This window comes from Sabethes cyaneus, chromosome 3 (genome assembly GCF_943734655.1).
Source record: "Sabethes cyaneus chromosome 3, idSabCyanKW18_F2, whole genome shotgun sequence".
NCBI classification, from domain to species: domain Eukaryota; kingdom Metazoa; phylum Arthropoda; class Insecta; order Diptera; family Culicidae; genus Sabethes; species Sabethes cyaneus.
This window is the reverse complement of record NC_071355.1, coordinates 188,854,957-188,999,135: the sequence shown is the minus strand read 5'-3', so window position 1 is coordinate 188,999,135 and position 144,179 is coordinate 188,854,957. Positions and strand designations below refer to the sequence as shown.

The window sequence follows — 144,179 nt, the reverse complement described above, 5'->3', positions numbered from 1 at the left end:
TATACCTTCAAGATAGCAAGTTGATGCGATTTCTTGTTTGGGTTGGTTTATGCGGGACATTTTTTCAAGCGTTATTTCCGCGTATTTTTGATCGCGAACTTTGAAACCCTGTTTAGGCTAAGTTGTTTGCTAATATTATCTGTGTTACTTTCTAAGTTATGAATAAATATGTTGTGTTTAATATCATTTTGAATTTAGGGCACCAGTTTCTATAGATATAATAAATTTTCACAAATAAACATTTTTGGTTTTTGGCACAATCTCACCCCCGTGACACAATCTCTCCCCGCATGGCGGTACCAATAGTTGCGCTAATGTTTCCTTAATTAAGTTTGGTGTTCCTTTAATTGTGTTATTCCGTATACATTGTTAGGTTGCTAGGTGAAAAACACATTGTAGTGCAACTATAGAAATGAGCGTCTATAGTTGTGCGCTTCAACTGCGCCTATAGTTGTGTTAGATTTTAGAAGATCGGCATTTTAGCAAATAATGCTTTAATTTTAAATAGTGTAGTCTAACTACCAGTACTCCTAAGAACTTGTTTTATATAATGAACGTAATTGTTGTATTTAAAATGCTACGGTGACGAAAATATGCATTAATTATGAATAGTAGCGCAACTATTGGTACTACCACAACTATTGGATCAACTACCCTATAAGCTATAGATAAAAGTAGGGGATTGTCGTCGTGGTTGGGCCACGTTGGGTTCGCCCATAACTTTCGTTTCAAAAGGAGTTTTGAAAATCTAAATACATCGTTGCAAAGATCTAAGAGTAAGGTATATGTCCGGAAAGTTTTGAACGGATTGCTTGAAAAATAAAAAAGTTATAGGCATTTACGTGAAGACAAAAAATGTTGTCATAGTCAGGCCATGTTGTACAGGTTGGGCCACCGCAGAAAATCTAAGACATACGTATTGAAATTCTATATAGAGACATGAAAAGAATGAAATCCGTGAACAACGGCTCACTTAGGTACAAATACCCTACTTTTAATTGCATTTTTACGAAATTTTGGCGATCTTGTAAAATCAATTTTGCTACAATCGCTTTTTCTGAAGTGTACAACTACAATGAAAAAACCTGATTTAATCCACCTATTGGTGAAAGGAACCTTTGTTATACGGTCTTACTTGCTATTTGAGATAGAAATCGACACGTCTTCGGAACATAATTCATCTATTAGTTAACGTTGCATTGTGCGTTGGTTTACATAAAAATTTTGGAAATTGAATAAGCTTACAAAATTTGAACAAAATAGTAGCACTTACAAATTTTGATAGTTCTTTTTCTCATGAAATTGCTGAGTAAGTTGTTACTAATGTGGGTAAGTGCAAGTAAAAGTAAGTTGTAAGAAGAAATATTATTCTTTAACATATACATTGCGTAGTAAAGGTCTAGTTTATAGGTTTTTGAACTATGCATAACTATGCTTCAATAAGGTTTTCTTGAAAAAATTTCATCAATTTTTATTAACCTTCGGTTACTCACGCTGTTGTATACTGAATAACATGTGTAGGTTTATGAATGCCATATTTACCAATCGGTGTTTAACTAACGTATATTCTTCAAAAAAATGTTCAGCAAAATGTCTGAATTATTCAATGCATTAATACTTTAAATTGTTAGGAAAATAGATCAGCATAAACCGAGAGCACAGAAACGAAGCAAGCAGCATGTGAGGTGTACCCAAGGTTGCCACCAGGTTTTCCCGAAAATCTGGCGAACACGAATAAAAGTGTCTGGCAAAAATCTGGTGGTAAATTAGTCCGATGGGGAGGCGTTTTCCTGAAAAAATCTTGCTCGTTTTGCTCACCGTAGATGCAAAATTTTGTCCAAAATTAGAAGTGATGACCTTTTTGCAAGACGGATGATCGAAAATCTGGCACATTGCCAAATATCTAGAAGGTTTTAAGCTTTGTCTGTTGGTCTGGCGCGCAATCAAAAATCTGGCAAAATTCAGATTTATTGGCCCCAAACTGGAATTTTTTTCACGTTACTTCATATGGAAAAATGATGTCTGTATGTAGCAAAACTATCAGCAAATGTAAAATGTTTAAAATGTATCCGTCAGTTGGTAGTCGAGTAATTCGGGGTTAAAATCAGGGTATTTTTATAATCAAAGTTCTACAGTTCCTAAACAAGCCAACATAGAGGTATACTATTCTCAGCAAAGTTGTGTATTTTTACTATTTGTATAACTTTGTAACACATGAAAAAGTCATACAACAATTACAAAAAGAGCTAAAATAGAAAAACTGATTTTACAAATACAGAAACAATAAATAAGATTTCTCTGTCTTCGCTTCTATCTCAGGTTACAGTCTTCAGCAAAATTTCTTGTAATAATAGGCTCTAAAACTTTGCAGAACATATCAATGTGTTATATTGAAACTGAAAAAAAATTTTTTTTTCACTTTTAGGGGGATTAATCCAAATTTAAATTGCACCAGATGATAGAGCATTCAATTTCAAGAAACTCTTCCGAAGGTTCGATAAATTTAAAAACAAGTTTTCCTAGTCAAAACTCTAGTACGCACGTTTTCTTTGGTTTTGGGCTATTGTGCGCGCGAGTAACTGTGTTGCAAAAGTTGGCGCGAGCGTTCGAGGGTTGATATCTTTTGACCGGTAAAACCAATTCTTATGAAATTTTGTATATATATTCGTAGTGTCAAAACCTCTCGTTTGATATTAAAATAATTGAAATTAGGTAAATTATCTTGGTTAAAATCATTATAAATTATTGTTAATTTTGGTGTGGTGTATACGATTGCTCATAACTTTCAAATTAAACGTCCAATCCAAAAACCATTCAATAGTGATCTATCCGGCTATATTACCTGCCAAATAAAACTAATAGCGCAGTAATCGGTTTGGCCATCTCTGAGAAACAGGCGATCATTTGAACCTTATCAAAAATGGTTTTTTAAGGCTAACTTTTAAACTGCTTGTCCGTTTTCAATAAAACTTGGTAAAAAGTTTAGTAACAGCAAGATCTTTCGTTTGGTACTAAGATTGTTAAAATTGGTTGCGTAGTTCAAGAGAAACGCGTGTCACGTAGTTTTCACATTTTTGCTTATAACTTTTAAACGAAACGTCGGACCGCAAAGCAATTCAATAGTGATATACTAGACAATAATACCTTTCAAACAAAAGTAAAAGCGATCAAATCGGTTCAGCCATCTTCGAGAAACAGGCGATAGAAAATGAGCTGCACATACACACATACACACATACACACATACACACATACACACATACACACACACACACACAGACATTGCTCAGTTCGTCGAGCTCTATCGATTGGTATATGTCATTCGGCCCTGCGGGCCTCGGATCAATTTCGTGTTTTTCGACCAATTTCTAAACCTTTGTTATATAGTATAACAAAGGTAAAAAACAACAAAAATCTAGGTTTTTATCGATTTAAATTTGGTTTATTTCATCACATTTTCCGTGACTGATATTCTCTAGCGATTATTGCGCTTCTGCGCTTAAAATTATGGTGGCCCAACCGTGACTACTCAAGTGGCCCGACCTTTACAAATAGCGCTTTTCTATAGTACATATTTCACCTTAGCCTTCCCAAACACCTTACTGGGGGGGGGGGGGGGGGATTTTTCTATAGTCTCCGTGTGCAGCACAACATACTTCACATATTTTCAAAATTTATCTCGAAAATTGCATTTCATGAATCATTTCTTGAAGAAAAGTTTATTGCGCCTGGAAAACTTTTTTTGTAAGATTTAGTCACAGAATTCAGAACGGGCGTTTTGAATACGCGATTGAAACTCACAATGTTGTGAAAAGTTAGCTATCACAGTAAGAAGTTTTGCAATGGTTGTATCATAGATATCATGAGTTACTAAAACTGTAAAATCGAGATGGCCCGACCATAACAGTGGCCCGACGATAACGGCAATACCCTATAATTCGTTGATATGCATGACTATTCATGGTATTCGTTTTAATGATATAAAACCTGAATCACACTGAAGAGCCTTTTCATTAAAGATGGCCTACTATTTTTTGTTCGTTCTAACATAAGCAGCCGTATGAAAGCCGTCTTTGTTTGTTTTTACTGGCGAGATTCAAAAGGGATTTACATGATTCTTTACAGCAATTCCCTAATGAATTCGATTTTATGAACAGTTTTAATAAAGTTTTATTGTCAGTTATAAGTAGTTTGCATTACACTTTTTGTGTTGGTGCTGCGTACGACCATCGTAAAGGTAACTAATGGTTATTGCCGCAGTAAAATTTAAATAAAACTCAATGGCTTTAGATTTGTAACCTGGTAAGGCACTAACCTAACAGAGTGCGTGAATATGCGTTGTCCCGAGGAATGATTGCTGGGCTCGCAAGAAAGTCATTGTATGCTGGACTGGTAGCACGTTCTGCACGTTAAAAGTCGATTGGTCGTAAAGCCTGTCTAAACCGAAGCCTAAACATCGAATAGGAATACCGTCGCTGAGGTTTTGCTATTCACTAATGCCCCGGTTGCAATTTGCAACGGGCTATTAATTATTTCTTTTACTCAACGTAGATCACGAATTCATCATCCGTGAACAGTGATTGCAGTATTTATTGGTTTTATTCAAGCACCAAGCATTCAAGTTAGTAACTTGCGTATAAAAAAAAACTTGTTTGGAAATGTGGTTCAATCAATTACATATCTGATCGCACCGTTAATACCCATAGAGCAGTGAAATGTAAATATTTCATCTAACGATTCGCAAACAGTGCCATCAAAATCAAGCATTTTAACCGCCAGATAATTGAATTATCTGCGGCCACGCCATTCTTCGCATTCACGTGCATCGCACAATCCAATATGACGTAAAGTTCACATCACGTAACTTAACCATTCAACTATGATGGCAAACTCATTGCTGCTGCTAAGCTCAGGGGGAGCTTTAAATCGGCCCCGTAAGTCTTGCCGAGCAGAAGAAGTTGGATAGTCCGCCAGGTCCCAGGCAGTCAGCCCGCTAACCGAAGCCGTCCATCCCGGCCAATCCCACCCATCATCCGCTGCTTACCTTGTGCCTTCTTTTTTTTTTACCTCCTTTGGCGCGTCGAACGTAATCGCGTTGTTAAAATCAAACAGCTAGTCAGCTTAGTCTATACTAGAGGCTCCACCGCCAGTCGCGAACGTAAATAGATGAGTGAGTACTCGTCTCACGGGTTCGCCGCATAACGCGAGCCTCGGGCAACGGGGCGTCAAGTTTAATGAGCAAGAAACGCAACATTACGCCCTTCTTTCTTTCATCGTGTTTACATTTTCGCCGGGCCATTCACGGGTACAATGTGATGCTTCGGCGCAAGTCCTCACAACCTACCCAGAGGATACTAAAAATTGCGCTCCCTCTTACCGGCCTCTGGTGGTCGACTGACGACGACGGGGCCTTAGGCTGACCACCCTGAATCCAAATTACAGCAGGGTTTACGAGAATGTCTTGAGAAATGCATTACAAATCAGGTAGATGAGCAATAATGCTGTAAAATATATGATTGCATTGTTTGACAATACATGCTATTGAATTGAACCCAGCGTGACAGTGAGTATGTATCAATCGAATTGCGTGTAAAATCAGCGGTCAGCGATCACATCGCCAGGTCGGAAACGGTACGTACGGTGGCTTGTATTTTTCAACTCTGACATTTCCCCTTTTGCCACCTTTTAGTGGCTGATTGCTGTTGACCCCAAACGGGGTGCGGTACGTACGCGTTCACGAAGTACCAAATCGAAGCACGGACTCGGCAGAAGTATGTCGTCGGATGCAAATTACCACAGCGCCCAAATTTTCCGTTAGGTCACCGCTGCCGGGTCGGTTTGGCAGAAGAAACGTATCCAGCAGGAGTTACTACGGGTGAAAGGAAAAGTCGGCCTAGAAAGAAGATTGGCTGATGTGCTGGAAGGCAGAAGATTGGAAGGGCAGACTTGGATACCCAGTCAGCTGGTACGGACCGTGGTTGATTTTTATGTAATAAGGTGTTGAAACAAACTTCTTGCTATTGACATATTAATTTTATAACGGAATTGTTCCAGTGAATTGAAAGGTTGACGATTGTCAATTACATCTATGTATAGAATAAAACACTATATGTATGAATATCTTAATACATACTAATGTCATACGTTTTCATTGCATTTTTGATTCGCCAAGTTGTTTTAAAATTTCACTTCATGATAAATGATACAAACAGCTAAGAGTAACATCCATTTAAAATGCAGACCTCCCTTCGGACAACGTCTTCAACACTTGTCAAACCATTAACGGTTTAAAACGCAATTAAGCCCGACCATCATGGAACCGTAGATAAAGACTGTAGGACCCAGTGCGCTCGAAGTAGCCCAAAACATCACAATTGCGGACGTCTAACGACGACAACGACGGCGATAATACAAAGTGGTGCTCCAAGTGGTTGGTGACCGGTCAAAAATTCATCCACTGCTGTTGCTGCTGGGCGGGGTTTTTGTGTCTCCGGGAAAAGTTCCACCGCGTCGTAGTGTGGAACGTAATCTACTTTGCAGCAGCAGTTATGCTCTCCGCGTGCCGCGCGGTCCGTTTCGGCACACTAACTAGCCGCTTTTCGGGTCCGAGGTGGTTTCATCTGGCGGAAGATAAACGTGGAAAGACCGAGATAGAGAAGATAGAAATTGCAATTTGCTATCGTAGGATATTTTGCCAAAAGGAAAAACCAGACAAATTAACGAACTGTCGAACTTCGAAATTTTACGTGTGAAAAAGGTGTGCTATTAATGGTGGATTCCGGACAAAGTAATTATTATGAACATTGGAAGGCCGGTCAGTTAATAAAGGCGATTGTTAGAGACACGTTCGGGGGATGAAAATTTTGATGATCACGACAGCCCGTAGAGACACCTTGAATTTGGATATTGAATAGAAATAAAAATATATTCAACCATTCTCATAAAATTTATCATCGCCTAGCCGGTCCTGCCTTTGAGTGTAGCAAATAGAGCTTCCGGAACTTAACTGATTGCTAGTATGAAACTTGTCCTTACGTATACTCCGCTGATGCGTGTCGCACTTCGTGTGTAGCCTCTTATCCTAACGCTTTCTTCTTATGCTGCCATACACCGAGAACCTCAATTTGAGAGTTGTACTATGGAGCTGTTGCAACTAGCAACGTGGAAGATTACTACCTCATGCGCTTTTACCACCGAAACGTGCGAGGATTGCGGGCAAAGGCGGATCTATTCATTCTGACTACAAGTTAGTGCGATTATGAATAACATCGTTTGGCCGAGACCTGGCTGGATGAATATTTATATAGTGCACGACTATGTAAGTCAAATGTCGACTCCCTAACGGCTTTATTTACCGACTTGTCCAACGAAGCCGCAACGCCTATCTGTAGGGCTGTCCTGCACTGAGTGCACCTATTTTGCTTTTTTAACTGTAACACCTCTGCCAAGCAAAATTCGAAAATGTCATGTATGAGGCATTTATAGAGTCAATTATTATCCATAGGTTTGCTGAACTAAGTATTGCTCTATCTTAAGTGATTACGGCGCACTCCCAGTTCACACTGGGTGGTGCACCAAGAGCGCTCTCTGCGCACCACTCAGTGTGAAGTGAGAGTCCGCCGTAAATACTTAGGACAGAGCAATACTTAGTTCAGCAATCTTATGGATAATTTATTTATTATTTATTTATTTATTTTTCGGGTCATCTGACAATAAAGTCTACATGAAATAAAAAACTACTAAAACTAACAAATTAAAATGAACTACGATTACGTAAACGACACTTGAACATTTCACTGCCAATATTAAAATCAAACAAGTAAAACACAGAGTTAAAAACTGCACACATAGTGGTAACAGGCTCATTTTGACCATATAATGCCCGATGAAATGGACTTCTGAGGAAGTCAGTAGAACGAAGAACTCTCGAGGGCGCGTTCATATTGACCCTTGCCAGAATCCAAGGGGCATCAATTCTTCCACATAAAATCTTTCCCGCGAATACAGCACGCATATCATCCCTTCTCTTTTCCAATGTGTCCATGCCCAGCAGCTTACACCTGTGTTCGTATGGAACAAGTTCGACTGGATCCGTCCAGGGCAGATCCGAAAGAGCGTATCTGTTAAACCTTTTTTGTACAGATTCGATCCGTGCAGTCCAAAGGCAAGTGTTTAATAGATGCAAATGTTTGTAGAACATTATTTTTCCCTAAATCACATAGTTTTGAAGCTACAGTGAAAACTCCGATTTTTGGGGGTCCGTCATGAAAGACGCCTAATATCTCAAAAACTGTGATACTTAGAGGAATAATGCTTTCAGCAAAAAGCTTCATAATAAGATTATCTAAAGCTTTCTAGGACATACTATAGCTCTATATCATCAAATTAGAAAGTTAAATTTTGCAGCGCCATCTGTGTTTGAGTTCCGAACTAATACTAACCACCAGTCGTTGCGTCTATTGATATACAGAAATTCTTCCGAAGACGCTATATTGAAGAAATACTAGGAACCGAGTTATTAAAAAAGTTCACGATTCCAGAGCAATCAAACCACTGTGCAGAGTAAGGGCTCCAAACAACAGCTGCCGTCTCCAATGATGAGCATAAAAGTGCGTAATACAAGGCTCTCAGGTAGTATGAATCACGAAACTCCTTTGCAATTTTCATTATGAACCCCAGGTTCTTGTTTGCTTTGGAAATGGTGCTACTGTAGTGGTCCTGAAATGAAAGCTCGGTATCCAACAGAACACCAAGATCCCTGACGACTGTTACGCGTTCAATATTCTGGCCGTTTATGGAATAACTGTATTGGATTGGAGTTTTCTTTCGGCTGTAACGGATTACAGAGCGCTTGGAGATGCTGATACTGAGCTGGTTGAATACACACCAACCATAAAACAAATCGATTAACTTTTGTAATTCGATGCAATCAGCGACTGAGCACCCAAGCAGCACCATTTGTTGAATGAAGGGTTACGCAACTATAATTGAAACATTCAAGTATGGTAAAAGTTCGCATCAGTTACCTTTATCGAACTGTTATGTGATTGAAAAAGCGCAAGAGGTGGAGCCTATATGCAACCAATTGTTACACAGATGTTTTATGAAACATCAATGCGCATTATCTATCCATTCGCGACTACGATACTAAAAGAGATTTTAAGCCTGTTCGCACTCCCACGAAATCCTATGTCGCGTTATCAAAGCTTGCGACTACGATACTAAAAGAGATTTTAAGTCTGTTCACACTCACACGAAATCCTATATGTCGCGTTGTCAAAACTTGCGTGAAAAGAAAAACAAAAATACTTTCTTCTCTTTTTTCCTCGGACAAAAACCAAACAATTATGAGCAACTTTGTAATCGCAAATTATGTTTAGCGGGAAGCAAATTTCCTCTCTGGTCTCCAAGACGAAAATTATTTACATTAATATCCTTAATGCGAAACAAAACTTTAGTTTTTTGGGCCTATTATGAGCTAATCTTCATGCCATTCAAAATTTATCGTGCAAAATATTATTTTGCTTTGTATTATTTGATGCGCCTCGTGAAAGTTATTAATTTGTTAATTTTCAAGTTTAAAGAATTAAACCAGCCAGATTAAGAATTCGTTTACGATGAAAAAAATCGGTGTAAAATCGAACTAGATACTGTAATCAAATAATATTTTAGTAAATGCCATGGATTCCTGATAAATGTTCGTGTAATTAGGCTTATACAAATTTGGAAAAAAGTTTATGTCCTGGTCTCGAAATATTGCTCAAGGGGGGGGGGGGAGAGGCGCAAGAAAAAAATAATAACATCAAACCTTCAAAACCGAAGCAAAGGAGTTGTACAGTACTTAAATTTTAGTTCAAACCGAACCAATCATTGAAATGTTTGGAGAGATAAACCGTTACGACTGCCTAGCAATGAAAATGTTATTCCAATTTAATTCCAGTTTCGCACATCACCATAATCCATACTAAGACTCCATTTTAAAGCAGAAGAAGATGCACAGTACGAAAGCAATATAACTTAACATGACTTGATTTGATGTTAATGTCGGGCCCACCATTGATCTCAATGATAATCACAACATGACAATAGTCCGAAAAGTTTCGAACAATTCAGTAACATCCTTTCTGCGTGCATTCAATGCATGATAAAATATTGTATTTGTAAGGTAAGATTGTAAGCTTTATGTCCCCAACATCCAAAATTAGGGTAAGTTCTTGGACACTACGGAATAAAACGACCAATTGGAGCCCCGAAAGTACTGAAAGCTGATATTCCGGAGTGCCTAATTTGTTGTATTTTTATTTTAATCTATCTACTACCGATTACAGCATAAAATAACTCTCCTGTAATTCGGAATATATCCGTCAAAAGCGGTACCAAATTTCCTAATTCCGGTACCTAATTCGATTCTTTTAAAACAAGTTAAAATAAAATGGAATAAGATTTAAAGTAAATGGGGCCAAAAGTCTGATTTCAAGCATATCCAATTTTCGGCTTTGGGACCGCCTGCGACCTGTAACAGGAATAAAAAAACTTAGTTGGTGAAGGAAAGTTGATCGAGATTAAGCGGATAATTACTCTAACTTTGCACATATTGGGTAATTTAGAGATGTAAACTCGGTGAACTGTAAAAAAACTGCTTATCACTAAAGAATGCAACATAATATGCATTACACTTTATTTTTTTGCCCCTTCAATTTTCGAAAATTTTGGAAGGGGGGGGGGCGACATAAACTTTTTTTCAAATTTGTATAAGCCTTATTGTTAAAATAAAAACATTTCTTCGTTGAAAAATATTTTTTCATAAAAATATGGCGGAATATGATGTTACATTGATTGTATTTGTTTGGTTACATTTTATTTAAAAATATGCCGTAATCAACATGATGCAACATCATGTGACATTATTGTTTAGCAATGACATTATAATAACACGATGTTGCGATGAAGTTTCATGTTACTAGATTTAGACTAATATATTTGTGACAGCCAGTATAAGTATTGGATAACCTGAATCTAACGTAATAACATGAAGTTGCTTATTTGTTGCGTGTTTCAATACTGTAACCGGTGAAGTTTTTTGCAATTTAAACAAGGCTAAATAGCAACATGGAAGATGTTGCAAGTGCTGCTTGGGCAGGTAGGTCATCAGCATACACGATTGTGCATCCTGGAGGTAGTATCATGCAGACATCGTTGTAATACAGCGAAAATAGCAAGGGTCCGACGTTGCTTCCCTGAGGCACACCTGAGGTACTCCGGAAACCGCAAGATTCAGTGCTCCCCAGTTTCACAGAAAGATAGCGGTTTTCAAGCAAAGATTTCAACCACCTGACAAAAGCAGCAGCGGCACACGAGATGCTTTATTTTAGCAAGCAGTATGATGTGGTCAACTCGATCGAATGCAGCTTTCATGTCAGTATACACTGTGTCGACTTGTGCTCCACCTTCCATATGTTGTAGACAAAATGAGCTGAACTCCACCAGATTTGTGCTGATCGAGCGACCAGGAAAAAAGCCATGCTGATCAGTTGAGATGTATTGTGCAAAACTTCTGTGCAGCGAGCCACCAATAAGGATCTCAAATAATTTCGAGCCAGCGCAGAGCGACGTAATTCCGCGGTAATTGGCAATATCGTTTTGGTTTCCTTTTTTGAACACAGGAAAGATATAGGATTTTGTCCAGGAAATGTTTCCTGAAGAAGCGATTGGTTAATAATAAACTGGAGAGGTTTCGAAAGAGTAGATGCACAATTTTTCAGTATAATCGACGGTATTCCATCCGGCCCGGGAGACACCGATGATTTCAACTGCTTCAAGGCAGCTTCAACTTCATTTTGAGTGAAACTAGTTATGTTTATATCGCACATGTTTGCAAAAACGAACTTCAGAGCTTCCAGGACGTAAAGAGCTGAAGCACTGCTACTGGCGAATACCGTCCTGATTTGGACGTTCTGTTGAGTCTACCAAAGCTGGTTATTTTTGAGAATCTTTTCGAGAATGATGGTACACTGGATTTTCGACGACCTGTTTATAACGGGATCAGTTCCGTTATCTCTCGCGTTGACTACTCGACGTACTCGACGCCCAACCCAGCTAGGGCTCCACGAAGTTACTGTCGGAATCGTTCTCACCTTACACAAGAGTTCAACCCTCAACTATATACAAGAAACTCAAATTGTGCACCAACGATATAGCCTCCTGCACCAACGATAGTACAGGAAACCAACTGTGGAAGGCCTCATTTATGTTCCCGGTTCACAAAAAAGTTGACAAGAGCGACGCTTGGAATTCAAAGGCATGATCTCCTTTGTATACTTGATCGTCTGGTTCAGATTCTATTTAGCAAACTGATTGCTTTGCGTTAAGATCAGAGCTTCTCGTTCTGAAGTGTTCACGAAGGTTTTCGGTATCCCCCAGGGAAGTAATGTTGGCCCAAAGTCATCGTGGAAGGGTTATTCTCGCAGCATGATCCAGTGATTTGGCCTCCGACCCCGTACGGTCAAGCAAATAACACCCTACTACGGTTACGAATGAGGAATTCATTGTAAGTGCCTGGGGTCTAAAAACGAAGAAAGTGCCCGATTCTGACGAGATTCCGAACGAGGCACCGAAAGCGGCGATCCAAGCATATCCTGATATGTTTAAAGAGACGCTTCCGAACTGCTTAGAAGTATGCGAATTTTCAGACAAATGGATAATCCGAAGACTGGTACTGCTACCGAAGCCGGGATCCCTACTTGACACGTTAGGCAAATTACTAGAGCAGGTAACCCTAAACAGGTTAACGCCAATTGTGCAAACTGATACCGGGCTGGCAAGGACGCAGTTTGAATTCCGCAAGTGGAAGTCCATTGTCGATACCATCAAGTCCATCATAGAGAATGCTGAGAAGCATATAAGGTTCGAAGGCTTTCTCGAAGAGGTGTAAATGCTGGCATCAGACACCATAAGCATAATAGATGGATAGATTGCTGCTGTTAATCTATGATACATCTATGGCACACCACAAGACGAAAGCGGCACTGATCAGCAACAAGTGAACAATTTGGGTATAATGGCAGACAATAAGCTGAACTTCACTAGCCCTGTAGATTATTCTTGTGGTAAGGCGTCAGCAGCGGTTACTGAGCTGTCCAAGTTTTTGCTGAATGGCTATGGACCTAGCAGCAGTAAGAGACGTCTAATGGCCAGCGTTGTCACGTCGGTGCTGAGGTATGGTGCATCGGCTTGGGCCTCGGCGTTGGGTAGTAAGCGCAATCAGGCATGTCTAAACAAAGGGTACCGTCAATATAGCTGGTTGCGATCGTGGTATAATCGCAGGTATAATTCTCATGTGCAAACTTCTAGATGAGGATATCAAATGCTTTGGGCAGAGGAATGTCAGGGGCATTCGGGACAGAGTTAGGCCGGACTCTATTAGAAGATGGCAGGTGGCATGGAATTATGCTGAACATGGCAGACGGATCCATAGACTGATCCAGAATAGCTCGTCCTGGATCGGTAGAAGGTACCGTATTACCACGGTGAGGTAATTTTTACTTTACTCAATTTTTGTCAGCACATGGGTGCTCCCTTTTGCCCCGTTAATACCATAGTCGAGGATACTCCGAACCACGTGATGGTTTACTGTCCGCGGTTCAAGGTCACTCGGCGTGAAATGGTCGCTGTAGTTGGAGTAGACACCAAGACCGACAACATCGTAGAGAATGCGCGTCGATAAGGTGATGACGGACGTGATGACGGAGTTTCAACGGCTAGAATGGGTGCACCGACAGGGCCCGATATAGCTTTGCTAGAGTCAGACGAAGGGCTGAGTAGGCAGTTCAGGTCCTAGGTGACGGGTGAGGCAGTATGGCACCCCCCTGTCATGTTGTTTGTACCCACACCAACAACGACAACCGTGATGTGTTTATTTAGGCACGTCCTACCTCCTGAAATAAAACCTAACAGTACTTCCGGGAACAGTTCAGGGGAAGTAGAACAAGAGAGTTTTTAGTAGGTACGTAGGAGGTTTGCACCTTGCGAATCCTACACAACACCCTGGGGGTGTTGTCTTTAGAAGGTTTTCTCAAACTTGCATAAAAATATAAAAAAAAGGTACTTGCAAACAAGTCTAAGTGGTCTTCCCAAGCAGCACATATTTGGCACTTTTAGTCGCAGCAACTCATTTATGACCAAAATTAGTCACAAATCGGTTGCCACAACCGGTTTGTAACAACTGTGCTACTAGGGTTGGATGTGGACGATGGGATTCAAGCCAGTGTTGCGTTGGTTTGTCTGCGATTTTAATTCATCTTCTAAAGCCATGTAAATAGACCATTAATAAACTTCCAAAAAGTGAGATAAGACGCCTTACTGAAAACCCCTTGAGCACACAATTTGTTGTTTCTGTTGGTTATTTTTTGAACTGTGTTACTATAGAGCTTTTCAAACTTAGATCACATAGACTTAGTTGCAACTAACTAGTCGCAATCGTTGGTACCGTCAAACGGGGTAACTTGCAACACTTCTCAACTATGAGTGCAAGTGAAAACTTATCTGTAGTACATTTGAGGACATTTAATTAATACGAAGTTATTAGGTCTAGCATAGAACAATTTCACATATTGAGAAAAAATATGCGATCAATATTGGCTGTTGTAGAATTTTTTAACTAATTTGTTACTGGTAACCCCTTAAACGGGGGTAACATGCAACAAGCAATCTTTTTTGCAAATTGAACGAATTTAAAGATTTGTATGAGTTTCTTTTGACTTGAATATGCAAATGATAATCCGACTTGCGATTTTTAATGCTTTTGCTATGAATATACGTATAAATGTCCTATGTCACGTTGGTGACAAAAATTTATGAGCCCCGTAACAGAAATTACAGATATAACTTTTTATATTATTCATGCAGTTGATATTCCTTGTCTGGATCCTTTAGAGCTGCCTTTTTTAAGGACCTTTCACATATTACGTAACGCATTTAAGGAAGCGGGAGTTGTGTGATAACACATTACACGTCGTATATCCACTATGCAAAATTGCGTCATGAAGTGGAGAGGAGCGGGAGAGTGGAAAATCATTGATATCATGGTTATGTAATATATGAATGTTCATTACGTTACGAGTGATCGTAATTAGACACAGTCATATTGCTGGTCGATTCTCTCAGTGAGGTTATTTTCTTTTTGGCCTCTTCTATGGCCATTTTTAGTATATCTGGCATGTTTCCGACTTACTGAAAGTATCTTACACTCTTCAGGTGTGCTTTAGTATTGTTTGATGCAAAATTAAATGATAACTTGCCTCTTGAAGCTAACGGAACATAGCTTTTTATATCTACCAGCTGTTGCAAGTTACCCCGTTTATGTACTTGTTTTACGAATAATGTGATAACAAGTAAGATAAACAAAACCAGTCATCATAAATCGATTATTTTGTTTCCTTAATGTTCATTTTGTTATAAAAAATATATGTTAGGCTTCTTGTATTTGAAGTGCCTGTGGGCGACACAAACGTTTTACTGACGAAAAATTGACGATGAATTTGCCTCCATCTTGTGGAATTTTTTTAAAAATCACCAAAACAGCAGAAAATCAACATAACAGTATCTATGGCTTCTGTGAACTGTTAACAACAAGATTCAGTGACTGATATAGATTAAACATTGAAGTAACAGATTAAAAAGTACAGTAAATTGAATCGATATGGTGTTGTTGCATGTTACCCCGCTGTTGCAAGTTACCCCGTTTGACGGTACTCTTGATGTTGTAATATTTTTTGACGTCGTCGGCGTAAACATCCAATGAACGTTCACTGAGCTACTAATGAGCTAGCAGCATTGCAGCAGTGTAAATATAAAAGTTACAGCAGAAGTTTGTTAAGCAAAGTTGTAGATAACAACTAGTTCTACAAATGTCCTCTGTATAACTTTGTTGAATTTTCCTCGGCCGAGACGGTACTGTCAAATGAATCAAAATTGAGTCAAAGTGATTGAACCATCCTTGACTGAAAGGACACTACATTTCAACATCCAGTGATTAGCGGTAGATGGTATGGTAGCAAAATTAACTAGAAAGCATAATCAACGAATCGCAGAACAGCATTTCTTCTTGCTGTTCTGGAGGAAGATACAAGTGCGCCGTGGAGGAACTTCCAAGGAACAACAACTGCCATAAAGGTGGTACACGTCAAAATAGAAAATGGTATAGAGAAGCCAGAGTTACGGAAAAAAGAACCCACCGTCTAAAAACCTTGAGTGCGAGGAGCACGTGCTTTCCGGCACAGATGGCAGATTCGCCAGCAACGACACAGAGTTTCTACAAACCGGTGAGGTGCAGCAATTTTGCCTGTGATGTACAATGATAGTGTTGACAATCTGCTTACTGACAAAACAGCGATAGCAGCCAGGTGGAAAGAGCACTTTCAGACGTTGAATGGAAAGATAAACAAGGAGATCAGCAGGAACAGGCTAAGAATTGTGAGCGATGGCCAAGCTGTGGAGTCGCCAACACAGGAGGAAATTAAGAAAGCAATCAGTGAGCTTAAAAACGACAAGGCTGCTGGAAAGGACGGTATGGATGGCCTCATTTGCCCTATTTTCAAAAGAGAACATCAACTCGAGTGTAAAGACTATCGAGGACCTCTATTGCTCAGTTCTGCCAATAAGATGCTTTCCCGTATCCTGTTTTGTAGACTAAGACCGTTAGCGGAGTTCTACGTCGGTGAGTATCAAGCTGATTTTCGTGATGGTCACTCCACGAAAGATCAGATTTTTACCCTGCGTCAATTACTAGGCAAGTTCCGGGAGTACAACTTGCAGACTTATCATCTGTTTGTGGACTTTAAGGCGGTGTACGATTCAGTTAAATGAAATGAGCTGCGGCAGATGCGCCTAGAACATGGTTTTCCAACGAAACTAATTACGCTGATTCGTGTGATGGGTCAAAACCGTTCGTCAGAATAGCGAGGGAGACTTCAGCTACTATCGTGACATTGCATTGGATGGACTGAAGCAAATGGATGCACTCTCTAACCTGCTATTCAACATAACCTTGGAAAATGCAGTACGAAAAGCAAACGTAGAAAGAAATGTGAAATCTCCAAGTAGCTGGCAGGCAGCCATGTTTTCGATGCCAACATGTTAGCGTTAGCGTAAACGAGAAATCATATATTCGCCACTATTCACACAAGTTAGCTCTTCAGCTGTCAGTGGGGCCCACGACTCCTGAGCCCGCCTGATGTTAGCTCTCGTCAACGCAAAGCGAATGAGATAAAGGTGCCAGTTAGCTGGAAATCTCACATGTCTCTTGCTTTTGTGGATGACGTTAATATCATCGGAACAGCGGAATAGGCCTATAGGCCTTTTAAACGGAAAGCAACGAGATTGGAACTAACAATTAACACCGCCAAACGAATTACATGGTTTCTGGTAGGGAATGTGAGAGTTCAAATGATGTCGAGGTTGAGTTGGTGGGGAACGATTTAAAGTAGTGGAGGAATTCATATGCCGTTGTATGCTCGTGACATGTGACAACGATGTAAACCGCAAAGTAAAACGACGAATTTCATCCGCGAATCGGGCTTTCTACGGGTTACGTAGCCAGTTGAAGTGCCGTAGTTTGCAAATTCGTACAAAACTGGCGTTCTACAGAGCACTAATTCTCCCAGGGCCTTTCACGAACATGAAGCATGCTTGAGGTTTTTGAGCGTAAAATTTTGCGATCAATACTTGGTGGCAAAATAGAAAATAGAGTAGTTCGCAGTCGCATGGCCAACGGGAAAGTATACAAATATGGTATGCTGCGGTGGGCTGGGCACGTGACCGAAATGCCCGACGAAAGTGTAGCCAAAACAATTTCCAGTAGTGAACCCTGAAGAGGTCGTAAACTTCGGGGTAGATAGACTCCGCATCCGATGGATGTGCGTTGTCGAGGACTGATGCTCGAGGGGACTGGAGAACGGCAGCACAGGATAATTCGTTGGGCGCAGAATCGCTAACGGACCGTCACCAGTAAAGTAAGGTATGTAAGGCATTCGCTTTTTAATCAGCGGTCAATTTGACAAAAAGACTACAGTTTTTGGAGCGTCTTAGTAGAATACGAAATCTGAAATTAAATAAAAAGGAAACTATTCCAATTAAATTCTACTACCTATATTTATTCGCGACAGATACGTATTTCGCCTACGACTTGTAGGCTTCATCAGTGTCTGTTTTCGAACTACGAAATCAACCGTAGATACCATGCTGCATCAAAATCCGGACGGTACCAATATCTGGACACCTTCACTAATTTATCCTTATTAAGTAATAATATGTACAAATTATGAGGTGTAGCTAAGTGGATTACTTTGCAAATATATCGTAAGATCGTTTAAACATAATCAGTGGTTAAGTAGTCTGCGCGAAATAACTTAAATAAATCCAAACGTAACGTTGGTGTCGAACAGTGTCTTTTTTCTGCGAGTTTTTTTAGATTACTAAACGACAGTGTTTTCGCGATTTAAGGTTTTGGGAGATTATTATTACAAAGAAACCAACTTTTAAGGCTTAGTATCAACAAAGAAGGTTAGTTTCTATTAATTGAGACGGTGTCATTCATTAATGTGTCGAAATAAAGTGTATTTTTATGAATAATTACGCTGTCCGGAATTAAAACCATGTTTTTAAATCCGGACATGTTTGATTATTGATGGTAACTACCTAATGTTTTTCTTAGAAAATGCGAAAGGACACACTGAACCAGGCAGATGGTTCTTACCACACCTTCTCCATCCATGTAACCGTCAAAATATTTGGAAATGCAAAATACTTCAAGGCAATTAATGTAGAAGTATTTAATCACTTTCGTTCTCTGGTTAGGTACGTGGGTCAGTGTAGTACTTGACTAAAATCGTACCGTTAATGGCATTAAAAGTAAAAAAATGTATAGAGAGATGATTATTTAATACTACAAGTGACAGGTTGTTTACTTATAGGCATACATTTCTTAGACAAAATATGAAAAAGTTTTGCCTGTCCGGAAAACGATTCAAAAGTGTCCGGATATTGATTCACTGAGATGTCAGGTGTCCGGATTTATGAACAAGACAAGCCTGTTTATTTCTCTTATTTTAATGTTTTTTATTGGGTTTTCATTGTAAAATTGGCGTGTTATTGCGAAATTAAGCTTTATATTTGATTATAGCACAAAGCAATTACTAGAATGTTGCGAAAATATTGTTTACGGAGCATATTAAAAATATGACCTGCTTAAGTGTCCGGATATTGATGTAGCATGGTATCTGTTATTTAATTTCAGCTTGAAAAAGAACTCGAAACGTTTGAAACAGAAGTGTAAAAAGGATGCACTAGAAAATTTGCAAAAAACAGCTTATAACAGCTTATTCGAGTAACACGGATTACCCCTACATGAGTTTTGAACAAAATACACAGCAGTTTTCGTCTGTTTGCGTCATTCTGAATCGAAATTTTGGGTAGACGCTTGAATTGGTTAACTAAATCATTCCGATCTTTCCTGGCGTTACCATCCTTCCGCGTGGTAGTCTGATGCTTTTTGAACAAAAAGTCTGGAATACGGTTAAATGTGGAATTCCGAGATGTTTGCTGATCTATCGAAAAAGTATTTAAATTCTCGAAGCGTACACCCAAAAAAATTTGGTCCGCTTTTTCTTGCTTACTTTCCTAGGCATTACTGTAACCACTCAATTGAATTTGATGAAACTCTGCCGATGTAAACAATACACTCTTAGCTACTTTCAGTTATTATTACCTACAGCGTAAAAAGTTACAAACAAAACAAGTGATTGTGTCCAATTTTTTCTAAAACAGTCTTTGAACCTGGGAAATAATATACACTGCACATCTAGTTTCCATTAATCCCTTGTGTATACCTCCGAACAGAGCTACAATAGTCCAAACTTATAATACCTAAGCAGTAAATGATATTCTTGTAAAGTTGAAGCTGTATATCGCAATTACAATACATACGATGATGGTAAAAGCGTAGAGGTGGAGTAATGCAAAATGTTGCATTTACTAGTTTTTCATGCTAAGACAGCAAGCTATGTTAACTTTATTTGAAATATATCAACCTATTGTGACTATCAGGGTATGGAGACAACTTTCGAAAGTTCAAATAATAAATTTGTTTTGTGTGATTTTACAACGTTTATTTTTCAGTAATGATATTTGAGCGCGCTAGTCTTCGTTTCTGGACCAACATTTGAAAAGGCCCAGTTTTCCCGTGCTTGTCCAGCGACCAATAAATCTCACTTGGTTTGTTAATATTTGGTTTATTGGCCCCTTTCAAATGTTGGTCGAGAATATGAATAGTTTCCATAGAATGGATCAATTGCTGGGTTTGTAATGATAGTATGAATACAATGCATCGGCATTGAATCTAGTATAGCGGAACTTTCTTTCCCTATTGTTTGGCTTGAATGTTTCCGCGATATAATGATCCCGAATAAAGGGTTTGAATAAACAGTTTTGTTTTGTTCAGACACCTCCAAAAGTGCCTATAAAAATAAATGTCATAAATTTACGCATTCAATTTCTGGATTCTGGTATAGTAATGAGACTACAATGAGAAACACTATAATTAAAGGAAAGTAATATTTCGCAATAGAATAGGGAAAAATTGACTAGAAATTAAAAGGAAATAAAACAAAATTCAATCAAAATTTAATAAAAATATAAATAAAATCAGAATGAAAGTAATAACATCAAAATTCAAAGCAGACATGTCTCCATTAGATTTCAATGCAAACATAATATCTTCAAATAGCATGTGGATGATTAAAATAAGGTTTAGTGTACGATCGAAAATTTCCTATTTTAGTGCAATCTAAGCATTTCATCATCGCAGTTTGGAGAGGACACTCCACACGAAAGTCCGCAATCGACGGTAATGAGCAAAACCGGCTGCAGTGAAAAAAGAAGAGGCACGCACTTGCCTGCGATCGTACAAGAGTAGGTGTGAGAGGATTACCGTTTTTTTTATTTCACTGCCTGACGGTTTCCTTTTTCGGCACTTTTGCTCAATTTTAGTCTTTCGTATCTGCTTAATTCGATTAAAGATAAATTTTCATTTGATTGAAGATGAACACTTGTTGCGCAAGCAAGCGACTGTGTGATGATGGCTGGCGCCCGCTACGCCGCGTTGACCGCGTCGATTGTGTGAAGGAGCTGCGCGGCTGCTGATACGAAGAAGATCGTCATGCGGGCATTCAGGCAGAAGTGTCCAAGTCGGTGGCAGTCTTGCCGAAAGATATGACTAAAGTTTCGCGATCGTAGGTGATGTAATGACCGGGGCTACTTGGTATGGAAACTTTGCGGCGGCGAAAGAGCCCACACATCTCCGATTGCCACTGGTGCTGCTGGTTGATGTTTGTTGTTGCGATTGGAAACCAAAATCCTTTCACTTCTCGTGTAAGCAACCAGTGCTGGTCGCTTCAGATATGCGTCGGCCGGGCGGCAGAAGAGCGACAAATGGCTCATTTTTTCCCGATCCTTCTTCAACAGCGGATTACGATTCGAATGAGGGACGAGGCACTGTACTGTGTGCAGGCACCATCGATGACGATGATGCTGGGCAATCGATTGGCTTCGCACACTGAAGCACAATTTGTTACTGGGCTGGTGATTTAATAATTTTCTGAACCTATAATAGGCAGTTGCATCTTACTTGAATGACATATAATTATGAAACTGAAAAAATATACTTATTGGAAAATAATTGTAGAAGCCCTCCATGGCTTGGCAAATCAATTTTGTCAACCGCTATCCTGGCGTCCAGCGATGGCAGGTGTTGAATTTAATGTACTTACTGTATTATTACAGATTATAGAGAAATCATGATGTATCTTACCTGCGCTGTGGTAATAAAACCGCCCAAATATCCACTTTTTTCATAAAAAATACTTCAATTAGTATCCGATGTTTCTGAAGCAATTGGACCGTATATGTATTAATTACAAACAAGCTTAGTGACCTATTTTATTCAAGATAACTTCCATCTTTGTCTACCAGCAACTTGTATATCTGTTTTTTTAGGGATCGTAGTAATTAAAAGGAAACGAAGTTTTCTTCACTTATGTAAATAAAACAAGTTCCCCTTTTTTGTCAACCCCCTAATGCTGATTTCTCACCTGTACGCAACATGTTTGCAAAATTCGATGAAGAACCGACCAGACGTTACGGAGTTATGGCGGTGCATGCAAACATACATTCATGCATAGATATTTATGTATGCCTATAGATTTGTACGGCCCTTCTTGTCAGTGGCTTGGCGTGCCCATACAAAACCAGAAAGTGGGACACCGACCTTTCCAAACATATTCCGGCCTGGAAAAATCATATAATCAAGAATAATCGACGTTTAAGCAAACCTTTGAGTTGCATCACGAGAATTTAATATTAAATATCATATAGAAGATGGGGTATGAGGCTCAAACTGGGTCCATCAGTGGCCTTAAAATTAAACTCGCAATCTATACCTATAAAAATGGATTACTGTGTCTGCTCGTACGTTCCTTATAGAATCGAAAACTACTGAACCGATCGGCGTGAAAATTGGCATATATTTGGGGCCAGGGAAGGTTCTTATGATGGTTAGAGACCCCTCCCCCCACTAAGAGGGGGGGCTCCCATTCAAATGAAACACAAATTTCTACATAACTCGAGAACTAATCAAGCAAATGGAACCAAATTTGGCATGTGGGTGTTTTTGTAGGCAATTTTTTTTCTATGGTGAATTGAGAACCCTCCGCTCTTTAGGAGGGGAATTATATCCCTCCCCCTTCAAGAGTGGGGGCTCCTATTCAAATGAAATACAAATATCCTCATAACTAGAGAACTAATCAAGCAAATGGAACCAAATTTGGCAGACAGACATTTTTGCGTAACTCAAAAAATAATCGAACTCGAGAAATTTTAGACTCTTTCATAAAACATTGGTCAGTAACAAGACCACCAAAAACTATCAATAGTAACATTAGATAATTCAGCGCGACACGGCCACAGGCCGCGAGTGTTGCCGGTGACTTGCCATCGGACTTGCCTCCCGTAGAGCTCACCTCTATCTAGGTTTATTCATTTTCCTAGATCTACTGACCTCTATTACTTTCCTTCAGTTGGGTCACCCCTGCGAAATGATACTTTCTACGAAAAGATTTTCCGTGAAATGGTACATCCCGCGCATGGTTTTTCGTGAAATGGTATTCTGCGAAACTCTATATTCCGCGTTATGGTCAATCGAGAATTGGTGTTCGGCAAAATGGTATTCGGCGAAATGGTTTGTAATCCGCTTTATTTTATCAGACACTAAGCAATGGAGAGGGGGGTTATTTTTTAATTTACTGTGAGGAAAATTTGTATATTAAAACACCCATGAACTCCCCAGAAATTTGCAAAACTCGAGATTGTGACAAAGGTCATCCGAGATTCACGATTTATGTACAGCACAGTTTAATTTGTGGCAATTAGAAGATTGTCGGGTCAGCTAGTTGTACTTAAAATTTGATATGCCATTTTATTTAAATGTACGTTTGATTTTGAATTCGATGCAGACAAATTGAAATTGCATTTGAAATTTAACTAGAAATTGGATTTCGAATTAGACTTGAAATTAGATATGAAATAAGACCTAAAATTAGATTTAAATCAGAATAAAAATTGAATTTGAAATCGGAGAAAAGCCTGACTTCGAAAATTCAAAATTAACATTTTAGTCAAAACCTAAAGGATTGGAATAAAAAGTTTGAATTCAAATGTTTGAAAATCAAATATTTGAAGTTGAAAGTCAATATGTACAATAGTTGCTCCGAGGATGAAGGCATAGACCTTCGAAACGTCAGCCGAAAATGTAAAATAAAGTTTTCGTAAGAAACCCGAGACCGAAAAGCCACATCTTTTAATACAAATTCTACGGTCTATTATAATTATCATACAACGTCAATATGCACTTCCAGAAGCCGCAAGTCAAAATTAAGCACCAACGTCAGAAACCAGAAACCAAAATAAGGCAAATAAATGATAAATGATAAATGATAAATGATAAATGATAAATGATAAATGATAAATGATAAATGATAAATGATAAATGATAAATGATAAATGATAAATGATAAATGATAAATGATAAATGATAAATGATAAATGATAAATGATAAATGATAAATGATAAATGATAAATGATAAATGATAAATGATAAATGATAAATGATAAATGATAAATGATAAATGATAAATGATAAATGATAAATGATAAATGATAAATGATAAATGATAAATGATAAATGATAAATGATAAATGATAAATGATAAATGATAAGGCCATTACAAATATATTTTTAAGTATGATTTATGATTTATGATTTATGATTTATGATTTATAATTTATGATTTATGATTTATGATTTATGATTTATGATTTATGATTTATGGTTTATGATTTATGATTTATGATTTATGATTTATGATTTATGATTTATGATTTATGATTTATGATTTATGATTTATGATTTATGATTTATGATTTATGATTTATGATTTATGATTTATGATTTATGATTTATGATTTATGATTTATGATTTATGATTTATGATTTATGATTTATGATTTATGATTTATGATTTATGATTTATGATTTATGATTTATGATTTATGATTTATGATTTATGATTTATGATTTATGATTTATGATTTATGATTTATGATTTATGATTTATGATTTATGATTTATGATTTATGATTTATGATTTATGATTTATAATTTATGATTTATGATTTATGATTTATGATTTATGATTTATGATTTATGATTTATGATTTATGATTTATGATTTATGATTTATGATTTATGATTTATGATTTATGATTTATGATTTATGATTTATGATTTATGATTTATGATTTATGATTTATGATTTATGATTTATGATTTATGATTTATGATTTATGATTTATGATTTATGATTTATGATTTATGATTTATGATTTATGATTTATGATTTATGATTTATGATTTATGATTTATAATTTATAATTTATAATTTATGATTTGTGATTTATGATTTATGATTTATGATTTATGATTTATGATTTATGATTTATGATTTATGATTTATGATTTATGATTTATGATTTATGATTTATGATTTATGATTTATGATTTATGATTTATGATTTATGATTTATGATTTATGATTTATGATTTATGATTTATAATTTATGATTTATGATTTATGATTTATGATTTATGATTTATGATTTATGATTTATGATTTATGATTTATGATTTATGATTTATGATTTATGATTTATGATTTATGATTTATGATTTATGATTTATGATTTATGATTTATGATTTATGATTTATGATTTATGATTTATGATTTATGATTTATGATTTATGATTTATGATTTATGATTTATGATTTATGATTTATGATTTATGATTTATGATTTATGATTTATGATTTATGATTTATGATTTATGATTTATGATTTATGATTTATGATTTATGATTTATGATTTATGATTTATGATTTATGATTTATGATTTATGATTTATGATTTATGATTTATGATTTATGATTTATGATTTATGATTTAGGCCATTACAAATATTTTATAAAGTTTTTGTCCTTCCGGTGTTCGGTCACTGAAAGGGGGGGGGGGGCGAAAAAAAACAAAGTGAATTTTTTAATCGAGCAAAAAAACATGGATTTTAAGAATTTTTATTTAAGGTTTAAACTGAAAACCGAAATCTATTCTTGCTTATAATATATACGTTATTATTTTCTATGCAAAAAAATACGAAAAATGACAAAAACGAAGGAAAATTCCATTGTTCGAATTTCCATTTCTGTTTCGTGCTAGAAGCGTTAATTCAACTCGGAGACTCATTTTTCGAGTTTTTCAGACTGTAGAGCCCACAGACAATTGATTTTATAAAAAGAAATTTGACTCATATCCTACAAATTATTTTTTTAAATATGATTTGCAATGGCCTTATCATTTATCATTTAGGCCATTGCAAATTATTTGTAAATAGGAAACGATCAAGAACTTTTTAAACAACATTTTAATCAAATTACATAAATGTTACAAATAGGAATAGCCAGAGAGATATGAAATGATTGCGAATGGTTGATAGCTTTAATCAACATAGAGTAGAAAACTTTGACTATGTCTTTCTCGAAATTAGATTTTTGCCAATTGGTTTTGTCTGACTTAATACTGACCAATTAAGAAGCATGCTGATAATACCCTCCAGTACCCTATATATGGCACCAGGGCTGATTTCTCTTTTTGCTTCTTTTTTGCTCTTTTGACTACAGCGCCTCAGCCAAACAGAATTAGAAAAGGTTATTTATAAGACAAGTGTAGACTTACTTATTAGCTACAATATTATTGAAGAAAGTATAGTTTAATCTTTTGTATTTCTAGCGTTACAGAACTGCAATGCCATTGGTAGCAAAAAGAGTGCTCTTTTGGCTACCAGCGGGGTATCAGCCCCATAGCGCCATAAATATAAACATTAAAACTATACTTTCTTCAACAATATTGTAGATAATAATCAACTCTACAATTGGCCTATGCATCACTGTTTCAAATTTTGTTTGACTGGGACGCTATAGTCAAAAGAGCAAAAATAAAGTAAAAAGAGCAAATCAAGCCTGGCACTATCATCTATCTAAGCAGAACAATCGTCTATAGTAATGAGCTCATCTTGACGAAGGGAATTTTACAATCTTAATGATTGGCCTCGCTTACCACGACTTGGTCGGCAAGCAATTTCACATACCAAGGATGTTTGAGAATCAGCTTCCAGGAATTAGAACGCGTGAATCAATCTTTAAGTAAGCACCCACAATTCAGAATGGTCCCAATAGGTGAGGAGAAGAACCCGCTCATTATCAATCATGTGTTGTTAACCGGGCCAAGATTAACCTTAGAAAGCTGTCCATTTCACTCTCCCTAAGCACACTGCTGCAAACAAGTGCCCTGTTCGTTCCTCCCATCACCCCTCGTAGTAGTCTTTATGTAATTTAGTGATGGTAAAATTTTATTGATATTAGTTATCCACCTCTATGTTGTAGTTATTTGTAACCCTTGGGTATGTTGGATAAATTATTACATTGCAATGTCTTGATCTACTTAAAATAAGTGTATACTCTTTGCAGAGTGTACTACAATTTTCATGTCATAAAATATTATTTGTTTTTTATGCGATGACTATTGAATCATAATTGTGTCATTAACTCTATGTTTCGTACTTTTGATTTGTTTACATTTGGAGTTGTGTCATTAGGCGTTTTTAATATTTTCTTAATTTTTAAAATTAAGTTAAAAAAAAAATTGATATGCTTCAAAATCATTTCATAATCAGTTATTTAATCTATTGCCCATAATAGAACCATGCTATTTGTGATGGCAGAATCCATTCGTGGCTCAATCCAAATGTAGGAAACGAAAGTCTACAATTCATCTATTCAACTACAATATGACACAATGAAACCGAGCACTTCAAGGTAAAGCACCTATCTATTTCAACACAAGAGCCCATTTAAATTATCCCTAACCATTCAGAAAAATGGTCAACCTTTTATTTAAAATATTGTAACATACCCACATAAGGAATTTCCGACAAGCAATTGAGCTTAAGCACTTTTAAAGCAATATTCACTTACAATGTATGCTACTCCAAAGAATACTAATTCCAATTATTCTGTCATCTTGGGAAAGTTAAAAAAGTTCTTTCCAAAACAATATTGTGCCACAAAGAAAAGCTTTCGCAGCGGTAACAACAATTTCTCAATACCTACCACAACTAATTTGGCTGTTTTCTTCGTGTTAAACTACCTTCAGCCAATCTATCCCATTCGCACTCACTAAAGAGGGGAAATTAAGCCAAGCATGGAGTATCATGCTAGATGATTCACGAACCTGAAAAATGATGGTAAAGCAATATCGCGGATGTTTTTAGCAATGTTCATCTGGTACAGGTGTGAAAGCACCGACACAAAATTTGAGCCATAAAATTTGGACACGCACAATTGGCGTAACAACTTTAATTAGAGCTCAACCGGTTTACAGCCGTAGGATGTCCTATCATAAAATGGATATTTGGTCAATTCCAAGTTTTGCCACACACTTTATTTCAAGATTTTCTAGGTGTTTTCGGTGTTAGTAATGTTTTTTTAGTCTTGAAATATTTAATATTCTTCAAAGCGTGTATGTAGAAAACCACTTAAAATATGTCTTGAAAGCATTCATTCCGCCGTATAAATGTTTTCACCCTATTGTACGGTCGGCACATTTCATATAGACCATTAAGATGATTTAATGATAAGACGAACTAAAATAAGATACTTTTAAATCGATATGAAACCAAAGCCGAGGCTTTTACCGATATGAAAGAGGATAAATGTCAAAAAGCAAGTATACTGATGATGATAGAAATCCCTTCGGGAATACATTATCATAGTGAATAATAAAATGCATTTTAAAATAGTCAATTGCTTTCCAGCCCGACCGAAGATCCCTAGTAAACAATCACTTTATTCAGTAGACTTTCCGTCCAAATTTTATGACTCTGTAGCAAATGCACTTTACTGCCTCTAGATACTAGGCACTAGGTACCCGGTACTATGGCACGGTGCGTGAAAATTGCCCTAAAGCAGAAGGCAATCCTGCAATCTTTTGGAGGAATCTCACTCTTTTTACTTCATTATGTCGGTCGATGTGAAGGTTAACCGAGGCGAGCTTTTTGCTGGTGGCTATGCAGTTCGAATTATGCCTTGATTTGGATGCAAATCGTTGCTTGCATTAACATAGGGTTTTATTATGGAAGTTGCTAATTAAAAGCCATGCATGATGATACTTCCTATTTTACGATCCGAGCTTGCGGCTTTAATTGATGAAACACAGGGAAACTCTAACCACCATTTGGAACGCTCACGGCTTTTTAGTTCCAAATAGAGGACTTTAAACTCGGTGTTGGTGGATAGATAATAAAGGGTTTCTGCAAGGTTTGAGCTTCTAAATTGAACATTTGATTTGATTTATGTAGTTGTTTTACCCTGAACAATTCAAATCGAAAGCCCAGCAATTCCAATAGTACCTACTGAAGAGCGCTGCGGACTCCACAGAGTATCGGTTATAGCGACTATACACCAAATTTTTCAACTTCGAATGTAAACCGTAGGAATTATTAATTGTGTAATATATATTATAAAAGTCAATGCATTCAAGTTTATTTAGATTTTAATAACATGTGTCGTTGATTCTTCTCGGTAAAAAAAAGACTCTTTTCCTTTTCTGCGTAACGTTTCAGTTATTTAGATTTTTTTTTAAATTTTTAGTTATGGGTAGGTTTTTGCTACATTACTTTATTGGATCTCCTCTCCATAACCGAATGTCTGTCCCTTGCCCTTGACACCACTCATTTGGTTTTGGGTAACGGTAAGACCGACTTCTTTAAATACTTCAAAGTCACCTTTTTCTCCAAAACCCCCCAAGCTAAGAGCTTTTTGGCGCATTTGTTCAACTTTTTCTTCCTTACTTTCTCAGGAATGACCAACCGTTATATGTCAACGTCAGACGCAGACTCCTGCCCCAAAAAATTACTCTATTTTCGCCTTTATGTAAGTTTCATCGTCCATCACGACGCATCTCAGTTCCGTCGGTCACTCACGGTATAGCTTCCTGCTGCGATCTTTGGCCGCTTTGGTGTTTTGTTTGTCATTCCGGTTCGGTATCTTCCGAAACGTGAAGATACGGAGGTCGGCAAATTTCATCATTTTGGACAAACCAGTTATATCACGAATCGAACGTTTCGACCGACGCTTGAACAGGCTTAACATCATCTTGGCCTTCACCAGGTCTACTAAATCTCTTTTTGAATGACTTTACTTTTTTGAATAACTTTACCAGTTGGAAAACCATCGAACGATGGATAGATATGTGGGAAATAACCGAATTTTCCACGACGGCGAACATGATTTTTTTGCGGATCTACTCTTGTTTCAAGGGCATCACTACAACTACCTAACAGATTGTAATAAAGTTCTGCTAACATAAATAATGCACTCTAAGATAGTTTCAGTCGAATTTTTGCAACTAAGGTCCCGTTATTTGTCAACAGATTGCGATAGTAGTATGTGCTAGTCGATTTAGACATATCCAAAACGTCACGAACCAAGCTTACCCCAAGTTTACCAACAGGTGGTAAACGAATCGCTTTGACACAATAGTGATTTTGTTTTGGAGTCATCTACTTTTAATTGTATGAATGTAGGGTTTATTTCTAGTTCCCGTCGTAGTAAGTAAATCCATTCTAATTTTCATCATTTGTTGGATGGATTTAATGAATACTCCAAAAGTTCTTGTGCAGATTTGACTAAAACTCACTTACCTTCCGATCCGTGAACTTTGAAATAACTGAAAAGCGATTATTAAAGCATATTATTGAAATTACGCAACTTCGTCGTAATTCGTCGTACCGTTTCAAAATCCGTTCATCAAAATTTTTCATCGTCCGAACTAAAAATCACAATGATGTTTACGAAGCTAACGCGCATGTATTTGTGTAGGACGGCATGACAAATGTTATTCTGCAAAAATTCTGCAGGTCAGGCAAGTTTTCCTGGCTGTAGAATAACGACAATGTCTTGCGTGAGTTATTTTCATTTATGAATGACGGAAATTAAAACGATTAGTCGACATTTTCTTCTTCGTCGCACGAAAAAACGTAGGAAATTTGGCTGGTAGAACTTCTTTAATGATAAATAGATCTTAGCTCACCTCACTAGTTTTGCACAGGCTTCATTCTCGTTTTTTTGCTCAATAGATGCTCAATGGACTACGGTGCCTCAACTAAACAGAATTCGAAAAAGTAGTGTAAAGGGCGATTGTAAAGTTAATTATTATCTACATTATTGTTGAAGAAAGTATAGTTCTATCTTTTGTATTTAAGCCGGTATGGGGCTGCTACCCCGTTGCACAGTGGGGAATCGCTGGCCAGCAGCCAAAAAAATGAAAGTTTATTTCGACTCTCCGTTGTATTTTTCCTGTGATTCTATACTATTGAAGTGTTCAAATCCAAAATTTTAGATCAATATGACAAAATTTGAATTTTCTATGAATCTTGAAAGTATGCTATCTCAGCATGTTTTAGCGTTTTTTTGAAAAATAACCCAATATTTCTAAACATGCTAGAGGTCTAAGGGTAGCTCGGATTTCAACAGTGTCTAAGGAAAAGTTCTTCAAAAAATAGTGCTGAATAAAGCCCATTAATTGAGTTTGCAGTAATTTTATCATAGTATGTCACAATTTTAATTTTTATTAAAAAAGAGCCATATTTTCGCGTAAAACACGCTTAAAAGTTTTGAAGCCAAGGTTCGCCATTATTGACACTACCGGTAAAAGTTAGCGTAAAATATGAGCTTTCAAATGGATATAGTCTCATCCTGGTAGTCACCAATATAGTCACCAATCCTGGTATTAGTTCTGAAATCACGGGTATAGATATGAAATTAATTAAAAGGTTGAGAAATTGTCTTATAGCAAGTTCTTGAACACATTATTTCAGAAAAATTCGAAACTTATTGTTTGTATACCAAAAACCTTTATGTCAGGGTATAGTCCTCGTAGAATACGTCCACTGCAATGCAAAGAATTTGAATTCGCGGTCATAAATGAATCTATGAATGATGAATGAATCTCATACTTACTTTGTATTGTTTTATATAATGTTTTATCCTATAAAAATCCATCTGCAATAGTTTTCCAAATGACCCTCATTTCTTATACGTTATTATACTCAAAAATACGTGAAAAATAGTTGAAAATTCTCCCTAACACAAAAAATATACGTTCTAATGCAAAATAAACTTGAAATTCGGGCTCAGCACCCCCAAATTACTTAAGAACCACATATTATCCTTGATTTAAAGAGGTTTTTTTGCTTGGCCAGCATTTGTCGCCCACTGTGCGTTGGTAGCAAAAAGAGCGCTCATTTGGCTATCAACGGGGGTAGCAATCTCATAGCGTCGTAAATACAAAAGATAAAAGCACATTTTCTTTAACAATAGTGTAGTAGATAATAATAAGCTCTACAATCGCCTTTTACACTACTTTTTCGAATTCTATTTAGTTGAGGCGTTGCACAGTGGGACGGCGTCAAAAATAGGCGGACATCAGCTTTTGCGGAGAAACTATTAAGTTTTTCGCAGTAGTGTCTTCGCAAAAGTTTCTTGGTTTTTAATTTTTTTTTTGTTAGATAAAAAAAATTTACATTAAGGGGGTGAATCAATAAATAGAAAAATTAACTTTTTTATTTTAGGTCCAAAATAAACAGTGCCTAAGGAAAAATGGTAGAGGACATTATTTCAAGAGTATTTGGTGAAGGAAGAAAGTTTCTATCCCTTAAGGGAAAAAAGATATTGAGCTACACAATAACAAACCCCCTTAAAATCAGTTTTCCTAATTTTACTTGCCTATTTCCGTTTCTACATCGTTTTGATGTTCAGTAAAACTTAAGATATAATAAAAATACATCTTTTAGCTGAAGAGAGCGAGGCTCTAACCTTATGGGATTTTAAGCTGTTACAGTTTTTAAACAATTTTCTAGTCAATTTTAAGGTGATTTATTTCAAAAAGGCGCAAGTATGCGCAGCCAATCTCAGCGACTTTATGTGTTGCAATGTAGTGGCCAGTGCTGTTAATATTCATCAGCATAACGTACAAACTTCTGGATTATCAGTCTACCTTACATTGAAAATCTGCTTGCTTTGATCAAACGTACATAATAACTATATACAGCAAGCATGAACTTCATGCACGAGAATATATAATATCAGCGCCCTGTGATATTCTAACAAACTGATATTCACGTTTGAGCAGTGAAAATCAATAAAAAAAATTTATGTTGTTATTTAGCATCTATTGCGTTCAGCTGTTGGACATAAGATTTTTCTTTTCATTTACTGCATTTACAAATTTTTTTTTTCATGAAGTGAATATCACCTTGTGGATTTGAAAATCACTTTCTCTTGTTCTATTTTCACGCTATATTGAACTTGTATACTACGATGAAAATCGCTGTGGAGTTGTACATACGAAACTCAGAGGCATAAAAAACAATGTATGCTGAGAAAAAAGATTTTCTGTTTTGTTTGAAATTCGGTGATAATTAAAGGCCCTTTCTTCATCGTTAGCTTCGGAGGAGTCAAGAGTACCGTTTCCCGTAAAATCTGGTTCATTATACGGATGGTACAAAATGCCAGCTAGTATGCACCGAATTCTTATCCATGGTGCAGATATTATCTAAGCATCAGTGCTCCCTATCGGTGCCTTGTCAGAAGAACCGCAAGAATGCCGGTATAAGGACGTCAAAATGTTCCGGGAATATCGAGCGCGAAAATGTTCAAGGTGCATATTAGTCATCATATATGTTGTGTTTTGTTCCTAATTGCATACGCTTATGTTCACAGAGTATCTACAAATCAAGATATATTTAACCGTTTAATGCTATCATCTGATCCGATAATTTCATCAGTGGGTATGAACACCCCAAGAAAATGCCATTCAGTGAAGCAGCACTGAAATTATTACGTGAACCAGATTTTGCGGGAAACGGTACTCTTGACTCCTCCGAAGCTAACGATGAAGAAATGAACAGTTATTTAGAAATATAACATCATTGAATTTTTAAATCATTTATTATTAAATTTCTTTTTATTTTAAATGGGTTTATACCATTTGTATTGGTCGATTATGTTATTTTATGTAATTTTTCAGGCGTTAAACGTGATATTTTTAGTCGCAGTTTGCTCGAATGTTCCACCGTGATCCACCGTGACATATACATAAAATGAAAGCCACTACATTGCAACACATAAAGTCGCTGAGATTGGCTGCGCATACTTGCGCCTTTTTGAAATAAATCACCTTAAAATTGACTAGAAAATTGTCTAAAAACTGTAACAGCTTAAAATCCCATAAGGTTAGAGCCTCAATCTCTTCAGCAAAAAGATGTATTTTTACTATGTCTTCAATTTTACTGAACATCAAAACGATGTAGAAACGGAAATAAGCAAGTAAAATTAGGAAAATTGATATTAAGGGGGTTTGTTATTGTGTAGCTCAATATCTTTTTTCCCTTAAGGGATAGAAACTTTCTTCCTTCACCAAATACTCTTGAAATAATGTCCTCTACCATTTTTCCTTAGGCACTGTTTATTTTGGACCTAAACTAAAAAAGTTAATTTTTCTATTTATTGATTCACCCCCTTAATGTAAATTTTTTTTATCTAACAAAAAAATAAATTAAAAACCAAGAAACTTTTGCGAAGACACTAATGCGAAAAACTTAATAGTTTCTCCGCAAAAGCTGATGTCCGCCTATTTTTGAAGCCGTCCCACTGTGCGTTGTAGTCAATTGAGCATCTACTGAGCAAAAAACCGAGAATGAAGCCTGGTTTTGCATTGTGTGTCATAAAAATGCTGATATTTTTAATAATTTGTGTTAAATAGGACGAGAATAGGCAATTACGACGCAGCACCAACATATGCTATCTAATTAAGCGCCAATCAGCTGTTTGGACCGTTAGTAGTGTAGAGATTTGAAATCGCGTTGATAATGTTATGGTACTGTCAACTGGTAACCAGGCTTGGCATACACTTTTCGCTTCGATTTTGCTCTTTTGATTACTGCATCTCAGCCAAGCAAAATTTGAAAAAGTGATGTATGGGGCGTTTGTAGAATTTGTTATTATCTACAATATTGCTGAAGTAAGCGTTACTGTGCGTTTTGTATTTATGACGCTATAAGGCTGCTACCCTCTTGGTAGCAAAAAGAGCGCTTTTTTTGCTACCAACGGCATTGCTGTGCTACAGCGCCGTAAATACTAAAGATAGAACTTCACTTTCTTCAGCAATATTATAGATAATTACTAGCTCTACATATGTCCCATACACCACTTTTTCAAATTCTGCTTGGCTGAGGAGCAGTAATTAAAAGGGCAAAATCAAAGCGAAAAGTGTATGCCAAGCCTGCTGGTAACGGATTATTCCATGAATATAGGCCGATGGAAAATTATTCTCGGTGTTAGGGAATTTTCGCGACAATTAATTACGCGGTGAACTGGGGTTTGGGGTTTTATTCGATAGCGAAAGCGAAAGGGTTTGTATAAACGATACGTATCTTCTGACGATATATTTCAGACTGATAAGAAGGAGCGAATAACTATAACTATTTATATGATCACTACAGAGCTACGCTGCGAGAAACAGGAAACGAATCAAAACCCAGCGAGCATTTTTATATGTATAAAAAAGATAAAAATCAGCATTGCGTACAGATATACATGCTAATAAATCGTATTTGATGAGCAAAATTGGCATGTCCGTACTATTTTGGAGGCGATATACGTGATTACGAATAACTTTGAGCATTACGACTATATAAGTATTTATATAGGACAATATCCGATTAAGCGCGAGTCGCTCCGTATACGATTTTGTGCTGAAAATCGTATATATGTCAGTTATTATCATTATGTACGATAGAAAATCAGCTTGATCGCACTTTATCCAGCTTTAGTTACGATTTCGAACTTGTTAGGAGATATTTACGTACATATTATCGTACATTAATATACGAGTTAGTGCTAGCTGGGAAGGCCTTTCTGTTCGATCGGATTAATTTGATCGAGATAAGAGAGACAAAGCTAATGAGAATTGATATGAGTCCCTGAGGATCGTATCGATCTACGAATGCAATAGGGTTGATAATCATCTAATATAAATCGCGTACACTCGGATTGGTAGGAAACACTTGCAAACATTATTAAAAAGAAAGATCGTCGTCTCTGTCTTGTGTTCCAAAGAGTGCAAGTCCAATGTTGGCAAACCAATGCGGTTTTCAAGAGGGGTGCTTCAAAACGAACCTATAAATACTTTCCTTCCGACAGACCTCCGAAAATTTACGTTAAATCAACTTGCAGTCATTTTATCTGTTTAAATACTTCAAGGCAGCGTTTGATTCAGTCAATCAAAATGCACTAGGACAGACTATGCTTGAATATGGTTTCCTAGCAAAATTCATTGAACCTTGTCCCCAAATCAAAACAACGAATGATATATCTGATCAGAGGTGATATTAGATGATTTCAAAACAAGGTGACTGTCTGACAAATTTTCTGCAGGACACCGCATTGACAGGTGCAGTACGAATGGTGAGTGTCCTAAGGAACCACCATTATAAAATTTTACATGTTAAAGGCTTTGGAGAAAACATCATCATCAGCGTAGTGAAAGAGGTCTTCAGACCTTTCCAGAGAGAAGCTGCGATAATTGGGCTGAACCATCACAGCAAAATGCGTAGTGACTGATAGAGAACAATTATGAAATCGTTGCAAGATATGGTCAGGTTTTGTTAATTGCATACAATTTTATTAGTTCATGGGTAATTTATCAAATTTTTGTATAAATCTGTCAAATTGCTTATGTTTTTAAAAACTAGTGGTTGATTTTTCTTCAAGCATCTTGCTTGAGAATACAATATCGTGAGAAACAAAAACATTCCACTGATTGAAATTCCATTTTCAACAAAGCCAGATGCCATCAGCTGGCAAAATTTCTCCGCGGCCTTTTGGCTACGAAACTAGCGGACAGTAATCAGGGCTCATGTCGTGCCTTTTCAGCAAAGTTTATCGACATTCCATCACTGCGGATCACTGCACACATTCCGACCCATTCCCCCATCTTCCATACCGTACCTACCGTCGCGTCCATTGAAACGTCACGCACAAGTGGCATCTTGAACGAAAGTGAATCTTACTTCGACAGGCGGCATTCGGACACGGGGTCCTTCAAATGGCACACAAGTGGTAGATACTTTTGGGTTCGTTTCCCACTTCCTAGTTGCGTTCGACCCATGAATGAACAACTGCGATGTGTAATGAATTGAATCTTTTTATTTGCGCTTTTTTTGCGGTTTGACAAGAATGTACATAAAATAATGAATTCCCATATATATATGTAAGCATATATTCATATATGTATTTCACTTTGTTTAAGAGTGTAATTTAGCTTCAATCATAGTTAGTGTCTGAGAAAAGAGCTTCGTTTTTTTTTCTTGCATGCTTGAGAAATTTAGCGGTGATTATAATTTACTCATCGTTTGTCGAAAATGCCTTCGATTAAGGTTAGCAACTTTAACATAGGCGCTCATTGATTTTTTTTTCTTTATTTTTGAGAAGATTTTAAACGTATATTATTTTAGAGGTAATTTGCCGAAACGTTACAAAAGAAAAACATATTACTTCTTCCTTCACTACACGCTAATAATAGATTAATTTACTCTGACGTTTGACTGATTATATTAATTTCTTACTTTTTTGTCGGCTTTTTTCTATCCGATTGTATTAGTATTTGTTCTACATTTGCTGCCATCTTGTGTTTTGTTTTCTTGTTGGCTGTCTCTAAACAATAAATTACAGGTAGCTTCTTTACAGTTTTATCTATATTGTTGGAAGTCAGTCGAACTATGTGTAACGCAACATTTGCAGCATTTGTCGTGACGTGAATCTGTTTGTTTGTCCTCTTCAGCTTGTCAGTATTTATAATTCCTTGTTGATATTGTTCAAATATAGTCAGCTCGTGTCACTGCACTGATCCCGAACTTTAATGGTTGAAAAGAAGAGAATCCAAGTGTTTGAGTTTCTATGATAAATCATCTGTTTGGTTCCATTTATTCCGGCTTTACTGAATGTTTTCTACAATTCATGTGTAATAAAATCCAAACTTTCCAGGTTTGACTGCAGGCTAATTCTACCGTACTTATATATAACTATTTGGCTTACATTTCAACACACTTTTTAAATCGTAGATGGATACTAAAACTGTGCAATACACACTCCTTCCTTTCTAGACAGAACATTCGGGTACCAAATGTCACTACATTCAAATCCGGAGGAGGTTAATTAGATTTATATTTAATTTCGAAGAATAGTTAATTGGGTTTCACAGAATGATTCAAATACTTTAGGCCCTATGATTGCACGATACTGAAAGGATTGCTACTAAATAGGTTATCTCCAATGATTATTATGATTGTATGTACGCATAATTACAAAACAAAGAGTTTTGTAGGCCTTTAGATTGAACGCCTTCTGCTATGTAAAAGTACAATGGAATTAGCGAACTAACCGCACAAAACACTCTAATACTGTAGAAAATATAGTCTCTTAGCAGGAACACATACTTTGTATTTTAGTTTAGAAGGAGCAAGAGAAAACATTTCAACGGAATATCTCGAACCACAGCCCGCGGAATGTAGAGATTCCTAACGCAAAAGAAGCTTTGAAAGGTCCTCAATGTCAATGTAACTCACCTAACCTAAAAAGACTATGTATTACGAAATAATCACCATCAACTATCAAATGGCGAGGAATCTCCGACTAACTCTAGTTTTTTTCTTTAATTTTTTGGAGGAAGGCAGTGGGAGGATGATTACTTTCTGAGGATTATGGATACTGATTAGCATTTAACATATTCCTACTACATCGATCTGTCTATCTCGCCTGAGCGGGGGAGGGCACGCCTACTTCCTATATCATACAGCCTACTGCACTAAACAATACAGACAACCACGATGATTACAACACTATTGATTCCGTTCGTCGTGTCACCGATTCGGGCGGGGGGCAAGAACTCAGATCATGCCAATCAGTTTGCTGCTGCGTTTGGGCTTGCCATGGGTGTCGCGTCATGCGCGGCCAAAAATGGCTGACACATCGCCGGTACTCTGCGAGTGTGGCATGCCACCGTGATGGTGGTAGTGGTGACCACCGCTACCTCCACCGCCGCCACCGGTTCTGTTGCGGTTTGACGAATACTTGCTGTTGCCGTTGTTGTTGTTGTTTATTGTCTCTCTGCTGCTGCTGTGATTGATATTGAAACTACTGTTGCTGCCGTGCATACCGCCGTTGTTATTGTTGTGACTGCTGAGATTGGTATTACTGCTGTGGACATTGTTCTGGTTGCTGTTGTTGTTGTTGTTATTGTTACTGTTACTGTTGGACGAAGTCAGCGTTGGCTTCCTGCCATGGTACAGTCGATGTAGTGAGTATTGCTGTTGTGCTGATTCGATATCTAGAGCTGAAAAGGAAAAGAAAAATTATGCATTTTATATGACAGGTGACGATTACAAAACATAGCATAAATTGATAGTGACGGTAGAAAGACGCTCCGAAAAGAATGATTGCGACTATTATACATAATGTGTGCGGCGGTGAACATAAGCTTGCTGAATAATTTTATGAAGTCTGAGGTTTATGCTGTGATAAATCCCATTTCGAATTTATCTTCAATTCTTTTGTTGTCATGTATTTTAGTTTGATTAACTCAAGTACACCTTCAAGTTAGGAGCGGCTCACAGCAGCGTTTGGCCTGGACCAGGCAGCTGAATTAATACGTATTGCTTCTAAAGCTAAAGTCAAGATCGAGCTAAAGTCAAGACGAGCGTGGCCCTAGTAAGGCATACCGAAATACAACGGCGGATGCATATCCAAGAAAATTGAACGCGAAACTTTTGGCATAAACCCAGAAAACCTAAGTTTGGCATCGCGACACTGCTTTACTGTTTACTCTGGAATATTAGGAATCAATGTTTAGATCGTTGGCGATGGTAGGACGCGGCAAAAGCACACCGACATGAACGATAACGGTCAGCGGTACATAACTTCACACAAGATATCCACACAAGATATCCAAAACGCCACTTGGAGCTCATCTGACCCTCGGTTGGGGCAGTCAGAGAGGCCGCAGCTGCGACGTTAGATAAAGAAACCATGAGTTAACGAAACGATTAGTTTGACGGAGAAGGTCAGCAAATAATGGTAGAAAAATAGAGCTTGGAAAAACTATTTATGCACTGTCATGAGGGAGAATTTGGCCAAGTATTGACGAGCGCGGAGTCAACTGATCTTGATCCTGAGGAATAGAAAATGCCAGGAGGACAACTAATCTCAAGCGCCAATTTTATGAGCAGGTGAATCTCGTACGGGCTACATACTTGACCTGTATAGGGCAAAACTTGACCTGCATAGGGACGAGGAAAGAAATCTGCTCTTGATTGAAGTGGTTGATAGGTGAAAGCAGTTCTTCGATGAGCTATTATTGTAATACATGTATCAGAAGGAGTTGGAAGGGAAATTCAGCTGAGAGTGCCCACAAACGATACCAGTAGTGCTTTGGCTCCCGGCCTCAAGAAGATCCGGTGAGAAATCAAACGCCACCGCTAAAGGCCAATAGAGCCACCAAAACGAACCGAATTTCCAGTAAAATACTTCAAACATTGGAAAGAAACTGGGTCAGTCCTGGTGTATTGGTTAGCATTCACGCCTCTCACGCCGAGGACCCGGGTTTAAATCCGAACCCCGGAGAAGTCACGAATGACCTAAAAGTGTTAAAATGACTATAATCTAAACAAAAAAAATTGTGAAGAACCACTAGTAACGGTACTACATTGAATAAATTGGCCGCCTGCAGGATGCTCTCCCAAAACTTGTTCCGTCATCTATCCACCCGAAACAGTTGTGCCACTCTTCGACCGCAGACGTTCTTTTCATCATTCAGTTGATTTTGCCAACTCAACTCAAACGAAACCTCATCTGGTCACTTCTACGCACACAACACGTGGAAGCTATCAGCTCCGTCGACTTCTACAAGAACCAAACGTTTTTCGACGATCTATTACCAAAATGTTAGGGGCTCAGATTACGTCAGATTACCGTATACTGACTATATATAACATTATAACACTCGTACATAACAACAACATGCTATCTATCATTCGTATTGAACACAGCATCCAAGAGCCAAGGCGTATATGATGTATGACGTACTTTGACTGCCATATTAACGGATATATATCCACGAATGCTTTAATGGAGCAAGAAGTCGGGCTGTCAGAATCAGTTTCCGCGGCCGGTCTTGTCCCGTGTGATAAAATCGTTCAAAGAGACCTAGACGACCCAGCGGCAAGCTGGCAGGCAAGGCAAGAAATGTGAGGGACTTCAGATATCCAAACCCTTTGATTCATGCTTTCAAGGTAAGGAACGCTCCTAACCGAACCGATAAACAGAATACGGTGACTAAATCTCGCGCCAAGAAGCTGTACCGCGAATGGTTGCTGCAACTTCCTGCAGCCGAAATGCATCGTAATGGACGACGAGACGTACATTCAAGCGAACGCCAAGCAGATCCCCGGCCTGGAGTTTTTCGTCGACAAGTTCAGCCTGAATGTTCCAGAAGAAGAGGGTCGATAAATTTGCTAAGAAGTACTTGGTGTGGCAGGCGATGGCGATCTGTGGGTGCGGTAAATTCAGCATTCCGTGCATAACAACCAATACCATCAACGGCCAAATATTTAAAGAAGAATGACGAATCTAACGATGTTGTTTTTGTGCCGTAGAAGGCAAATTTACCAAACTCGTTAGAACTTCGCCCAATACAAACATTTTGGGCGATTATGAAGGGAAGCTGCATTTTTTCGAGTATAGTCTTTATTCGGTGCATTTGTACCACGCCGTAGAATTAGCAAACCTTGATGTACTCCACAGCTCCGAAGTGTATCTGAAGAAAACAGTAATTGTCTACGAATCATCGAAAGTGATCACAACAATCTACCTGCAGCATCCTATACCGCGTGCGCGAATAGGTTGCAATCAACCCTGAAGCTGAGTCCGTCATCGTTTTGGTCTTTAAGGTTGTACGTCACCTTAAAGACCTTCAATCAAACAAGGTTTTCCAACGGCTGGATAATGCGTGCCAGCAGTTCCTTGCGCACTGGACCCTACATTGACTCATACCCTCTTACCCAGCAGCTCCTATCCCTCTCTTCTTGTGGTATCAGCCGGGATACGTGATTGGTGAAAGTTGGGTAACCAGGCCCGGTTGAAACCAAGGTCGTTTGCTCTTTCGAGCTAAATTGGTCTTCCGGCGATACAGTAGTCGCGGGCCTTGCAAACCACCACCACTAAGAGAAACCACTAAGAAACCACTAAGAGAAACCAACGAACGATATTGGCAATAACTCGGCATTAGATCGGATCGGAACAATCGGCAAATATCCAGGCGAAAACGGACTAATGGCTGGAAATTAGGATCATGAAACTGTCGGTCTCTAAATGGTCTCGGAAGTACCCATATAATTTCTGAAAAGGTGAAGAACCGCAAGTTCAGTAACGAAGCACTGCAGGAGGAATGCTGTTAAAGAACATTTTGGGATAGTAAAAGCGGGTGATTGGTGGTCGATCAACTCCTGAGTGTGCAGATTGAGAATTAAGTCGATTCTTAAATATTAGCATTTTAAAAAATATTAATAATAGCATAGTTAAAGTACGCAGCCACCTTGGAAGTCCAGATGATCACAAAGACCAATTATGCGCGCAGTTGGAGCACTGCCCAAGACATGATGTCAAAATCATCATCGCCCAAGTAACAAGTCTAAAGCCACTTGGTTTTACTTGAATTTTATAAAGGTTTTATTGCGGTATTAATCGTTACCTCTGGTTTTATTGTGGTATTGCGCAATACCAAGAGGATACGAGTCCAAACACACTTATAGCTAGCTAGAAGACCATAATAAAACTGTAATAAAGCAAATTTATTGTGGTTGCTTATATTACCACGTTAAAACTTGTTGGCTGCACCACGTCTTTTATTATCTTATCATAAGTGTGGCGAAGCAATAAAAAACAGCGCACCAATAAAAATTGATATTATCGCTGTTACTTGTCAAACAGCAATAAATGTGTTAGTTTTATAGAGCTATTAAGACAGTAACACCCTGATCAAACAGTTTTTATGCTGCTATTATGAAGAATACCGCAGTTCAACATCAAAATCATTTTTTTATGCGAAGCCATATTGCAATATTGCCATATTCTAGTATTTTGTTTTAGCTCTCAAACAACAATTCATGAAAGCAAAGTGTTTTGCAGAAAAAAAGTTATTATCAATCGGTTTTCCTGTCAGAGAAAGCAACTAAAATGATTTTGCTAGAAATTGAGATTGACTAACTGAATAGAGTCAATAGGATCGTAGCACTGACCCCGCACTGTCCTGTATTCTAACAGCTGGTTGCGAAGTCTGTCGTATAAAAAACAGAAGGTCAAATTTCGATAACGGAATTAGCACCCAGGCTTTGCTTTTAACTGAATATTTTCAATTTGTTAAAACAACCAGTCTGAAGTTTTTGGAGCGTCTTAGTAGAATATGAAACCTAAAAATAAAAAAGAAGAAAACTTATCCAATTTAATTCTACTATGTGTTTTTTATTCACGACAGACACGTATTTCGCCTACGACTTGCAGGCTTCCTCAGTGTCTGTTTTCGGCTCGAAAGTCGTAGGCGAAATACGTATCTGTCGTGAATAAAGTACACATAGTAGAATAAGTTTTCTTCTTTTTTATTTTTAGGAAAACAACTAGTTTTCGAAAATTGCAAAATTTCAGTGGCCCGCTGATTTTATCGACCTATCATATTAATATGCACGATGAAATTAAATGCGCACATGCTGCAAACCAACGAAATTGCTGAAAATTTAATAAATATTCTATGGGATATTTTATTCTTGTCGCTATAAACCAAATCGTTCAGAATGATCTGTCTGGTAAACTTTTCTGATCACGGATATATTTTCAAGTTGACAAAGCTAGCGAAATTAGTTAGCTTTTGCCAGAAAAGCGAAAAGCGAAAAACTTTTTTAAATTATGGCGATGGCTGTCAAGCAGCGAAAGCTTAACCGGTTTTATTGCTGCTTTCAGCAGAGCATGATACCACTACTTGAGGTTATAACCTGATTCTTATAGCGGTTATGAAAATATTCTGAGGAGTGGGCCACTTGGTTAGAAAGCAGTTTTATAGCTGTCATCAGAAAGTTCTGGTGAAGTTCATAGTTTTATTAGCGGTTTTATGAAATTGGCCATGAAAACCGCTATACGAACGTAATAAAACTTGGAATTGTTACTTGGGCGGGGACTAAAATGCTGAGATTGGCCAAGAGAAGCAATTTTAAGCCGGTGATTGGACGGTTTAACGCACACCCACAGACGACTTGTCGGCCTCGCCCTCTGCAAGAAAATGACCATCCAAAGTAGCAATTTAAGTTTTATTACGTTCCTCTAGTGGTTTTCATGGCCAATTTCAGAAAACCGCTAATAAAACTATGAGTTCCACTAGAACCTTCCGATGACCGTTATAAAACTTCCTTCCGACCACCCCTAGTCTTTAGATGGTTTTTACAACCTTAATTTATTCTTCGGATCATCTGACAACAGGGCAGGACATCTGTCCAGGGCAGATCCCGAAGCGCGTATGTGATAAACCTCTTTTGTACAGATTCGATCCGTGCAGTCCAAAGGCCGGTGTAAGGGTTCCAAACAACAGCTGCCGTCTCCAATGATGAGCGTACAAGTCCGTAATACAAGGCTCTCAGGCAGTATCGATCACGAAACTCTTTTGCAATTTTCATTATGAACCCCAGGTTCTTGTTTGCTTTGGAAATTATGCTACTGTAGTGATCCTGAAATGTAAGCTCGATATCCAACAAAATACCAAGATCCTTGACGACAGTTACGCTTTCAATATTCTGGCCGTTTATGGAATAACTGTATTGGATTGGAGCCTTCTTTCGGCTGTAGCTGATTACAAAGCACATGGAGACACTGATACTGAGCCGGTTGCATACACATCAACCATAAAACAAATCGATTAGCTTCTGTAATTTGATGCAATCAGCGGCTGAGCGAACTGCAAGGTAGATTTTGAGGTCATCAGCATACACGATTCTGCATCCTGGAGGGAGTATCATGCAGACATCGTTGTAATACAGAGAAAATAGCAAGGGTCCGACGTTGCTGCCCTGAGGCACACCTGAGGTACTCCGGAAGCCGCAAGACTCAGAATTTCACAGAATTTCAATTTCACAGAAATACAGCGGTTTTCAAGAACAGATTTTAACCACCTGACAAAAGCAGCAGCGGCACACGAGATGCTTTATTTTAGCAAGCAGTATGGTGTGGTCAACTCGAATGAACGCAGTTTTGCTGTCAGTATACACCGTGTCGACTTGTGCTCCACCTACCATATGTTGTAGACAAAATGAGCTGAACTCCACCAGATTTGTGCTGATCGAGCGACCAGGAAAAAAGCCATGTTGTGCAAAACTTCTGTGCAGCGAGCCACCAATGAGGATCTCAAATAACTTCGAGTCAGCGCAAAGCGACGTAATTCCGCGGTAATTGGCAATATCGTTTTTGTTTCCCTTTTTGAACACGGGAAAGATATAGGATTTTTTTCAGCATACTGGAAATGTTTCCTGAAAGAGCGATTGGTTAATAATAAACTGTAAAGGTTTCGAAATAGTAGATGCACAATTTTTCAGTATAATCGACGGTATTCCATCCGGCCCGGGAGACTCCGATGGTTTCAACTGCTTCAAGGCAGCTTCAACTTCATTTTGCGTGAAACTAGTTATGTTTATATCGCATACGTTTGCAGGAACGAACTTTAGAGCTTTCTGGACGTCAAGGGCTGAAGTACTGCTGCTGGCGAATACACTAGAGAATTGCTAAGCAAAAAGATTACAGATGTCTTCAGTATTGCTGGCAGTTAGATCACCTAGTGATAGTTGGGCAGGAAGTCCAGTTTCCTTGCGCTTCTCGTTATCGAATGTCCAAAACCGTTTGGGATTTAGTTTAAGATGTTGCTGCTTTTGCAAAACATATCTCGAGTAATGGCGGTTATGTGTTCTGTATCGACGACTGGCTCTAACAAACTCTTGTTTGGTGATCTCGTTCCGTAAACGGGAGTACTTCTTCAGCCGAAAGAATATATAACAAATTTTCAGCAGTTTTCGTAGTTGTGTAGCATATGCGCCTTAAATTTTATCGTGTATATGATCTGTGATAAGTGGCTAAAATTAACGCACCATCATAATGTTGTCATTTTTGAAAACCAGTTGTTCAAACACAATTAATATATACGGTTGGTTAGCCTAAATCAGTTGCCATAACTACTTTATAATAACTGTGCTAGTAGGGCAGCCTGCGGTTAGTTCGCCTCTTCACAATAACTTTTTTCTGCAACTCACAGTTTGATTTGATGAATTGTTGTGCGGCGACCAGCATAAATGCTAGAAAACGGCAATATGGCCTCGCATTCAAATCTGCTTGGTAAAGGTGTTACCATATCAATAGCACCCTAAAACTAACAGTTTTATCGATGCTTGTCAAGCAACCGCAATAAGAGTAATTTGCATTGTTGCACCATATTGTATTGCTACGCCCCACTTATAGTAAGTTTATGAAAGATGTGTGGCAGCCAACCAGTTTTATCATGGTAATAAGCAACCGTAATAAATTGGCCGAATTCACGTAACGAATGGTTTGACGAGGAGTGCTAGCAGATATTGGATGAGAAGAACGCAGCGCGGGTACTAATGCTGCGTAGCACCACCCGTCAGAATGTGGAGTGATACAAACAACCCAGGTAACCAATAAGCATTTCCAATGCAATTTAAATGCAACCGAATAAGCATTTAGGTTGCCTTAAATGCTATTTTGGCCAAATATACGACTACTTTACTGCTAGTCCTCGTATAGTGCTGACAATGCTTATTTGCAGCTAGTTACCGACAAGAAGAATTTAAATAGAATTGTGGATGCCAATTTACAACAGTTATGTCCAAAGGCTGATAAACAGCAACCTGCAATATAAAACGCCAGGGATGCTAATAAACGATTGATTTACTGCTTATACTAATGCTTATTGGTTACCTGGGAAATTTCTTCCAGGAGAAGAAGTACCACCAGGAGGAAAAGGAGTACGAGAAACTCGAGCAGATGTACAACTTTCACGACATACAGAAGTTCTATCAAAGGCAAAGGCTTTTTTCGTCTCCGCTGGACTGTTGACCACAAATATTTAAAAAATTGCTGAACCTGGACGGATGCGTAAGGCCATGTGAACCATGTTGCTAGAATTTCGGACAACTATCCAGTAAAAGCGGGTTTCGCATCGAATCCGCATCGAACCAAGTGGAGCGAGTTCTGGCGATTACTGGGTACCCGCGGAACTGAGGACCAGCTACCATGAACCGGGTTAGAAGGAGGAATTAGGATATGCAAACCTTGTCATAAGAAGTACGGCCAACTAAGTGAGCAAGTAAGCATATTTTGTGGGATGTTCTTCAAAGATGTTTATCTATGTCGATCAAAATTCTCAACCAAAATACGTTTCTGTTAACGCGCAATTGCTCACAGTTCCAGCATGGAAGATTGTGATTTACGCGCCGTTTAACTGTGAGACTCCATAAATCGGTGATATATTTTCGAGTTAAGGTTAACTTAGGCCAACAAGCGAATATACCAATAAAAATATACACATTTAGTTTTTCCTTTTCTTAACAATGGCAGTGAACGGTTATCGATAGAACGTTAACAAAATGATCCGTGAATATGAAATGCCAAAACAGATGGGAACAGAATTTCAAAACTTACTAGCGCATGGGAAAACCCAAAATTTTTCCTATCGTACTTCATCCCTTATCGGAAGGGTATTTAGATCTACAGGTACTAATCTAGAGGGGGGAAAACAGGTGTAGATTTTTCGCTGGGATTAAATTTTGTTTCCGCACTATCGAACGCTCAGCTGCTACTCTTGCTTCGCTCCTTCTTCGGGGTGTCAAATACAGATATTAACTCCTTCACCGTGGTGCAGCTTAGAAGTAACTTAGTCAACGGTATGTGGCAGGAGGAACTTGTGCTCGATTCATTCGATTCTTTTGATTCTTTTGATTCCTTCGATTCTATCGGCTTCTTATTCTTCTTTCCTGCACCGTGTTTGCAACAGGGGTAAAAGCATTCAAGCAAAAACCAAAAAATAAAGGAATAAAAAAGCATAAAGTAGTGTTAAAGTCTAAGAAACGCTAAAGGAGCTTTTGTGTGGTGAAGCTTTTTTGAACTTGCGTACTTGTATGCAGTGGTTACCTTGCATGCGATTTGTGATACAAGCTCTGCCACCTTCTTTTTTCGGTGGGTGGCGCCGGCGGGAGAAGTGGGTGGTAGAACGGTGGTGGCACGATAGGTACTCACCTTTAACCCGTTCCCTGACGTAGCGCTGCCGAGTGGAGGGAGTTTTAATCTCCGGAAGGATTGTATTTGGTGTCATTGGCTGAGATCGTTGCAGTTTTTGCATAAAGCTGAGCTGATTATCACTGTTTTCCTTTGACTTGGACGAAACGTACGTGGAGGAGGCGCTCGGCTGGAGCCACTCGTGGCGCGTCGCCTCGTCCGGGGTCATGCGTTTCTTGGGATCCCATCTGAAAAGCAGACGAAGGATAAATCTTTAGTGTGTGTACTGATTGTGGGTAAAGAAGAGATTGCTTTTGTCAGGGGCATGCACAATCGATAGTTTGTACGTATGTGATAAGTTTCTCATTGTTCTGTTACGCATTTTTGTTGTATCTACGGAATAACATGTACCTATCATCAAAGCGAATGGATATTTACGCCGTCTGCTGAGAATAGACTGGGCAATTTCTATGTTTCTGTCTGCCCGAGCTAACTAAATTTCTGAAAGAACAAAAGCTTCTGCCGCAAAGCTGAATTGCGTGACTGAGGTAATGAAGAAGATAAAAGGATTTTCCTGTTCACGCTTTCGCACGACACAGGCACAAATTCGGCAACACATTCCGGCGGCAGCTAATCCTAGCTTCGCCATGGGAAAGGAAACGGTTGAAGAAAATATCTATATCGGTGGGAAAGGGTATAAATGGTGCGGCTGGAATGTATCTTTTTTTGGGCAAAAACTACTAATTTATTCAAAGGAAAAAAAATTCTTTTTCCGGTGTCAAATTTATTCATTCACTCTAGGAAGAAATGTCTCAGTTTGCAGTAAAAGCAAACCACTTGACTATATTCAGACATTTATTTATTATTGAGTTTAAATGAATGGAAACAGGGACTGGGACTGGGACTGGGACTGGGACTCCCAAAACAAAATAAATTTCGTCATAAAAACATGCAATTATATGCAAGTATATAATTCATATACCCAATTTGAAGAGCCGAATGTTTCTAAATTTACTTTAGGTTCGAGAAGCCTGTAACAGTGATTAAAATGGGTAACTTAAATTGTTTGATACAGCCCGCAATCCTACAGTTTCGAGTTAAGGAAGCTGCCTAATATAATTATCCTGCCTACGTAATAGGGTGTTCGAGCACTGCAAGGCCAGTTGTCGGCACGACAATTCATACCGACATGAAACGGTTAGTAGTAATTTTATCCGCGTTAGCGTAATGGAAAAAGCCCCCACCTCGAAAGGGGATGGCCAAGCATGCAATCCGAACTCACTTCATTCATTCATAGTTGGGACACGCACACACCCAGCTCGAACAAAACGGACAGGTGCAACAATCCTTGAACTCTGCTGCATTCGGTGACGTTCGCCTATTGAGGTTAGTTAGCTCTATTATACCTACTGTGCTGCCACAGAATTTGTGTTAATATATACCGCAAATTAATTTCCACTTGTACCCGATTCTTCGCCCGCCAAAACGAGGTCACCAGGCCAGGACGGGACGCTCAAATTACAGCATTTCATTCTTCGCTTTATCGCTTCCGCCCCGTACTTTTCGAGGGGTTAATTTTTCCGGGAAATTGAAGCGCACAATTCAACTGTTACTTCTGAATTATGTATCTGTCGTTTTGTTTGCCTGATTTTGAAAGCTCACAAAGTTAGGTTTTTATGGAAACGCCCGGTACGTTATCGTTCCGAAGCAATGCTACGTGAACTAACAATTTTATGGGATGATGCAAAAGCAATGAGTTTGAGAAGGGGAAATACTTTGTGTTACTTCTACTTACTCCAGGCATCTGCTGACGAAATCGATGAACACTGTATCGTTGCAACGCAGGGCTTGCGAAAGGTTCCTCGAACCCGGCTTCCGCTTGCGTCCTTTAGTGTTTGTAATATTCCGTGCAATAAATCGGGATTCTACGGATGGAAAATAGTCTACAAATGGGATAAAGTGCGATTAATCGCTGAGTAGAAAAGCTTTCAATACAACGTACCGAAAAACACCCTCTTTCTAGTGCAAGAATTAATGACATCATCCGGAGGCATGCCGAGAACTTCCATCAAACACGCCAATTGCTCCGATTCATTCTCCCCGGGGAACAGCGGATATCCGGTGTATAGTTCTGCCAGTATACAACCTGAAAATAAAAGGAACGATGTTATTAAATCGGGCAACGGAGGACGGATGGCAGGTATAATCGGAAATCAACACTTTGCTGTTCAATTTTTCGTTATTCGCATGTCGAAAAAGTATTGTAGGTATTTGAATCATTGACTGTACAATCTGTCGGAGAAGAATAACATTTCATTCCAGTCACCTTTAGCTAAGATGCAATTTGTTGAACTCTAGCTGTCCCAAGCAAACTAACGGTATGAAGTAAGTAACTTGATGGAATTATCCGCAGTTGTCTTTTTCCCTACGGAACGAAATGTCCTTGGATGGGGTCGCTTTCCTTTCGATCTCAGAGTCTGCAACCCCAACCACACCATCCGGCACGCCTGTGACGTAGGCTAGCCAGTGCGCTTCCCAACACCAACAGGAATCAACCGCAGAGTAGTTTCCCGTGTCTAGGAACGGCACATCGTTATCCCTCCTACGGTGATATGAAGCAGGAAATTACTGCCCCGGGCGTACACACGCAATCCCTACGACCGGTCAACGTTATTTACTTCTCTTCTGGGTCTAGTTGTGCGCAACGAAAGCGTTAATTCAACACCGAACTGTAATTGTGTGTCGCACCGTGAACCGAACCGTGTTCCCTGGGACTGGGAGTAAAGTGCTTTCATTGGAACATCGCATGTCCAATTTAATTATCGCTTACCGGGCGGGTGAACCGACAACGCAAACAAAGTGAACCGTTCCTGGGATCTGACGTGAACGGCCGAATTACAACTGTCAACAGAGACATTATTGGTTTTGTGTCTGTTTCTGGTGTTTATAGGGTGGAGTATTCCATCCTGCTTAATATGCTTTTTGAATTATCACATGCATGATTCGATGGAGCTGAATGAATAATTAACGGCTGAACCGGTTAATGATGTTGACCGCAAAATTATATTGAACTTATAATTCTCGCATTATAATTGTCTGAATCGTTTAATTTTGTTGATGGCAATGAAATACCAATAATTAAATTTTGTGCCATGAGTGAGTAACGATGGAAATTTAAGGGTTCCAAACTATTACGAGATTGCAAATTTGTTTTTTGTACGTTTTTGTACTTCCCATCTCATTTCGCATTCCCATTTTCATTTTCTATTTACCATTTAGATAATTTTTTTCCCCATTCCGGGTTCCGTTTTGCCTTTTTCGTATGCCCTTATTCTTTTCGGAATGCTAGATTATCACTAAAATTCAGTAGGATCTCGAATTTGGCCTATGTTGCCTCTCTCATCGCCTACCATTCTACGGATCAGTCTAATTCTTGCGGCGACCTCGAATGCAGTTCTATTTCCAGGATCTGCGGAAATGAGTTGGCTCTGGCTTTGCGAGCACCACCGCCGAGCCACCATTAGCTGATCGGATGATGGGACGCAATGTTTCTGGAAATACTGGGGATTCTGGCCCCTCTGCCAAAGCCGTGCTCTTCCTGCCAGCGCACATCAGTCGTCTCGCCTCTTTGTGCAATTGTACGGAACGAGAAGCCTTCAAAATGTAAACCTTGGCAAGTATCAGTGTGATTATCGCGTCACTACCGCTGATACATACATACTTTGTTTCTAATGGCCTAAGGTAAGGGGACAACCAGTGCAGTGCTTAGAAATCTCAAATTCCATTTATGCAATACGCCTGGATTTATGTAATATACCGCTCATTCTTTACTGTTTCTAGTACAGATGAAATAAACTCAAGATTGCCAACTTGAAATCAACGATTCGAGCGTTTAAGTTTTGTGCTGTTCTCTTTACGACAGTGAATGAAATCAAATGTGAATCATTCATTCACTTTGAACTGCCGACGACGGCAAACGAAATTACAATAAATGTAAACATTGCAACGAAGTTTTAATTAATTTCCTTCAGCCAGATTTTTGTTGAATGTAAAAAGCAGATAGTTTAAAATACTAAACTTTGATAACTAAAATACCAGTCAAGAGCAAAAAAATTGACCGACAGGTTAGTCGAGCAATCATTCAGCACTGCAATTCATGAATATATTGTTTTGAAGGCTAGAAAACTGAGAAAGACAAACACTGTAAGCGGTGCAGTGGTCATGTCCGTGGGCTGACAGATAAAAGAATACTACCAGGGGTAATACTACCAAGGGGTAAATTTATTTTCAATTGTATAAGAGCTCCCACGCCCCCGTTCCTCCAAGTAAAAGCAGGGGTCTCGAACCACCATGGAAAAAAATCTTACTTCCGAAAACCGCCACATGGCAAATTTGGTTCCATTTACTTAATTTGATCTCGAGTTATGCAGAAATTGGTGCCAAACCTTAATTCAAACATTCATAAACTTGGTCAAACGGAAGAGAAAAAGAAGGCAAACATGAGAGAGAGACAGAGAAGAAAAACTGGCACGAAAAAATAGGCAAAATCGTAACAGCAGAGCGTGAGGGAGAACGGAAAAGAAAAGAAAAAAATTAGAGAAAAAAAGGAAAAATGTAAAGAAAACTAGAACAAACTGAACATAAAGTAATAAAAACGAAACAAAAAAGGAGATAAATGGGACAGGAAAATTGAGAAACGATTTTCATTCACGTTTCATGAAGAAAATGAAGAGAAAAAATGAAACCTGAAGACAAATGAGATACACTCAAGTCTTTTTTTACACGGGGGATACGTGCCGTGTAAAAAAAACCGTTTAAAAAAAACCGTGTTAATTCAAAAATTGTTGTAAAAATGTAAAATCTTGTATCAGTACCATGAAGCATAAAATGTACGAATTCCTTTCGTTGTTTTCTACCACGAAACAGTTTCGTACAGTCTTAAATGAATTTACGTGTAATTAGATTCGAAATTTTGTGTTCGTACTACCAAAAAAGTGGTCACAGTTGCATAATGCATTATTCAATTATTGGTAGCAAATAACCCGCTACTACCCCAAGTCGCTGGTTGAACCACTGGGGACTTCCGGGGTGGATACTCACGATCTCTTTTCTCTTAGCTAGCTCGATCTAGAGGGAGAGAGACTCCTTTTCGAGGTCGGCTTTCTGACACCGATTAGGGACACACGGCAGCTTAGAAAGAACTTTCAATTTAGATGATGATTTTTATTTAACCTAACTTGCTACTACTGGATCTGTGGAGGGGAAATCACTCGATCTACGAGCGGCTGCTACTGGAGCTGGCTGATGCTTTCGGGGAAGGCTGCTGCTTGCGGGGAACGTTGGCTGCCTTCGGCGTTGGCTGCTTCGTTCGGCTTGAGCTACTGTTGGCGGGGAACGCTACCGCTCTCGGGGGAGCGACTGGTACTAGTCGAGCAGATATGCTATAGCTCATGTGCGCGTCGAGCTTTTCGGGTAGTAGGTTGCTTTTCCTTTCCATAATCGACGAAAGGGTCCTGGTGAGACGCTTAACCGCGTGATTAAAATTGATAGTTTTTTGTTGATTGAACACTATTTTTTATTATTAATAATGTGAGTGTGTTTTGGGGGGTTCGTAATATCCATTCCCTCTGACTTACGTTGTTCTGCGCTATTCTATTCTGGGAATGTACGTATTAGACGTAGCATGACTTGGTACTTCATATACTGGCTTTTTTTAGAAAATTTCCGAACGATATACAAACATTATAATTTAAAAACCATCGAAAAAATACTGTGTAAATTCAGAAAACATAAATATCGCGCTGAAAAACCGTGTTAATTCAAAAAATCGTTTAAAAAAAACCGTGTTAATTCAAAAAACCGTTTAAAAAAAACCGCGTTAATTCAAAAAATATCATAAAAAAACCGTGTTAATTCAAAAATCGTAAAAAAAACCGTGTAAAAAGAGACTTGAGTGTATAACAACAAAAAAAGGTTTCATTCCAACGAAAATTAAAAAATAGAAAAGGAGGTAACGAAACAGAAAAACGAGACTAGGAAAGCGGAAAAATGGGCCAGAAAAATGAAAAACATGAAGAAAATCTGGATGGAATAATGAGAGAGAAAGAGAAATAGAGAGTAAAGGCGGGAAAAAGAGACAAACATATGGAAGACGGGACAATAAAAGTAAAAACGAAGCAGAAAAGGTGAGGCAACAAAAAAGAAAAAGAGAGAAAATGGGACAAGAAAGAAACTGAAAAACGTAACAGAACACAAGAGAAACCAAAAGTAAAAAGAAAATTAAGAGAGAGATAAAAAACCAATTCCTCATTTCGAAAACGAGAAAAAGATTTCAAGTGGTAACTATATGTAAATAGATTAAAGAATATGGGAAGAAAATGTACAGAAAATGTGAAAGAAAATGAGAGAAACAGTGAAAGGTAAAATAAAAAAGTGAGAGCAAAACCCAAGAAAGATGTACAGAAAAGAAGAAAAAACAGGAACAAAAAAGTGGTAAAACGGGTGTTATATGAAATATATCAATGATAATTTCGAGTAAATTTTTGTGCCTATTTTCGTGTACATATCAAGTCGTGTGTCTCAATCTAATTTCAAGTCCAAAATTCAATTTCAACTCCAATTGCATGTTCGATTTTCAGCCCAATTTCAATTCTAAACTGATTCAATTGTAAGGATCAATTTTAAGTCAAATTTAAACTATGATTTCAAGTCCAATTTCTGCTACAATTTGAATTCTAGTTTCAAATCTAATTTCTAGTCTAATTTAAATCCAATTTAGGTCATATTTCAAATCCAATTTCAAGTCCAAGTCCAAGTGTAATTCAGTTCCAATTTTAAGCAATATTTTCAAATTCGTTTTTAAGTCCGAGTAAAGCTTAAGTACAGTCTTAAGTAAAGCTTCCAGTCCAAATTTCTCCAATTTGAAGTCCAATTCCCAGTTCAATTTGAAATATAACTTTAAGTTTAAACTCAACTCTAATTCAATGCCCTGTGTCCAGTCCAATTTTAACTTCAATTTCAACTCTAATTTCTAGTCCAATTTTAACACACGCTGCGATATTTTATATTGTGAAAAAACACGTAATTTTATATGATTTGCGATGTTTCATTTATATGCATGTCAAAAGACGTAAACTTACTGAATTTGTTTGAAGGCTATCTGACAGGTCATAACAGCATTCTAAATTTTGTTTAGTATTGGAATGGTTTTCTAAGATACTAGAGTTCCTTTTCACACAAATGAGCCTCGCTCCATTTCGTCTAGACGTGTGATCACCCTAACGGGAAATTAGCAGTCATTAATTTTTCGCCGAAAAGCCCAATTTCGGATGCAGTTTTTGGGCCCAAAACAGGGGCTCTGTTCTAAAAAAATATGTATTCTGCATTCTTTTTGCTAATCTGAATACAGCGAATATATTTTCGCGAAAAGAATTTTTGTTTCAAACAAAAAAACTGCTTTTGAAATTTGCAGAATCGATTTTGTACATTTCAAAAGCAGTTTTTTTGTTTGAAATAAAAATTCTTTTCACGAAAATGTATTCGCTGTGTTCAAACTGTTGAGAAAAATGCAGTGAATACAGTTTTAAGTACAGAATCCCTGTTTTGTGCCCAAAAACTACTTCTGAAATTGGGCTTTACGACGAAAATTTAATGACTGCTAGTTTCCCTTTAATCGCATTTGCCTAATATTGATTGTATTTGAAGGAAACTATTACTTTCTGAATTAGTTCAGATATATTTCAGATTTGGCCTAAATTATTGAATTACGCTTACCCTCGACTTTCGTTCTTGAACTTTCATTATTCGCTTTTCGTCATTGTTTTCCGTCTTTCATTTTTCGTCGTTCGGGGTTTTCGTCTTTTTTCTTCATCTTTTTCTTATCGTTTTTTGTTATGTGTTACCTACTCTGTCGTCTCTTGCTATTGTCTGAATATAGTTTTTTGTTGTCTTCTCTATCGCCTTGTCATCGACCTTAATCGCCTTTTCTGTTTCTGTTTATTGTCTTTTCATTGCTCTTTATCGTTATTACTTTGTCGCTTCTTTAGCGTTTTTCGTTATCTTCGGCGTAATTTTGTCATCGTCTTTGCGCCTAGTTGTCATCACTTTTTTGTCTTTCTGACATATTTGTAGCCTTTTCCTCGACTTCATCGTCCTTTTTTGTTTTTTTTTGCATTTCTTCAGTGTATTTCTTATCATCTGTGCGTTGTTTTTTAGCCTCACGTTTTTTCGCATTTTTCGGCAGTTTTATGTGGTTGTTTTGGTGTCTTTTCGTTTTCATTTTGTCGTCTTTCCTTATTTTTTTTCTTTTCAGTGTATTTCATTGCCATTTTACCATGTTTTTTTAATCTTTTCGTCATTTTTTATTGTTTTTACGTCCAGTTTGTTGACATGTGTGCCAAAAAAGTGTTGTCAAAAAAACAGGTATGTTGTGTTTTTGCTACTCTTTTATCGTTCTTTCGTTATTTTTCAGTCGTATATTTGTCATCTTTTGCACCGGTTTCACCTGTTTACCGTTTTCTAAACTTCTTTTTGATGTACGTTTTGTTTTTCTTGTCGCTGTTTTGGCATCTTTTTAGTATGTTTACATGTTTTTTACCCTTTCGTCGTATATTTCCGTCGCCTTTCCGCCGTCTTTTCATTACTTTTTCATCATAAAAAATGATTTTCATCGTCTTTACATCGTATTTTCTTCGTATTTTAGTTATCTTTTAGTTGCCTTTGTATTGCGTTTAAGACCAACAATTCAAAAGTCCAAAATGTAAACAAATCGGATGAGAATTATTCTTTGCTAGAGTAGAAACATTATTTATTGCATGTAGTTTACTCGTGATTTTTGTAATTTTCAACCATTTTCGTAAAGTTTATTAAAATTTGTAGATTTAACTGTCTCAGAAGCCGCAAATCGCTTTCGACCTGGTCGAGCCCTCGTGCACGTTGGGCACCCCTATTCCTGGTGCCGGTGGGGTTGTTGAAGAGGACTATTTTCGTCGCACTGTCGTCCGGCATCCTTACGACGTGTCCGGCCCACCGTAGCCTGCTAACTTTCGCTAGATGTTCGTTGGGAGTCTCCCCAAGCAGTGCTTGTAGCTCGTGATTCATACGCCTCCGCCACTCTCCGCTTTCAGTTTGTACTCCGCTAAATATCTTCCGCAGCACTTTCCGCTCGAACACGGCTAGGGCGCGTATGTCTTCCGTGAGTAGCGTCACGGCTTCAAGTCCATAAAGAAGTACCGGTCTAATAAGGGTTTTGTACATTGTTAGCTTCGTGCGGCGGTGTATGCTTCCTGATCGTAGCGTTTTACGAAGGGCAAAGTAGGTAATTCTTACTCATTTGTTCCTTTTATTGTGTATACACAGAACGAAAAAGTGCATCTCACATTCGACGTAAACTGGAATCCGATACATTTTTCCGTTAAATAAAACGTAAATAGCCCAAACCGTTTTTAAAGATATATTTTTACATCAAGCCAAACGTAGTAAATAAGCCTTCAAATGAAATCGCACATAATTTTATATGATTCACGATGTTCCATTTATATGCATGTCAAAAGACGTAAAATTCAAAAAAAAAGTGAAGTGTGTAGGTCACTTTGCTTTTTCTTTTTCGGGAAAAGTAAATGTTTAATGTGACAAATCAAAAATAAGATAAACTGATAATCTTTATCTTAACTAAAAATATCGGCTAGGCGATGGTGTCATGCTATAAAATATAATAAAACATGCTATAATGTATTTACAAATCATAAGAAATAATTCTTCACTCTAAAAACTAGGAAGATGGGCAACATCCTGCTTTTAGACTATTATACAAACTCATCTACCTTTTTAGTGCCAATTGCATCTGTAATAGGTATTGTACATATGACCTATGATGCGCAGCCAAAAATGCTGATCACAATTTCAATTGGATCAAATTTCGTTACATACCGGAATCGTTACGTACGAAATCGAACACGTACGTGTGCCGAAATGCTAAACGCCAAAAGGGCCAACCTACCTAAGCTCCACATATCGATGGCCGGTCCGTACGTCAGTCCCAGGATGACTTCCGGTGACCGATAGAAGCGGGACTGGATGTAGGTGTACACTTTGCGGTGCGAGTAGCATGAGCTGCCAAAATCGATAACCTTTATCGAGCTGCTACCTCGCTGCTTCAGCAGAACGTTCTCCTGCGGGAAGGCGGAAAAAAGAAAGCGTAAGCACATTATGATGGGTGGGTGATACGAGAAAAGGTTCCGTTTTGGTGGTTCTAAATTTGGTGACTCTACTATCAGCTGCTAACCGGCTAATGCTAAACTTACGGGCTTTAGATCACAGTGAATGATGTTCTCCTGGTACAGCAACCGGAGGCATTTGACTATCGAGTTGCAGAACCTTCGAATAAGGCTCAGACTGAATCCTTGGTAGTTATTCTTTCTGATGAGTTCGTACAGGTTGAGGCTGGAATGGCAAGAAGAAGGGAGACGGATAAAATCAGATCCGATTATTATTGGCAGTTCCGTGCGGTGGAGTCATTTCGTTTGGTCGGCCAGCACGGCAGCAGCGCGCGCGGTGGCTCTTTTGTTGTACTAGATTGCAAGCGAATGATTGGGCACAAATCACGATTAAACTTTGTGTTCCCGGCAGCCCGGAACGTTGTTACGGGGCCGAACCGAAACGGCTTTAAGTGAAATTTCGGTTTTGTCTGTTGTTTTTTTTTGTTTGTTTACCTTTATCGCCTTAAACTTTGCAGTGAGTGACATTGTCCCAAGAACAGACCCGTTGCCATGAACGTGAACATGAAACTCACATTTCATGTTTCGAGGCAATATTTCACAAATTGTTTGCTTTTAGTTTTTATGGAGGCAACCCTTGCTCGGGTCATAAAACGTTGGAAATTATTGTATATGCTAATCAACAGCGTAATTGTGGCTTAATTTTTAATTGATTCATACCTACTATCATTGGAGGTAGTATAAATGCACGACTCCAACGTTCGTTGGAAGTGAGGATTGCTTCCAAACAAACAAAGATAGACAATAAAAATATGACACAAATGGGCTTAGCAACTTCCAACAAAGTTTCTTTTTTTAATCAATTATCAACAAAAGCGTTAGCGCACTGAGCCCCGTGCTGTGTAGGTTGTCGTCCTCCCTAAAGCTTCCCAGGAAAACCCTGCGGACTAACTTTTAATTTCGTTCAAGTTATAAACTCTAACCGGAACCTTACGAGAGTTTGACTGTTTGACATTTTCCGCGGGAAGCGGAAACGGGCCTAACTTGTAATGTTTCATTTTTTTCTGTTGCTTTTTTGTGGCGTTGTGACAGCTAACTGTGCCTTGTGCAATCCATTAAAACTTAGTACATAAAAGAGGAATAGAATATTAGTTGTAGCAAGAGTTACGGCCGCCGAGTAAATGTCATCCAGGTTAACCTTTTCAACGGGTGAGTTGATGAATATAGAAAATACGGCCTATGCTACTTTGGGTTCATCAATGTTTGGGCATGCGACCTGCTTTCTGAAGAGGGGCTTACTTTTAATTTACTAGTTACGAGTTCTCCGTTTCGACAATGTTACTTATGAAAAAAACAAATGAGTAGTTAGCAAGGAGTGTCAAGCTTATTATTCATTAGTAAAGTCAAAAAGACAAAACCAAAAGCATTCTCTGCGGATTAGAAACATTTTCGAACAGCGAACTCGTAGATGTCAAAAGTGGCTCACAAGGAGTTTTCTGATTCTGCTTTAAATTAACTACAAAACAATTTAATTTTCGGAAGCTTGTATATTGGCTAGCACAAACCAAGCGTGATTACAGCTAGTTCATCGCGTTCATTAAGCTATTCACATGACGCGATCAACAAGGTCCGTAAGGACCGCACGGTCCACAAGGACCGCAAGTTCCGTAAGGACCGCATGGTCCACAAGGACCGCATGGTCCACAAGGTCCGCAAGATCCATAAGGTCCGCAGGGTCCACAAGGTCCACAAGGTAGGCAAGGTCCGCAGGGAACACACGGAGGCAAGGGAGCGCAGGGTCCGCACGGCAGAGGTCCACAGTTAATCACACACGGCGGGGAACAGCAGGAATCAAAGCACGGCCCACAAGGACCCTATGGGAAAGAAATGGTAAATTTACGCCGGAACTATGCTGCACGTTCTTCAGAACTACTTACACAAGGTCCACAGGGGAAGGAACATGGCGAACAGCAAGATCTTCTTGGCATTTTGAAAAATTTAACGTTTCGTTTGCTGATTTGGAATAATTCAAAACGGTGTCTGTTGAAGTCGGTCTTGAAGTTAGCTGGATGGCTTCCGAAAATTTGAAAAGTTTTCAAACTAAGAAATTTTGCTTCTGCTTGGACCGAAAAATCTAGGTGGAATGAATTTGTTCAACCGTATCTTTTGATGCGGGTTGCTTCGATTGAAAAAATTGAAGTTGTATAACCTGGCCCATGATTAAAGTACATCAGGTTTGCTTCTCCGTGACTGTCCATTTTCTGTGACGCCACCGCCATTGTGGAAATGTAGAAACAAATAAGCAGTTTTCTGCATCTTCTTGAATTCACAATTTGCAAGGATAAGGCCGAAAGAAGCAAAAAACAAAAACGAAAATTTTTCCGTATTGTTCTTAAAATACATAAACGTTATTATCAATCGAATAATGATTCCAGAAATTGACCGGCAGAATTTTGTACAACTAAATGTATTGCAATTTGGTTGTCCGTGTATTGCAATTTGGTCAATCCTTCTAAAGAACTTCTTGGCCAAATCATGTATTTCTTGGCAAACTATGAAAGTTTCTGCATCCTTACTTCCTCCGGAACATTAAACTTGTGCTGGGCGGTGAAGTACAGTAGCCCCGGAAGCTGCCGGAAGTCCGCCTTGACGTAAGTCTCATCATTTATGATAATAACACTTATAAGAGAGTTAAGGGCTTTCCAGGTGCTTCCGCAAAACAAATTCGCGACGTTGCTTTTCGGGTGACGCCATTTTTTCCAATTTTTGAAAAACTGACCGCGGTAAAAATAAAGTGTAAACAATACACTCTAAAACTACTTCCACTCAAATTTTCAAGAGAAAATACCCTATGGGTAATTTTCTACAGCGTTTCTTCCGTGGTGCATTTGATGTGGGACACGCTTTAATCTTTGCATTTGGTCTATGTTACAACATTCCAGCAATCGTAGTTGCTTCCATAGTAACCGCCCCTGCATTGAATGCCAAAACCGAACTGTCCCCTTTAGAAAGTTGTACTCACCAGCCACCATTACCGCTCGCGGAAAGCTGGATAAGCCTCAAGGTGCGCTTAGATGGGACAAATTTTTAACAATATGTCGCTTACTACATGCAACGCACGACTTGTTGCACGTTGTTGCTTCTGTCGCTAGCTAAGCATTTGTGGCACGTTGCCAGGGTTACCTAGAAACATCGGTCAATATCGGTCTCTCAGTATATTTTTTGTTTGGTCTAAAAGGGTAAAGGTTGAAGATCCGTAGAATTATTTGATAATACTTTTAAAGTTCTGTACTTCAATCATTTTTGTTGCCGCCGCAAAATATAATTGGCAACTCGGATAACGCAGTTGACACTGCATTATGATGGTGTCGATACTGCCATCATCATCGTCATTGATACTCGTCGTAATCGTCGTGGCTGCTGCGTCATTAGTGTAGTATGATAAGCCAATTTGCAATAAAACATTGAAATATTTTCTTTACGATTTGAGTGTAAAAGTTACAAGAAGGTAGTAAGTTCTACGAAAAAATTAACACTAATGAGTTCTTACAATAAAAGGTGGATTTAGTTTAGCAGATAGTGCGGAGCTTACGTTAGCCTATCATCCATTGTTCTCAACTAAGTAAGGGTCCATTGCTCCTTGTCGATAATTTATTAAATCCATAATCCGCAGGAAAGTAAATTGTTGTTAGGAAAAGTAATTTGTTGAGCCAAATTTCGTTGGTACGTGGATGCCCCAAGTAGTGAAGGAAACACTGAATTGTGAGTGTAACACGATCCTAATTTATGCAATCTCTTAAAGATATTTAATTCCAGCTTTGAAACGAAAGTTATCAAATCTCAGTATTTTCTTGTCCACTGCCAACAATATTGCTATTTAAACCAGCAATGTAGCCATGTTTTCAAAATGAGTTGAATTTCTTCTAAGATTGTGGAGAAGATTTTGCCGATCAAGCCACCGCCTTCCATAGCCCACCGAAATGTGCGTCGCCGGATAGATGGAAATACTACATAATTCCTCGTTTAACAAATTCATAGTGGCAGCTTGGCTATGGGCCTTATTTTTAAATATATCAATCAAAATCAATCATAAATTTGGTTTTTGGCAACAACGAAATTCATTTCGTTCTCGGAATAATTACACGGTGTTACACGGAAAAAATACTTCTCAAATGACCTAGTGTACGTTGTTAGTCACACCTAGTACATCATAAAAACACATTTGAAATCTTCCTAACACCCCCAAAATTTAAAGTTATTGCAAAAAAACGTTTTTTGGCTAGGTGTACACATACTATCACGAATAACTCAATAATTTTTCAAGCAATTTTAAGTTTTTTATACATTTTTGGAAAGCTTAGAGGATAATCTTTCAGGATATATATACATTCACTATGGTTCTATAAAAGTTAGACGAGATTTTTTCAATTAAATATGAAATTTAACTAAAAAATTAAAATTTTTCTCACTTTAGGGGTCCTTAAAGTGACCTTAAATATGACCCACATTCCTAAGCTCAACATCACTTATTTTATATTCAATCTTAAGGCTTTTGGTCAAAATTTCAGCCAAATCGGTCAACATTTGCAGATTTGAGACCATTTTTAAGAGTTGTAGAATTTGTTGCTTCTCATACATCACCCGCCTAATCTTACATCGTGTACAGGATGCTCAGTTGTGAGTTAATTTTTTAGTAGTATGGTGTCGACTTGTATTTGTTTGTAGCTTTTTTTGGGAAATGGCGTATGTAGTCAAACCAAAATCGTAACAAATTTTTAGTTACTCTCCGACGTTTCGCTTTTATTTTTAAAGCTTTTTCAAGGAATCGATATAAACATTGGTATTTTAACTATTTGACAATTTTTAATATTTATTTGTTACTCACTAACTAGTCTGTCCGTTGTCTGAATGATTTTGTCTGAAAATGCCTAAAATTGTCGCTGCTGTCTTATGTTTCCATCTTAGGTTCCTGTATGTGATGAATTTGATTGTAGATTTTGTTGTTTTAGTCGTCTATTGCTAACCTGTAGTTTGTCATTTGTTGTGAATTTTTAGTATCTTTCGTCACTATTATTTTTGAGTTTTGTTCTGTTTCTGCACTATCGGTCTAAGAGTCACCTGGTTCTACAATTACTGTTTATGTGTGTGGATTTGTTTGGTTTGGCACTAGGGTTGTGGGGGTGTTCTTGGCTTTATTTTGTACAGAAAATAGTATTCCGGCATATATACTATTTAATCCTTCTACGTCTGTTCGTTTGTTGATTGCGTTTGGACTGTTGTATATGTGGCACATCTCTAGTATGGCTAGTGATGATCTTTTATAGCTTTAGTCTAGTATTTTGGTGGTCGTGAGGTCAAATCTATGTTTTTCGTTTTGTATATGAATGATTCAATGATGCACTAGCGCCAGCAGTAAGCTGTTGTCACTGCAAAACTAATTATCTTCAATGAGCCCGGAATGTAGGCACTAGCGAGAAGTTATCCATCAGTGTCTCTTTTCTTGTCTCTTTTGATCTGTTTTTGAAAAGCATTTAATCGCTGTGCTAGCTATTTCGGCCTGTCGGATTTAAAAAACACAGGCACCGCTATAGAAAATGGGGTCAATTTAGCCGCAGCGACTTCATCATTTCTCGCGACTATAACTCAAATTCAGCAGCGTTTTATTAAGATCAACATACACGCCGATATTCAGTAAATATTATTTTAACAACTGGTATAAAAATCTTGTCTCGAATAAATATAGTTTCAACGTAGTTCCTGCATATTGTTCAGGCTACCGCTTAATGGGCTGGAAATACCCACCCGTACCCTACGTGGATACCCCAAGTAGTGAAGGAAACACTGAATTGTGAGTGTAACACGATCCTAAGTTATGCAATCTCTTAAAGATATTTAATTCCAGCTTTGATACGCACTAATAAACGCAAGCTATCAAATCTCAGTATTTTCTTGTCCACTTCTAACAGTACTGATACTTAAACCAGCAATGTAGCCATGTTTTCGAAATGAGTTGAATTTCTTCTAAGATTGTGGAGAAGATTTTGCCGATCAAGCCACCGCCTTCCATAGCCCACCGAAATGTGGGTCGTCGGATGGATTGAAATACTACATAATTCCTCGTTTAACAAATTCATAGTTACCGCTTGACTATGGGCCTTATTTTTAAATATATCAATCAAAATCAATCATAAATTTGGTTTTTGGCAACAACGAAATTCATTTCGTTCTCGGAATAATTATATCATATCAGTCTACTTTTGTTTTCGACTAATAAACAGTTCCGAAGCAAAAATATTCCATCAAGAAGACTGGCAACTCTGCCAAAAGTTGAGCGATAGTAACAACTTCAACTTTTGTCGGGAGGGGTGCACTGTTGCTTCTCTTAATCCTCCGTTACTCGCGCTGTTGTAGTTTGTACAACGTCTGAGAACCGTTAATTTTATCTCGGTGTATCTATAGATCCTATCCTTAGGGTTGGGAGTACCGACACTATTTTTAAGAACCGGTATTTCGGTACTGAGAGCATCAGTACCGGTAGTACCGGTTCCAGTACCGGTACTCATATGTGTTGAAGAATTATAAAATTTATTTATAGCAAGAACCGAAAAAACTCATTTATTTATTTTAACACTGATTTCTTTTCGTGCTACTAGATAGAGGCAGTAGGATCGTTGCACTAGCCCCATAATTGTCCTGTACTCTAACAGCCGGCTGTGAAGTCTGTCGATAAAGAAGGGCCAAGTCTTAGAAAGACGTTTGAACCCAAAACTTTGCTTTTTTTTTGTCTTCGAGATTCGACTTTGAGATGCCCAGAATCCATTACAAATTTGACAGTGTAACTTTGCTTATGGAAGATATACGAGCACTTGCCTCATCTGAATGAAAGGTCGACTTGAGAATTTGTCTATACGCTCAACGAATTAGCGACAAATAGCTCAGGTACCCAGGACCGAGTGCAATAGAGACAAATTCTTGCAAGGGTATGAGCCACCCTGGCTAGTTGAGAACCCTTTAGATGAGAAGGAGAAGGATGCACAGGACATTCAATGCATTGTCTTCCATGCCAAAACGAATCTTAGTATTATAATTGCCAGGCCCTCTTGGAATCTACCGACTTCACGTGAATGATACACAAGGCATCGAAAAATATAACCAACGCTTTGCCTGTCAAGGGCAAATTGAAGGAAACCGATTTATTTCAAAAATTTCTTTGGTATCTTGGTGTAATCGAATTCGTTGAAGCCACTGGAACTGCCTTGAAGTACTGAATTTACTCTGTTTATCGCTCTTCGTCTCTTTACTAATGAATGGTTTCTGTTTATGATGATCAATGCTAATAATGATGAACATTATGGAATGGAATTTCCTTGATAAACCAAACTACTGGGCTGATTCTTTTGTTGTGTAATTGGTCAGTAAACTTCGTAGAAGGCAATATAGGTGTAGTGGTTAGCATTTATGCCGAGGACCTGGATTCAAATCTCAGCCCTGTAGAAGTCAATAGTGACTATCATCGAAACAAAACACTTCGTTGTATATTACAAAGTTATCAGGGATGATTATCAGTTTTAATTCTGCTGCAACGGATATGAATTTCAGCATCAGCGCCTGGAACCGAAAATACCGGTATTCTCGAATGCCAGTACCGGTATTTCGGTACCGGAAAATCGGTCGGTAGTACCGGTATTACCGGTTCCGGTACTCCCGGTATCCCAACCCTATATCCTATCCTATCCTATAGGAATTCCAGCAATAAAGAAAATTACTGTTTTCAGCAAAGTTGATCCGCAGGGCAAGATCTTTCAAACGGTGGAAAAAGTTTCATAAGTTTTTCAACAAGTGGCATTATTATTCGAGTGAATTCTATTAAGTTTTGGCATGCCTCTAAATCGAAGTTGGCGCGAGTAACGAAAGGTTAATTGTCATTTATATGGGCGCGAGAAAGAGATGCCAGTCTTCTTGATGGAATGTTTTTGCTCGAAGCTAGCAGTAATCGTTCGTTCGATACGCTTGCAACTAATTCTAAATGTCGCTGACAGCTCGAAAATGTACTGTACTGCGAAAGTAAAACTCTTGTCTTATCCAACTCTCCCACTTGTTGTTGCATTATTGTTGGTTTCGATGGCATTTTGCTCAACCTTGCTGTCACTTTCTCTACCATGCGAGTTTTCCACGAGCGAGAATGGTGACCGATTTTGAACTGTATGAAATGTCCAACTGGAACAAATTCTACCTGTATAAAATGTCAAAAACGACCGAAAGCTCGTCGCCAGCTCAGAGGTTACAAACAATTGTGTCATTACCCTATGTCTATGAGGATAAACCGTGATTGGAAATTCTACGTAAAAATAAAGTTATCTATTTATAGACGTACAAAAAGCGCCGATAGCAAAAACCATTTTCTTCATTTATAGACTTACACTGAAAGCATCCAAAAACCCCAAAAACCGACCTCATTTTAGCGAAAAAAGAAATCGTGAACTCTACCCATTCTAACAATCATTTTCTGTGAGTGCGCGTCTGTGTGTGTGGGCGTGTGAATCTATCTGCGTGGCGAACGGCTTCGTTCCGTTCGATGCGACCTTAACCTAGACCGCACTTCGCACACCGAACCAAACCGAAACCGACCCAAATCTAATGATTTCGATGAACTTGATTTTTCGTGTTAATAACATAAATTGTTTGACGCCATTTCGCTCGCTCGCTCGCCCACTGCTGGCTGTTCCCACGATGACGGCACCACTACGTCCAACTGGTGGCCTAGCCGGCGTATCCTTGCTTTTCTTGCAGTGCGGGCAGGGTAGGGAGGATTTTGGGAACTTAGGGTGGTTCAATGTTACGCTCTCGGGAAGTCCTACTCCTACATTATGCACAGGCGGTTGTTGAATGTTTTAGTTATGAAATAGCTGGGTGAAATCTAGCTTTCCAGTTGACCACGGCTGGTCAAGCAGTCGCAAGTTTGAATCTTGACTGACAGTAACTGTTAGAGTCAGTTGACCGAGCAAAAACAGAGTGTAAAGTTCCGAAACTGGAATGTAGCACCTCCTAGGCTTTGCTTCACTATCTGGATGAAGTCAGATGGCTTCCATTAAATGCTGAATCGGCCTAATCGGAATCGGTAGTGCGAGTGATGCCTTTATAAATAGAATTTTGCAAGTCTATGAAGGAAGCCTGCCATGGCGGTGATTATATTTTTTGTAGGAATTTCGTGATAAATTCGTCCTAGCGTAAGGCGAAAATAATGCATTGAATTCGCGAAGCAGTTTTTGGTAGAGAAAGTATAGCTTTTGCTATGTTTTGCTAGTTTAATGATAATTAGAGACTGTTGATATTTCTGTCGACTTTTTAACCCTCAATTGATCAACCGGGTACACCTGTACCTTTTTCATGTTTCATACTCCGATTTCGGCATGTTCTTTTTGAAATAATGTCTAAGGGCTCATGTTCCTCGCTATTTAGACGAATTTGAATAAATTCAATCATCTATTCTAATTTATCTATCTATCTTATCATCTATCATCTAACACAGCGTTTCCCAAATGGGGGTTCGCGAACCGCTGATCTAACATGTTGAAAAAAACTTGAGTTTTGGACCGTCAAAGTCTAATACCCCGATTTTGACCAACCGGGTAGAGGTGTACCCACTTAGCAATTCCATGATAAAGAATGCTCCGATTCAGGGATAGTTCGATTATTTGATAAAGTTGTATATGGGACATTTGTAGAAGTAGTTATAATCTAAAATTTTGCCAAAAAATTTTTCTCTCGTTTATGTTTTTTTTTCGAAGATTTGTTCATGGAAAATAATCTATACCTATAAAGAAGGATTTCTGTCTGTCTGTCTGTCTGTCTGTCTGTCTGTCTGTCTGTCTGTCTGTCTGTCTGTCTGTCTGTCTGTCTGTCTGTCTGTCTGTCTGTCTGTCTGTCTGTCTGTCCTGTGTTCCTTATAGAATCAAAAACTACTGAACCAATCGGCGTGAAAATTTGCATGTAGAGGTTTTTGGGGCCAGGAAAGGTTTTAGTGATGGTTAGAGACCCCTCCCCCCACTAAGAGGGGGGGCTCCCATACAAATGAAACACAAATTTCTGCATAACTCGAGAACTAATCAAGCAAATAGAACCAAATTTGGCATGTGGGTGTTTTCGGTGACAAGAATTTATTCTAGGGTAATTTGAGACCCCTCCCCTCTTTATAAGGGGAATTATAACTCCTCTCCCCTTTAAGAGGGGGGGTTTCCATACAAATTTCCTCATAACTCGAGAACTAATCAAGTAAATGGAACCAAATTTGGCATGTGAAAGTTTTCGAGGGCAAGAAAATTTTCTATGTTGAATTAGGACCCCTCCTTACTTTAAGAGGGGGGCTCCTGTACAAATGAAATACCAATTTCCTTATAACTCGAGAGCTAATCCAGCAAATGGAACCAAATTTGGCATGTAGGTGTTTTTGGAGGCAAGAATTTTTTCTGTGATGAATAAGAACCTCTCCCCACTTTAGGAGGGGGGGCTCCTATACAAATGAAACACAAATTTCCTCATAACTCGAGAACTAATCAAGCAAATAGAACCAAATTTGGCATGTGGGTGTTTTCGGTGACAAGAATTTATTCTATGGTAAATTGAGACCCCTCCCTCTTTATAAGGGGAATTGTAACTCCTCTCCCCTTTAAGAGGGGGGCTTCCATACAAATTTCCTCATAACTCGAGAACTAATCAAGCAAATGGAACCAAATTTGGCATGTGAAGGTTTTCGAGGGCAGGAAAATTTTCTACGGTGAATTAGGACCCCTCCCCACTCTAAGAGGGGGGGCTCCTGTACAAATGAAATACAAATTTCCTCCTAACTCGAGAACTAATCAAGCAAATAGAACAATATTTGGCATGTGGGTGTTTTTTTTGGTGACAAGAATTTATTCTATGGTGAATTGAGACCCCTCCCCTCTTTATAAGAGGAATTATAACTCCTCTCCCCTTTAAGAGGGGGGGCTTCCATACAAATTTCCTCATAACTCGAGAACTAATCAAGCAAATGCAACCAAATTTGGCATGTGAAGGTTTTCGAGAGCAAGAAAATTTTCTATGGTGAATTAGGACCCCTCCCCACTTTAAGAGGAGGGGCTCCAGTACAAATGAAATACAAATTTCCCCATAACTCGAGAACTAATCAAGCGAATTGAACCAAATTTGGCATATGTGTGTTTTTGGAGACAATTTTTTTTTCAATAATGAATTGGGACCCCTCCCCACTTTAGGAGGGGGGGTCCTATACAAACGAAATACAAATTTCCTCATAACTCGAGAACTAATCCAGCAAATGGAAAAACATTTGGCGTGTAGGTGTTTTTGGAGGCAAGAAATTTTTCTGTGATGAATTAGGACCTTTTCCCACATTAGGAGGGGGGGCTCCAATACAAATGAAATACAAATTTCCCCATAACTCGAGAACTAATCAAGCAAATAGAACCAAATTCGGCATGTGGAGGTTTTTGGAGGCAAAAATATTTTCTACGGTGAATTAGGATCCTTCCACACTTCAAGAGGGGGGGCTTCTACACAAATGAAATACAAATTTCCTCATAATTCGAGAACTAATCAAGCAAATGGAACCATATTTGGCATGTGGGTGTTTTTGGAGGCAACCATTTTTCCCATGATGAATTAGGACTTCTTACCTTTTTAGGAGGGGGGGGGGGGCTCCCATTCAAACGAAATACAAATTTGCTCATAACTTTAGAACTAATCAAGCAAATGGAACCAAATTTGGCATGTGAGAGTTTTAGATGGCAGAATTTTTTTTCTGTGGTGTATTACGACCCTTTTCCCTTTTAAGAGGGTGGGCTCCCATACAAATGAAATACAAATTTCCTTATAATTTGAGTACTAATCAAGCAAATGGAACCAAATTTAGCATGTAGGAGATTTTTGAGTCTTGAATTTATTTTATGATAGTTAGAGACCTCTCACCCCTGTGGTAGGGGGATATGGACTCTCATACAAATAAAACAGAAATTTTTGTGACTAATCCAAAAACTAATCCAACTCGAGAAATTCGAGACTGTTCCATAAAACATTAATCAATAACAAGACCACAAAAACTATCTATAGTAACACTAGATCATTCAGGACGAGCCGGTCGCGAGTGTTGCCGGTGACCCGCCGTCGGAAGCGCCGCCCACTGGGGGGCTTGCAAAACTCGAGATAGTGACAAAGATCATCCGAGATTCATGATTTATGTACAACACAGGTTAATTTGTGGCAATACGAAGTTTGTCGGGTCAGCTAGTCTATACCTATAAAGAAGGATTTCTGTCTGTCTGTCTGTCTGTCTGTCTGTCTGTCTGTCTGTCTGTCTGTCTGTCTGTCTGTCTGTCCTGTGTTCCTTATAGAATCAAAAACTACTGAACCAATCGGCGTGAAAATTTGCATGTAGAGGTTTTTGGGGTCAGGAAAGGTTTTAGTGATGGTTAGAGACCCCTCCCCCCACTAAGAGGGGGGGCTCCCATACAAATGAAACACAAATTTCTGCATAACTCGAGAACTAATCAAGCAAATAGAACCAAATTTGGCATGTGGGTGTTTTCGGTGACAAGAATTTATTCTAGGGTAATTTGAGACCCCTCCCCTCTTTGTACGGGGAATTATAACTCCTCTCCCCTTTAAGAGGGGGGTTTCCATACAAATTTCCTCATAACTCGAGAACTAATCAAGCAAATGGAACCAAATTTGGCATGTGAAGGTTTTCGAGGGCAAGAAAATTTTCTATGTTGAATTAGGACCCCTCCTCACTTTAAGAGGGGGGGCTCCTGTACAAATGAAATACCAATTTCCTCATAACTCGAGAACTAATCAAGCAAATGGAACCAAATTTGGCATGTGTGTGTTTTTGAAGACAAAATTTTTTTCTATGATGAATTGGGACCCCTCCCCACTTTAAGAGAGGGGGGGGGGCTCCTATACAAACGAAATACAAATTTCCTTATAACTCGAGAGCTAATCCAGCAAATGGAACCAAATTTGGCATGTAGGTGTTTTTGGAGGCAAGAATGTTTTCTATGATGAATAAGAACCTCTCCCCACTTTAGGAGGGGGGGCTCCTATACAAATGAAATACAAATTTCCTCATAACTCGAGAACTAATCAAGCAAATAGAACCAAATTTGGCATGTGGGTGTTTTCGGTGACAAGAATTTATTCTATGGTAAATTGAGACCCCTCCCTCTTTATAAGGGGAATTGTAACTCCTCTCCCCTTTAAGAGGGGGGGCTTCCATACAAATTTCCTCATAACTCGAGAACTAATCAAGCAAATGGAACCAACTTTGGCATGTGAAGGTTTTCGAGGGCAAGAAAATTTTCTACGGTGAATTAGGACCCCTCCCCACTCTAAGAGGGGGGGCTCCTGTACAAATGAAATACAAATTTCCTCCTAACTCGAGAACTAATCAAGCAAATAGAACAACATTTGGCATGTGGGTGTTTTTTTTGGTGACAAGAATTTATTCTATGGTGAATTGAGACCCCTCCCCTCTTTATAAGAGGAATTATAACTCCTCTCCCCTTTAAGAGGGGGGACTTCCATACAAATTTCCTCATAACTCGAGAACTAATCAAGCAAATGCAACCAAATTTGACATGTGAAGGTTTTCGAGAGCAAGAAAATTTTCTATGGTGAATTAGGACCCCTCCCCACTTTAAGAGGAGGGGCTCCTGTACAAATGAAATACAAATTTCCTCATAACTCGAGAACTAATCAAGCGAATTGAACCAAATTTGGCATGTGTGTGTTTTTGGAGACAATTTTTTTTTCAATGATGAATTGGGACCCCTCCCCACTTTAGGAGGGGGGGTCCTATACAAACGGAATACAAATTTCCTCATAACTCGAGAACTAATCCAGCAAATGGAACCAAATTTGGCGTGTAGGTGTTTTAGGAGGCAAGAATTTTTTCTGTGATGAATTAGGACCTCTTCCCACATTAGGAGGGGGGGCTCCAATACAAATGAAATACAAATTTCCCCATAACTCGAGAACTAATCAAGCAAATAGAACCAAATTCGGCATGTGGAGGTTTTTGGAGGCAAAAATATTTTCTACGGTGAATTAGGATCCTTCCACACTTCAAGAGGGGGGGCTTCTACACAAATGAAATACAAATTTCCTCATAATTCGAGAACTAATCAAGCAAATGGAACCATATTTGGCATGTGGGTGTTTTTGGAGGCAACCATTTTTCCCATTATGAATTAGGACTTCTTACCTTTTTAGGAGGGGGGGCTCCCATTCAAACGAAATACAAATTTGCTCATAACTTTAGAACTAATCAAGCAAATGGAACCAAATTTGGCATGTGAAATTTTAGATGGCAGAATTTTTTTCCTGTGGTGTATTACGACCCCTTTCCCTTTTAAGAGGGTGGGCTCCCATACAAATGAAATACAAATTTACTTATAATTTGAGTACTAATCAATCAAATGGAACCAAATTTGGCATGTGGGAGATTTTGGAGTCTTGAATTTATTTTATGATAGTTAGAGACCTCTCACCCCTGTGGTAGGGGGATATGGACTCTCATACAAATAAAACAGAAATTTTTGCGAAACAAAAACTAATCCAACTTGAGAAATTCGAGACTCTTCCATAAAACATTAATCAATAACAAGACCTCAAAAACTATCTATAGTAACACTAGATCATTCAGGACGAGCCGGTCGCGAGTGTTGCCGGTGACCCGCCGTCGGAAGCGCCGCTCACTGGGGGGCTTGCAAAACTCGAGATAGTGACAAAGATCATCCGAGATTCATGATTTATGTACAACACAGGTTAATTTGTGGCAATACGAAGTTTGTCGGGTCAGCTAGTAACGTATATATTTAATTTTAATTTTATTTCACCATCTTCGACTATGTCGTACAGATTGTATACTAGATAACTAATTTAAGCCTCGGATTCTAAACACATTTCTAGACAGAGTAAAATCGAACAGATTACAAATGTCGTTGAAGGAACGCAAGTAAATATTAAAACAATTATTCACACCAGAATTTGTTCTGTGGAATTCGATGGCCAATGACGGTGGATTTCGAAGCCGACGAGGAAGTACATTCCACGGTATCTGGTACAGGAGTTCCGGGCAATCCATATTGCCTGTTATAAGGTTGAATATAAATAGACGCTGCTGTTTGACGCTCCGGACTGCGAGTGTATCCAGGCTAATCAGTTGACTACGGTCTATGTAACTGGGAAGATTGACTGGATCATTCCACGGTAGCTGACGCAAGCCGAATCGGATTTTTTTTCTGAATTCGCTCAATCGCAAGGATCTGTGTTACGTGTGCAGGAGCCCAAACCGGGGAAGCATACTTCAAAACGCTGCGTACGAGAGAGCAATATAGCGCCTTGAGGCAATAAACGTCAGTGAATCCAGACGCATGGCGTCGCATAAAACTAAGCACGGTGTATGCTTTAGCAGTGACTTTACTTATAATCTCGTCGAACCTCAATTTAGAGTCGATAGTAACTCCTAGGTCGAGAATAGAGTTAACACGTTCCAGACCATTCGATCCCATGCTGTATTGATGAAGAAAAACAGTGTTACGGAGACTGTATGATATTACTTTACACCTATTACTGTTAGCACGCATCCCGTTGTCACTGCACCAGACTAGCAAACGATTAATATCCTCCTGTCATGCGACACAATCGGCAGGGGCAGCAATCACCCGAAATTTTTTTAGATCGTCGGCAAACGATAATTTCGATGATGACAGCAGCTCGACCAGGTCAATAATATAAATTATAAAGATGAGCGGGCCAAGCACACTGCCTTGAGGGACACCAGACGATATGTCAAATGTTCTGAAGCGCACGGAGTTTACTGTAACGAATGCTTTGCGATCGGATAAGTATGCGTAAAGCCATTCGGTAAACCATGAGGGAAATCCGATGCAGTTCAGTTTTTCAATAATGAGGTTGTGTGGTACAATATCAAAAGCTTTCGCAAAATCAAAATAGATCGTATCCACTTGCCGCTTAGCTTCTTGCTCACGTGATATCGCTATGACGTAGCACATAAGATTTAATGTTGTTGTGCTTCATAAATCCATGCTGGCTGTTAGAGATGATCGGTGCAACTGAACTGTATATAGTTGTATGGAGTAGTTTTTCGAAGACCTTGCTGAGGCTGCAAAGTATGGATATGCCACGGTAGTTGGCGACCGATTTGTAACTTCCGGACTTATGGATCGGCACGATAGACGCCATTTTCCATGCATTTGGAAACGATCCACTACTGATTGAGCGGTTAAAAACTGCGGTAATCGACAATGCAAGCGAAACTGCGCAGTTTTTTTAAAATACTGGTGGTAGACTGTCTGTTCCGGGTCCTTTCGATGAATCGAGATCTTCAAGAGCTTTCCGAACCTCGTCTATAGAAAACTGCACTAGTGGTAGATTAATATCACGGAACGATATATGCTCGAAGCAGTTGTGTCGCTGGACGGGTGATGCTTTACCAAATACGCCCTCGAAAAACGTAGCGAAAAGATTAACTGATTCTGAGCTCGAGTGAGAAGTTGTTCCATCGAAGTTGACCGACGGAGGAATATTGTTGCCAGTTTTACGTTTCTTAACAAAATTCCAGAAACAGGAGGGGTCCTGTTTAACGGCAGACTGAATCCTTAGCAAATAGTTGTCATATGTTGCGGTAAGGACAGCTTTGTACTCATCCTCACGCTCCCGAAGTTGATCTCTATCAGATTCGCTTTTAGTAAAGAAATATTGGTTGCGCATTTTACGGAAGTTGTTACGAAGGTTTCGAAGCTGAGGGGTCCACCACGGTTGCTTGAAGTTGGAGACCAACGCTTGCCTTTTTTTGGGCACATGTCTAGTGATAACACCTCAAAGTGAATCATAGGCAGCAAGTAGCATCTGGTCAACTGAGTCAGTGTTAGAAAATCGATTGTCCCACTCCATGTCCGCAAAAATAGAGTTCAGCAGATCATAGTCACATGCAGAGTAGTCAAATCTGATCTGATCAACTTGGTCGTCAGATATTGTCGCGTCCATCTCGTCAAGTAATAAAATGAATGGTTCGTGATGATAGTTGACAGGCAACAGTGGAGAGGGCGGTGCTACTATATCAATATATTCTGGGGTATTGGTAAATACCAGGTCCAAGAGCCTACCATTCGTGTAGACAATATGATAAATTTGTCTCAAGCCATTGGAAAACATTGCGTCTGTAAAATGTAATTCAATTTCAGCTGAGGCACTCGAAGCAATATACCCATTAATATTATCGTTGGCCTTCCGCTTCAAGTCAGGTAAATTGAAATCGCCTATTGACAAGATTATGTCCGATTCTTAAAGACAATCCAGACAATATTAAAAGCAAGAATAGATTTGGTTTTCACGTTTAAACTTTAAGTACAAATGCTTAAAACCTGTGTGTTCTTTGATTTTACATTTTTGTATTTTTTTTTTGTTCGAATCGGTTGGGGGACTCATGGTGAAAATGGCGATTTTTTAATAAAATCCAATGTGGCGACCAAATCCAAGATGGCCGCTAAAAAGTTTTTTCTCCATTTGAAAGCCCTGTTCTTCTTCATTACAGAACTGGGCTATTAGTTAGTTGTTTCATGGCAAACTTATGAAATATCACATGATATCGAGGGGCAAGACACTGTTGAAAATATATTACTTTTCCCTATGGAAATATTTTTTCAACCTTAATCTTTTTACCGTTCCCACCCTAATATAACCTAAGGCCCTATAAAGGTATACATTTGAAGGGCTTTAACAGGGCCTAATATGTTAATATTATGGTAATATTATGAAGTGTCTTACCCCTCGCAAGGTTTGCTCAAATATCAACTTGTTTTGAAACTGTTAGGCCCCTTGGCGGACGAGGGGTCCACTAATTCTTATTTTTTAACCATTTTCAACCAATTAAGCGCAAAAGTTACAATATTTGAAGACCTCGTGTCAATAGTGGGCCCGTTTCAGCGAGAATTACTCATAATTTGAGCAAAAAAAAAATCAGTTTTCCAATTATATCAGCCCAAAATTCATGGAGGGGCTGATATAATCAGAACAATACTGTACTTGTTAATCACCATATTTAGGCAAACAGTAAACATGTTGCTTCGGCTCAAAACATTACAAATGTGTTGCGTGTTTGGCCCCAAGTTGGTTGCTTCCGAGGTATCCCAAAACTTGGAAGGTATCTGTGGAAAAGGTGGAAAGTGACCATTGCTAAGGAACTATTGGCCATTCACTATGTGCGTGAAGCAGTGCATAGGTTGGTTCTATTTAAAGCCTAGTATCGACCTGAAAAGAAATGGGCAAAAAGATAGGCCAAGAAATGCTAAAGAAAAGATTTTCCGTTTGCGATTTCTTTACCAGTATGCACCTCACAAGAAATATTGTTTTACTTTCAGATGGCGCAGTTTTACATGCTAGTGAATTGAAACGTCACTTTTCCGTACGGAATAATAGCCGGCGTAATTATTACCACAAGAAAAAATGACAGATAATTGCTTGCCTTGCAGTTGTCAAAATTTCTTCGGTAAATACCAGGATTTTTTCTTGAGCTGTTTTCTTTTCAGCTGGATACTAGGCTTAAGAGACAGAAGAGGAGTTTGTTAAAAAGTGCAAAAGGCAGATAGCCTTGCACTATTTTTTTTGGAAAACACTCCATTGAACTGCCGTTCAATGAGTACACAAGAGAGCGAGTTGTGCGCACATAGTGAATTCAACATCACAGCAATCAGCGAAAAATCGAGCATAGAAAATGTGCTAGCTGAAAAATCATTTAACTTTCATTTCTCGACCCAAGCGGAGGCAAAATTTTAAGTGGAAAACTAAATTGAAGTTTTTTTCGTTTTCGGACGTTATTAAGTTATCTTCAAAAGCAGTTTCAAGTTGACCACAGATTTTTCAAATCAGAAGGCATATCAGAAGAGCAATACTGAAACATGGGTTTTTGCACAATGTCATGCTGTTCTCCGTGTTCGATTCCGTGCGGACCGTGTGGACCATGCGGACCATGTGTAAGTATTTTGTAAAATGCTGAATGCTACCACGAAACTCACGAAAACCGTTTCATTTCTTGGTTACAGGGTCCTTGTAAACCTTGCGGACCGTGCTGTGATCCTTGCTGTCCACCGGTGTGTGGACCGTACCAGCCGTGCTACGGAACGTGTTCGCAGATTGGCTGTGCGCCGTGTGGACCTTGCGGACCTTGTGGACCCTGTGGGCCATGTGGACCATGTGGACCCTGCGGACCTTGTGGACCTTGTGGACCCTGCGGACCATGCGGACCGTATGGACGCTGCAGAGACTCGAACAATTGCTGTTAAATTTTAATCACGATGCGTTCTTACTAGACACAATATAACACTTCCGAAAATGAAAATCAGTTTTTACTTTATTGAGAAGCTTGAAAATTTCCAATGTTTACCACATTTTTCACAAAATGACAATGATGAAAGATTTTTTTAGTTTAACATACCTATTAGTGAATCTTGTCCCCACTAAGTTAATACATCGTTTGTAGCACCGGAAAATTTACTAAACTGGCCGTAACTTTTTTATCTCTCAATGCTTTATCACCAAAATTGGGAATTTTCCCAAAAATCTTTTCTATTCCTACAGATCGTGACCATATGGCACACGGTCCCGAAGATTTTCCGCTGATCTTTGGAGGGCTGCAACATGGCTTCTTTAGATAATTTGGTCAAATGTTTTAAATCTGTTTGAAAACTGTGGTCATATCAGTTGCTTTGCTGCTGTTATGGGCCGTGATACGTGCTATCCGGATCTGGGAGGACACTCTGAATCCGGAATCGGTTCCCATAAGGGGATATTTCATTATCATATAATCGCCTCGATACTGCATTCCGATCGGGCTCGTTCCGATCAGAAACGTCCCGATCAACGTGTGTTTTAGGAAGCGCAATTTTTGATCGGATCCGGCTCCGATCGGTAGAATAGAGTCTAGAATAGAGTGGAATAGAGGCGAATATATCATGTGGCATATCAAAATGCATCAGCAATTGACAAAATAGCGATTAACAATCATTTCATGCCACTCAATGGCCATGAGACCGATTCCAGTCCCCGAATAATTTCCTTTTCTAATCCAAAGCACGGAACGGGTTTTGAAGGAACTTGTCCAGGAACTGGGTTAACAACAATCCACAAAGATTTATGAACTAGGTATTCAAGTTCAGTGTGCATTTTTCATCAATTCATCTAATCATGCAAGCAGGCTATGAAAATTGTCTGACTATGGAAAAAAGTCATTTTAGATTCCTTTTTCGGCCAGAGTAGAAGCAAAATTTCAGTGAAATAACTTGTAAAGAGTGAAGAACATCAAGATGCCTTGTTCACCACGCAGAATGTGTAGGCCATTGGTAACTCCCAACATAAATCAAATTTTGACTACAATTATCCTTGCATTTTATTCGCCCGTCACCCACAGATTCGTTTCCGCTGCGCACCCAGCTGCGGACCGTGTGCGTGTCCATGCCCGGCCAAATTCTATCCATGTGTTCCCTCTGTACCCAGTTTTCCCTGTGGGCCCTTTTGCTCGTACACTCCCTGCGGTCCTTGTTGGGGACCAAACGGACCGTGCGCCCGTATCGAATACTACGATCGATAGTTTTCGCCGATTTGCAATCGTGATTCGTGCCTTCACTGGTGAAAAACAAAATGCCTGAACGCCTACACTTACCTCATCAATTCAAAGCTGATGCACAGATGATTGCGGAAGTAAAAGTAGTCTAGCATATGTATCACATTGTACGATCCATCCGAGTCCTTCTTCCGCAATTCGTCCAATATTCTCACCTCGACCAGAGCCTGATGGTGGAAGCGCTTCTTGTTGCGGATAATTTTGACTGCAACGTGCTGATGGGTTTTGTGGTCCAGCGCTCGGATGACCTGCCCGAAGCTACCCTTACCGATGACTTCCAGAATTTCGTACCGGTAGCAGATGTGATCATGAATAACCTATTCCAAGAAACAGGATTATGAGTGCTTAAATCTGGATCGGAATAAATTGAAATAAATTACCTTATTATAGCTTCCATTGTCATCATCATAACCCGAGTTGAGAGCAGTTCCCGGTTTGGCATTGAGTTTGCAGGCTTCGAGCCCCAGGTAGTAAATTTCCGGATATTTCTCAATTTCCTGCTTCTCGTAGTCCGTTAGTCCGGCTCCGTGGTACTTTAGTGCTTCTGTTGAGGAGTAAAACATAAGATGGAGTACATTAGCTAACCGAAATGCATCAAAATATATTTCCCTAACGACACTGGATAAACAGATAAAGCCAACAGATTTGCATAATATTGCGAAATGTTTGCACCTAGAATTATTTTCATGAAATTTTAACTCTCTCAATGGGACATTAAAAATAATAGCGCACAGAGTCGCGCTTTCGCTGCTGTGTTTCTCATTGAAGGGAAAAATTGATAGTGAGCTTTTAACCCTGATTCGGCTCTGCCCGCAGACGTCAATTTTCACCGTGAAAGCATCCATTTTCAGTTTCCCTTCCGTGCCAGCAGCATGCCAGTGCATAACATTACAACTTGGATGGAAATTCTGTTGCATGGTTCATATGGAATTCTAAAGAGCGAGCGGCAAGCTTGCGCTTGCTTTCCTTGCTGGGCTTTCGTGCTAGGAAATCATGAATTATAAACACAATCAAACACGAAAGTTACTTCCTCGCGGTTTCCGCATCCGCGTTCGGTGGCTCCAGAGGTCTTATTTGATAGTCATTTTATTCCACTAGCTGGTTCCACAAGTTTGAAACGTAGTTGGAAGGTGTGGAAACATCTCTCCGGTGTTGAGCCTTCCAGGACAAACGTAGTCATCAACTGGCGAAGAAACGGTAATTTAATATTTCCTCCGTTTACATCTAACTTGTTGGCAGCCCTCGTTAGCGGGCGGAACTATTGCACACCGCCGCCGTGCGCGTCGGTTCTACGACGGGAAATCGTTCTTCCTGTGGCTGAAGATTGTAAAATGTATAATATCTACTCTTCTGCCCGTCGACTTCGATACAGTCATCATTATTGGGCGTTGAAACGGCAAAGACACGCGTGCTACCCTACGGTAGGCATTTGATTGGGAGGGAGAATGTTTCCGAGAATGCTGCAGCAGTAATAAGACAAATTGTTGTTTGGTTTTTCTCGACTGCGAGCGATGATAGAATAATTCAAGAAAACCCACTTATGCACTTGTTCGTCTGGTGCTGAAAAATGGATGGAGGCGGAAGTTGTTTGTCGTTGGGTAAGAGATTGTATAGTAACTGTTCGTTGCATTGCACGTTGTCGGCTGCTAGGCGCATACGTACACGAGCAGCTCTCAAATGAGTGGGTTTGCCTGAATGTGGGCAAGCTACTGTGTTATTTCTGTCTACAAACTACTGCAGTCCTGCACAGGTTCAATTTGGATGGAAGCGCATAGTTAATTACATCAGAGGCCTCATTATGCTTCGTTACTGTGAGCAGAAACATCCAATTTCTGCTAGTAGCAAAGTACCTAGTAGCACAGCTATAATTAGAGATCATGTTTCTTCGCTGCTGTTATGGTAAAGATGACACCCTTACCGTGCTGTACATGTTCGGAGTTGAATTGGACTGGATAAAAACGATTGGTAAATTTACATATAGATACTAAAGGTCCTGTGACTTCTTTGGAACAATACCTTTTCAATATTTATCCCAAATCATGCAAAGTAAGGTAAAATGCTTCCATTCAGCCAGTACTTAAAAAATGGAACCATTTAGCTGAGCGAAAAGATTAAAGTAATTTTTTTTTTAAAAAAAGGGTGCCAACATGCTGTCAGTAGATTTTGTATTGAAGGTGATGAGGGTTCTGTTTGGTGATTGTGTTTGTGATCACTAGTGTGGTAGTTGAAGAAACTTAGAATTTTCTACTTCGCAGGAGAATACTTAATATTGGATTGTACTGATTCCTTGCTTATATAAAATTGATTTTATTTCCGCTGCCAATACAAGGCCTATTATATTTAATTCTTTACTACTCGCCATAACTAGGAAAGTAATATTGCCTGCACGAAATGTCAAAGTCAGCTGCCAGTATATTGGTACTGTCCGCCATGTCTAGTTGCCTTCGAGGTATGGCGCTGGCGAAATAAGCCAGTCGTCGTATGTTCAAATCTCGGCTGGGAGAGGCTGTTAGAGTCAATAGGATCGTAGCAACTGGCCCTGCAATTGTCCTGTACTCTAACAGCTGGCTGCGAAGTCTGTCATATTGTTCTGTTTCAATCAAGTTTCGATAACGGAATATAGCACCTAGGCTTTGCTTTGCTTTTGCCATGCCCTTGAAAGCTGAGTATAACAAGTTTAATTGGGTGAAATAACTAGCTAAGAATAGTTAGCTCTAACGGTCCGCAGAGGATTTTCTGACAGAGGTTAGCATCATGGTGCTAAAAATAAATGCGATAAAGTTAAATATATGGAAGTACATAGCAATTCTTCGATGAATACCTCAATGGCGAAGTTGCAGAAGGAGGCGGAACGAAAGTTAACCTAGGAGTTCCCATGGAACAGGAGATATAATGTCTCAGCACCTAAACTCCAAGAAATCAAACGAGAAATCGGGTTGCTGGAGACTAAAGAGCAGTCGGTTCGATGGCATAACGCTGGGAAACCAATTCAGATCTTGCAGAAATGTCGGGAGTACAACGTGCCCATGCATAACATTTTTATTGATTTCGAAGCAACATATGATACAGTCAAACGAGACCAGTTAGTGCAAATAATGCACGAACACGAGTTTTCGGATAAACTGACGCGATTGATCAGAGCTACAGTGATGGTTTCGTTCGGTTTCAACAGCTCGTGTCAAATAATGCCGACTTCATCCCACTAAATACATCGCCTGTCCCTCCATCTGCAGAGCGCGCAATTGCTAGCTGCTAAGTCTGTCGTATAAGAATCAAGTGGTCCAAATTTTCAAAGCGGAGCGTTAAGAATCATGGCTTTGCTATTTTAACAGAGCACATCGAGCAGCTAGCGAAGAGTGCCACACCTATTAAAGACAATTTGTCTGAACGTGGTTTGTGTCTTCACTTCAAGTCGCGTCGCCTCGTAAAAATGCTGCGCATGTTGCTCAGACATAAAGAAAAACCTTTCAAAAGAATGTTTTGCCCTGGCCGAACGGACGACAATCGTAGGATGGCGAATCTATTATGTATCACAAAATACAGGTCGATTAGGTTGAAAACTCAGGACTGTCGGGTGTCATTGAATTTAAAATCAAAGCTGAAATTGGATTAAAAAACTAAACTTCGAACTTGACATTACAGTTGAAAAATTTACATAGGACTTTATACCTGAATTTTCATCAATTTGGGCTTTAACCTTTAATTCAACTGGAAATCTGACATAAAATAGGATATAAAATTGGACTTAAAACTGGAGAGGAAATTGGAATTAAATTTAGAGTAATTTGGACTGAAAATTTTACGACATTAGATACCAAGTTTTACTTGAAATTAACATTGACATTTTTCGTCTTATTTTCTCACACGTTTAATCTCTTTTCAAGTTTTGTTTTGCCACTTTCACTCTTTTTGTTTTTTTTTCGTTTTCTTTTATTTCTGTTCCATGTTTACTTTTTCTTTGTTCCGTTTTCTTCGTTTCCTGGCCTATTTTTTCCTATTTTCTGTCCTGTCCCTCATGCTTTTTACTTTTTTAGCATATTTTTCCTCGTATTACGACAGTTTTAAATTAATTTTCCCTTTTTTATTTTCCAGTTTTGGTCTTTTACTAACTCCTTTTATCTCCTTTCATTCCCATTTTTCGTGTACTTCTGTGTCGTTTTTCCGCTTTTTGATACCACATTTTCTTCTTCTTTTCTGTCTCGTTGAATCTGTTTTTTGCTCCCTTGTTTCCTTTCTTCTTTGGTTTTCCCTTTTTATTTCCCGTTTTTTTCATCTTTTTCTCTTCCGTTTGTACTGTTTTTCTTTTTTCTATTTCATTTGCCCGTTTTTCATTCCATATTTATCTTTTTGCATCTCGTTACCTCTTTTTTCCGTTTTTCTTGTTTCCCCCCGTTTTTTCCCGTTTTCTGTTTTTACCTGTTGCGTTCTTCAGTTTATGAAAAGCAGCACATAGCTTTTCATTTTGTTCTTCTGTTCATCCTTTCTCTCTCTCTCTCTCTCTCTCTCTCTCTCTCTCTCTCTCTCCATTTTCTCCTTTTTATGTTTCTGTATCTCCATTGTGCTGCTCCTATATTTTCTCATTTCCTTTTCTTTGTTTTCAATCCCGTTTTTTCTTCTCTTTTGTCCAGTTTATCCTCATTTCATTTCTCGTTTTTTTCGTTTTCTGCATCAATTTTCCTTTTTTTCTCTTGTTTTTTTCTTTTCTCTTCCGTTTTTCCTTTTTATTCAATCCATTTTCTTTTGTTTCCTTTTCCATTTTTCCACTTTTTAATCCCATTTTTTGTCTCAGTTTCCCCTTTTATACCTAGTTTGATCTCTTTATCTCGTTTCCTTTATCGGTTTTCTTCTTTTTCATTCTTTTTCCCTATTCTTCTCTTCCCTTGAGGTTTCTATTGTTCTGATCCGTATTCCCTTTCTTGTCGGGTGTTCCCTCTTGTTCTCTTTTTCCACTGGTGTGCTGTTTCCTCTTACTATTTTCCTTTTCTCTTCGTCGTTCTGAGCTATTTGCTTTTCCTCTGTTCCTTGCGTCCGGATTTTCCTCTGTTCCGTTTTTTGTCTTTGTTCTTCCGTTTTTCCTTGTCTTGTCTTCGGCCTTCATTTTCTTTTCTGTCCCGTTATTACTTGATCTATATTTTCGGTTCCGGTTTTCGTCTGTTCCCTTCCCTTCTGTTCTCTATTCCCGTTTTTCGTATGTTTCGTTCTCCCTCTTATTATGTTCTGTTTTTCTTGCTTTTCTATGGTTCTGTTATCAGTTGCCGTTGTCCCCATTTGTCTTCATTTCCTGTCCTGTTTTTTCGTCTTTTTTCCGATTTTCTTCTGTGCCGTCTTTTGTCTATTTTTTGAACTTTTTTGGTCCTGGTTTTCGCTTTTTCTCTTCTTTTAATTCTTTTTCTACCTAGTTTTTCGTTTTCGTCTGTGCCGTTCTTAGGTCTATGTTCGGTTTTTCCTCCTTTTCTGTCTCGTTCTTTTCTGTTTTGTCCTTTATGTCTACCTTCTCTTTTCATTTTCTCTCCATTTTCTTCTTTTCTGTTGTCGTTTCTTCATTATGCTGCTCCCGTATTTTTTCCTTTTTCTCCCTTTGAAACCAATTTTTGCTCGTTTTCTTATTTTTTTTATCATTTTTCCTTCTTTTATCTAGTTTTTCTTCCTTTTTTTCTCTAGTCCATCTCTCCAATTTTCTTATATTTTGCCCACATTTCTCTTTTTATATCCCGTTTGGCCTCTTATTCCTGTTTTTCTTTAGCGGTATTTTCTATTTTCTTTATCGCTATTTTTCTGTTCCCTTTTGGTTTTTCCTATTTTTCTCTTTTTCGCCTTCGTTTATGCTTTTTCCGTTGTTTTCTCTTTCTCTATTTATTTTCTCGTCGTCTTCATTTCCCATTGGGCCATTGCAAATTATTTTAAAAAATTTTGTCCCCCCCCCCCTTGGAAATTGACTTGAAAAATCGGGGGGCAAAAAAATAATTTGCAGGATATGAGTTTAATTTCTTTTATAAAATCAATTGTCTGTAGGCTCTACAGTCTGAAAAACTCGAAAAATGAGTGTACGAGTTGAGTTAACGCTTCTAGCACAAAATAGAAATGCAAATTCGAACAATGGAATTTCAGAAAATCGGCCAAAAAAAATTGCTTTCGTTTTTGTTTTCCTTTTCGTAATGGCCTAATTCCACTTTTTTTCTCTGTTCCTTGCGTCCTGATTTTCCTTTGCTCCGTTTTTTATCTGTTCTCTTCCACGTTTCCTCGTTTTCAGGCCCGTTTATTCTCTTTTCCTGTCTCGCTTTTTGTCTTTTATGACCCGTTTCGACATTTTCGATCCCGTATTTAATGTTTTTCGATTTCATCGCTCCTGTTTTATCTTGTTTCTTGTTTTCTTCCTAACATATCCTGCTTTTCATCCTTTTCTGTCACCGTTTTTTTCGCTTCCATTTTATAATTTAAGTCTTCCGTCTTCATTTTATCTGCCCGTTTTGTTTTCTTTTCTGTTGCGGTTTTCCTCTTTTTCTGTTATCTCTACTCCAGTATCCGACTTCCGTATTTTCTCCTTCGTTGCCTCGTTTTTTCTCCTTTTCTATGCAATTCATCCTTCTCCTCTTTTTCATTCCTCGTTTTGCTTCGTTTTGTCTCCCGTTCTACTTTTATGAATTTTTTCCGATTCTGTCCCGCTTTATCTTTCATTTTTCTTTTTTTTATATCAGATTTATTATTTTTTCTCTCGCATTTTTCCTCCATTCCTATCCCGTTTGTCAAGTTTTCCTTCGTTCACTGTTCCGTTTTTACTCTTTCTGTCTTATTTTTATATTTCTTTTTTTTTAAGAGCAGCAGAAGACGGATTACCTCTAGATTCAGGGCTGGCACTTCCCTTAAGCAAAATAAGTAGCTGCTTGGAGCGCCACATCGAGGGGGCGCCATTTCGCCTACATTAACAGAAACTGTACCATTAAATAAATAAGTGGTTAACATAAAACCTTCTTCCTTCTCCTTTAGCAGCATAAAGCCGGGATGGCAAGTGGTGTATCTAGCGTAACACTCCGCTGTATTGGGTCCTGGGCTATTTGCCACCAATTCGTTGAGTATCTCGAAACAAGCAAATCAGCTTCAACCTGGTCGAGCCAACTAGTAAGTTAGGTCTCTCTATTCCTGAAGGCCCACATACACGTACAAACATGTTGGCCGAAAATGTTGGTGAACTCGTGTTCGGTCAACACTCTCGCCTGTGCATGAGCGCTACGAACCAAGCAGGCAAAAGAAGATGTTGGGCTTGTCGCTCGACCTGAATGACCCGCCAGCATTTTATTCGTTTCCAACCCAACATATGCGTGCGTGTATGGGGCGCTTAAGGCCGATGAAGGTCTAGAAGAACAGGTTCACTGCACACGGTCATCTGGCATTCTTGCGACGTGACCGACCCATCGTACTGACCCATCTTTCGATGATTGTATTTTGAGAATCATTCCAAGTAGTACCTGCAGTGCATGGTTCATACGCCTACGCCATTCTTCACTTTCCGTTTGCGCTTCACCTCCTCCTGATGAAAATCTATTCGCAACAAAACACAACAATCAAAACACTCAGATAAACGTGGTGGGAAAGTGGCATTGATGATATTAAATCATTTAGAAATTTTTCGGAAGAGATTTTTGAATCTCTTCAGAATCCGCAGTCAGCAGATTCATCTTCGATGAAGTAGCAAGGTATAAGGACAAAGTTTCTGAAGTAACAGGAAATATGAACCGAACTGTTTCGAAGGTTTTATATTCTAATAAGGCCATTACAAATATTTTATAAAGTTTTTGTCCTTCCGGTGTTCGGCCACTGAAGGGGGGAGGGGGGCAAAAAAAAACAAAGTGAATTTTTTAATCAAGCAAAAAAAACATGGATTTCAAGAATTTTTATTTAAGGTTTAAACGTGAAAACCTATTCTTGCTTATAATATATACGTTATTATTTTCTATGCAAAAATACACGAAAAAAGACAAAAACGAAGGAAAATTTTTTTGAACGATTTTCGGAAATTCCATTGTTCGAATTTCCATTTCTGTTTCGTGCTAGAAGCGTTAATTCAACTAGAAGACTCATTTTTCGAGTTTTTCAGACTGTAGAGCCCACAGACAATTGATTTTATAAAAAGAAATTTGACTCATATCCTACAAATCATTTATTTGACCCCCCCCGCCCGATTTTTCAAGCCAATTTCCAAGGGGGGGGGGTGACAAAAACTTCTTTAAATATGATTTGCAATGGCCTAATGGGTTTCAGAAAAACCGACAATTATTCAAAAGAAATGCCGGTTGCCTGTGACCAATGTTGCGAAACCCGCACTTGTATAGGCTTATTTTCTCACACACATGTACTCATTCTAATGAACACGCCGACATAAGCATTCCTTTCGAACTCCCGCTTTTATTTATTCATGCACTGCCACGACTTCGTAAGTGTGTATTTAGCTAACAGCCACCGTAGTCGCACTCGCACGTCATTGCACAACTGATGCCGATAACTGGTGAGGACTCGCACTCCCACCCGCAGTGTAGAATCGAGGGCGTAAAATGAAGAAGAAAACAAAAAGTAATGCAAAATCTACAGCCCAGCGTGCCGCTAGCCCTCACGGGTAGCTGGCTGTTCTCGAGTTGTTTGCCTCGTGAGTGGTTGTTATGCAGAAAAACGCTACGGTACTGTGCGTTTGCGAGTGTGTACTGTGTAGGTAGTAAAATATCTGCACACAGCAACGCCGGTTGTTTTTCTGGGGGCGCCATTTTGAGAATTTGTGTGGAGCGACAAATTGGTTAGCGCCGGCCCTGTCTAGATCCATCGGTAATTTGTAACTGTGCTAAGAAAATTTACTATTATTTAAACTTAAATTATTCATAAGAAACTGTTTGCTCTATGTCGCTCAGTTCATAATATATGAATTTTTGAATTAGGTAAATATTCACGAAAGCGGAATTTTTTGGAGCAACAAAAATGTTATCATTGAAAATTTTATCATTAAGAGATTAAAGATTAACAACCAAGAAAACAATATTTCTAAAAATTTCCACGAGACAGAACATAATTTTCCTATTTTTCTTTGGAATTTTACTCCATCACTTTTAACTTACAATTGGACTAAAAATGGGAATAAAATTGACTTGAAATTGTGCTTGAAGTTGGGTTTAAAATCAAAGTCGAATGCAGACTTTGAAATTACACTTGGCAATGGACATGATTTTTTCAGTAAAGTGAAGTACCGTTTTGATGAGAAGAATAATAAACTAGATGAAACCGAAGAATTTCGATATTAGGCCAAAAATATATTGGGTCGTTCAATGGCAGATTGGACTCCAACCCACACTCTCTAAGTTGGTACTCAAGTGTTTTTGCAATCAAACAACCTCCGCAGTCTTCTATTAGATAGTCTCATATCTAATTTTATCAAAATATTTATTTACAAGTAGTACAAGAATCTGAATCTGATCGTTCGTATGTTCTTTTTCCCATCTGTGATCGGAACTAAACTGCCCATAGAAGTTCAAAAGACTCACTAAACTCATTTTAATTTGGTTTTAGGATCAAAAATTTTTGCTGTCCACTTACTATGAAGCACATGCAACAAACAATACATATCTAGTTTGACCAAATATGTGGTGGTTGTAATGATAAATCTCACAGGCGTTAATTCTTTTCTTTTCACAGAATTGCTACCACAACAGAAGCTGAATAAAATGCATAGTCAGGCTTGATTTAGTCCGTAAACCAATAGGCTGATCCACATAAATAGATGTAAAATTCAATGTTTTGTTTGAATATCTAATATTAAAACATATTTATGCAACATGCCGTAACAGCAACACATTTTTTGCTGTTTATGATTTAGTTTATGCACATATTGAAGCATATCAATTCGTGGTGAACCTCCACAAAGCAATAAATCAATTAATTCTTGCATTAGTCGTACTTACTAGTCCAAACCACAACTAGGACAACGATCCTAACACCACCAGCCAATAACAATGTGCGTCACTATTAATCTGCAATCGATTGGTTGTCTTTCCAAGCCATACGTGCTGCACGGTGTGTCACGTTTCGCGACATCCTGTCATTGAACGCCCCCGACCCCACTCGCAGAAAAAAGGTGTTTATTAGTCCACTTTCAATTTCCATACGGTGGGTGGTGTGTCACCTGTGCGCTGCCGCGTGCACGCGGTAAAGAATTTAGGACTCACGTTTTAGAACAGCTCGACAGACAACTGGGACAAGATTTTCCATTCCGTTGTAATGCAGGTTGCCGACAGTGCACCGACGACGGCGGCGGTGCAGTCCTTTTGCGACTGCAACGCTCTGCATTGCAACGTGAGATCCCGGTATGTTTTTCCGCATGCTTATTTTCAAGTTTAGGTTTTTTTTCCTTGTGTGCCTTCGTGCAGCAGAATGTGAATTTTTATGCCAATTCCCGTTTTCCGTTCCCGACTAAGGAAATAAATGTCTGAAATTGAATGCGGTGAAATTGTTTGAAATTCGGCTGCCACCAGGACAATCACATTCGTCGGGATGACTCTGACTGACGCGTGCTGTTGCATCTTGTGTCATTCGTTGGAAACGTTCGATTCTTTTTCTGCTGAGAAATTGGGGAATTTTCAAGTAGCACTGTGTCGATGTAGGGTAAGCCAGTGGGCTCGGAAATATGCCTTCGAACCAGTCGAATGTGTCCCTTGAATGCAGTGGGGAAAGCAAAAAAAAAATGGGACCACCGTTGTTAGGATAACAGTTGTTATTTGCCGCCAATCGAACGGCTGTTCAGCGCTTCCATAGGATCAGAAAATATACTGTTCCGTAATTGGATTTACTCATGGTGGATGTGGTATGATTTATGTTATTTTCCTAGTGGTTGCCCAATTCAGCCGTTGGGTTACCAACATGGGGTTGGTATTTTTTGTCTACCATAAAATTTGGAACGGCAGGTAAACATGATACAACTTTGTTTTGTAGGTTTCAACTGCCCTGCAACCACTATTTGTCATTTTAATGGCAACTAATTTGATCAGACTGAGTAGTTTTGTAATCAGTACAAAATTAATGAACTAAAATAGTGCAGTTTTCGTCCGTCCTAGTAAATATTTCAATTCTTATTAAACTAAATTTGAGAAATTGAGTTTTATAAATTTGATTTCAACTTTTTTTGTAATAAACTCTAGTGCGAAAGAAACAGGCTCGTAACAACCATTTCACACAAGCAACAATCTAAGCCACACGTTCACAAGAAAAGGATTCACAGTGAAAATCCTCTTCACCGTCTAGACATACATATTCGCCGCATTTCCGGAAGCTCTTCACAAACCCGCACTGAAACTGTCCTGGTTGTCAGAAAACAACCACATACAGGCAGGGAAAATTTTGTAAAATCAAAAACCGCAACAATAGAACAACGACAACTGAGCCAACCGACCGAACGACCGACCGTGCAATTGGCGTAACAAATTTTGATAAATGCTGCAGCAGCGTGCCGCCTCGCTTCGGTTTGAGCTTTGCTGTGCGGTTTTGCGCTCCTTCCTCTGCCGGTCCCCCCCCTTTCGGGGTAAAAACTCCTAAACTTCCGAAAGCACACTCGTTTGTTCGTTCATGAATCCCCCTTTGGGGTGGGAGGTAATTCTGGTTCCTATTTCGTATGTTTGAAAATAGCTCCGCAGCTACATTGAGTAACCTACGAGTCGCCGGCAATGCCAAATATTGCTTCTTCGTGATTTGATTTCTTTTATTTCGATCTCGATGTCAATTCAATTCAATTCAATTATTTTTATTGGTTCCGTATATGCATATTAGCGGTAGGTAAATCCACCGAGTCAAGCTGTATGGTTAGGAAGTTTGGCGTTTTGTCTTTCTCGCCGAGGGAAGAGTTACAACTTCGCTGCAAAAATGTAAACTTTTCGGTTGATACTCGCAGAACAATATGTTTCGTTCTTACAACTCACGGGAACAAATCACTTCTGTTCTCGCACTCAACTCAAAATTTATATAAGTTTCATAACTATTTAGTAGTATTTTTTTTTTCTCTTTATTATCGAGATTTTCAGCCGTGCATTTAGTAGTATTTGAAACCAATTTTCATCTGTAAAAATAGATCAGTTTAATTGCATATGAGATAATGTAAGAAAAACATACATTCACTTTTGGGTAGCTTCAAGTAACTTTTTTTTTCGCTGGAAGTGTAATCCTTGTCGATTGCCGTTACGAAGGAGAACAAAAATAACTAAACGAACGTATTGCGTGTTGTGTGATTCTTTTTTGCTATATCGTCTTTTTGTAACTTACTTTTCGCGGTGGTACATTTATGTGTGTCACGCCGATTGAAGTCTCCGGTCGGCGGTCGGAAAAGTGTTCCTAGCTTCCTAGCGTTGTTACCTGCTGTCGTCACCGTCTCAAGTGAATGAAGCAAAGTGAGATTTGTGACGTACAAACGAAGAATGACTTTATGGTATTTTCCTTTGCTAAAGTTTGGTATCCTTTTAATTCCAGTTTTTCGCGTTAATGACGCAAATCATTTAACTATAGGCAGAATTCATCCCTGAACCGAACGATAAAAGACATCAGCCGTAATTTCCTTTACCGTGGACGTCGCGGACTGATAGACAGGTGAATCGATGACGACGAAAGCAAAAGTATTATAAAACACACATACATTGAATCGCTTTCCTGCTACCGGCGGAGAGTTACACGCGAGTTTTCCTTTTTTTGTTTTTTTTTCTATCGGTAGGTTCACGTTACGTGTCTACGAAAAAATGCTGATGACACTTGATGTGATTCGTTTTGTACATTATGAAATTGACGACCGGCGCGACGGTAAGCGAATTGGCCCTAATCGAACATAGACCGAAACAAACACGCTCAAACGATGTTAGTTGGTGTACAAATCATAAATAAAATCAAGTTCTTTTATAGGATGCTTTCTGCGGAGGAGTACATACACACTTTCGCTAATTTATTGATAGTTTATTTTTGATATTGAATTGGGCGCTTATGAATAAAGAAAGCATTTTCTCTTAGTTTATTATTAGGCCATTGCAAATTATTTTCAAAGTTTTTGTCCCCCCGCCCTTCAAAATTGGCTTGAAAAATCGGGGGGCAAAAAAATAATTTGTAGGATACGAGTTAATTTTTTTTCTAAAATCAATATTCTGTGGGTTATACAGCCTGAAAAACTCGAAAAATGAGTGTACGAGTTGAGTTAACGCTTCTAGCACGAAACAGAAATGGAAATTTAAACAATAGAATTTCTGAAAATCTGCCAAAAATAATTTTCTCGTTTTTGTCTCTTTTTCGTAAATTTTTGCATGGAAAATAATAACGTATATATTAAAACCAAGAATAGATTTGGTTTTCACGTTTGAACTTTAAGTACAAACGCTTAAAACCTATGTTTTTTTGCCCGATTAAAAAAATCTCTTTGTTTTTTTTTCGCCCCCTCCCCTTCAGTGGACCAACACCGGAAGGACAAAAACTTTATAAAATATTTATAATGGCCTTATTAAACAGTTTACTTCTTTATTCATGTTTGAGCTTCCGCAAAGGCGGCTATTTAGATTGGAATTATTCTACATCCCACACGGGAAAACTAAATTGAAGCCACTTTTCAGCATCATTAGGTCTGAATGGGAAAATGAAATCGCAAGTTGTATGATTTCAGTCCAACTTATCATTTCGAATCGAAATTGACAAAAGCTATTCCAACGATGGACTTGCGTTTATTCCTTCTGCTGAATTCTCCGCACGTTCGACTGCGGTTGATTATTTCAGCAAAAGTGGAAATGAATCGCCCACGTTCATTCATTCATTGGCTGTCAGTGACTAAAATAACACGTAATTTCAACAAGCTTCTTAATATATTTTTTTTTTGAAAAGTTCAACTTTGCTATGAAAGTACGCTTTTGACGTGGGACTACGTCTCTTGCAAGAACGTAAGGATGTATAATCGAAATCTAAAAACGAAAAAGTGGTTAGGTTTAGAAAGTTGGGGGGAGATGTTAGAGCCAATAGGATCGTAGCAATAGTCCCGTAATGGTCCTATATTCAAACAGCTGACTGCTAATTCTGCCGTATAAAAACAGAAGGCCAAGTTCCGATAAAGGAATGTAGCACTTAGGCTACATTCATTTGCTTTTTTTAACAGTGCAGGCAAAACCATGCTTAATAGCATTTTTGTTTTGTTTTTTGGTTGTTTGTTTTTTTTTTGTTTTTTTTTTGTTTTACGAGTAGGGAAATCTGCTCAGCACCTTAGAAGATACGGTACTATAAGACACCTGAGAAAACAACTCAGAGTATGGGATTGGGTATCCCGACCCCCCTAATGGGGCGTGAGGATCCCAATCCACTAAAACCCAACTCCCCAGTCAGCATTTTCATATGTATAATTAGATTGCAAATAAGAGTTACGTACTGATATGTATCCAACAAAATCGCATTCGATGCGCAAAAGCCGCTTATCCGTACCATTTTGGAGGCGATATACGCACTGAGGAATAATTTTGAGCGATACACTTATATAGGTATTTCAATACGATAAGATCCGATTAAGCGCGACAAGCTTCATACAGCTATACGACTTTGTGCTGAAAATCGTATGTTTGTCAGTTACTAGCATTATAAACGATGGAATATCAACTTGTGCGCGCTTTATTACGCTTTATTTACGAATCCGATTTTGTTAAGAGATATTTACGATAGTTTTCGTACATTGATATACGAGGTGGTGTTGCCTGGGTCGAGTCTCCAGCCTCAATCCCCCCTGGCACCACCTAATCGGTATTACTTCAGGGAGGGACTATTGTGCTTAACGCACCCTAACAGCATAGCATGGAATAGTTTAACTGCCCGTACGCTGTCGACGATTAATCTAGAGCAGCTGAATCGCACAAAGAACCACCAAAATTATGCTCAAGGGTAGCAAAATATTCTCAGTGTCCATTTTCTGGTGTTGCAATTCTTTATGATGATCAATACCAAAGCCAATGTAGGTCTCTTTGGGGAGGAAAGGAACCATTCACAAGTGACTATGCGCGATGGTCGTCTTGAGACAACCATGACTATGAAATGAAATTCTTGTTTTTGCAACGAGCGAGCCATGAAAGCAAACGACGCTGAACTGTCAGATGAAACGAAGCTCAGTACATAATCATCCGGTTATTCAAAATCAATACGAATTTTAAAATTTTGTAGCAAAACAACTAACTGCTGTTATTGTTTATTATGACGACATTGACATATTTGAGTTCGACTTTCGTAAAACTAATTTTGATGCTCTCAATGGATTTCTAATCTCAGTTGGATTGCTCTGATGTACACGTCAGTATGAATGCTGATGATGCTGTTACTGCTTTCAATGATAAACTATGGTGCTGTTTTTCTGAGGCGGTACCCCTTCAGACCTTCCAAAAAACCACCCTGGTCTAATGCGCGGTTGAGGTATTTGAAACGACAACATTCGAAAATGCTCAAGATATACTGTCAACATAAAACCAGTTCTCCAAACGCCTATTTGAGGATTTAAGGAAGCGAGTCGAGTATACCGTTGTTACAATCCATTGCTGTATAGACGACATACAATTCAGACAGAAAGCAATTCGCGCAGGAATCCGAAATAGTTCTGGTCGTTTATGAACTTTAAGCGAAAGCATCATGGTCTACCTACTTCTATGAGGTTGGGCGATCTAACCGCTTCTACTGTCAATGGAAAGTGTGAACTTTTCACTTCCTTCTGTCTAAGCAACCTGGACAGTGGTGTGCAAATTGATGCGGTATATGCAGACATCAAAGCAGCTCTCAACACAATAGACCATGAAATACTGTACGCAAAGTTTCGTCGTCTCGGCTTCTCGGATAGACTGTGTGACTGGCTGAAATCTTATTTGACAAACCGACAGCTATATGTAATAATAGGATCGGCTGAATCGACAATATTAACTCCGCAGTGCGGCGTTCCTCAAGGAAGTAATTTGGGACCCCTTCCATTCGCTCTCTTCTTCAATGATATCTCCCTGATCCTACCAAACGGAAGTGTGCTGATCTACGCGATCTTGCCATCCGCAAGTTGGATCATTGTTTCCATAGCAAACCTTCCAGATTTGTCTGGAACTTTTAGATTCTTTGATGCCTAGCCAGTCAAAAAAAAAAAGAGTTTTCTAAAATTTGTCTGTCCCAATCTCAAATGTCTGTCAGTTTTTAGAGACACTTTTTTTTCGTTTTCCAGATTCTCGTAAAAACCGAAAATATAACGGTCTCATCCTCCGCAAAATATACATTTATATGCGGAAGCGTCGGTCTTGGCCGGCCGTGTTGGAGCAGCCGGAAAAAATCCAGAAGAAGCTGATGGAAAACGTCTTTCCGGGTAAGTGTGATTCGTGATTATAATGGATAAAGAGCGTCTGGACTGGTCTGAACTGTAGGACCGGACAGTTTACGTCCCCCACCAAAGAGGTATACGATGACCAGGGATGGTCCGATCCCTTTGACTCAATTTTGATTCATTTGGCAGCACTGCCTCAGCCGAGCAAAATTGCCAGATGCCATGCAATATATCTCCTCAAGAAGGGCCTTCTGTGGCTGATGATCAGCAAGAAGTGAATGTCCAAGTCACTGTTCTTTCCATTGGGGTTTGCGGTAAATGGCGGGAGATTTACAGTACGAAGTGCCTGTCGGAAATTGCCGCCTTCATCAAGAAGTAGCACACGAAGGAGGACTTGTTCTTTCGGACGGACCTAGCCTTGGCCCATTAAGCCAAACAATCACTGGAGCAGACGGACTAACTGAGGATAAACTTTATACCGAAGACCGCTAACCCTTCCATCGTCCCTCAGCTGTAGCCGATTGAACATTTTTTGACGAACCCCAAACGGAGGATCTACTTCAATAATTTCGTTGTTGAAACCAAGAATGTGCTGATCGCCAAAGAAACAGAAAAGCCGAAGAACATGGCGACATATATTCTTCCATCGGCCTTGGCTAAGGGTTCGACCAAATGCATTTTGGTAGAAGGATTCAAAAGCAAGTAACTTGGGTGCCTTATGATTTGAAACCAAAAGTGTGTCGTTGCTGGCGAATCGCTCCTCTACACCGGCGAGTACGTGCTCCTCGTTCTCACGTTTCTTGGACGGTGCGTTCTTTTTCTGCAGCTCTAGTCTCTTTACGTATTTCTCTGTTCTGAATTGTATTTGCAATGAGCATACAACTCCTGGCCTGGTTTTTCTCATCAGTCACTTTCTGGTATTCGGCTACAAACCAGCTGTTACGCTCCCTTCCACGCTCCGTGTCTACCACCTCTTGTAGTAATTCCAATGGCAGCACGGATCCCCAAAGCCACAAAGCCCACCTACATCTCCTTTTTTCTCTCTCTGCCGTTCTGTGATTTGTTGATCAAGTTTTCTAGTGCATTCCCCTACCACGTCATCTGCTGTCAACCGTTAGGTGTTGAAATGCAGTGTCCTCTTAGTGCAAGCCTTCGCCGCTTTCTACAACCTTGCGCAAATCTTATACACGACGACACAGTGGTCAGAGTCGATATTTGTTCCCTAAAAGGATCGCACATCGATGACATCCGAAAATTATCGAGAGTCAAACAAGAGATGATCGTTCTGAAAGCTAGAGGTCGAGACTCTTTGAATGTCGTTAGACCGTTGTCATTGGCTCATCTGTCTGCTATGCCATCCAACGACAGGACGCACGAGTTCTTCCCTCCCGATCTACGCATTTGCATCTTTGATGATGATTTTCACGTCATATTTTTGGCACACTCCATAGGTCCTCTCGAGCCTGTCGCAGAACTCGTCTTTCTCTTCTTCTGTTGGGTACTCTTACCACTGCTTCCATTATTTTGAACGAAATTCCGTAGAAAGGGAATTCCGTGCAGTAGATCCTATTGCAAACACTTCTTTCAAGAACCACATCTGTAGAGTGGCAGTTCAAGATCCATGATTTTAGGAGCGTATTCAGGATTTTAAAGAGCAACAGTCTGCAATCATGGTAATAACGAACTAAGCATTTTAAACCGAATTCATTTCATAACAGTTAGTCTTTAAGTAGGTTGGTTGGATAATGCACAACACAGACCCCATAGTGGTCCGTAGTCTCTTATCCAGCAACTCCTATCCTACCTCCACGTGGTACCAGCCGGAATACGAGCAACCTAAGCGGAGATCGAGTAACCAACCCCGGTGGAAACAGGGAAGGAAGCACAGTGTGTCTCGGCACTGTAAGATGGCAGCCCCATCACGAGACTCGGTAGCGTAGGCCTTAGTACGGCTACCTACTTAAATCCTAAAAGCTAAAAAGAATCAAGGAAATTTTACTCAGAACGTTCGGCATGGACTAAGGCGCCTAAATAGGGTCATGGAATGGAAACTTGATACCTGGAACTGCAAATCGCTAAATTTCGTTGGTGACGACAGGGTGCTGGTCGATCAGTTAGAACCCCGATAGTTTGGTATCGTGAAGGTGGCAGGCTTTATGGGGGACCGTGCTACTACGAATCAAATTTTTACTCTCCGACAAATCCTCTATAAATGTCGAGACTACAACGCATCATATTTTCGTAGATTTCAGGGCAGCATACGATACAGTTGAACAAGAACAGCTGTGGCAGATAATGCAAGAGTACGGTTTTCCGGACAAACTGACGCGGCTGATCACTTTCGAGTCCTTTCGAATCGCTCAGATGGTTGCGGCAAGGGGATGGACCCTTTTGTATGTTATTCAATATCAAGGTATGATCCGGCGAGCGGGCATCGAAACGAGAGGAACGATCTTCAACAGGAGTAGCTAACCCCTAGCCTTCGCAGACGATATCGACATCATTACTAGAAATCTTGAGACGGTGGAAGCAATCTACGCCAGACTAAAAACGGATAGGGTTACAAATCAATGCATCGAAAACCAAATATGTGGTAGGAAGAGGCTCCAGAGAAAGCAACGTTTGCCTCCCACGGACAGTGACTATTGACGGCGATGAACTGGAAGTGGTTGATGAGTTCGTTAATTTGGGATCTCTGGTCACCATCGACAATAATACGAGTAAGGAGATCCAACGACGCATTCAAGCTGGAAATCGAGCCTACTTTTCCCTCCGCAAGATGCTTTGATCTGGGAGCAGGCGCCGCCGTACAAAGCTGACGATGTACAAAACGCTAATCAGAGCGGTAATGCTGTACGGACTTGAGACAGTAACTTTGCTCACGGAGGACATACGTGCACTAGCCGTATTTGAACGAAAGGTGTTGCGGATTATTTTTGGCTGAGTACAAACTGAAAGCGGAGAGTGGCGGAGGCGTATGAATCACGAGCTACAGGCACTGCTTGAAGAGATTCCCATCGTACACCTGGCGAAAGTTGGGAGTCAACGATGGGCCGGTCACGTCGCAAGGATGCCGGGCTACTGTACAGTGAAATCCGTTCTCTTCAAGAACCCCACCGGCACCAGAAATAGAGGGGCTCAACGTTCTAGATGGCTCGACCATGTTGAAGCCGACTTGCGTGTGTCAAAACGCGAGCCCAGGACCGAGTACAATGGAGAGGAATTATTCTTGATACGGCACCCCGGCTCTCGGCTGCTAAAGTAAAGTAAGTAGGTAGTTTTTAAGTAATAAATGTTTATCCAGTCGCAAGAAAAGGTCTATACAGATATGACAGTCACTCACCTTTGGGTGTCAACGGGACCGCCTTCTGGTCGATATCACTGCTGGCCGCCGTCGACGAGGACGAGTTGTTATTGCTGGACGGGCTGAGCGATGGCAGCGCGTTACCGTGTGAATCCACCATATTGTTTCGGCCAGATCTGGACCCGTTTCGCGGTCCACATAGGCTGGCGAGATCGATACGCGATCCGGACCGATGCGGTTCCCGTTCGCGACGACACTTGTCGTTGTCTAACTGTACCTGTGGGCAAGATGAGAAAGGAATTTTCCGATTACTACCATTGATTTTAGAAGGTTCTACAGTTTTTCACAAAACAGTTCTTGATACAGTCCAAGTAACAATTATTTTTACCTAAATTTTATGAAGGTTTTATTGCGGTACTAATCATTACTGCTGGTTTTATTATGGAATTACGCAATACCAAGGGGACACGAGTGAAAACACCCTTATAGCTAGCTATCAAACCATAAAAAAACGGCAAATAGGTTGCTTATATTACCATGATAAAACTAGTTGGCTGCGCCACGCCCTTTTATAAACTTATAATACGCGGGTCGTAGCAATACAAAATGGTGCACCGATCATAATTGATCTTATAACGATTGCTTGTCAAACCGCAATAAATCTGTTTATAGTGGTTTTACTGAGCTATTAAATTAAAACGGTAACACTCTGACCAAACAGATTTATTACTGCTCTTATGAAAAACACTAAAGTTCAACACCAAAATTTTTGTTAAACAACCAGTTTTCGAAAATTGCAAAATATCCATGGCGCGTTGATTTTATCCACTTACCATATCAAAATGCACGATAAAATGAAATTGGTCATGAAAACCATCAGAGGAACGTAATAAAACTTATAATTGTTACTTGGGTATGTTGTAGCGTTGAACAAGTAAATTAATCACAACAAACATTCACGTTTTCAGTGAGTCTGATAATGGCGCAATAACGGCACATTAAAAATGCTTATAATTTAAACAGATTAGATGACATCACACCTTCTTCTCACTACCCCCAATGAATTGTTCAAAGCACGGTGCAACCAACCCTAGGGAACGTGACGATCACTCGTCGTGCTATCGATAACCAATTGAAAGCTAGGTACTAGCGGCTAATTATGCACCATTCGTAACAGGTGTTGAATTAGCGATCAAAATCGCATTTAGCGGCAATTAACTTACAACCATAGCTTCGTGCCTGTCTCCTCTACCCGTCCAAATGGGTGACGTTCTCACTCAGTCCTTTCGCTGTTTCGGTAGTAGGTAGGCACAGGGAACACGAAGCAACATTGAGCATGTTGTTTTTCTTTTCTTTTTATTTCAACAATGCCAAACGTTTAAACGTAAGGTGTTTCCTCGCCGCGCCGTCATTCATTGTGGTTTAATATGAAAACCGCATCGATTACATATGCAACACTACCCACCGTACTGCACCTCACCGCCACACCCGCCAAGGCCCGGTAAGGTGAAGAGAAACAAGCGAGCTTTGTTTGCTTATGACTTCCTTCCAGCCAGCTGTTCGGAAGTTTCAATCACGGTAGACGCTACCTAGTCGGTTCATAATTTGTAAACCTCATTAATTCGACATCGCTTGGTAATGTTATTGCTGGTTTCTTTTTTTATACGGCTTTCCACCCCTCGGTCGAGCCCATGTATTACGTCGCTACACACGATCATCGTTTAGGAAAATATTGCTTTTAAACGCGACCGCGAACAATCCAAACGAAAATTGATAGTGTAGTTAGTAGGTACATAACCTATGAATGATGGAAGTAAAATTATGTGCACTCTGCTTGACGTAACCAAAAACGCCTAAATGACGATAGCAATAGGTAATGAATATGATTTGCCATAAAATAGCTTCAACCGCGATAGAATGGTTCAGTCGGTTCAGTGCGCATGATATTTCGATCGTTTGACAAATAAGAAGGGTCATTATGTAGTGCTGATTTTCAAGCTAGACAAATGTTTACATCTCACCAGTGGTCTCGACCGGGTAGCGACTATCCGAGTTAATAGGATAGCAGCATTCTGATAATCCCAAAAAACCGTGTAAAATCCATAGCTCGCGTGTAAAAACCACGTAAATTGCGAAAATCGCGTAAAAAATTGTCAAACTCCAAAAATTGCGCAAAAATAGTCACAGAAAAACCACGTAAAAGGTGACTACAATACTATTTTATGTCCAAATTTTATTTTGATTGAAAATAAATCCAAATAAACTATGTCGATCTCAATTTAAATCCATTTGTATATTATTGTTTGCAAGGAAATTTTACCATCCAAAGTGTACAATTGCTCATGCTGTCGGCATCTTCGGCGCACTTTTTCATTACATTCCAAGCAATAAGTGCGCCGAAGAGACCGAAACGATTTAAGCTAAAATAGCACTTTTATGTCCGATTGCGCACTTGTTGATTGGACAGTTTTCCTTGCAATTAGAAATATTCAATTTCTTATATCAGTTTCAGGTACAATTTCAATAAAAATTTCATGTTCTATTTTAAACATTGTACTCGAAAAAATGCAACACTTTCTTTTGTGTATGAGTTTTTATTGCATTGGTAAAAATTGATGAAATTTTGAGTAAAACTACTTCAGGGTGCAACATTTACATGTACAAAATTTCGTCACCATCTGTCAAGTGGTTATCGAGATGGCTTCCAAGCAAGAAGTGCTTCGATAAAAAAAATTATGGACGTGATCGAGGAAAATCCAGGCCAGTACCACAGGTGGATCGCGAAACAGTTGGGAATCGACCATTTGACCGTGCCTCGTGTAGTAAAATCGTGCAAAGAAACCCAGATTACCTAGCGGCGAGCTGGCAGCGGAACAAGAGCGAAGACGACCGACCTCGTGAAGGCAAGGAATGTGATGGATTATATCAAGCACAATCCGAACCTTTCGATTTGGGACGTGGCCCAGAAGATCTATTCCTCCGTCTGGTTTGTTCAGCAGACAGTGAAGCGGGCTGGACTTCTTGTCTTGATGGTAAGGAAAGCGGCCAACCGAATCGATAAACAGAGCATGGTGGTTAAATCCCACGGCAGGTAGCTGTACCGCGAGTGGTTGATCGAAGGTCGACAAATTTACCAAGAAGTACTTGGTGTGGCAAATTCAGCAAGCCGTACATAACGACCGGCACCATCAAAAGCCAAATATATAAAAAAGCCTCCAGAAGCGCCTGCTGCCCTTCCTTCGATACCACGAAGAGGTGCAGGATTCACAGGATTTCGGTACCAGCTTTTCAAAAGGGCCAATCTGCAAAATATAAACAAACCGAGTGAGGGTTTCTTTCCCTATGCTAGTCCAGCAGAAAATAACCCTCACTCGGTTTGTTTACATTTTGCAGATTGACCCTTTTGAAAAGTTGGTGCCGATTTGATGGGTAGCGTTTGTTCCACGGTGCGGGAATTTACCCTAGGAGAGGAGGTTGAATAAATCAACTTAGCAAACACATAGCTCTAATATGTGGTCATTTATTCCCTGGGAGTTTCAAAATTATCCGTCGAAAAATGAATTTTTGCTGATCATTTTTAAGTGCTGCTTTGCTTTTTTAAAAGTACGGTCTTAAAGACGATTTTGAATTACAATTCGCATTTTATTTTCGTTTTTTGTTTAATTTGGTGTTCCTTTGAGTTTCTAATATTTCATTTCCGATTTCAACTCAGATCTTAAGCTCGATTTCCTGTGCAATTTCAAATACAATTTTAAGTTAAATTTTGTCTGCAATTTGATGTTAAATAATCTATTTTAATCTAATTAATCTAATCTGATTAACATAAATTTCACCTCCGAAGTCTAATTTCAAGCGCAATTTCAGGTTCAATTGAGGTTCGATTTCAAGTCCAGTTTACTGCGTAATTTTGTGAACAGATTCAAGTCTAACTTAATTTTCATTTTGACTTAATGTCCCTTTTAATCTCCAATTTCAAGGCTTATGTAATTTTAATTTTGCGCCGGATTTCAAGTTCAATTTGAAGTCCAATTTCAAGTTCAGTTTGAAATCCAATTTCAAGTCTGATTAAATTTTAATGTAGACAAATCTCATATGTTTCTGTCTTTACCTTTGATGAGGCCAGGCATATAATTAATTTTTTATAACGGTAGTTTTGCTAAAAGAGAGGAGCCAGTTGGAATTGTTTTTTTTGCACCGAATTGTCAGCGCGAACCTAGTGATGTTCGAAATTTTCAATTATTCGATTACCGATTAATCGGTGAGCGTTGTTTACACTAATCGATTAATTCAACAATTCGTGTTAGTAGTAGTCGATTGTAAATATTCGAATATTTCTTTTATTAATTCGATTGATCGAACGATTATGAACGATTAACGGGCATTATTCGAGGATTATTCGCATTCACATTATTTCCTTTGAACTATTCGATTAATTCAACTACTCGTGCTGACGGTATTCGATTAAAAATTATTCGAATTCTTTTTAGTTATTCGATAAGTTGAATAAATCGAACGATTAACGGATATCTCTTCACGAACCGGGTACGAACTGTCACTGTAAACTAGGCTTGCTTGATTGAATAAAACAGGGGAAGTATTTATTTGCGTTAAAATTTCAAACCTCTCGTAACCCCGAACTTGATTTAAATGGTAGGCTGTTTGAATTTTCTGCATCAAAAATAAGCAGGAAAAGAAAACGAAAACACTCAATGTGAGTTGGCTTCTTTCTCTCAGATTTTTTGCAATCGACAGAGGGGACGGTAGAAGAAACTAATGAAACAAGGATATTGACAGTATCCAAATAGAACGGGACAAGACGTGAAAGGGAAAGAGCAGAAGATTAGGTAAGGGAGGGCCACTAAAGCAACGCTTAAGAAGTTGTAGACCGATCCTTTTTACCTAAACTTGGAGATCCGCGGATCGAAACAATCCCCCAGCTATGTAATGAGTAATGAGGTACGGTATGCAACTTCTTAAGCGCTACTTTAATGACCTTTCCTTACCTAATTTTTTGCTCTTTCTCCTTCTCCTTTAGATACAAATGATTCCAAAGTACACTGAAGTCGCTTTTTACGCGTTTTTTTATACGCGGTTTTTTTACGCGACTATTTTTACGCGGTTTTCGGAATTTACGCGGTTTTTTACGCGGTTTTCGGAGTTTACGAGGTTTTTTACGCGGGACGTATCGTGCGCGTAAAAAGCGACTTGAGTGTAATATGAAATTGGCACGTAAATTGTATATAAACGATGCAAAAATGATACAAAAATAATAAAAAAATTATACAAAAGTTGGACAAAATGGATATTTAAACAAAAAAGAAAAACAGAAAAAGAAATAGTAAATAAAAAACGAAACGTTTAGTTTAGGGTTAGGTACAGGAATAACTCAAAAAGATAGATAGAAATTACTTAAAAATGGTACAGAAATGATACATAAGGGACATGAAAATGGATCAAAAATTTTGAAAAAACTACTACAACACATAGACTAAAATGATTCACTTGTGATACAAATACTTATGATACAAAACTTATGATACAAAAAAACACCAAAATAATACCAATTGTGATATAAACATGTCAGTAAAAGTATACAAAAATTAGCAATAAATTACAGAAATTAAAACAAAAAATGCAAAAATGAGAGAAAAATAAAAAATGCACAAATGTAATACTAAAATGATAACAGCTCGATACAAGTTAGGCGGAAATGTAACACAAAGATGATACAAAAACACGAAAATGGTACACAAAAACACAAGACGCAAAAAAGAGGCAAAAATTAAAGAAAACTATTCAAAAAATGATACAAATTACAAGATCTATGTAAAAAAAATTAAAAATGACTAAAAAATACACTATAATGACACAAAGTTAATTTAAAAATAACAGCAAACAGTGTCACATGTGTTTTATTATTTCATGCTTTAATTAATTTAATATTAGTTTGATTAAATCTAGTAAAAAACTAATGTTTCTAATTGCAAGTGCGCCATTTTGGAAAAAATAATATTAAAGTCGTTGTTTTATGGTAAAAATGACACAAAAACGGCACTAAAATAATGCAGGGGCTATGCAAAACGATTGAAAAATGACACAATGGAAAATATGCAAAACTAATACAAAAAATTACAGATAAATAACAGAAAAGTGATAGGAAAACACCAATAATACACAAAAATTATTTTAAAAAAAAGATATAAATGAGTATTTCTCGTTGAAACGGGGCCACTACTGACACGAGCTCTTCAAATATTGGAATTTTGTACTTTATTGGTTGGCAGCCATCTTGGATTTGGTCGCCATATTGAATTTTATCAAAAAAAAATCGCCGTTTTCGCCATGAGCCCGCAACTTATTTTCAGTTTTAGGCCACCATTGGAAAACTGAGAAAAAATGCTAACAGAAATCATCATAAAATTATTTGTGCAAGTATTAACTAAATGAAACAACCAGTTATCGGTAGCACGGTTCACAATTTTCCTACAATTGTTGTGATATTTCCGAAATTTGCTATGAAATAAACTTCAAACAAGACGATTTTGTAAAGAGGAAAAATATGACTTTCATATGAAGTAAAAAAAAATTGGCGGTTATCTTGGATTCGGCCGCCATGTCAGATTTTATCAAAAAATCGCCATTTTCGCCAAGATCTCCCAATCGATTTTCATTTTAAGACCACTACTGGAAGGTTGAGAAAAAAAAGCTACAAAAGCATCTTTCAAATTGGGTGTGCAGTGGCATTGACTAAATGAAACAATTAATTATCTGTAGTAAGGTTTACAATTCTTATGTAATGTTAAACCTTGATACAGAAAATGTACCCTTTATAAGGCCGTGGCAATTAAATTGTCACCTACGAAAAATAGTTGTTTTGCGTCTATAAGTACATCAATATAATTATAGAAGCAAAATAAAAAATTTTTGTTGGTGGCAATATAGTTGCCACTGCCTTATAAAGGGTTAATAGAGTGAATTTCACTGTCCATTAAAAAGTTTTAAAAAAATTTAGTATGGCGCCCGACTCCAAGATGGTAGCCAAAAATTTTTTACTCCATTTGATATCCCTGTTCTTCATCTTTATAGAACTATGCCATTTGTTAGTAGTTTCATTGCAAATTTTGGAAATATCACAAGAAATAGATCACAAGGTTTGCTAAAAATTCAACTCTTTTGAAATTGTTGGGCCTTTTGGCGAACAGGGGGTCCACTTTTTCGACGTATTAAAAGTGTACTTCTCATTTTTAACCAATTTCAACCAATCAAGTACAAAAGTTCCAATTTTGGAAGACATCGTACAAATACAAAAAGGTGGCCTCGTTTCAACGAGAATTACTTAAATATCACTTGAATATGATACATAAATAATATAAAAGCAACACAAAAATTAATAGAATGCAACGCAAAAACGATAATAACGCAAAAATTATATAAAAACTAAATAAAGATAGCATGAATTAGAAAAATAACACAAAAATCTCATCAAAATTAAATAAGATATACCGTGGACCCCCGTTCCGTTTTTATTCTGAACACTTTCTAATTTGAACCTCGCTGGTTTGCACGACGTGCAAATAAAAAATGCTCAACATGGCATCATTTGCTTTTACAGATAATGCACATAAACACGATTTGTTTGTACTGAACTAGCGTGTTTCAGTTTTATATTTCGTTTCCCAACGATTACGATACGAATCCGATCGGAGAATAAAATATTCGCTGCTTGCAACTGCCAACTAAATCAAACCACCAAAACAATAACAAAGGGCAGGGCGGGCAGTTAAGTATATAAGTTTCAGTATATTTAGGGTGGCTAGTTGTTCAAATTAAATACTAACCCCGCTAGTTTGCATAAGGAATCGTTCAAACGAACGGGGGTCCACTGTAGTACAATTATAAATTAATAATTAAAAAGACACAAAAAGATCCCTAAACTAATGAAACTCAAAATGACATAAAACTGAAACAAAATACTACACACAATACTACACAAGAAATTATGCTAAAATAATTATTATATCAAACTAGCTGAGTGCCCGATCTTACTCGGGGCGCCTTTGTCTCACAGCCACTTGTACATCAGTTATTGTAATCGAAATGGTTATAGTTATAATGCAAAAATATAATGCTTGTTCCTCTTTTGGACATCCCTCCCCATTTGTCAGCTTCCCCTTTGTTGTCTACCCGGCAACTTGCACATCTGTTTTCTTTACGGCAATCTCTATAAAACCCTATAAAGAAAGAGAAACAAAGACATTTTTCCTATTTGCACCTTCCGCTTTTAACAATGGCCACCCTACCCATAGGAAAAGAATAGTTTTGTTATTATACTTTTCTGAACACAGCTTTTTATCTATTTATTAGTTTAGTACTGCATGCTATCCTGAAATCTGAAACATGCCATATAAAACTGACCATGAGAAAAACATGGTGTTCTTAGATCAACTCCACACTGTTTGAATGATTGCTCCTGTAACTCAAATAGAGTCGGCCAGCAACACTTTACACTAATGGTCGAACACTTTTTATACGGGTCACTTTGATTCGGTGCATAATTTTACTTGACAAATCTACAACTGCGCGCATCAACGTTTAGCGTTTCGTATTCTCATTTTTTCTGTTGTACGGATAAACTGTTACAGTCATGTGAGCGTTACTCCCCCTTCCTGTCCCACCGTCACTTATCAACCAACGTGCAGATTCCCAGGAACATGTGTGCCAAATTTGATAAAGAACGATCAAGGCGTTTCAGAGTTATGGCTTCCCCCTATTAGGGACCCTCCCCCTTCCTATTAGATAACCTCGTCCTCCCCCCTCCTTTTTGTTAACCCCCCAGTGCTGTTTCTCTTTTGTCAAGGAACATGTGTGCCAAGTTTGATGAAAAACCGTCCTGGCATTTGGGAGTTATGGCCTTCCCCTCTATTATGAATAACCACCCGCCCCCCTCTTCTTGTCAACCCATCAGTGCTGATTCCCTTATGTCAAGGAACATGTATGCCAAGTTTGGTGAAGAATCGTCCAGGCATTTAGGAGTTAAGGCCTTCCCCCTGTTACGTTGTTGTTGATGTAAGGGAATCAGTACTGGGGGGTTGATAAGAGGGGGGCTCTTATCAACCCCCCAGTACTGATTCTCTTATATCAAGGAATATGGGAGCCAAATTTGGTGGAGATCGGTCAAGGCGTTTTGGAGTTATGGTGGAACATACGAACGCACTCTCACTTTTATATATTTAAATTGGCTCATAAAGAACACAATCATTAAACAAAATTAATTCAAAAATGACGCAAAAATTATTCCACAACGACACAAAACCGATACAGATGACAAACAGACACAAAAAGGAAACAAAAACGATTCACAGACGGTAGAAAAATTACTGCCAAATGGCATAAAAGCAATTCCAAAATAATGCGAAGCTGGTAAGAAAATAACATAAAAAGATACAAATTACAAAAGTTAGTACTTTATATAAACGAGTAAATGTGTTTTTGTGAAGAACGAACATTGGAAGAACTGGGAAAAATTATATGCAAACTGTGAAAAATTGAGTTGTGGGTTCAAGTCCTGGGCTGTCAATTATTTTTCACAGTTTGCATATCATTTTTCACAGTTCTTCCAATGTTCGTTCTTCACGAAAACACGTTTACTCCCTTATATAAAGTACAAACATAAGTTAGCCTGCATAAGTCGATATCAAAATTGATAAAAGTTGTAAAACAAAAGCTAGAATGAATAAAATAAAATCACAAAAGTGCCACAAATGATGAAAGATACATATGAATATCATAAGGACACAAAAATTGCACAAAATCAATACAATAATGTAAAGAAAAGTACCGAAAAATGCTAATAATTTCTACTCAGTTGAACCACTGATGTTGATTTTTTTGTGACTTTGATTAAACTTGTTTTAGTTTCACATTGAGATTAAAGTGTTATCAACAGGTTACAATTGTGTCTCAGCCTGGCTCAGTTTGGTTTCAGTTGTAGTCACTGTTATTTAAGTTTTTCCTAAAATTTAATTCACCATTTTGTTTGTATTTTATTATACCTAAATGTAAAAAAAACATTTCTCGAATATTTCGACGTCTTCTGCATTAATTATTTCCGTGAGCAACTTCATGTCGTCTGCGCATACAAGCACACGTATCAAATTAAGAAAAAAGTGATATCATTTACGTACAGGATAAACGTAAGAGGACCTAGGTGAGAGCCTTGCGGAACTTCAGAAGAAAGCGAAGTTTTAGTATTTCTTACTAGAGCTTAAAAGTCAATTCTATTTTGAAAGCGGTTTCCTTTACCTTGTACAGTGGATTATTAAACTCTGAGCAAACCCATGTTGCATTAATTGAAGCGATTTCTCACAAAATCAAGATTTTTATAAATTCAAATATGAGATAAAGTAGAGGTCAGTGTTCTTTTGGCTTCATTACCGGTAGCAGAAACATATAAACCCTGCAGGAATAAATTTAATTTTGCTCAGCTTTAAAATTATCATTTTTCCAGTGACAGATACAGAATCTGAATACGGCACAATTCAAGATAGCCACTGAATAGCAAGTACAGTACGAAGTCATCTAATCTACGACAGGACTTCACCCTACTGCTGCGCTGGACTAAACTGAAACGGGCGGATTATCCGATGGTCTAGTTGTGCTTTTTGCCCCCAGAGACTGCCTGAGGACATTTCGGCAGCAGGGTACTGACGAGTGCGGTGCGGTCTGTTGATTGTGCACCCAATAAAATGAATTAGATATTTTCCAGCTCGCATCCACCCTAGCATAAAACGGTGCATCAAACCATAAATGCCAGCGCTTGTTCAGCCTGAAGGTGCAAGAGTCGCAAATCATACGTGTGGTCTTAATGTCTACCGTTTATGAAATGGGCCCAAAATGAGTGGATACCCCGTCGACGGCCACACAGCCAGCGATGTGTATTCAACCGAGTGTTGCATATCGTTAGCAGAAGACGCTGAATGCGATTTTCATGCTTTGTCTAGCATTTACGTCGCGTGGTGGTTCGTCCACTCGAACCGACCGACGTCTATGTGTGTTTGCGGCGGACACTGAAAGCGCTTTTACATCCTACCCTACTCCAGTATAATGGTGGACTTTGGTGGCAGGTCATTGATCACTTGCACTTTCCGAACATCCAACGGATTACGGAGGCGACTCTGTTCGACGATGATGCACACATGCAACTAGCATGCTATCCAGTTGCTCGTTCGGATTACCTAACGAGCGGCTGCATCTTGTTAGGATCGATTTTCTCTGTTTGAGACATTTGAATAGTGATAGGCTAACTTTCTCATTATTCATTTCGTTAGCATGAAAAGAATATTAATGAATTGCCGCCTGAATGACAAATGATCAACAACCTGAACAAAAACCATTCCACTGTTATCTCGATTAGTCTGCCCTGTCTGAGCACACGAGCAACTAATAAAGAACTTAACGTGTCCGTTAAATGGTCCCTAAAAGGCAACGCAGTATCGAGCAGTTCGCAATTCACGGGAGACAAAACGATTGCAGCAATTGCAATCGCACGCATTATTCAGCGGTGACCAGCGGTACTCAGCGAATCCAATTGCCTATAACTAAAACAGACTTCCTCCACTAGATTGATTTATGTTTGGTGAAACAGCCGAGCCGAGGTAGCAAGTTAGTTATAAAGGCACACGGTAATTGTCGTTTTTGTCATTATCGAACTGAATGTGCTGTAGTATAAATGGCGTAACAACTTAACTTAAATGTGATACCCTTTTTTGCAGCATTCGAACAAATGATCGTTTTCCATGGTGTTGAAAAAAACATTTGTGAAACACTTTTTATGCACCTGCGATTTTACTAGATTGCTATAACTACTTGTTGCACATTTTCTTTCATTTAGCTATAAGTATCTGATTTTAATTTTATTTATTTTATTTTGATTCAACAATTAAGATCGCATGTTATTTATGAGTGCTTTTTACAGTTGTCTGTATTGTATTAATTCGAGTTGTGCTTAAACTTGTTTATTAGGAGAAGTCGTGTTGCGATGAATGTCTCTTGGTGGCCAGATGTCCCGCATCTCTACCCACAGGGAATCCAACTGTGATCCAAACAGCAAATGATGCACTTGCCTTTACACAACAATTAAAACTATTTGCGGCAATTTCGAAGCTGGTGGATTGAAAAACAACTTTTGATGGCTAAAATAACATATTTGTTTGATGTGACTTACTTCACAACATCACGCTTTCTCCGGACTTCAAACGTTAGTATCGTCATTTAAACGTTTCGGACACAAATTTAGTTGAATTCTACGGAATGTTTTCGCTGCTGCATTACCATCTTGCGGAAGTGCGTAACCAATCTAGGCCTCATTATGGCAACCGTTAAACTTCTTTCCCAATAGCTAGCACCGTTATTGATCTATTCAACGGGCAGTTTACAGCTCAAATCAATCAGACAGATGCAACTATCAATGGGTGTGTGTGCACTGTGCACCAAAGGTAAATAGATCGTCAAACGAACAAAAAATGCGAAAAACGCAATTGGGTATTCCAGGAGAGCGTACTGAACATAATACCTATCGCAATAAACTCCTTTTTATGTCAAAAAACGCAGGTTTTTCCATACTAATCAAACACTGTAAATCGAAGGAATCTGACGATTGTTAAGTAAAATCACAAAAGGTAGGTTTATACCTAAGATGTAACGACTTGAGCTTCATCACATGACATAAAATCGATCAAATAATTCCAGCAACCGGAACGAATTGCCTCATTGCGCGGAAAGTAAAGGAGGATAATGTAGAAATAAACTTTATTGTGCACCGGAAAATTCCTTCATTACGGTTGTTTACTTTATAAATTAGTACTAACCTATAATTGGATGATGCTGCAACGTTTGAAACAGAATGTTTCAGGAACGTTTTGTGGACGTGAAAGGCGAAAAGTGGTAGCAAACATTCAAATATATTGCAAAACCTCAGTAGTCCAGGTTTTGGAAAATTGTGGAATACTTGAGGACAAAAGCCCGAGAGGGTTTAGGTAACAGTTTGTAGTTCATCTTTTTAAGATAATAGAGGGAATACCGTTTGGTCCACTTCATGTAACTTTTGTAAAGGCTTAAATACGTCTTCGTCAGAAGAACTTAAAGTACTCATGCTGATCACATTTATAAGCTACGAAGGGTATTTTCAACTCATAACGAGCTAGCTAGTGTCTGATTGTTGACACTCGGAAGGTATTTCGCAAACAAATTCCAGATGCTATCAGATTTTTAATTACCAATTTAGTTTAAAGCAGCTCCGTCATTCTTCTTTAGGAGGGAGGTGTGAGTAGTTTACATGCCTGTAAGAAAGGTTATTTATATAAATTTCCATATCGCAGGTTCTTTTTTCACTCTTCTATGTTCCTAAATTCGGAGATTCCAACCTACCAGGACTTCTGTGGCCACCATCCAGCAATGGATCTTCGGAGCATTATGGTTTCTCGATTGCTATAGGTCTGCCACATTGCGACAGATCAACCACGTTTTCAACGAAGTCTACGAGAGAAATCACAGTCTGGATCCCTGCCTCATCAGCGTACAGTATGCTGCATATCGAAGACCTATTAATCACTCTTCGGCTCGTGCTTGGTCTGTCCATCTCAGGCGGAGTATTTCCGCTTGTATGGTAAACCACCCAAATGTTTCATGTTAATTTTCAAGTTATAAGAGCGTGTAGTCATGACACCGCGCTATCACACTGTAACTAATACTTGAGTGATGACCTCTTTTGTCTCACATCATATGTTGCGGAAAGCTTAGCAGCTTGCGCGGACTCAAATAGACGTCATCTATACTGATCTATCTACGGCGTTTGACAAAATTAATCATGTTATTGCGATTGTTAAATTGGAAAGACTTGGTATCAACGGCAGTATGTTGCGTTAGTCCAGTTCCTACCTCGAAGGTGGTAAACTGATTGGGACTGTTGCAGGTTTTCAATCAAATGCGTTTCCGGCCTTATCTGGAATCCCACAAGGTAGTGATTTGGGACCACTTTGAGCGGCTCCAATTTGTGTGAATTCTATCGTACACGAAGAGGTACGAAAGTCGATGGCGATTAATACACATGGAGACAGTGCAGACACGAAGCAACATCGTAAGAGTTTTGTTTGCTATCGACACGTTGCAGGAAAGAATTGATTGTCTTGTTGTTCCCGGGGCGATAGAACTAAACGTACGTCTGAGGGCACTGCGAAATAATTCGATGCTGGGAATACCTTTTCATCGCACCAACTACGGATGAAACAGCTCTTTGACCGGTAAAAAATCCGCTTTTCTGTGTTGTAGACGTACACACTTAAAAAAAAGTGCCGAAGTCAGCAAAATTTTGTCGAGATTTTGACAGCCGAGTGTTCGGCAAATTTTTTTATGATGCCAAACATTAGTAAAGATCCGTAAACGTCGATTTGCAAAACTAAAATTTTCACCGAACGCTCGGCTGTACAAATCTCGGCAAATTTTTCTGAGTTTTTTCAGTGTGTAGAACTATGTCTTACCGCAGTGTTTCATTCCATAATTTAGATTCAGACCGTCACGAAAATTTGAAAAATTTTGAAGCCGAGATAGCTCTGCTAATTATGAACGGATTTTGATGATTGGAATACTGATCGATTCATGATAGATCTAGCAATTATGTAGTTTTTATTATAATTTTCGTTTTCAGTCACTAAATAGTGAAAATTAACGGAAAGTTTCAAGGTCAAATTTCAGGTTCAAATTTCTCTATACGGTTTTTTCGTGATCACTTTGCTTCACAGGCAGAACCGACCGCTAAATACGTCATGTGTCCCAACAGGTCGAAGATGCTTTATGACTATGACGTTTAAACTTATACCATTATGATATTTGTGCTTGGGCACCCTGGTGGCTCGTGCTGTTTCAAGCACTCGTCTCCATTCAACTCGGTCTTGGGCCACTCGTCTCCAATTTCCTAGTCGTCTCAGAAGTCGCAAATCGCTTTCGACCTGGTCGAGCCATCATGCACGTTGGGCCCTCCTGTTCCTGGTGCCGGTGGGGTTGTTGAAGAGGACTATTTTCGTCGCACTGTCGTCCGGCATCCTTACGATTTCGACCTGGTCGAGCCATCGTGCACGTTAGGCCCCCAGTTCCTGGTGCCGGTGGGGTTGTTGAAAAGGACTATTTTCATCGCACTGTCATCCGGCATCCTTACGACGTGTCTGGCCCACCGTAGCCTGCTAACTTTCGCTAGATGTACGATGGGAGTCTCCCCAAGCAGTGCCTGTAGCTCGTGATTCATATGCCTCCGCCACTCTCCGCTTTCAGTTTGTACTCCGCCAAATACCGTCCCCAGCACTTTCCGCTCAAACACGGCAAGGGCTCCTATGTCCTCCGTGAGCAGCGTCACGGCTTCAAGTCCATAAAGAACTACCGGTCTAATAAGGGTTTTGTACATTGTTAGCTTCGTGCGGCGGCGTATGCTTCCTGATCGTAGCGTTTTACGAAGGGCAAAGCCGGCCCGATTTCCCGCTTGGATGCGCCGCTGGATCTCCTTACTAGTGTTGTTGTCCGCGGTCACCAGCGATCCCAAATACACGAACTCCTCTACCATTTCTAGTTCGTCGCCGTCAACGGTTACCGTCCGTGGGAGACGCGCGTTTGTTTCCTTTGAGCCTCTTCCTTTCAGGTATTTGGTCTTCGACGCATTTATTTTTAGCCCAATTCTCCTAGACTCCACTTTCAGTCTGGCGTAGATTGCCTCCGCCGTCGCAAAGTTCCTGGCTATGATATCGAAGTCATCTGCAAAGTCTAGAAGTTGGCTACACTTGGTAAAAATCGTGCCTCTCGTTTCGATGCCCGCTCGTCGGATCACTCCCTCAAGAGCGATGTTAAACAGCATGCAGGATAAACCGTCACCTTGTCTCAACCCTTGCCGCGTCTCGAAGGGACTCGAGAGTGTCCCAGAGATGCGTACGAAACACATCACTCGATCCAATGTAACTCTGACCAGTCGCGTCAGTTTGTCCGGAAAACCGTGTTCGTGCATTATCTGCCATAGCTTGTCTCGATCGACTGTATCGTATGCTGCTTTGAAATCAATAAAGATGTGATACATGGGCACGTTGCACTCCCGACATTTCTGCAAGATTTATCGGATAGTAAAAATTTGGTCCGCAGTTGCGCGAGCCCCCATGAAACCCGCCTGATAATTCCCTACGAAACCTTGTGCCATCGGTGACAACCGGCGTAACAGGATCTGGGAGAGCACCTTGTAGGCGCCGTTTACTAGCGTAATACCGCGATAGTTGCAGCAGTCTAGCCGATCATCCTTCTTGTAGATGAGACAAACCACTCCTTCCATCCATTCCTCCGGTTGCTTTTCCTCATCCCAAATCTTCGAAATAACCCAGTGTAGAGCCTTTGTTAACGTTTCTCTGCCATATTTATAAAGCTCTGCCGGTAGGCGGTCCTTCCGAGCGGCTTTATTGGTCTTCAGCAGCCCGATTTCTCGTTTCACTTTTTGGAGATCAGGTGCTAGGACATCACTATCTTCCATAGGCGCTCCCAGGTTAATTTCCGTTCCGCCTCCTTCTGCGAATTCGCCATAGAGGTGTTCATCGAAGAACTGCTTCCATCTGCCGACCACCTCGCGCTCGTTTGTGATTATATTTCCTTCCTCGTCCTTACACATGTCAGGTTTCGGTGTGTAGCCCTTCCGAGTTTGGTTCACCTTCTCATAAAACTTGCGCGTGTCATTAGCTCGGAATAGTTGTTCTAATTCTTCACGATCTCTGTCCTCCTTTTGACGCTTTTTCCTCCTCAGGATCGTGGTCAACTGGTTCCTAGTTCGTCGGTATTTGGCCAGGTTCTCTCTAGTGGCAATACTTAAATAATTTTTCCAAGCAGATTATTAACAAGAGGGGGAGAGATCTAAATAAGTAAAGAAGGTTGTGTTTCTCTTGCATTTAAACTGATTGCAGTTGTGCAACTGACTTCGAGAAAAGAGGGGGGTAATTAAATAGTTATGTTACAGAAGGGAGAACTGACTGGGAAGGAACTGACATGTAGGAGGACGAGGAGCGTGAGTATGAATGTATGTTCCGCCATAGCTCCGGAACTTCTGGGCTGTTCTTTATCAAACGTCGTTTCACAAGTTCACTAGTTGTTTTATTTCTGAAAGGTGGAATAGGGTGGCCAATAAAAAGGGGAAGGTTCAAAAACGCTTTGTGTTTATTTATAGGGATTACCGAGTAGAAGACAGATTAACAAGTGGTTGGGAGACAACGTGAGAGGAACTGACAAAGGGAGTAGACATATTCAAATGTAAAAAGAAGAGTTTTGTTTCTTGGATTATGGGAGTTTTCGTTACAAAATAGATGTACAAGTGACTGACAACAGTGCAAGACAACAGTTCCGAACAAATTCTTGCAATATATGGGTGCAATCTCGCAAAAGAAACGGATGATCGATCACTTTTTTATGGCACTTCACTTGCAGGACATCAAATTGGACTAGATTCAATGTTTAAAGATAAAGTCGGTTGAAGAAAACGGGTGGTTTTATCCTTTAACAAAATTGTCTGCTTTCGGGACATCAAATTGGACTGGATTTAGTGTTTAAACGTTAAAATCGATTGAAGAAGAGGGGTGGTTTTGCACTCTGACGTACTTCTCGAGCACAGATATCAAATTGGTGTAGATTTAAACGTCGTAAGGAAACTTTGACCTGTAGGGACGGGGAGTTTCTTCCACTTTTTTTTGCAAATACACGTTAAAACTTTGATGACATCTTTTCCAACCAATTGAGATGCGAGGATTTCTAGTTACACAATAATCTGTATGAATAAAACAGTTTGCTTTGCTTTTCCTGTGTAAATCTTATGGGAGAGTTTGCTCCCAGTCAGTTATTCATACGGCCTAATGCTTCATTACTTTCAATTTTTCAATAGTGTAAATTGAGAATTAATAGCGGCCCAACGCGTAGAAGATTTTCCAAACGATTCCAAATTGACCATTTTTCGAGAAAGATTTTTTAGAATGACACGCTATCTAGCCAAACCTTGCCGTAATACGTATTTTGTTGAGACGAGAATACCTTATGACTTTTTCTGGCGCACTTCCTAAGCACAGATATCAAATTGGTACAGGTTTAATCGTCGTAAAAAATCATCGACCAGTTGAGATAGGATTTTATCACTTTTTTAGTGAACTTCCTCAACACAGACATCAAATTGGGTTAGGTTTAACCGCTGTACATAAAAAATCTTCAATTTGGTAGATTGGAAACTTTATCACTTTTTTTAGCATACAGCCCATCCACCACGGCTCTATGCTGAAGAAGAAGAAGAAGAAGGCTGTTTATTTTGTAGCAATACGAAGTTTGTCGGGTGAGCTAGTAAATAAGTAAACAATAGGGCTTGATTCCGTCATAGCAATGAAGAAGTCGACCAAATTTTGATCCGTAATCCACGAACATTTTGATAAAAATGCAACCTGAGCGTTATCACAGAGCTGCACGTAAGTTAAAAATAGTACACCGTGCGTCTCCATTGAATTTCAGAAATTTTGTTTACCTTGAAAAATATAAATAAAAAATAAAAAAAGGGTTTCTAAACATGTGTATATTGATTTTCAGAAGATAAAACCATCTTTTTAAAGGGATAAACAAAGGCTCTTTAGTTCTCTCACGAATATTTTCAATAATTTGTAAAAAAAAACACCAAAATTGCTTTCATTTGGAACCAAAATTTATGGTGTTGCTTCCGTGATTCAAAAACGAACAAATCCCAGGTGTTAAATTGCATTTTTAAAACCTGACCTTACTCGACAGACTTCGCAGTCAACTGTTAGAGTACGAGACAATTGTGGAACAAGTGTTACGATGCTATTGACTCTTACGTAAACTTCATTGTCTACGGAAAAAATAATGTACGTGCAGTGTTTTCACAATAAATTTTGTGCTCAGTAAAAATGACGACAACTGGACTGTAGCTTTTGTTCATTTATACCTCTATGGTTATTTATTATCAGGAAGTCATAAAACGAAATTTATATTTGATAAGTTGAATCAGTTTTTTTGTCCTAACTCATAATCGACTGCAATTATTTAGCAGTGCATAATTGTTAAATTACAAGTTAGTGCGATATTTTTTATTTAAATTACTCCATGTAGAAGTAATATAACCAGGGGAAAATAGAGTACAAAATTGAATAGACCTAATGTTATGTTCCACTCCTAAAAGTTCAGAGTTTTCCCTGAAGTTCGGCGTTTGAATATTATCATCATAGTTGATAGTTCACCCAAAAACAGTTGATCTCATAGAAAGAAAGTCTTCCATTTGAACAGCTTATAGCTTTTTATGACACGTTTAAAACAACAATAAACAAAAGTTTCGCCTAAAGGGGAACCTTTATTCAAAAAATACTACCAACAAAGTAAAACTCAGATATACACTATCGAGCCGGTACTTTTAGTTTTATTTTATTAGGTTAGTCTCGCCTGCATCACAGCTCAGCAATAACAGACCAGAATAGGCGGTAACAGACCACTATTAAACCTCGTTCGACGAATAAAGCCGCCTGCTGATGGATTGCTTGTCGGCGTTTTGCATTTATTTAATTGCTCTCTCGCTAAAACGGTAGCCACCACCCCCCAGGTCGAATGGAGTTTTGAGACGAGCACACATCAACGGGCACATGAAAAATCAACCTTTAAATGTTTTATCAGCAGCGCACGTCTAGCAGCTATGTAAACATATTGTTATTGTTATCGCTTGGTTGGAAAAATGCAAATTTCGCTTTAAGCGGTATGAGAGGAAAAAACTGACTAACTCATCCAGCAGTAATTTACGAATAGTGTTGAAGTGTTTACCGTAAGTTTTCAGAATTTTTGAACGCCTTTCCCAGCGTATTGAGAAAAGCCGGGCAAGAACAATGCTTGTGATTATTGTGCATTCCACAGGCTGTTTAGGTTGAATTCTATTGGTACACTCGCTTGTACAACCAAAGCTGCACCAGCATTGGCCGTTCGAACTGTCTGCTCCGGAATTCGCAACTAAGCGCTAACCCATTCGAAGCCTTTTAAGCCTATATGCGGCCCCGCGGCATGCAGGGTGGCTACCTTTCAGCTGGGTAGAGGGGGTATGATTCAATTAAAGTGCAATTACGCCTTGTAGCCGGGTTTAATTGCCAGCAACAGCTCCACGCCACGCGCCTCATTCCGGTAGCTTATTGGCAAATTGTTCAGTTTACTTCGTATCGGAGTAGGCAGGTACGAACCGACGCGGGTGCCAAGGTGCGAATTGTGAAACGGAACTGGTAATGAAATCGAACTGGAAGTTTTTATTTGTAGGAGTTGCGTTTCGTTGCTGTTTTGCTGTTCACGCCTTGATGGATAACAAGCTGGCCCATGCCGTATTTACCGGTAAGTTGAAGCAATCGCTCAGGAGCCATCTGCAGGTTAAAATCAGCCAAATTAGTTATCCACTTGTTCAAGTACATTACTGAGTTACTTACTGTGGGATAGTTTTGATTGAGTAATTCATGGGTTATTATGAAGAAGTATAAATACAATTAAGCTGTGTGCTGTCAAGGTTACAAAACATGTGTTATCTTGAAGTGCATCCGCCGCATCAGCGCAGCTTATCCGGAATTGACACGCGCTGACGTCTGATACGGCGCAGGTCTTGGTTTAACAAACTGATAAGATAATTACGAAATTTACAGTTCGTTGTATGCAATGGTTTCGCGGAAATTTGCTCTGTATGACAAATTATTCACATCAATCAGGTGATTCCCCCCTTCACAGTGTTCACGCATTAACTCAAATTCAATTCCATTAATGACATTACACTTGAAACTTGAAGCTTCCAGCGAACCTTGACAGGCCGGCAGGAGGCACGCTCGAATCACAGTGGGGCTGACCTTCACTGGGCACCGAATAAGTGTCCAGCAGCAACATTCCTCACCAATTATATTAACAATTTCAATTTGCAATTCGTGGCTGAGTGGCGTTGTTGGTTCGGAGCAGATCGGAGTGGAAAAAAAATTACAGATAATTGACCAGCTGGGATTGAGTCGATTACAGCAGATGCGCAACGGAAATCAGCGGATCCAGCTAGGAAAATTAAAGCAAATCTAACCTTTATTACGTAATGGCAGCAGAATTGGGCCATTTTTTCATGAACATTTGCGAGTAGAACTAATGCAAACGCGCCTATTGATTCGGTCTTGCATCAACGTGGATGCGAGCTGGTTAACCTTCAAGGTGAAAATCTGCAAACTTCTTCATCGGAACGCGAGTTTTCAAATCTGTTTTTCATTTACGGCTTCTATAATAATAATCGTAAAACAGATAGCTTGTGTCGTAAAAATTTCTCATCAACTGTTAGCTGGTGCTGGTGCTGGTGCCGTGATTCATACTCTTCCTGCGGCGAAAGAGGTTGCTTTTGCACCAGCAAATGGAGTTTACATGAACTGGATGTAAGCTGCGTGCTGGTAATCATTAACGATTTGGCTCCGGAACTGTAAATTTCACAAATGCAATGCGTTCATTTTACGCTGGGTATTCACCCTGTCAGGAAATTAAATGCTGATAAAGTCACTGTTTGATCGAGTTTCAGATCATCTTCAATTCAGCTTTAAACCGACCGACGTACGGTCTAAAATTTTACTTATCAATTTGCTGGTTAATCTTATTTGAATTAAATAGATTAAATAGTTTTTACAGCACGCGTTCTCAATTTGAATATTTTACTTATGTTCACTTTAACATCAAAAAATAGTTGTTCTTCATCCAAGTGACTATTTTTTGTTATTGTTACTACGAGCGATTTTGTAGAAATTAGTGATAAGCTGAAAAAATCGGAAGCAAGTTTGATAAATTATAATATTTGATGCCGTAAGTTCGAACGTCATGCCAACTGCCGATGATAAACTGAGGAAAATGGTCAGAAGAGTCGTTTCTAATTCATTAACAACCAATTTCGCTAACAACAGTTGATGGTAGGCAGATCACGTACATGCTACATTTAGATATGATGTACGAACCGCATGGCCACCACGGTGCTGGATAAAATACTTAGGCACTTCCCATGGCGACCGGGGTTAGACGCATGGTCGCCATGAAATATATTCGAACCATTGACCTCTCGCGAATATAATGCATTAATAGCAAAAAAAGATGGCGTACTTATTTATTTATCTTGGAAGAGTACACAACGGATGACACATGTTTTACGTGTGCAATATTTGCCATATTCTGTTTCTTCCTACACACTTAAAAAAGAGTGCCGAAGTCAGCAAAATTGTGCCGAGATTTGGACAGCCGACCGTTCCGAAAATTTTTTTATGATGCCAAACGTTAATAAAGATCCGTAAACGTCGATTTGCAAAACTGAAATTTTCACCGAAAAGCTCGGCTGTCCAAATCTCGGCAAATTTTGCTAAGTTTTTTAAGTGTGTAGGAATATGAAAAACAAGTTCTAACATTTTAAAGCTTCGTGCTGAATTAAATCAACTTTGTTGACAAAAACTGATAGCATAAGATTTATTTCAATATTTGTGAACTTTATTGAATTTTTTTTGCGCCTCCCAGTTGGCCTCGAGGTATGATGCTGGCCTAATAAGCCAGTCGTCGTATGTTAGAATCTCAGCTGGGAGAGGCTGTTTAGAGCTAATAGCTCGGCTGCGAAAACGGCTGGCTGCGAAGTCTGTCGTATAAAAAGAGAAGGTCACGTTTCGATAACGCAATGTAGCACCTAGGCTTTGCTTTGCCTTTGAATTTATGAGCGTTATTTTTACTACACTAATCAATCTGTACTTCAACTACAGTAAACCTTGGTATTGTATTGACATATCACATTTGCATTTATTGTATTTTTTTAACTTCAACTGACCAGGGTCTAATTGAAGCGAATTTACGGGAAGAGTTGATGTAAAGGAAAAAATGGGTACACACTGAAGGCTTTTCCTATGATTTTAATCATCTATACCTATAAAGAAGGATTTCTGTCTGTCTGTCTGTCTGTCTGTCTGTCCGTATGTTCCTTATAGAATCGAAAACTACTGAACCAATCGGCATGAAAATATGCATGTAGAGGTTTTTTGGGGCCAGGAAAGGTTTTAGTGATGGTTAGAAACCCCTCTCCCCACTAAGAGGGGGGGCTCCTATACAAATGAAACACAAATTTCTGCATAACTCGACAACTAATCAAGCAAATCGAACAAAATTTGGAATGTGGGTGTTTTCGGTGACAAGAATTTATTCTATGGTAAATTGAGACCCCTGCCCTCTTTATAAGGGGAATTATAACTCCGCTCCTCTTTAAAAGGGGGGGCTTCCATACAAATCTCCTCATAACTCTAGAACTAATCAAGCAAATGGAACCAAATTTGGCACGTGAAGGTTTTCGAGGGCAAGAATATTTTCTATAGTAAATTAGGACCCCTCCCCACTTTAAGATGGGGGGCTCCTGTACCAAAGAAACACAATTTTCCTCATAACTCGAGAACTAATCAAGCAAACGGAACCAAATTTGGCACGTGGGTGGTTTTGGAGACAAATTTTTTTTCTATGATGAATTGGGACCCCTCCCCACTTTAGGAAGGGGGCCCCTATACAAATGAAATGCAAATTTCCTCATAACTCGAGAATTAATCAAGCAAATGGAACCAAATTTGGCATGTGAAAGTTTTCTAGGGCATGAATATTTTCTATGGTGAATTAAATCCCCTCCCCACTTTAAGAGGGGGGGCTCCTATACAAACGAAATACAAATTTCCTCATAACTCGAGAACTAATCAAGCAAATGGAACCAAATTTGACACGTGGGTGTTTTTGGAGACAAAATTTTTTTCTATGATGAACTGGGACCCCTCCTCACTTTAGGAGGGGGGGCTCCTATACAAATGAAATACAAATTTCCTCATCACTCGAGAGCTAATCAAGCAAATGAAACCAAATTTGGCATGTGAAAGTTTTCGAGGGCAAGAATATTTTCTATGGTGAATTAGAACCCCTCCCATCTTTAAGAGGGGGGGCTCCCATACAAACGAAATACAAATTTCATCATAACTCGAGAACTAATCAAGCAAATGGAACCAAATTTGGCACGTGGGTGTTTTTGGAGACAAAAATTTTTTCTATGATGAATTGGGACCCCTACCCACTTTAGGAGGGGGGCTCCTATACAAATGAAAAACAAATTTCCTCATAGCTCGAGAACTAATCAAGCAAATGGAACCAAATTTGACATGTAAGTGGTTTTGGACGCAAGATTTTTTGCTATGGTGAATTGAGACCCCTCTCTTCTTTAGAAAGCGAGTTATGGTCCATCTCTCCTTTAAGAGGGTGGGCTTCCATACAAATGAAATGCAAATTTCCTCTTATCTCGAGAACTAATCAATCAAATGGAACCAAATTTGGCATGTGGGAGATTTTGGAGTCTTGAATTTATTTTACGATAGAGACCTCTCACCCCTGTGATAGGGGGATATGGACTCCCATACAAATTAAACAGAAATTTTTGACTGAAGTTTTTGGAGCGTCTTAGTAGAATACGAAACCTAAAAATAAAAAATAAGAAAACTTATCCAATTTAATTCTACTATGTGTATAGTGTGTGTACTATGTGTACTATGTGTATACACATAGTAGAATTAAATTGGATAAGTTTTCTTATTTTTTATTTTTACAGAAATTTTTGCGAAACTCAAAAACTAATCGAACTCGAGAAATTCGAGACTCTTCCATAAAACATTAGTCAATACAAGACCGCAAAAACTATCTATAGTAACACTAGATCATTCAGGACGAGATGGTCGCGAGTGTTGCCGGTGACCCGCCGTCGGAAGCGCCGCCCACTGGGGGGCTTGCAAAACTCGGGATTGTGACAAAGATCATCCGAGATTCATGATTTATGTACAACACAGGTTAATTTGTGGCAATACGAAGTTTGTCGGGTCAGCTAGTATCTTATATATGATTCAATTAAAAGAAAAAATATTTATTCCCATACACTTCAAAGAATGTAAACCAAATCTGATACTCGTTACTCCGGGAGTTCCCCGTGGTAGTCATCTAGGCCCTCATGTGTTTAAGAAGAAATTTAAAAACAACTCAAATTTCACAGCACTATCCTGCAGTGAATTTCAAATACTACAATATTGATGCATACCTTGACCGGCTAAATGGGGAAAAGCACAAGCCAATTAAGCTATTGAGAAAAAAATCTATAGATTTTCAAGAAGTTACTTTATAAGATAAAAATATAGAGAAGTGTGTATGGAAAAATAAATTATTGCTACGTGCACTTTTCAGTTTTTTAATTTTCAATTTCGCTTTGAATCAGTGAAATATTTTTTATTTTAAAGCAACATTTTATAACAATACTAGCTGAATGCCCTATATCTTATTCGGGGCTCTTTTGTCTCCCAGGGCTAAGACGTTCCAAAAACTTCTGTCATAATGCAGAGTTTTTTTCATTCAAATATTTATCCTTCCATTGATTGCTATTTTTTCTATATACGAAAAGGAATATAACGAAAAGGAAACAAAGCCTTTTTCCTCCTCTGCTGTCTTTTCAGACCTCATCTACGCTCTTGGCTCTCAGTCGCTTGAACATCTATTATTGACTCGAGGTCAAGGAAAACCTCTCGTTTTTATAGCCTTCCTCTACTCTATTTTTCTCAATTCCCTTATGACCATCATGCCAAAAGGAACGTATGCCAAATTTGACAGCGACTGGTTTAGGCGTTCCGGAGTTATAGCGAAACAAACATGCAAATACCCACCCACGCTCACTTGTATCTATATAGAATAGAAGAAGAGCAAGAAGAAAAAAGAAGAAGAAGAAGATGATGATGAAAGAAGATAGAATAAAAAGATTTGGATTTCTCTCTTAACAGGGAGCACCTCCCATTTGTCTTCCAGCCATTTGGACATGTGTTTTCGGATCGAAAGTTTCCATAAAGTAAGAAACAAAGCGTTTTTTCCTTATTTGGACGTTCCTCCTATCTCGACCCCTCTCCCCATTTTGTCCCGTAGCGACTTTTCTCTCCGAAAATTTTTGTAATGAAAGAAAAACGAACCCCTTTTGCCATATATCCAGAGGTTGGAAAATTCGCAAAATGTATAAAGTAGGGTGGGTCATAAGTGCAATGTTTGAAGTTGTCATTAATTTTCGTGAGATATAAAGAAGGACAACAACAAAATATACTTTATATTGATGCAGTAACTCAATGTCTTCACATTAAACTATAAATCATCTGGAATAATAGTGTTATGCAAAAAAAATCTTCATTCTTCTGATCAAGTACCGATTCGCACTTTTAGCCCACTAGCGAGCCAAAAGTGCGAATACCACGGGGCAAAAGTGCGCAGCTTGAATCCATGCAATTAGCACAGCAGTAGCTAATAAAACCATATTATCTTCAATGTGCGGTATGTTTCGGTAAGGAATGTTTTCAATTGGCACCTTTCCTATTTTGCGCTGGTGTATTGCAGCCTCCGTCAGATCGAAACATTTCCAAACGTTTGTTTTTTTTTCATCAGCGGAAAAACATTGTTTTCTTTTGGTCAACATCTGTAGAGTACACAGTGTTCTGCAGATCTTCCATTTCTAGTATCTGTAATATAGTGCCTAAAGCTGTATATAATTAGCTATACATTTTTGCCTCGTCCATGAATCGCACTTTTGTCCCGTCCGTGAATAGCACTTCGGGTTTGATGAGGTTTGATTAAATTATATTTTGTGAATTCTTTTCACCGTATTTTGAAAACAGATATGTGTGTGATGTAAAACGCTGCTACAAATTTTCAACAAGTAATATCCTCCTGTTGATATCGTATTTGCCGTATAACGAAAAATTACATCAAAACCGCCCTAAAATAACATTTGCACATAACTCAGCAACTATGCTTCGTAGGCAACCAAAGTTTACGTTAGATTCAAGCTGTCAAAGCAGTCACCCATCGTTGCCAATGTAGTCAATTTACTCGGAAACTGCACCGATAAATCATTGAATCCCACTTTTACCCCCATCACACTTTTACCCCTCCTTACTCTATATACGCCGAGCATCGGCATACGATTTTACCATGAGAACACAGAGACTTGAACGGTTTAATTCGCCTATAACTAATGAGCCACATATATTCACGCTGCATAGCATTAGCGAATATACGAATATCGTGTGCAAAGCAAAAGTGCGAAATAACACTTTCTGCTGCTTTTAAAGCAACTAACACTACTTTAAACTTTTCTCTTTTTTTGATATTATTTTCAACGCTGCTTTTCTACTGTTTTGGCATAGCATCTGCTCACTATGCTGTTGCGACTTCAACATTGCTCAGAACTGAAAAAGTTGATTTTGCTGAAACCCACCAAATTGCGTAGATTGCGGCCCATTGAAAGTTACTGGGCTTTAATCATAAGGCATCTCAAGAAGGATGGTAGTGGTAGAGAAGCTGTAGATCCGTTGTAAGTTTTAGGAAAATGTGGTCTGCAGCAGTGCACAATATTTCACTGAACGTTGTGCAAAATCTCATGAAGCGCGTGGTAAGAAAAGTTCAGCAAATCTAGTATTTTACTTGATTCAATCATAACATACAATTATTTTCATATAGACGACCCAAACATATGCATTCGTTCGAAAATAAACATTTTCTATTAAAAATCAGTGTCCGTTTTATAAAATAAACCGGTCATAGAGTAAACAAGTATTCTATGGAGGTGAAATGCCACACCTTCCCCCTAAGGAAGAATGGCGCAGTGATAACAAACACAGTTTGGTTGATGCTTCGCGTACCAACAAACGATTGTAAGACTTTTTAGTTATATTACTTTATAATTAAGTTTATCAAGTTTTCTAATTATGCAAATTTGATGAATGTAGATTTCTAGGGGGTGAAGTGGATCTAGGTTAGCAAAACTGTGGCAAAATTGAATAGTTCTTAATTTTCACAAAAAGGCCGTAATTGGATCAACCCGGTAACAATGTGACAGCTCCCATACAAATCAAGCGTACCTAAAACTTCTGGTTCATGGTTCACGACAGATGTTTGAAAGCGGCGTAAAAATCAAAGCAACAGCTTATTATCATTTTCTTTTTGACAAAAAATCCCTTGTGCATATAAGAACTGAATTGGTTCATTATTTCAATAGAATAGAGCATTCTACGAACTGATAACATTATGTCAAGTACTAAAACGTTTCCGTGGTAATGCTAATGACAATAGCAGCATAACTGGTTCTTCTGTCGCAATAAAATACTCTATTTTTTGTACAACTACAACAATCTCTATTGCTTGGGTCCACTCTTGAATTTTGTTTAACTTGTTCTATTAACGACAAAATCGATCCAGCAATCATGAAAGAGCATTTCATTTTGAATTCCGCAGCGGATAACTCTAAATGAAATACGAAATCGAAGGTGCGTCAATTTTGACCGGCACGTAAAACCGATCGTCGTGACATTTTTGGCACTGGCGGGTGATATGGGAAACTGTTAATAACTGTCACTTTGTTACGGGTAGAATTGGATACGTCTTATTGCAATCGATGGGGAATGTTCGATGTTTTTTGAAGAATTGAGGGCAGAGGGCTCCGGAAAGGTTCCGGATTCTTGTTGGGGTATGGCCTAAATTGATATCTTTCATTACGTGTAACATTTTCCGGTATGAACATTCATTCATATTCGTTTTTTGTTCGGACCCAGAATCGATTTCCAGTCGATTGATGAAAATAGAACTAAAATCCACTAAGAAACAACCGGTATATGGTCGAGATGTCTATGAATTACATTACAATAAAGTCAATCTCTCCCCTTTTTGGTGCGTTGCTTGTTCTGGTCATTCAACACACCCACACAAGTTCTGAGTACCATTGGGAAGTGACCAATTTAGGTCATGTCTGCATTCATATCAATATGTATAACAAGCTATGTTGTGAAATCTCCGAACAATTGTTGTGTTACTGTGTTGCACTATTTCAGAAACGATTTAGTTTACTTGATAAGTAGCTGACTCAGCTCTGCGATATCTGGATTGCTGCTTCCAATCAGGTGAAAAGTTCATACGGAATATACTACATAATTAGGATAAATACCCACAGTAGTAGAGGTAGTAAATCAAACTTTGATGGCTCAATGATATGACACGGCATAAAATAAAAGAGGACACTCTACGATACATCAAAATAATGGTCGCGGTGATAGCTCCTTAACTCGGGAAAAATGTCAAACTACAAGACTTTGCAAATCAATGCCAACGCGTTTTCATTTAAGTCCGCGTGTTGCTGTCCCCATCTAGTAGCAGTTTCTACGTACTCCGGGGGAGGATGTGGCAATTTTCAGACAAGTTGAAACCGTATAATTATGGGTGTCAAGCTACAAAAGTTTGGGAGGCAATGGCAACGGAAGTTTTATCCAGATTCGCTGCTGTCCAGGCCACCTCTAGCCTGTCCGGTGGTATTCAATTCGTGAGTCATGATCTATAGTCTTACAAATCCTGGCAGGTAGCTTCGAGGTGCGATGTTGGTCTAACAAAAGCCGGTTGCCGTATGTTCGAATCTCGGCTGGCGCTGCTGAAGTCAGTAGGAACGTTGCACTAGCCCCGTAATTTTTCATCACTCTAATAATCGGCTACGAAGTCTATCGATAAAGAAGGGTAAAGTCTTAAAGACGTCTATATCCAAGTCTTTGCTATTTAGTCGTAAAAATTTGGACGATAAACGATGAATATCGCAAATTTCAAGCAGGGAGTTGGCATGTGTAAAACAAACGGAGATGGTATTACAGTAGGACTAGTAATTTAACCATTTATTCCAATTTTCTTCAACACTCATTGTAAGTAGTGATTTCTACCGTATTGGACAAAACATTGCAACTAACATCATATATCATTGTATATGTCAGTAAGTGTAAAAGTGACAGTAGTGACATCAATGCTCTAAACTCGAATTAGAATAAGGTACTGCAGTCGATGGTTCCCGAGCCTAGATTTATGCTTCATGATTACATTAGTATTCAGCACGACTAAAATATACAAGGCTTGCTACTCCGCGACCAGCTATTTTTTGTGACGTTGGTAAGTTCGATGAAATAAACAAACAGTTTTTTCCCGATTCATCTCCAAGTGATTGTTTCCACCGTCGAAAACTTTCTTACTATGTTTCCTTAACAACCCAACGCGATTTTCAGCATTATGAATGGAAAAAACATTTACCACGTGCAAACCAAATTGAGGCCTGCTACAATGTTTATGCCGACGAATTTGATGATGATGGCACATTTTATGTTTATCTCTAATGAGCTAGCCTCCTAGATTTAGGTCGTGAATATTCAGCATGCTAACAGCATGCTGGCAGTGTTTTGTTGACAAGTGCCGCTTTACGTTGGCCAAAATAAGTGCAACATTACGATTTGATTTGCTTTTAACGATCAAAATGTTGAAAAACCAGTTGTTAAGTTTTTATTTGAAAACACCAGTGTTGTATTCTGTGCATTTCTAGCAACGCAAGGTAAATATTGCAGGAAATAAAGAAAATACTCAAGCGTTCTTGTTTTGTAACGTCAAGCACAGAGAAGGTTCTTAATAGCCTTTGATTGGAATTGAGATATGGGTCATACCAAGGGTATGCCCCAGGTATAGCTCTACCGGGAAAATGGCCATGGGCTATAGAAGAGGGATACCACGCTCCACCAGGTCTATAGATGATTTTATGATCATCGGATGCATTACGAAGGATCCGTAAAAGTCATTCTTCATGTTAAATCAAGAATTACAGCGACTTGTTTCGGATCTGAGACAGTTGCTTTCGCTGTGGAAACATTAGAAAAGGGTTTGTTCAATCACATATACTCATTCTAGGATACCATGGAATGGCGGTTTAGTGTTGAATTGAAAGTCAACATAATCTCTACCCTTTCGAAAGCTTGTGGGAGATTGTCAATAGTAGAATCGATTATCGTTCGCAATAACGAGTAATTTTTTGAACTAATCCAAAATTTCGCGAAACTTTATTGACAACTATTTAAGGAGTGAAAACCCTTTCAACACAACATTTATCACACAAGCGACCTAAAAATGAACAGTTGAGTTGAGTAGTTTGTTGAACCATGCCACAATACATCTAATGACTGATCGCGTTGGTTTTTTTTTCAAGGGGTATTCAACTGTTACTACAATACTGCTCCGCAAGGGATGCTCCAATACAATAAACTGCTAATTATTAGTTTTCAAGAAAAAAGCCTTCATTACTCAATCCAAATTTAACGCAACCGGAAAGCAATCGCTTTCGGACCATACGCTGCACTCTGCAGCAAAACTTGTTTCAGGCTGTGCTCCGAACAAGAAAACCATTTCACCATCGATCGATCAATCCTGTTTCAAACACTCACTCAGCCCGGACCGGTTCCGGAAACTTCCGCTTGGGGTGGCGTTGTTGTTTGCATCATATGGTCGCGCTGAAGATGTAATGTGCTTTCGTTGATGATGATTTGAAAGTGAACAGCAGCGGCGAAAAAAACAAGAAATTGCGTATCACATAAAATATTTCCAAGCCACGTAAATTATTATATGTCTCAATCATGCCGGTTAGAAAGCGCAAATAACAAAGCTTGTTTTCAACAAATAAAATCGTAAAATTGTTGATGATGTGAATAAGTCTACTTTAGTTTCGATTGTTGGTGAAGATGAAACACTGCGTACTCGATTTGACGTAGATGTAGAAGTTAAAATTAAGTTTTAATCCTAAGAAATATAAACCTAAACTTAAAAATTGTATCAAAATAAGCTCTAAATAACTGGATTTTTACCATAAAATCTCAGTACATCACATTTCGTTATAATTTGATTAAAATTATATCATTTTATTAGCTACAAAAAATAACTTTCCATCATATTCAATTAAATTAAATTATTTAAATTTTATGTTTCGCAAGTTCTTTTAGGATATTGAGTACAAACGTTGATAGAAATGTCAATTGTAGCTACTATGTAATAATATTTTTGCTAGAACTTTCTACTTCCACTGAAGGGCTTCCACTTCATAAGGCTAAGATTCAAATGAGCATCAATGTTAGTAATTTATTTTTTAGTTCAATTTTGAAAATTGATATTGCACATTAGTTATATGAAGACTCTATGAAGGGTCTATAATAAAAAAATATATGAAATCCGGAAAATTTTTCATTAACTTTAAAGCACTTTAACCAACAAACTGTGTTGTAATTTGAGTTTAAGTTGAGCAAAACACCTCCACTCTCCCCATACGTATGTGATAACATTTAATTATCTATTTTTCCTCTAGGGGCATAGAACTAACATCTATGGTGAATACTCACTGGTCCGCGCTCCAGCATGATTGCAGCTTTGCAGCAATGGCGTTTGCAGGTTTACTTCGCTGAAAGGTGCAACCAACTAGCTCTAACGCAACAAAAGAACGCTGCTGCTTTGAGATCTTCTGTGCCGTGCCGTGCCGTGTGTGGGTCGATGCTGCTGCTGCTGGAAACCCACTGACTGCCGCTGCCACCAACAACGGTGATTTGTTAAGAAGCTCTTAGAAGTCAGTCAGTCTACGGGAAGAAGTGCGGGTACGACGACGGTTTGGCCACTGATTGAAGTTACGATGCCGCGGAGATTACGCAAAAAATAAGCACATATAATTTCTTCTTCAGCAACCTTTTCCACTTCTATCTATTATTCTTCTAAACCAACGACACGCCAGTGCCCGCAGGGGAGGAAAACCTTCTTGCGAAACCCACTACTGGTATAAGCGATTCCACCCACTGGGTTGTGCACTTCTTTCGCACCGTTGTTGCACCCGACAGAAAAAAAATAACTCCAAGCTGCAGCTATACCTACTTGCTTGCCGTGCACTTCACAACTTTTGCAACTTATCAAACACTTCAATTTCACGTACACTGTAAACGAAGGCTGATAAAGCTGTATGGAGTCGAATTATTTTCGATGCAATTATTATTCACCTTTTTGAGTCTAATTTTTCCGCATTAGCATCAACAACGGTGCTTTTATGCTGTTTACCTCGTTTGTCTTCTTCACCTTTGTTTTGCTCTTATGCCCTTTGCTGCAATCCCAGATTTCAATCTGGATCAATTGATTACTTTGGAGATTTTTCACGTTTCGTTCTGCCTTTCTGCCTTCGCGGAGGTGAATTGATTAGCTTGTTTCTTGTATTTTTCCTTCTTTTTTTAGGAAGACTAAAACCAACAAAAGCACTAACCGTGACACGGCGAAGAACTGTGAAGCTCAGAACTGCAGGCTGTCACTTTTCCACTCGCGCAGTTTGCAACACAACATTCGAATTCGGTTCAAGTTCGAAAACAAGGCTCACGCGTTTCGGAACTATTCAGCCATGCAACAACTCCGACCGACGTTTGGCAGCTAACTGATCGAGGGAAAATCGTCGACTTTGTGCCTTCGTCGCCGTCGCCGTCGTCGTCATCGGCGATGACTGTGTGACTCGATTAGCTGAGAGTGACCGTGCCGTCGCGTCGCGACGCGTGTTAGGTTTGAATTCCTTGGCTGGCTCTTTCTCTCTGCAGTCACCCGGGGGGCCTACTCACTACTACCAAATAGCAGCGCCAGTCGCGAGTTGGGTGGAAACAGGCGGCAGGAGCAGCAGCAACAGTAACAACAACTCCAACGCACACACAAAGATACCTACTAGCGTAATCGGAACCGGTTTAGAGTGCACGACGTTCGCTGCTGGGTGGGTTGGGGAGTACACGTGCTTAACTGTGTCTGCAACATGAGAAATACATATTCTAGCTAATTTCTAGTCGAAGCATCGCACACGATGGAATACCGGGGTGGCATGGAAAGAGAAAAAGAGAAAGAATAATTTGATGAGGTGGTGCTGCTGCTGCATGAGCGACGGGCAACGGGAAAAAAAGGGTTCGATTGAAATGTGCATTTTAATCGTAAAAATGGACGGGTGAGTAAGCGTTCGAGCAATGTTTCGACGGGTTAGGCACTGCTGCACACAGGCTGCGGCGTTCGTTTCCTGGTTCTACAACCGATCGGCCGACCGACCAACCGACGGACGGTGCCAGTGATAAAAATCAGCTGGCACATGCCTGGCTACGTGTTCTTGCTTTGTTTATTTTGTTGTTTACTATGTGCTAACATGCTGGAGAAACGGGCAAGCAAACTGTAGGATGTTGGAAAATGGACTGCATTAGGGCAAGGTTCGAGGATCGGAGATGCTCGGGAAGTTTTTCTTTTATGTGAATAGCCTATCAATAAATTTTGAAATGCAAAATTGATTCTTACGGATTGTGGCATTTGATCAGTACGTGTTCATGTTCATCACATGTTTCCGAGGTTCTGTGAAAGTCTTATTTGGATGATATAGAATAAGTATGATCAGCAAATTTTGTATTTGTCCTCTGTTCTGTCTTCTTTGTATGATCTTTTTTTGAATATAGACTCAAAACCAAGCTTCTCAAACAAATCACACCAGAATTCAAAAACTAGATCAATGGAAATCGAATCAGCTACCTAGAGTCGCATTGGTTATATCTGGACATGATCGGAAGAATTCTGGGAAGTCCCAGTTGAATAGCCAAATTGGAACTTGAACAAAAACTCATTGTGCGACAACTTCAATCAGATTTGAATTCCAAAGCTAGATCAATGGAAGCCATACCAGCTATCTAGGAACAAGTTGGTCATATCTGGACATGTTCAGGGCACTACCGTAATCACCAGAAAACTGGCCAGTTTCCAACTTGAACAAAAACTCGTTATACGATACCTCAAGTCACACTAAACTCTCCGGCAACATACTCGGTCCATACCTGTCCGTCTCCAATTTCTCGGTTGTCCGTCACTTTGCAGGTTACAATCCACTTGGTCATTCATTGTTCATTGGTCATTGGCATTCTCACAACATGTCCCGCTCATTGTACTCTTGCAGTTTTAACAACTTTCTGGATACTGGGTTCGCCGAAGAGCTGCGCCAGCTCATGGTTCATCCTTTTACTCCATATCGCCGTTCTCATTTACACCGCAAAATCGGTCAGTCAATGCTTTCAAGTCCCCGGCGAGCATTGCCCCTGTTTTGTATTCATAGAGGACTACCGGTTTTATTAGCGTTTTGAACATGGTACATTTGGTACGTGGGTAAAGCTTACCAGCTTAGGGATTTGTGGAGTTCGTAGTAGGTACGACTTCCGGCAAGAATACATCTGCGTATGTCACTGCTGCAGTTGTTATTCGACGTCGTAAACGAGGCTTACAGATTTGTCCATCACCTTGAACGCGTCCCCGTCGACTACCGCACCATTGCCCATGCGCGCTCGATCGCACTCGGTTCCTCTTACTAAAGGGCACAAATCTTCTATATGATTCTGAGGAACGTGCTGCTCGAGCCAAAGATGCTGAAGAGGTACTTAGTTTTAGACGTTTTCACCACTAATCCAACCTTCGCTGCTTCACGTTACAGTTTGGTACACTGCTCAGCAACCGCCTGAAACGTTTCTCCGGCAATGTCCATTTCGTCAGCGAAACTGAGAAACTGGTAGATTTGTCGAAGATTGTACCCCGCATGTTAAAACCCGCACGGTTCATAACACCTTCCAGCACGATGTTGAACGGGAGACAGGAAATACCATCGCCTTGTAGAAATTCCTTGTGTGTTTCAAACTGACTTGATAACGCACCCGATAACCTCACACAGCACTGTACACCATCCATCGTGACCTTAATCGGTCTTATCAGTTTCCCGGCAAAGCCATTTTCGTCCATAATTTTCCATAGCTCTTCACGGTCGATAGTATCGTACGCGGTTTTGAAATCTATGAATAGGTGGGGCGTACCTGATATTCGCGACACTTTTGGAGGATCTGTCGCAGCACAAATATTTGCTGTCGCTGTCGGTCGCCCGTCCGCAAAATCGGCTTGATAACTTCCCACGAATCTACTTGTCTCCACTAGGGTAGACAGCGAATGATCTGAGAAAGAACTTTATAAGCACCGTTGAGAATAGTAATCACTCGATAGTTCTTACATTGCAACTTCTCGCCCTTCCTGTTGTTGATTTGGCACATTACTCCCTCCTTCCGAACTTTCGGTAGCTGTTCTGTTTCCCAGATCCTGACTGGTGCATACAGATGACCAACCTATCCGGGCCTATTTTGATAAGCTCAGCTGCGATGCCATCTTTGCCAGTTATCTTGTTGTTCTTGAGCTGCTTGATGGCTTCTATCACTTCACTTATCGGCACATTATCCACCCAACTGTAGTACTGTTTCTTGTAGAATTTGGGCGTTTCCTGAGAACGATACAGTTATTCCATGTTCCTTGCACTCCATTTCTTCCAGGCGGCACTTCTTATTCCGGAAAACTGGGTTGGCTGCCTCTGTTTCTGTCTATATAGTTTCACATTTTGATGGTCCCCCTGCTGTAGCATCGACGCCCGCGTGGTATTCTTCTTTCCTAACATCCTTCGGCATATCTCGACGTAGTAATCGTTACGTCGACTCCTTTCAGCAAACCCAATGGCACCTTCCGCTGCACTGTTGATGGTTGCTATAACGCTATCCTACTGGTCCTCGAGAGAGGCTTCGTTTAGCTCTCCTTCCTTCCTTTAGCTTCCGGCAACGCTGCCTCAAGGCATTACGTGTACTCAATAGCGACTTCAGGTAGGCACCTTGAATCGTTCCAGATTGGCCCCACGCAACGTTCTAACGTCGATGATATCTGAGAAATGCCTTCCATTAGTTAAAGCGTGGTCAATTTGCGAGTCAGTCTGTTTTGGTGTTCTCCAGAAGTACCGACATGGGAGGCAGTGGCTGAAGTAGGTATGGCCATATTTTTGGAGGCGGCGAAGTCAATGAGTCGTTGACCGTTTTCGTAACCGGGTGTACGCTGAACTTTACAATAACCAGTCTAAATTCCTCAACGTGCCAACCTGAGCGTTGAGGTCTCCGATGACATTAGCATCGATACCGCACGCGCGCGAAAACGGTGATTTTTTGATAAAATCCAATATGGCGACCAAATCCAAAATGGTCACCAAAAAAAAAATTTACTCTATTTGAAAGCCCTGTTCTTTTTCTTTGCAGAGCTGGGCTATTTGTTAGTTGTTTCATGGCAAATCTATAAAATATCATATGATATATGTAGATCTCAAGGTTTGCTCAAAATTTAACTTTTTTGGACCTGTTAGGCCCCTTGGCGAACGAGAGGTCCACTATTTCGAGGTATCAAAAGTGCTATTCTTATTTTTTAACCATTTTCAACCAACTAATCGGAAAAGTTCCAATATTTGAAGACCTCGTGTGAGTAGTGGCCCCGTTTCAGCGGGAATTACTCTGGTCCAGTATCTTCTTTGGTGCGTATTAGCTTTGAGCGGGAAAACTTGGTTTCAGGTTTATGGAAGCTTTGGAAGAATATCTTAAAATTAAAAGTTCTATCATCCAGCGGAATTCACATTTTATTTAATCCCCCTGAATTAAAAAAATTATTTTTCTGCAGTTTCAATATAACAGTTTCAATTGATGTGTTATGCAAAGTTTTACAGCATATTATTACAAGAAATTTTTCTGAAGACAGTAGCCTTCTATCTCGTCAACAAAGGCAGAAAAATCTTATTTCTCGTAAATGAAAAGTCGGTAATATTAGTTTTTCTATTTCAGCTGTTTTTCTAGTTGTTGTATGACTTTTTCCTGCTCTACAAAGTTGTACAAAAAGTAAAAATACACAACATTGCTGAATATAGTATACAGTAGACTCTCGGAAAAGTTAATCGATTGGGGAATCGGTCGATTAACTTTTCCGAACTATTAACTTTTCTGAGTAGTCCTAAAAGTCATTGAAAATGATGAATACAAAAGCTAAAAATGCATTCCGGGATATAGGATACATATTTGTATGTACCTGGAAGTTGTAATGGAAAGAAATATGTAGCAATATCTTTATGAAATTATAGTTTCATAGTTTTTTATAAAATAATACCTTTCACTAAGTTTAAAACAGTCGGTTAGTTTACTTTTGTTTTTTCGTAGTCTACGTTTTGATTAAAAATAAGCGTTCGCGCTAATTTTTAGTTCCTTGCTGTTCCTTCTTTTGCATTTAAAATTCAATCTGAGTTTGCGCTTTTCCAGTATATTTCCAAAAATCCTGAAGTAACTATATGCCCGTATTGAACTATTGTTGCAACTGTCCGATACAAGAGTTTAATTTAATCTCAGTTATGATGCGACACTGTATGAAACTGTGGAAAGGTGACAATAAGCCGAAAAATGAGAAATAAAGATAGAAGGTAAACACACGTGTGTGAAGAAACGCTTGGACAAGCAATAAATTCAAACTCTCAGAAAAGTTAAGGCAAAAATGAACTTTTTAGAGCGTTGCATGAGAGCTGATATACGCTTAACTTTTCTGAACAATTAACTTTTCAGAGAGTTAACTTTTCTGAGAGTCTACTGTACTTCTATCTTTGCTTGTTTACGAACTATAGAACTTTTACTATAAAAATACCCGGATTTTGACCCCGAATTACTCGCAAAAAAAGCATCATCTTATTCAAATTTTATTTCCCTCCCCAGAGAATCAGTTTTATTTTAGTTAAACATGCTTTTAAAAGCATAGAAGTTAAACAAAATTTATAGGCTGATAAAATCGGGGGTTGACAAAATCGGGAGCTGACAAAATCGGAACATTACTGTATGTTCGAACTGTTTGAACCGCATTTAAGGTGAAATTAGTCATCATCGATTTTACAAATTTCAAAAGCAGTTTTTTTGTTTGAAACAAAAATTCTGTTCATGAAAATATATTCGCTATGTTCAGATTGACAAGAAGAATGCAGTGAATACATTTCTATAAACAGAACCCCGCGTTTGAGCCCAAAAACTGCTTCCGAAATTGGCCTCTCTGACGAAAAGTTAATAACTGCTAATTTCCCGTTAAAGCTAGTTTGCTTTGCACAGCTTAATAATCAACACGAAGTTTGAATTACCGCTGTAAAAATCAGACACACAGACGAGACACTCGCATGAATTCTATCGTCCATACAAAAACCACTCATTTTTTCAAAAAAGTATATTTCGGAACATACCCACACGGCAGCGCTTGAGTGCTGCTTCGAGTTTTCAGTATAAAACCATCAAAATGTAGCATACCTACAGTATGAATATAAGTCACTCCGCAACATGCATAACAGATGGTGCTAGTGTGCATGCAAAATGTGTAGGACGATGATTTTTAAAGGATTTTCTTCTAACGGGTGACAACTAAAATTTTGGAAGTTTTTCCTCAAGCTGTCAAAAAAAGACAAACATACATGAGGAAGATCTGATCTACCGAATTTAAAGATACATTATCAATTGTTGAACAAAATTAGTGCACATTTGAAAGCGGTCCGTAATCGGCTGTTCGGCGAAGCTTTCGTTTGACGTCGAAACAGGAGCGTTGTACGGCTGTCATGTCAACTTTGCGAATGCATCTCTTGATTCTACCAATCAATTTTTTGCAATTCGTGATTCTACACTTATTTTAATACCCCAAGGAACTCAAAATCCCGAAGAAATCTTCAATTGGGCCCTCTGAGACAGATTTTTCAGGTCGTGGTTTTTGGGTAAAAATGGGATCGAATGGGTATTTAGGAATTGTTGGTTTTTTTTTTGGCGTAATGCGATGATGCTCTCCGGTCAAAACCCGTATTGTCCATCTGCATGATGTTTTTGTAGAAACGGGATCAAAATTTTCTTCAAACATTCGTCTGCTGCATTTTAATTGATAGCCAAACTAGAGGGCTTGTTGTTGAAGAAACGAGAAAGAGAACGATGTCCTTCTGCGTTCATAATTTTGGCTGGTCTTCCACTACCTTGATTGCGAATAGTTGTTGGACATCTTAGGATATGGTAAACAGTCGAAGACGCAACCTATTCGCTTTTTAAATATTGTACCGTATACTTTTTGTCGAGATTTATGTGGCAGTTCGTAGAGGTGTACAACGCGCTCCCGAAATGCTTCTTGTTTCGACGTCATTTTAAGCAAAACAAAACAAAAAACATTGACAAAAAGAGGAGAGAGAGAGCTAACACATACATACTCTCATTTCCCTCTTTGCTCGTTTGTTGAAGAGTAGGGGGGCCTCAAAAAAATACCAAAATTTTAGTTGTCACCCGTTATAATGGATTGAACGTAACTAAACCATACGTAAATGTTTCTTCTTTGAAACGGCATTGGCTACAAATAGGGTTTTTTTCTAATTCCCGTCGTAATAAGTAAAGCCATTCTAATTTCCATCATTTGTTGGATCGATTTGATGAATACTCCAAAAGTTCTTGTGTTGATTTGACTAAAACACACTTACCTTCCGATCCGTGAACTTTGAAATCACTGAAAAGCGACTATTAAAGCATATTATTGAAATTACTCAACTTACTTTATTTCTAAAATTCGGCGTACCGTTTTAAAATCCGTCCATCAAAATTTTTCATCGTCCGAACTAAAAATAAAAACAATGTTTACGAAGTTAACGCGCATGTATTTGTGTAGGACGGCATGACAAATGTTATTCTACAGAATTTCCGCAGGTCAGGCAAGTTTTCCTGGCTGTAGAATAACGACAATGCCTTGCGTAAGTTATTTTCATTTATGAATGACGGAAATTAAAACGATTAGTCGACATTTTCTTCTTCGTCGCACGAAAAAACGAAGGAAATTTGGCTGGTAGGGTAACCAACGTATTTTGGATCCCATGAGCAGCTGTTCATAATTTGGACACTTACAGCAAAATCAAATGGAAGTGTCCAAATTATGTACAGCTGCTGATGGGGTCCAAATTAGGTTGGTTACCCTAGGACTTCTTTAATGCTAAAAAGCATTTAAATAGATCTCAGCTCACCTTGATTGACCGCGTATGATAGACAACTAACTAAAATATTAGGGAATAACTAGTTTTGTATTGTGTGTCATAAAAATGCTGATATTCTTAATAATTTGTGTTGGATAAGACGGGAATAGACAATTACAACGATGTTGCAACATACCCTAGTTATGTTAATAAACAAATGCGTTAGAGCTACCAAAGCGCGATGCTCAGAAGTGTATCGGTATAAAATTTGTGACATTTTAAAGTAGATTTCGTCATCAATCAAAAGATATCCGTTGAATTTCATTAAAACTTGCTCATACAAATGCCTAGCAAGCTTCATGGATACCAAATTCTGCTTCAAGTTCCGATTCAACTGTTTGCTGGCAATGTGAGACATATAGTCTTCTCGAGTGAAGGATGCTCCGCCTGGTATGATAGTTGGCGGCGTACCTTCCAGCCATATCCCAGATGGAGATGCCGGGATTGAACTAAACGCGCCTCAGTATTTTCTTCCTCTGCTCTAGGTTCTTAGTTCCGGTTTTCTTGCAAGTTTTTTGTCACCTTTTCACCCCTAGGTTCTCCTTACAACCCTTCAGAACATCACACATTTTTTTTTGATTTTGATATTTTTAGCACTTCAGCTAACTTTGAATTGTTCTTCATAAACATGTAAACAAAGTTATGTCAAATGGTTCCAGTACTTATCCCAAGAGGCGTGCCGGTGACGCACAAGGGGCGTTCAAATTTCACACGCTGTAAAACCAAAACAAAATGAATTTGTTTTCGAACAGTTTTCGATGTACTTTGTGGCGTCATTTCCATAAGCTTTTTTTGTTAAAGGGGGCATGCCATATCATTTTACCCTATCCTAACTTTTCACGTCTAGTCAATGACTGCTTCATAAAACCTTCTCCTACATAAAAATGATTATGCTAACTCTCACTCGTTACTTAAAATATTACCTCACAAATATGAAAATTAAAAATATTTTGCTAATTTACAACAGTTTTCAACTAGCCAATCCGTTCTCGACGGTGGCACTCTGGATGATACATCATCCGAGTGTTGCTGGCTGCCCTAGTTACAAAACCATCATTAAGTCTCTATTCATTGCCTGTCTGATGGAAATGTTTGGTGTGAAAACCCGATGTAAAATACCGATGCCAAATGGACATCGACAGCCAGCCAGGGAACGCTGCCAATGCGGACTAATCATTCGCCCAGAGCGTCCGTTCCATCTGTCCTCAGCTCCGTCCGTTCTGCGTATTTCGGTACGAACCATTACTCATGACACGCTCATCACGCTCCGTTGGTGATGAAGAGTAGCACGAATACATCATCCAAAGGAAAGGAAAGTAATTCTCCCTGGTGCTTCGCACTTCGGAGATATATATCCTATCGCTGAGCCAATATGTGCTAAATTAAAAGCGTAAAGTAACTAATTGACTATTTCTGGTCGGGAATTATTTCCTTGGTTCGTTGACCTGGAGCTCTGGAATTCGCCATCCTACATTTGTAATGCACATTTTAATTCGAAATATACAATGCATTATTGTGTGTTCTGAGTCACAGCCAACGGAAGCAAAAGCCGCTTAAGCCAGCAGCACGTTCTGATTGCAGCTTTTGGAAAACCGTCACGCAGCGGTAGCTAACGTCTTCCGTCGCACGTTGGCACGTTGCTATGCCGTTTGGATAACGTCTAACCTACGCGATGGCTAAGGGGTTCCTCAGAGGCGTGGAACGACCGACCGTTACGTTTTATACTTCCTCGGACTATAATCAGATCAATGCGGATAAACAATATCGGTTATTTATAGAGGGCTTGCAAGTTTCATTGTAACAGTAATCAGGAAATCTTTTCAAACACCAATTAAAACTAATTTGTAGCTGTTTTTAAATTTGAAGTAAATTGATGTAATTGGTTTGCAATTTGGCTTCTAGCTTTTTTTTACTAAATGTGTACCTGAAAAGTCTCCATGAAACACGTGATTCAGCAGGAATGGTAAATCCATAAGCAAATGCACGTTTGACGGTTTACAATTACCGGACTTACTCTCGCGTGTAGTTGCTTGCTGCTATAGGTACCTCCCTTGCGGTATTACAACTGATATGTTTAGAAAGAAAACTTTGTTTCACTCACCCCTCTTTCTCCAATACCTAAACAATGTGTATGTTGATCGCAAACAGAGCCACTGGAACAGAATGGGGCGAAAACACAAACAAAACGGTCAAAGTAAGCAAACAAGAAAAACTTGATGCAGTGAAGCGAATTTCTTTTGGGGCCACCATATAATGTTTATGTCGCAGCGCAGAGAGAATTTGCTAATCGGCCGCCACGTGTCTGCTTTGGTTTTGGTTTTCATCGTACCTTGAAGTTTCGATGCCTCTATTAGTTACCGACAATGTAATGCACGGTACAGTTAGGCTAAACAACAAATGCGTCTTTTTTACGCACGTGTTTTTGGGCAAATCTTTTATTGGATTTAGTCGGACAAATGAAGAGCTTTTCCCTTGTTTTCGACCTTGAAATAAACAAACCGGATGAAGACTTTTCAAGAAGACCTTGATTTTTCGTATGCTTATCGTTTCTTTTGGCACGCGCTAGAGTTAGTGGCATTTCATTGTGCTAATATTGCGACACGGTAGACGAAGGAAAAATTTTCTTCAGGACTGTGCTCAACTAAATTATCGACAATATTGTTTTTTAACGGTGACTAATATTTCACATTCATTTTGAATTATTCGTTCCAGCAAAATATTGTCAAACAGTAACAACAGCATTCTAAGGGATGTTTTTTAAAGAAACATAGAATTTCAAATTGAAATAAAAGATAGATGGCTTTAATAGAAAGATATTTTTGTCATTTTGATCTGAGAACGATTTCCTGCAGGTCCTTACGATTTGCAAGGTATTGCGCGTGACGTTGTTCGTCTGTCAGCGTGTTAGCCGCGATTCTCAGCGCGGGGAGGCTAACACGCTGACAGACGAACAGCGTCACGCGCAGTACCTTGCAAGTCGTAAGGGCCTGTATAGTGTCGTTGTCCTGACAGTAAAAACAAGTTAGATTAAAACTTCTCGGTCGATCGTTTCTACAGTAGACCGAAGAAGTGGCACAATTTGTGTGTCTAAAAATAATCCAACCAGATACGTCGCTACCTTAATAAGGAGGGTTTTGCAGTCTCCTTTTGTCAAGCGCCTCTGCGGTTCATAGGTACACGGGTACCAGCGACCCACATGCCCTGGCGGGTGTTGAGGGTTCAAATCCGGTTTTAATCTTAGATTATAGCATGGTTCGACCCTTGCACCTTTCAGCATTGGACAAAAGGTAGGAGTCATAACGACTACTTGTTAAGCGTAGCTACCAAACACACCCCCCCATTACACTCCCGCTTTTTCCCCGCCACTCCAAAAAATTTTCATTACTTTCCCCTACCGTCCCTCTATCGATTGTAGAATCGCCGTTTCATAGCTCTTGCTATTTCCAACATTTATGAAATCTCATTAGATTAAAATGAAGCTTAGAAAAATTGAACGTTTGCTGTCATTAACTCATCTTTTTAAATTTTGCGACTTGGTCCGGGCTGACGGACGGTCGTACCGCATGGCATCTGGCATGTTGCATCGTCTTGTTGAAACCACAGCTCATTCACATTAAGGCCACTTAATTGTACTATGAAAAATCATAGCCCGGAATCAGTCACATTAGCTTCTTCCATACGCACTGCACGAAATCTCTAAAAAATTACACTTATCCTATAGGGTAAAAGTGGTGCGCAAACGATCCATGGTTGCTCGAACAGATGCTTCTGTCGTTCTTTCTCAAATTTATCCATGATTTTCGTAAAAATTTTGCAGACAAGTTCAGGTGTCTAAAAGGCGTCCGAAATCAAACTCTAGTTTAGTTGTTAACTTTCTACTGTCATTTCTTCACCTGCAGTTTCATCCTGCCAGTTCGCTGACAATACGATCGAATTACCCTACTAGCACGGTTGTTACAAAGTTGTTGTAGTAACCGAAATATGACTAATTTTAGTCGTAATTCGGTTGCTTCAACTAAATGGACCTAAAGTGTGTTACTTGGGTACGGCTTCAACGTAATATTAACGAAGGTGCGTCGCAACGGAAAGTTGTGATACTCCCTCCGGTATTTCGAGGACAATGGTCCGATGATGTACACCGATTTGCTCTGACATCTCGCACTGCAAGTTTCACCGCTGGTCTTTCGAAAACTCCTTGTTCAGTCTGTACAACTGCACGTCGCACTTGCCTAGTGAAGCGACCCTCATTCCCTGTGTTACATGCGCGCATTTTCATCTGGCTGAACCCGGAGGAATCAACCGCGGTCAGCTCAGAACATAAATTTAACGTTCAATTTAATCACCCGCGCCGGTCAGAGACTCGATCGAGCGACGGCGCCAATAGGGTGAAAAGACAACTTAAAAGCTTACCTACATTAAAATGCCGCGTTCGCACCACATTCTAGGTGAACCAACGCGCATGATTCTTAACCTGCGCTAACGAACAATTTCCAAATGCTCGGCTGCATTTTGCCGACTAAGATAAACAATGAAGCGCGGGACTGTTCGAGGTGCCAAAGCCACGTGACTTAGCAGTGGCGAATTGACATGAAAGGGTTCGCCGCTCAGCGAGGCTGATAT

General features: G+C 39.1%; 1 protein-coding gene across 4 annotated transcripts; it reads right to left on the bottom strand.

Moving 5' to 3' along the window:
* Positions 1 to 36,993: 36,993 nt before the first annotated feature.
* Positions 36,994 to 132,056, bottom strand: LOC128742235 (dual specificity tyrosine-phosphorylation-regulated kinase 2). Of its 4 annotated transcripts, XR_008412251.1 has the most exons (11): positions 131,014 to 132,056; positions 98,714 to 98,951; positions 79,439 to 79,602; positions 79,098 to 79,375; positions 58,451 to 58,589; positions 58,147 to 58,318; positions 50,152 to 50,295; positions 49,945 to 50,092; positions 48,171 to 48,397; positions 47,577 to 47,908; positions 39,065 to 39,168 (listed from the first exon to the last, which is right to left on the bottom strand). XR_008412251.1 is itself a non-coding variant. In XM_053838525.1 (10 exons), exons 1-10 carry the CDS (start codon positions 131,029 to 131,031, stop codon positions 38,777 to 38,779), a joined length of 1,920 nt encoding a protein of 639 aa, XP_053694500.1. In that variant the 5' UTR covers positions 131,032 to 132,056; the 3' UTR covers positions 36,994 to 38,776. The 4 variants fall into 4 exon arrangements, 3 of the variants coding, with proteins under 3 accessions (XP_053694500.1, XP_053694501.1, XP_053694502.1); XM_053838525.1 differs by lacking the exon at positions 47,577 to 47,908 and having other exon boundaries at positions 36,994 to 39,168; XM_053838526.1 differs by lacking the exon at positions 47,577 to 47,908 and having other exon boundaries at positions 36,994 to 39,168; positions 49,945 to 50,074.
* Positions 132,057 to 144,179: the final 12,123 nt, after the last annotated feature.

Coding starts and splice junctions, on each gene's coding strand:
- LOC128742235 (XM_053838525.1), bottom strand. Junction 79,603..98,713: donor GGTCCCGTTGACACCCAAAG/GTGAGTGACTGT, acceptor ACTCCTCAACAG/AAGCACTAAAGTACCACGGA. Junction 79,376..79,438: donor ACAATGGAAGCTATAATAAG/GTAATTTATTTC, acceptor TTCTTGGAATAG/GTTATTCATGATCACATCTG.